Here is a 144,179-nt window from a genome sequence, read left to right on the forward strand (position 1 = left end):
AGAAGGACTTTTCTGGAGCAATAGGTAACTGGGACACTGGAATATCAAAGAAGGGCCACAAAAGCAAAAAGGAGAACAGAGAAAGGTGGTCCTGACTGTATTGCAGGAACTAGATTTAAACTCATGGGGGGGCCACTGAATGAAGACAAGGGAGGTTGTAAAGGGATACGGTAGAATGGAGTAGAACAAGATGATGCACACTCACAAATAAGGCAGGCTAAAAAGGAGAGGGCAAGTATGGCACTGAAGTAGCTTGGATAAGCATTAGGAGAAGCTGGGGCAGAACGAACGAGTTGAGAAATGACTTGAGTACATGGCAGCCAGGCACATCATGCCAGGAATAAAGAAAGTGAAGAAAACAATGTATTAGTTGTTGATGCTCCTCTAATAAAATCAACACACTTCACACAAATTTGCCTATCTTCATCAGAGACCAAATTGACTTCAAATGATTCAAAACAATGAGGGATTTTAAAGTGGTTTTCCTGAAGGGTGCCAGAAAGAGAACTAGAAGCTGATCTTCACTATTGACCCACATAATCTGCACTGTTAGTCAAGGGTAGTATCTACATGACACAATACAGTGCAGTGTAGGAACATCAGAGTTAAATCCAAATAAGCTAGCTTAAGTATAAGAAGCAGTGTGGTTGACTTAGCATGTTGCTCCATCTGGGCTATTTATTTCTTCCCCTCTTTCCTAAGGCTTCCAACAGATATGTACTCTACACTCATTAATATCAGTCATGGGGGTTCTGTTACAGAAACAATTGAAAAATAAGAATGTCACACATCTCCAATTCAGTTCATACACATCATCAAATAGCAGTTTGATGAACTATCTCAAGTTAACAAATGACAAACACAACATCTGATCTGATAAGATAAACAACTTTGTATGGCAACCATGATGGCATATGAACCAGAGTCAAAAGATTCCAGAAACAAAACTTACAAGTCTGTTTTTTTTCACTGCCTGCACACACTGTATTTACATCTCTCTAATGAAGAGAGAAACCAGAGGTTATGTCCAAGCCATTCATATAAAAAGCACACATTTTCAGAGAAGCTATCTGAGAGACAACTGCAGTTCAACATGTAGTTTACATAATCCATGTAGCATCGTTTGCATGCCACGTACCCTTGCAAGAAAAATCATGACCAGAAAGTATCAGTTTGGAATAGAACTACATTTTTAAGTGAAGCATGCAAATTTTACATCTCTTCCACATAGCTGGCTTGGACTTGCCAGCCCACCTTAAAAATCAGACAGCTTTGCTCAAATATACTGCTATTTTTAAGATAAGTAGTTTACAGTAGAGGGAGCTATAGGACTAAACCAAATTTTAGTACTGAACAGCAATTGAGTGAATAAATGACCATTTATGTTAACATGATTTTAACAGGCTTCATTAAATTATTAGGCTATATATTACTAGATCCAATACCTGATAAAGGACTTAAACCCTGGAGAATCTTTAGGACTTGATAGTAACCTTATAAACGTATGACCCTATAGAGACATATAAGTATTAAGGTATGACAACCCACTGAAAATAATGGAAGCTACCCTCTTTCTCCATTTTGAAAGAATTGATTTGGATTACAAATGTTTTCCCAAGGAAAATGCGTATTTATGTCATGCTATGTAAAATAAATTTTACTTCAAAACATTAAGGGTATTTTTACAAACATATTGTAGATACATAAATTGTACCTACAAAATTTGTTCACATAGCACAAACAGATAATTGCAGACTATAAATATGGAAATTCAGACCAGAGAGCTTGCACACCAAAGGATGTCTGTGCACAGAATTATACATAATGAACAAGAATTTATATTTGCATGAGCAAATACCAGCCTGTGCCCAAGCCCACAAAGTTTGTAGTTTCAGTTTTCTGTAGACCCCAGGTGCCAGTAGGAGCTGGTTTGGTCCTGTCTGGCAGTACAGGTAGGAGCTGTGTGCCATCAGGCTGGCCCAGCTTGATCCTGTCTGAAGGTGCATGCCAGTGGGCTGGGCCAGCTCGGTGCACCATGTGTTGCCCCTGGCCCTGGGACTCAGGTGGCACAACGTGCTGCCGAGGGTCTCTGCCTGCAGCAGGTCATGAGTGCTCCAAGGACCTGCTGCTGGCTGCTGCCACTGGCAGTGGAGGGTGTACACCATGGTGGGTGGGAGGTGGACGCCGCCTACACAGTCCCTCCACACCCACACAGCACACAGTCCCCCCACTCACACAGTCCCGCCACCCCCACATCCCTGTATACCAGGGACAGAGCCTGGGTCTCAGCCAGCTCCGAGCCACTAATACCAGCCATGCCCCACTTCTATTTCCTCCAACATACTGAGGAACAGCAAGGGCATGCAGCAGGCATGGAGATGCTCTGGCCAGGTGCTAGAGTACCTCCCTGGAGGACCCAGCCTCCAGTTGCTTCAGGGCATGCTCCAGGAGCACACCCTGTGCCACTTTTTTCCAGTGTGTTTTCTTTTGATACTGGGATACCCTGTATCAAACTTAGAGTCCACACTGCAAATATGCAGTTGGGGAACATTTTTTAGTTTGTGGCATGCCTCCTGTAGTGTCTCAAACTTTGAGAGACACATTCTCGCTTGGGTGGATGTGGCTATGTGGTACGTATTTGATTTCTAGGCAGGATTGCCAACCCACGAAAAATATTTTTATTGACAATATGAAAACATTTTACTGACAAGTAAACTTTTTTTACTGACATGTTTTTACTGACATATTTTACAAAAGCAGAGAACCATAAAATATTAGAGTTGGAAGAGACCTTAGGAAGTTATCTAGTCTAAGCCCCTGCTCAATGTAGGACTGTCTCCAATTAATGGTCAATATTATGACTGGCTGCAGGGTTAGAGAGTGAACTGATCAAATCTGTAGAAAACATGAAACCGGGATGAAACACTTTGTAGGATAGAATTAAAATGTAAAGGATTCTTGATAGATTGGAGGACTGCTATAGATTACAAAATGAAATTGTGCAAAAGGAAATGTAGCATGTCACAAATAGGAAAGAAAAAAACAAAAACATAAATATAGAATTGGGGATAACTGACTTGGCAGCAGCACTGGTAAAAAAGAGTTGGGGAGGGTGGGGTTTATGGCGAATCAGACTCGAAATGGGTCAGTACCGTAACACTGATAAAATAAAGAAATGCAATGTTAGGCTGTATTAACAAAGAATTATATCCAAGGCATCAGAGGTGATTGTCTTACTTCACTCAGCACTAGTTAGGCCTCAACTAAATGCCCAGTTTGAGAGAAGGGAAGAGAAACTGGAGAGGATTCAGAGTGAGCAATGAAGATGACAAGGGGTTGGAAGGCATGCCATGTGATGAAATATTGAAAAAAATATATACCTTTAGTTTCAAGAAAAGGAGATGCATAGGAGAACAAGATAGTGTTTGTCACATATTGAAAAGAATACTATAAATACAATAGAAAAAATACAGTCTCCTTTACCACAGATGTCAGGACATGAGGGTTTAAACTACAGAACAGCAGAATTAGATCAGCCAGCACTCCACCACCTTGCCCAGACCCACTCTCTGTTTTGTTTAGGTGATATATTGTTTGACTCTAAGTAGATAAAAAGTGACTACAGGGCTCTGGGTGCAAGGGCTCAGGAGACGGGGCCTAAGGATGCATTCATTCATTCATTCATTCATTCATTTCGTGAAGGATTAAATTGTATACTTTCTTAGTAAATTTGCAGAAGACACCAAGCTGAGTAGGTAGATGCTTTGGAAAACAGGATTAGGATACCAAATGACCTTGCTAAATTATTTGGATAAAATTCAATAAAGGTAAGTGCAAAGTTTTGCACTTAGGACAGAACAATCAACTGCATAAAGACAAATTGGGGAAGACTGGCTATGCTGCAGTACTGTGGGAAAGGACATGGGGGTTATCGTGGACTGTAAGCTGATTACATCAGCAATATACCATTGTTGCAAAAATAACCAGCAACATATTGGGATTTATTACCAAAGTATCACACGCATGTCATGGGAAGTGATACTTCTACTCCCAGGGCTGTCCAACTGCTGGCCTGTATGCTGTGTGTAGCCCTGAGGGAGCTGTGGGTCCCAGGCTGATCATGATTCCTTGCACCACTCTGGCTCCCAGAGTCTAGTCTCCAGGCTCCCTCTCTCTTCTTCAGTTTCTGCTTCCTGACTCTGTCTCTGAAGGCAAGGCTGAAGAAGCCGATGGCTGGATGGCTCAGGGAGAGCCAGAGATCTTGTGTGGCACAGCATAGGGCACTGGCACATTACAGCAGAGCCCTTTGCTGTGTAGCACAGTGGGAGGGACATGGTGCAGTATGCAAGGTGCTGAGATGGTACACTGGGGAGCATGCATGCCCATGGTGCTGGGGTGTGTGTGCCTGTGTTGCGGGGGTGGGGGGGAACATGGTGTGATGGGTGACCCTGGCATGTGGCCCACGTAACATGCAGCTTGGGAGGTGTGTGGCCCATGAGGTGTGACCAGAGGCCCCAGGGGCCCCCAGTCACTCAGACCAGGGGCAGCCCTGGTCTACTCTACTGAGCAGTGGTGAGGCCTTACCTGGAGAACTGTATCTAGTGCTGGGATCCATACTTCAAGAAAGACTTGGAGAGATTAGAAAGAGTCTAGCAAGGAGCAGCAAGTGACTGGAAGTCTAGGAAACATGACTGACAAGGAAAGTTTGGAAGAACTGGGATTACATAGCCTGCGGAAGAGAAGACTGAAGCAGGATTTGATATAGCAGTTTTTAAATACATATAGAGGATGTTGATAGAACAGTCTTGGTGTCCACAGGGCCAGGAAAAGAAGTAATAGTCTTAAATTTAGGTTGGATGTTAGAAGAACATTCTGGCTATGCTAGGCTGGTTAAGCACTGAAACTGAAACAGATTACCTAGAGAGACTGTGAAAGCTCCATCAGTGGAAGTTTTTAAGGGTAGGTTATATAAATACTTGACAAGGTGGTTTAGACAGGGATCAATCTGCTTCCCAGTAAGGGCTTAGACTAGCTGACCTCTGCAGGTCCCTTCTAGATCTATTTTTTAAAAATTTTGATTTCATTCAGTTGCAATGTTAGGCTGAGTTAAACATGGAAAAAGATTCTAGTGTCCCTTTATAGCACTTTCTTGTGCTGAGGGGTATGCAACTGCTGATCAGCACATTGAAGCTCTGTCAAGGATTGCGTTTGAGGAAGGCATGCTGTCTCCTGAAGCTCTGGGGAATGCAAGGGCCACTCTGCCATTCTTTCTGCAGGGTGTAGCATTCACCTCACTGCACTGAAGCAGTTCCCACAGAGCGCTTGGGAAGCAGCAGCCAACGTTCCCCACAGCCTCTTCTGGGTCTTTTGGAGAAGTGAGTTCCAGCTGCACTGGTCTCACACAGAAATTGTATTTCAAGTGCAATGAGGTATGGGGGAGACTCCTTCCTCCTCACTACCACCTTGCCCCCCAAAGACTGGGTATTATTTAGTACTAAAGAAAATACTGGTATAGATTCAGAGCAGGGACATTCCAGTTCTAACTAGAGGACTGGCTAATTCTGGAGCATTCAGATTCCTCACAGGAAGGTAAGGAAAACCAAGCTGCAATCATTCAGCCTGTGAACTTGAGTAATCACAGCACTTGAGCAAATCCCCAACACTAGTAGGGGAATGCCTGGAGGGCCCTTTATGCTATCAAGTAGTCTCACATCTGTGAGGAGAGGACCTTTGGGCTGTGGACAGAATGGCTGTATGATGAGAACTTGTCAGCAGTTATAACCCACAGTGGCACAGCACACGTAAAAAATATAGCTCAAGGAGCAACAAACAGCATCTATTTGAAGACACTATGCACATTGCTCTGTTATTTCTGCTGCACCTATGCAAATAACAAGCATCATTTTATAGGTTCACTTTGGTGGTCTAGAATCTAACCTAGGCAGGCAAACAGGCGAACTTCAGCCTTGTTTGCCTGTGCTAGTTAGTGTGTTGCCTACATTGTGTTCTGGTGACATCACCTGGTCCATGGTGCAAATCTTCCAGTGATGTAAACTGCCATAACTTTGTTTCATTCCCCTACTAGTGTGCCACTAGACTCCAGCTGGGGATCTGGCCTTCCCCGTGTCTTGTTTGTTGCATATTTTTGCTAACTCTAAAACAGACAAAGCTAAAAACCTAAGAAATGGAAATGGAAAAAACTTAGCAGATAAAAACAGAAAAAGCAATAGCTAGTTGACTCAAAGTATTTGAGGTCTAGCTAAGAAGTGGCTGTGCAGCTCAGCCTAAACTTTTCTTGAGGCAGGATGGCCTTTACTACCATTTGTGTGTGGAGATTCAGGTAGCTGAGGCTGGGTTGGCCAGGTATGCTGTTAGCAATTTATCTTGGAAACAGCTGATCTGATGCTGTTACCTCTTTCATCTGATGCCAGTTATGATGGATGCAAAGCAGACATCAACTGTGAATGTATAGTGCCAGCCTTTCAGTACCCATAAAATAAGGATCTCCATGTACTTCACTAAATGCTCTTCAGCAAAATACAAAATCCTTACCAAGTCTTTTGCTTTGTTTTCATTTGCTCCTTTACTTTCCTTCATTGTATTTGCCTTCTCTTAACACATTTTAAATTGTTGTATTGTATATTTAACAAAGTCCTACTTTTTCTCTCCAGTGACTGTTCTGTGTCTTTATTCTGTGTCTCCCACTTTTACCTAATTCTGTTTTCCCCATTTCCTTAAGTTTCTTTCATACTCTGCTCTGCTAAAATTCTTCCAGTTTATACACATGCTACCTCATTATATACATTGCTTAAAGGGGCATATTGAAAGGAATGAAGCAGTCCCCACCAGTGCACAACACTAAGACTCAGCTCTACAGGAGCAAATTGCATTTTTCCTGAGGGAAGGGTTATACAGGATTGTGTCTGTCTTGCAGTACACAGTAGTCTATTGCTGTTGAATCATTTGTTCTTTCTGATGAGTTGTTTTCCATAGGTAGAAACACAGGCACAAAAATGTTAAAAGAACATTGGCATTGCAAAGTACAGTACCTAAAGTCCAGGGCTGGTTGTACAGCCCTAGCTGCACCAATTGACACCAATGCAATAAGGTTCATATCTGCTTAATACTCTACATCAGTCTCTCTGGGATGTGCAGGGGGTTTATTGCTGTCACTGAGACAGGAATTTAGGGAGAATGCTGCTTTGTTTCAGCCCAAATTTACTGCAAAGTGTAGTGACTGGACTTAGAGCTAATTTACAACAGCCTAGCATAGACCACTGATTCTCAACCAGGGTGCCGCACTACTCAGGGGTATCTTGAGATCCTTTCAAGGGTGTTGCGGGGTGCCACACGTTAATGTTGTTAGGTGTACAAACATGATTGACAAGATAAACTTTGCTTCCAATAGGAATCCATAATGTTAAAAACGTTTTGACCTGTTTTGGTACTTCTGAGTTCTTTGCAACAGAAGAATTGGTCTAGTAAAAAAACAAGGGTTGACATATTCTAAGAGGTGCCTTCAGTCTAACCAGGAGTGCCTAGCCAAGGTGCCTTCAATCTAAAAAGGTTGAGAACAACTGGCTTATACCAGTGAGAATAAAAATAACAGTACCTGCTTTGTCCATGCTGTTGCCTCAGACCATAGAGCAAATAAGAGGCAGGGCTTCCAGAGAAATAATATTATTTGATCTTGTAATTAAAGTTTGAATAGAATAAATCTGCACAGATGGGCTCCATGAGGCATTTCTGATATCTGCATTTTTGAAAAGCCAAAAGGAAGAACGTATGCTGGTGTAAAGTGAAGTACACAAGGGAATGGAATCTCTGAATTACACTAGGTAGCCAAAGGAGAATTCTGCTGCTGGGTTGCACTAAATTAGTTTTTTATAGCAATTGAGTAAAATCTAAATCTTTTGAAAACCACTTGCTTTATCTTTATCTGGAAAACTGATTGGGAGATATAATTAAGTCTCCCCCTCTTTGTTTGAACTCTACTGAGTTGGATGGAGTCACACCAGGAATAAAATTTGCCTACCTACCCAAATATCCTTAAATGTTACCAACCATTTTGCCCATGCAGCCTGTCATGCTCACAACATAAAAAATGTAGGCTCCCTTCTAACCTACCATCAAGTTCACACTTGGCCAAAGTTTCTATATTTAACTGACACTGATAGGTTCTTAACTTCTAGCAGTCAAAAGGGAAATCTTTACTGAATCAGGAGTGATACCAGAAAGGTGAGAAGCAACATAGTTTGGGTAGGAATGCTGGCCATATGGGCTTATAGTGATATGATGGATCCAGACTGTCTATTTTAAGAAATTGCTAGCATCACGCACAAAAGAACAAACTCCACAGAAACAACAAATCTGAACTTAAATGACAGGAGGGAAGTGTTCCCTATGAATATTAATCTAATGTGTAGTGCCAAAATATGTACCATTTTGTTCATTGTATATTCAAGTGCCTGCAGTTCAGGATATGCGTATCTTATTCATAAATTTACCCACATTTAGTTTTATGGGAAAAATGAATATCTTGGGTATCAAGCTACTTAATTTTTCCAAGAACAGTTAAAATGCACGTACCCTGCAGTTTTTAACTCATTATAGTATTGTAGAAAAGTAGGGCTGAGAGGAACCTCATATGGTCATCAACTCCAGCCCAGTGCTCAAGACAGGATCATCCCTGATTAAATCATCCCAGCCGAGTGTCAGTCTAACCTGCTCTTGAAAATTTTCTGGGAATGGAGATTCTACAACTTCTCTTGGTAGCCTGCTATTATGCATGTATTTATTGTGTATTCTGAAACTGTGGTTAGCAAACAGGATGAACCCAGTCACAGTAAAGATGAAAATCATTTTGCTTGTTATGTATGAAGATATTGATAATAAGCAACCAGTGCAAATTAATTTGAGATTTGATATTAGGCACAGTTCACATCACAGGAAACAGCAGTTGTAGAAAGAGGTACTTGCGTAATAAAAAAACACTAATAAGAGTTATGTCAATAAAGGAAGGAATTTTCAGATATTTTGTCTCAAACATGAAAATTGTTTAAGGAAATTTTATAGAAGATATATTATAAAAATAAATCTGCAATAACAACATTTTAATAAAACATTACTACAAAATAACTTTTCCCAAGCATTGTTATTCACTACGTTTAACCTCCTGACAGTGGCATATTCTCTTCCATTACATTAACTGAGTAACCTGAGAAAGCATAACAAGATATTCCTCAAAAGGTCATAAATAAATATGGCTAGTGGGCCCAATCCAATGTTCATTAAAATAATGGACACTAGCATTGAACTACTACTTAAGTGTAACTATTACTAATATTTTAAAATAAAACTATGATATAGTATATATGGATAAATGTATGTATGGTCTTCCCTTATAATGTCTCCTGTTAGGTCTTGTGCTGTGTTTAATTGTGGTTAGTCAGGCATGTAGATCGCTTTCTTTACTTTGCTGGCCAAGCTAGTTGTCACATCTGTAAAGGTTCATGCTACAGTCACTCGGAAATAAGCTTTGGGGGCCTTCTGCTTAGCTGCACTTCTGCAGCTTGGCCTAGGCTCCTTGAAAATGGCCAAGGCTGGCAGCAGTACTTATTTTTCATTTCACGGTAAATCAGTTTGGCTACTAGTAAGTCCTATAGTTGAGTAGTGCTCTACTGTTTAGCTCTATGGGCCACATAAGTGGTGTGTGGCCTCTCCACAGACTGTGTTGGGCCCTGGGCCCAATCACCACTTTTCTGCCCCACACGCTTGGATTGGGTCCCAGGGACCTGGCACTGCCCCTTCCGCCTCTCATGCACAATGATTGAGCCCTAAGGGCTTAGCACCACCCCTTCCCAGCCTCCCACACTAAGATTAGGCCATGGGTTCCCAGCACTGGCCCTACCTGGCCCTGAGCACTGGGACCAGGGACTCCATGCAGAGTGCAGTGCCACTGCTCCCCCACCACCAAATTTCTGAATCCCTAGAGAGCCCCATGGGCCAGATGACATGGTGCCATGGGCCAGCAGTTGAGCATCCCTGTTGTCAGTTAATCACTGGATGCAACATTAATCAGCAAATGATCCAGGTGCTGCATTAGCTGGAAATTAACTCTGTTCCTGATGGTTTCTATGCAGGAGCATCATCACTACAATGATTTTAAGGCATATACTATATATTAATGTCCTACAAAAAATATGTTTCAGCTCACAAATGTGACTCTGAGATATTAATGGCTTAGACTAGGAGATGCCAGGTGTTTCCAAAATATGAACCAGAATTAAATTTTTGTTGACAACATTACATTCATTAGCAAATATGGTTGCAAATTCAGGGACACTCCCATACACGACATTGGCTTACAAATTTGCCAGCTATTTGTTCCTCTTTTTCCAAACAGTGTCTCCATTGGCAGTAAAGAACAATGTACTCTCTCCCATACTTGTTGCTTTTCATCAAACATGCTGCATGTTAATATAATCCTACCTGTTACTTTGACTCCAAATCACCCTCACTGAAGCCTATTAATTACTTCAATATTTAGCTATTCCTGCCTACATTACTGTCAGTTAGCTCCTGTTTTCACAAACCCAGAGTACAGAGCTATTGTTACAGGCACTTTATGAAGGATAAGATTATCTGGATGGGTCAAAAGAATGTGTTTTTCAGTTACTCCTTTAACATATAAGCTATTCTCTATTTTGAAGATCTGCTCTGCAGATCAAAATTGCTGAAGAGCATGGGTATCAATACTACAAAGGCAGATCTGGCTCTGATCTGTGGAGACAATAGGGTTGTTTAGCACCAATTCATGAAAAAAGAAAACAAGTCATATTACATACAATATTCCTTTATTTTTCAGAGGGCTTCACATGATCACAAGACAATGTATTTTTCTAATCTTGAAGCCAGCAAGATTAAAACCTATTAGTTTTTCCATCCATAATTTCTATATTGAGACTGTCTTTTGTGAGAGGAAGAGTCCTATTCTACTGTGAATGACAATACAAGCAGACAGTACTTACACAGATTTTTCTAAACCGAAAGATGTCAAATAATTATATATAGTTCTTCGCTAATGTAATGTGCTACAAGGAAAAATATGCAGATGCAACTACATAGCTTGTCAGTTATTGAACTCTTTCCTATGTTGCACCAGTGCAAATATTTACTTTCTATAGTATGCAACTTCTTTATTCCTTGTAAAAGGGTCCTTTAGAATGGAGTTCTTTTGCAAACACCACAAACAGATTCAGGCAGTAGGAGTTCCTAAAAGAGTTTCAATGAACATTCATGACAGGCTTAAGGGATTTTACCTATCTATCCTTGCTTTGCCTGTATTTGAACCTCTTACCTGAGTTAAGAAACGACCTGGGACAGCTAGATAATACTCATCTGTAAGTTCCTAGCAAATGCTCCTAACCAGCTGGATTAGATGCCTCAGTGTATCTGCTGGTGAACTGAATGTGCCACATCTACAGTACTGGTGAGCCAGCTGGTGAGCCTCTGCCTGCCCAAGGTTCAGAAGAGCTTGAGCATGGTTTCCCTCTACAAGCCTATCACTGAACTGGCCTGACAGGTTTCACACAGACTTAATGCCTTTATAAAATACTTCTTTTTGTAAAACAGGATAACAGTATTTTCAGAGAGGTATTTACTTCAAACTATTGTGCTATGCTTTGTAAATGTGGTTTGAAAAATAAAATGTAAATAAGATTTTGAAGTTAAATATGTGTGAACAACCTTGGTCCAATCAATGTTCCAACTCATTCCACTGCGAAACAGGATAAAATAGCACAACTTCAAGTATTTCTCTGACATAGTACATAATGAAAAATAGATCCTAAGCTCTATGGTATTGTATTTTTAAATGAAATGACTTTGCATAAATGTTATGATATACAGCAGGAGAAGAGTGTAGTGATGATACAGCACACCATTAGTAATTACACATTGACTTGAATGTAAATATCTTCAACGAAAAAAGCAACCATCTAAGATAGCTGTTCTTTCAAGTGCTTTAGCAATAAAATGAACAGTTATCAAGGTTTAGACAAAACAAACAGATGGGAGAAAAACAGTACAACATAAATTTCAATAAATATATGTAAATACAGTACTGTTAGTTATTCTGACACAAAACAAAAGACATGGAACCTTTTAAAGCAAAGAATACACTCAGCAAAATGCAGCATAGAGAAAGGGTGCTAAATTCTGATCTCTATTACAGAGGTGTAACCTGTTATAACAGGGCAGAATCTGGCCCCAAATCTACACAGAGCACAGGAGTGTTACAATACACAAACTAAATATACATATTTAAATAGCTGCCCCATTTCTGTTCAGGACAGTCCATTTTCTTTGCTACAAACAGCAAACAGTTGAGAGTCTAATTTGTGAATTCTCAAATGCCAGTTTCTTCCTATGACTTCACATAGCCTATTTCTATATCTAACTTTAAAAGTATGTAAAAACCTTGCAGTCAATCAAGTTACATATTTAAGATGAACATTCCGACACCTTATTTTGAAGACATTTCACATTGTAAATAGATTCTCCAAAGGACCGTGCCATTGTCATTCCTGAAGAGGGAAGATTTTTCTATATGCTTTTTACATATTTAAAAAAAATTAAACTTGCTGGTGCTTTATAATATATTTATAATTTTTCCCTTTCCTGTGGCTTTCTGGTATTAGAAAATGCCCTTGTAACTGCTCCCATGATTTATCAGTTGCAGTTTATATATTTGGTAACATCTAGACAGTTCATAAAACCCCTTTAGAATGTTACAGAGGAACATGCAAGGGAGCTTTTATAAATACCCTATGTAAAATAAGATATGATCTATATACAGATGTGCTTTTTATTTACTAAAATATTTCTACAACTCTTAAAATTATTATTTAAAGCCAGGAATGTATATTTGAATTGCATTGATAAGTTGCAAGATATAGGCCAAATAATATAATGCATTTTATCAAATTTTACCAAAAAAATAAAAGGTAAAATGAATGACACTATGTTATTACCTTCCAGGATTTAATCACATGCATTTATAGAATAATTCTATCAAAGTGGCCTTGTCCAATTGACACTACAGAGGCCTCATTTTGATCTACTCCAATCATTTTTTCAATGATAAGTACAATACTTCATAACACCTACTTATTATTGTAGCACATCCATTAAATTCTCTTTTAAAAATACACTGGACATCAGTCATTGTAAAATATAAGCCAATTCTTCCTCCCTACCACACATAATTCAGATTAAGCTATTCCGAACTATAACCTGATGATGCACCAAAAATAATAATACTTAAAGAGTAGATAGGTGGAATAAAATATTTCTAAAATTATACTGTAACCATCAAAAATAATTTTCAATTTTAGATATTTATAACAATGGCTGAAATGCATAGTTACTCATAATAACAAACTTTTTAATGGCATGGAAGGGTATCTATGATAATAGTTCATTTGAACTCGAGTTGTAAGCAGTTTCATCTTTATAGTTCTCTATTCCTCTTGCAAAGAGTTTTACTAACTGACAACGAACCCTGCAAAAACAAAACAAGACAAAACAAAACAGTTATTTGAAGTCTCTTTTACTAACAAGGATCCACATTTTGTATGTCCTAATATGGATTCATTGGGCATTCTAAGCACCTGGACCAAAAGGGCTACACTGCAGGCCACATAACTCTCTGTAAATGGGTAGCAATATAGAAAGTGGAAAAAATAGCTAAATGGTGGAATAGCATGTTCACACTGCACCGTGCTGCCCAGTGAGGAGTCTATGGGAGTCTTGCAAGTACATGAATTTGATAGATCACAACTTTTTATAAAAGTCATTAATGAAACAATACATGATTCTTGTTTAATGGCGATACTATACGAAAAGACCTCTGCATTTCTGGTTCCTTTTACCAATTTCAAAAACAATCTCCTACTTCCTAATACTCCCATTCCTACCAGATTTTATTATGAATAACAATCTCAAAATGAGGCATATTTGAAGGATACAAGCATAGAACCAAAAACATGTCTTAAGATACTTCTATGACTGAAAATATGGCATTAAATAATTAATATAAGGATTTGTCTATGCAAATATTATATAACTTTCCAAAGGTTTAACTAGCTTTGGTTGATGAGTGCACTTAGTATCCACTAACCCACTGCGAGGACTGACTGTGCTTTCTGTATCTTTTTTGTCAAATACTAGGTATGGTGGAAGTTATTAATAACCCTATAAGGTTTTGTGTGAAACAAAGAGAGGGCTGGAATCATCTTTTCTAAGCAGTTCTGTTTAGGCACATTTGCATTCAATTTTACTTAGTAGTCAAGTAGGCCCATAAGATAACCTGAAATTACCACCCATTCACTGAAATTCTTGTTAGGATTTGATCTGATTCTGCTTTTACATACAATTTAATGAATTCTCTAGTATATAAAGGACATGTTTAAATGTTCCTGTATAATACCTGATTTTAAAAATATTTTATGCATTAAAACCCCCCCACAAAACCTTTTTAGTAGCTGTCAAATGTTACATAGTAACTTTTTAAAACTTCAAAGACAGGACTTTAAATATCTTAACATGATCCTCTTGCTCTACACTGTATATGGATGGAAAGACAGGTACTCACTTGACTTCAACAGCTGAACTATCCAAAGTTTCACCATCACAGTTCCAGGTGCTGTTAGCCAGATTGCAGCAACAGGCTGGATGATCACTGCAGAACTGACCAAAACGTTTTTTTCCTACATCCTTGATATCACTTTCATTGTCTTCCAATTGCTTTGACATAAACTGAAACCTCTTCACCCGATAAACATCTACAAATGGGAAGTCAAACTGCAAAGAGGAGTTAAAAAAGGACTTTTATAACAGAAAACAAGTTAGTTTTCAGTGATTTTTTCTGCTCAAATTTTTCACCTAGGTTAATATAGGAATAGTGATTTAAAAAAAAAATTATATAACACTCAATATTTAATTTCACAGTAAAAATACAGGATGTCCTACTTTTCAGTCCTTTGCTTTCACCTCTAAAACACCTCTAACTTCAAATGGCTACCAGTTGTTACAAGGCTGTTTATCTCTATGGATAAACTGGGGGAAAGTTTTGAAACGATGAGAAGGGTCCCAAAACTGTTTTATGTTGTATGATGCAGTCACAAGGGGGTTGAGATTCATTGCTCTACTAACTTATTTATCGTTCTCCAATCCTTATGCACTGAATTCTGTGAAATCCCATTCCTGCAAGCCCCCCTCTCTCTCTGCTGTAGGATCTTCCATGAGTAGGCTTTATCCAGAGAAGTCTATGGCAGTATCATCCTGCTATCAGGATCTGGGGAGTATGGAGAGCTAATAATATGCTCCAGTGGAGCAGTACCTTCTTAACTAGGTAACCCCAGTGGAAACTAGCATTGTAATTACAAGTGCCCCAATTATCAAAGACTAACATGATTACATTGAGATTATGAAAGTGTCTAAAGTGCTTTAAAATAAGCTTTGTACACCAAGGAGAAATCAAGTTGCTAGGTGCCCTCATATCACAAAAAGCAACTTAAAGAATTAGCCTAAATGCTTAAAAAGCCATAATAAGGTATGACTCAACTTGACAACTGACAAAGATTTGGGAAAACAAAAAAGTGAGCACAGGAATAGCTAAACATTTAAACACTACCAAATATCATAATATCAAATATTACTGTCTATACCTATACTGAAACACAGGCAACCAAGAGGTTTAATTTAAATCGGTTTCTCTCAGGTTTTATATCATGTTCATCAGCATGGCATCTGAGCACCTAGTTCAGTGTTATGCAATAATAAGCTGCATGTACATAAGATGTTGACTGTGCAGTTGTTACTGCAGTTATTTAATAGTTGCATACCCAGGTACTACATGACTGCAGAGTAACCAGAACTACTGTGCAGTAGTGTCCCCGCATGGCTTTGTAGTGATGCTGACTGTGCAGTCACTCATTCCTACTGTGCAGTAGCGTCATGTCACAGTTCATGCCCAGCAATGCCACTACACAGTAGTACCAAGCTATTGCACAGTAAGCATCTCAAGTAGGTGTGGCCAGAGGGTGCTAGACTAATCCAGGGACAGCACAGCAGAGGAAACAAATGGAAAGTGCTCCTGGGAATAACCTTCTGGGTCTGGCAGTAAAAAGGACAGAGTACTGGGGATAACTGTCTGACCCTGGAGTCATTCTGACCCCCCAAGGAAAAAATTCTTCTGTAAGGAAGATGGTAGCAGCTTACAACTTGCACTCACCTTCTGCTCATGCTGTGGTTCTTACAGACTTAGGACTGGAAAGGTCCTTCTGCATCACTGAATTTGGTTGTCTGCTACCACAGGCAACCGAATCATAGACACCCTTTAATAAAGTGATCAAGTTCCAGTGGAGCTCATGAACACAGGGCTCAGAGAGTAGTTTGCTAGATCAAAAGACTTAGTTCCATAAGCTTGTCTCCATGACCCCACAACGCCAACAATGCATGCTTGAGCACTATGCAGCCTTCTGATAAGTGATAGAATAAGGATAACCACCAGGTAAAGAGTAAAATTGTTTAAAATATAAAGCAAAGACAAAATGTGAGATAAGCAAAAAAAGCAAATGGAAACAGAAAGGGGGAGATAGAGAATGGACAAAATAAAAATCATACACAATTATGTTCCAGGGTTTGGTATGAGGCAATACAGGAGTATGTAATAATAGCTATTAAATTATGGTGGAAAGAGGAGTGAAAACCACAAACAAACAGGTGGAATTACTTGAATTTTTTTTATGATAAGGCACATCATTGATCTGTTCTTCATGCAGTCATCAGAACATGTAGCATTAAAACTGAATGTCTAGCAATCATTTCAGTTAATGAGCATGCCAGCAGCTACAGCTACTTCAGCAGAGGCTACGTGCTACAAAAAAACATGTTCATTGCCCTTGGAATTCATTCTAAACAGGTGTAGAAGCACAGGAGGAATTTTGATGTAGGATATATAATTCATTGTTGATTACTTGCTATCACCAAAGTTCTTGTGGAAACCTACCATAACCAGATTAGAGTTTGATAACTATGTTCTTTCTGTTAAGCTATGTTCTTTATTTATTTTCTTATGAATGAATTATTCTCCCATTTCCTGTGTTGAACAGTTATATAAGACTGCTGTAGGCAGTTTTGCATCCCAGAAGCTAATGCTCTTTAGCATCTGGTGACATGCGCAGACTTGTGTGCACATGCAGGAACTTTGTGATAAAAAGGATTTTAAACAGTGACCAACAGAAACCATAGAACATTTTTTAGAAAGGACTAATTTAAGTACCAAAATCAGAATTTGGCTGAGCTACGATGTTTTATATGAAATATTCTGAGATTTCTGGTGGCCACATGTGGTTGTAATACTTCAGCCAATACATCATCCATTCCCTTCTAATCAGTACTACCACTGATAATTTGTGCCAGGTAAAAAATTCAATGTGTTGACCTCACACATGCCTTATCTGTATCAAAGCCCTAAGAAAACACATACCTGATCATCCTGGTTTGTATGCCTGACAAGATACCGCAGAAAATTAAATCTGGAGCATTTGCGAACTAGAATGAGGTCAGCAGAGCCATCAGCCAAGTGAGCTGCTGGTGAAAGGCCTTTTGGACTCCGTGGACAAGCACAGCTCATGTTTACTGCATTGATAGCTAAAAACTTTCCTTTAATAACTTTCCATTCATCTTCAACCTCTGAAACAGACACACAAGAAGCATGTAAGACCCAGGAACCAGAAAAGGATTTAGGAACCACAGTACTTAACTTTTAACTGCCTGGACCCAGATTTAAGAAAGAGATTTATGTGCACTAGTTGCTTTTTAATCAGAATTTATGTACCTTTTCTCTAATGTGATTCTGCTAAGTACTCCGTAACTGTTTCTGTATGTGAAGTCCAAGGTGTTTCAGCGTGGATCTATATGTTCTAATGCTTAGGTAAAAAAGGGTTGAGGAATTTAGAAGCTATCATGCATGATTGAGATGTGCATGTTGTAAGAAATTAAGTGCACCTGAATCCTGAGTTTCCCCCTGTGACTAGCATTTTGCCTGATTAGGGCTTCTTTTAAGATATAAGGATTTGAAGCCCCTTTGAGAACATAAAACCCAAATTGCCCACTTCCTAGAAGAGTATTTTGACCACTAGGCCTCCAATTCTTATGATGCTTCTCCTGCCAGTGATTTTGAATGGAAGTGGTTGACTGTCATGTTTTGTGTTAAACTCAATGTTCTGGTGTGCGCTAGATTAGCTCGGCATGTAGGTTATTTAGGTACTGCTTTACCTAACTGCTGCATCTAGAAAGGTTTTAAGAGGAGACTGGGCAGGACTGCATGTACTCAGAAGGGAGTACTGCAGACACAGAAGAGAGGGTTCTTGTGGGTTTAGGCAGCTGCTGAACAGCAAGGCTTTCTACTGCTATTTTGAACTTAGTTGCCAAAACAAGGTTTAAATGACCTTTAGGTGCTTAAGTCCATGTTTTTCCATCTGGGTTAGGTAACACCTTACATTAAGGGATGGCAACTTTTTCCAGCAATGTGCTGCAATGACTCAATTTGGGTCAAAGGTGGGCTGGTGCTAGGGCAGAGCTGCCACCACTTTTCCCTGCCACTGCTTCAGCCTCAGTTCTATGGGTGGGAGCCAGCCTGTGAACCACAGGCTGATGCCTTATGTGATCTACTTACAGGATGAGTAAGACTCAACTATTCTTAGCAAGTTTCACCTTCTAAATAAATAGTATAATCCTTTATTGATACATATATGACATACTTTTTTTATTTTACACACACACACAATATTATACAAGTATTACAAAGCATTCAAATTTGACATATTTTATATAAATATATATATTTCTTTCTAAGTACCACATTGATACCTGATCTTCTTTCAAATACTTCTTTGATAGTTTTGTCACATGGGTATCAAATTCAGATCCCACAAATTCAAAATTCATGGTCTTTGGCTACACCCACCAAAAAAGGAGAGAAAAAACAGCACCACAGGTCAAGGAAGTTTTTTGCAGAATTTTATTTGTTCTACTTTTAACGTTCTAGTTTGGATAAAGAAGGGATCCACGTGCCTTGGATATTTTGTTTGTTTTTTTCTTTTAAATCAATGTTAATTTTTCTCCGGGTTACAATATATATATATTTTAAAAAATTAAAAACGTTTCCTGGCACCTGTAGCTGAATGGGATTTACTAACAGTAAAATCTGTTCCAGTGAATTTATTAGGATTGTAATATTGTACATGTTACTGGAAGACAAACAGCAGAGCAGCTTGTTTTCATCAAGAACAAATTTTGGCAGTATTAGATAACTAGATTTTGCTTAATGTGTGGTGTCAGCAGTCCTACTAACAGGAAGCAGTATTCCTTTCTAGAACACTGGACTGTCACAAGATGATGTGTGAAGATACTATGACGAGGAACATTTTTCCGGAGACCTAGAGAAAACAACATTATGGAAGACTATGGTAGAGAATGTCAAAGGACATGTTAAGGAACCAGCAAAGAAGGCAGACCTTGATTATCAAATCCCTTGTTAAGCACAATAACAAACTCTATATATGTTATACAAATACAACGTGGACAGCTGAATATCATAAGACAATTCTACTAGTAGAGAATCAGTATTCAGAGGTTCAGCTCCCTAACTAGTTTACTTTGTTACTTACTACCAAGAAAGATCTTATTTTTTTTATTTTGCCATTCAAACACAAAGTGTATATTTTATTCCCAGGTGTGCTATATGTGAAAGAATATGATATTCTCTAATGTATTTTTAAAATTCTGTACTCTAAGGATATTTTCTCTACCTGCACAAATAAAAACTAAGCCAATCATGGAGCTTTTATTCTAACACAGTACCTCATGCCTGTGTTGACATCTTACGGAATAGATCTTTTCCAATTTAGAAAGTAAAGAAGAGCATAAAATGTCACTTTACAGCCTAGAATGTTCCATTTGCTCTGTAAGTGATTTTTAAAACTTATTATATTATTTCATTTCTTGGATTTTTCCATTAATCAAAGCTCTTGGGCCACTGATCTAAAAGAAATATAACTCCAGCATGTTAAAAAGGTTAGATTGCTACAAAAGCATCAGAGCAGACTCTTGTTCAGTAGGAACTTTATTCCAACCCTTCTAGAACTGCCTTCTTGCTTCTTTTTCCGTTCCTTATAAGCTGATTAGTTAGCTAATAATTAATAAGGAAATACACTTTTGATAAATTCAACAGTGTGCAAATCATTTACCAAAAGCAATTTTCAGTACTAGCTAGTTCTCGGTTAATGACAACCTTCATTTATGCTGCTTTTTTTGATAATTCAAATCTATTTCAAAATCTGTAAACAAAAGAAAATTTGATGAGGAAAACTGGCAGTTTCTTAGTATTTTAATGACAGTAGCTCTGTATTCAAAGAAGGAAACCACTACCCTTCTGACAAATTAGAGTCAGATTCTTAACTGCATAGAGGTATAGTGCAGGAATAGTCTTCAAATCAATGGTCTGCCTGGGTGCCTGCCAAAATGAAGAAAAAAAGATGCAAGACACCAAATGCCAGACAGGGTTGCAAATGCTCTTAGAATCATAGGAAATTAGGGTTGGAAGGGACTTCAGGAGGTCATCTAGTCCAACCCTCTGCTCAAAGCAGGACCCTCCCCAACTATATTATCCTAGCCAAAGCTTTGTCTAGCCAGGCTTTAAAAACCTCTGGGGATGGAAATTCCACCATCTCTCTGGGAAACTTGCTCCAGTGTTTTACTACCCTCTTAGTGAGAAAGATTTTCTTAAAATCTAACCTAAACTTCCCTTGCTACCACTTGAAACCATTGCTTCTTGCTCTGCAACTGAGATTAGTCTAGCTCTATCCTCTTTGGAACAACGTAGGTTCATAGATTTCAGACATTTGGGCTGGAAGGGACCCCGGAGGATCATCGAGTCCAGCCCCCTGCCCCAGGGGCAAGAAGTCAGCAGGGATCATAGGATCCCAGCAAAATAAGCAACCAAACGTGTCTTGAAGGCGTTAAAAGTGGCTGCGTGAACCACTTTCGGCGCCAAGCTATTCCAAACCTTGGGGGCTCGGACAGTGAAGAAGTTCTTTCTTATGTCCAGCCTGAATTGGTCACAATGGAATTTGTGACAGTTCAATCTTGTCATCCCTTGGGGGGGCTCTGGTAAACAGACGTTCCCCCAGATCCTGATGAGCACCACTGATAAACTTATAGGTGGCCACCAGATCGCCCCTGCGCCTGCGCTTTTCCAGGCTAAAGAGCCCCATGGCTCTCAGCCTGTTGTTGTAAGGTCTGTTTTCCTGACCTCTGAACATGCGCGTGGCTCTCCTCTGGACTCTCTCAAGCTTCTCCACATCCTTTTTGAATTGTGGAGCCCAAAACTGGACGCAGTACTCCAGCCGCAGCCTCACCAAGGCCGAGTACAAGGGGAGAATGACATCTCAGTATCTACTTGAGAAGCATCTATGGATGCAAGCCAGAGTTTTGCTCGCCTTACTAGCTGCAACATCACACTGAAGGCTCATGTTCATCTTGTGGTCCACCATGACCCCCAAGTCCCTTTAATCTGTAGTGCTAACCAGTGTAGCACTACTGAGCCTATAAGCACGGTGCAGGTTTTTCCTTCCAAGGTGGAGAACCTTGTATTTTTTGGTGTTGAACACCATCAGGTTCTTGTCCGTCCATTTCATGAGTCTGAACTTTAATGCTAATAAAGTACAAAACTGGAGGCAATTCAGATTCCAAGCTAGCAATAGTTAAGTCTTGTTTTGTCATCTTAACTCTGAGGCTAGGTACTTTCAAAAAGCCCAAGGCAGAATCAATCTAAGTTACATGATTTTTGGTAAATGGCGTACTTTAGATCTGTAGTGAACAGAACACACATTTGTCCTTTGATGGAGGGGGGGCAAATCTTAGATTGGATTCCATCATTTTTAAATGAGTCTGTGTGTGCTGAACTTTTGTTCTATTATGGATATAGACCGGTTTCTGATCACTTATACTGGTAAAAGTTTAACGTCTGTACCTGACCTGAATGATTTAAGATTTAGCTGAAATACAAAATATGCGCCCTTCAGAAACCTGATGTATCCAACTATCTGAAGTATTAGTACACCAGGGAGTTAATTTGTTATGGTTTTTATGTAAAAAACAGCTCAGCTTGAACAAACATTGAATTCTCCACTTGTTTAAAATAATTTTAAAAAATTATATAGCTTTTTACAATAATTATTTTCTGGAGTACTGTACATTATTTAAGGGGTGTTGGTTGTAGCTGTGTTGGTCTAAGGCAGGGGTGGGCAAAATTCAGCCCGCCAACACTTTCATATGGCCCGTGGCACCCCTCGACAAACTGCACCCTGCCCAGACTTTCCGTCCAGGAGGATGGGAGCAATGCGCCCACTGTACACACAGCCCCAAACATACCCTATTGCCTTGCTCTGGCCCTTGTGGGTGGAAGGGCGCAACTTGGCCAACATGCAGCTTCCGTATGCAGCTGCTGCTGCTGTAGCCCCCGGGGACCTGCTCTGCTCTCCTGCTGGCTCTGGCCAGCAAGGAGGAAAGTGGTGGGGGCTGAGCTGCAGCTGGGCGGGAGTGCAGAGCAAGGGGCTGGTGGCAGCATGAAGCGCCTGCCCAGGGGGCAGTGGCAGCACAGAGCTCGGCTGGGCAGTGTGAGAGAGGGTGGGGGTGTGTAGGGATCCCCCCACACTTGCCCTCACACTGTCCCCATGGTGCACAGCCGCAGCAGGCAGTGACAGCAGTAGCAGCAGCAGCAGCAGCAGGCAGGTGGATGCAGGCGCCCAGTGAGGCGTGGCTCCGGCCAACACTGCACATTGCAGCGAGGGGCACAGCCTCCACTGGGCTGTCTGTACCACTGGTGTTCCCTGCCACTCACGCGTAGCCCCTGCACTCCCTTGGCAAGGGAAGGAAGCCCCGCATGCTGGAGGTGGCTGCCTTCCCTGCCCCCCAGGGGTGGTTCAGTGCAGCCTCAGCAGGGAAGGCAGCCAGCTCTAGTGTGTGGGGCTTCCCTCCTGTGCCCAGGGAGTGCAGGGGTTGTGTATAAGTGGCAGGGAGTGCTGGCGATACAGACAGGCTGGGTAAGGCTGAGCCCCTTGCTGCGACGTGCAGTGCTGACCAGAGCTGTGCTCTGCTGGGCGCCTGTGCCCTGAGTGCCCTGCCTGCTGCTGCTGCACTATGAGAGTGTGGGGAAGGGGGTCCCCACACCCACCCCACCTTCCCTCACACCCCACAAACCCCACAGCCACACTCTGCCCCTAGAACTCACCAACATATACACCCCCAACATACCCTATGCCACTGCTACACACAGCCACACTCCTTACATCCCCCCCACATCCTACCATGCAGACACCCCACCATTCACACACACACACCAGTACCCCACCACACACATACCATATGCGCACACACACCTTCACCCCACCACACACCTCACCGTCCCACACGCCCCACACCCAACACATGCACACCCCCCCACACCCCGCCCACCATACACACCCACACTCCATCATACACATACACAAACCCCACCACCCCCATACTCCACCATATACCACCCCAATATACAAGACTAAGAATTTATTTTGAGTTATTATGCAATCACCTCTGTATACAGTATATAAACACAAATCATGACAAAAAAAAAGTTTGTAATAAAATTAAAATATGTTATAGTAGGTGTTAGACATTTGGTGTAGGATTTTTTTTTCCTGGTTCTAAGATGGCAACCCCCTCCCCTCCCAAAAGGAGTATTTCGAGGTGGGGGGGAAGGAGGGGACAAGGGGAGAGATTTCTGGTGGCAAAGGTCAGGTGTTAGGGGTGGGGCTTCCAGTCCCAAGATGGCGACAAGGGGCAGAGCTACTCATGCAGCCCTTGACAGCTCGCCAAAACTTGTTCAGTGGCCCTCCACCCAAAATAATTGCCCACCCCGGTCTTAGGACATAGACAGGCAAGGTTCTTTGGGTAAATATCTTTTATTAGACCAACTTTTTGGGTGATATCTTTTATTAGACCAACTAAATGCAGGTACTCCTCACTTAACGTTGTCCCAGTTAACGTTGTTTCATTATTATATCACTGATCTATTAGAGAACATAGTCATTTAAAGACACGCAATGTTCAGTTATAATGTTGAGTGGCTGCAGCCTGCTAGTAGGTAACCACTGTGATGTAACTGGGTTTGCTTAACATTGTTTCACTTAAAGTCACATTTATCAAGAACATAACTACGACATTGGAAATGCTTTTCTTTGCAAGCTTTTGGGTACAAACACCTGTCTACCCAAAGAACCTTGTCTGTACATTATTTAAAACTTTCATATAAATTACCTTTATGTTCTAATCCATAGTTCTTTTGTTGCTCTTCTAGTTGCTTAGTTTGCCTGCAAATGCGGCACCTAAAAGATGAAAAAATGTTTGTTTTTCTAACTAGTAAATTATTTATTACATATTTAGAAAATATGAGATTTACCTCAAGCCAACAATCATAATTCCTTTTGGCTGAGAGAGCAGATGCTAATCATTAAGATCTGACAAATGTTACAATAAATTCTGTATCTTCAGTTTACACTAAACAGATCCGTGCAAGAAACAGCTGGCTCATAAAAGGGACACACACTCTCTAAGGCAGTGGTATTCAGTAGCACACGTGCACACATACACAGTTGTCAGCCTTTTGAGACTTGAAGCATCCTTCAGAAAATACTAGTTCTTCATTTTCAGTCTTTTTTAACTTCTCCAAAATAACAGAACAGATTTTCTGTTGCAAAGAACTCAGAAATTTCACAACTATAGGTTTCTATTTGAAATCTCTAGGTTTATCTTGTGAATCATACTTATATGTTTAATAGTGCTAACACTGTGTGGCACCCTTTAACACCCTTGAAAGGATCCCAAGGTGCTCTAGCATTCTGGTTGAGAATCACTGCACTAGTTTATTTTACTCAATTAAACTACCAAAAAATGACATTACAATTGTTTGGTTTTGCCTAGGGAGCACAAACTGAACTCATCCCATGAGATCTGTAATGAATACCTAGATTTCTAGAGTTCAGACAACATAACAGGTCTGCAAACATGCATGAATGTATTCCCCCAAGCCCCATACCTGAGCATATCATTGCCCCATTCCTTCAGCTGGATTCACCCTGATGGAAATATGCACTCATATGGAACCTCCTTTATTTTATAGCAATTCTGTGAAGAATCAGAATCTGTCCCTCTGACACTAACCATGAAAACCTGGCTAATACTTATTCTGTTGGGAAAGCCAAATTAGCAGTAGTGCCAGAAGGCAGGAAGAGTTTGAACTTCACATCAGAAAACTTTTCATTCGTGTCAGTTAGTTGGAAACTATCATTTAACTTTTACAAGGTTGTTTAATTGTTATAACTGATTTCATAACACTCTACTAGCTAAGCTTAAAAGATCCAAGTCTGTTACCTCAGAACCAGATTTATAAACCTATACAGAGGTCAGCTGCTAGAAATGGACAGAGCCACAATAAACAAGAATGATTTATCATATAATATAATTAGGAGCATTAGTGCTGAACGGCATGGTCAGTTGCACTCATTATTTAACTGTATGCTCATTGACAGAGACAGAACAATGTTGGAGCCCAATTATTCAAAAAGTTATTGAACAAAATTAAATCAGAAAATAAATAAAATGACACCAGTGATTATATTACAGGCCCAATCTGCTACTAATTATATATAGTGTGTGTTTTGTTATTTATTTCAGCAGGAGCAGAATATAGAATTTAGGTCCTAATCTTGTAAAGACTTAATCAAAAATCAGTCTCCTGGCCTCCAAAGTCATCTTGTGATACTTGAAAAAATGGTGAACTCCTATAAACAGAACCATACACAGGAGTAACATTATTTTCATACTCAAGACATTGCAGTCCTGGAACCTTAGGGTATCTTTACAAGTGCTTGGGTGGGAAGAGGAGGGGAAAGGTGTCTTCAATTAAGAGTGGCTCTCAGAAGATGCTCTAATTAAAGCACCCACAGTATCTCATGTATTCAGCATCTTGTGCTTCAAAACGGTGGCTGGGGCACTTTAAACTAATGCTCATCAAATAAGCTTTAAAGTGCCCCTGCTGCCATTCTGAAGTGCATGGACGCTGAATATATGAGATGCCAAGGCTGCTGGGGTGTGCTAATTAGCATGCTCCAGCAGACTTAATTAACTCTGCTCCAATGCACTGTACAGCAAAAACTTAGTTATCCAGCACCCATGGGGAATAGGGGTGCTGGATAACCAAATATGTTGGTTATCTGAGAGGACCAAATGGGCATCTTTGCCTGTTCGGGCCGCTGCCTCTTCCACCGCATTAGGTGCACCACTGCCCCTCCTGCCACGTCACAGCCCCTCCCACTGCATCAGTGTGCCAGGGGACTGGGAGGGGGCCATTGGAGCAATTGGTTAAGGACATCTGTCATCTCAAAGCAGGAAAGGAAAAAAAACATGGAAAAATCTTAAGTCTACAAGCTACAGGAATAATTAGTTATGGTGAAAATATGTCACTATCTCTCCGCTGGCAAGATGACTGATGTTACCAAATTAAAACAAAAGTTAAGAAAAGCTGCTTCTTTAAAAAAAATCTTGGTTGGCTGAAAATGTCTAACAAATACAATTATTTCCTTTGTTAAAGCCATCAGACTTTTGAACCTGCCATTTGTTAGTGGTTACACAACATGTTCCCTTGAGCATCTCATTGTAATTGAGCACTATATTATTTTATTTTGTTTCATTTAATAAGGTGGAATACAATGTGTCAGACTGTCAGTAGGTACATTTTTGTAATGCATGTAATAATAAAAGATAAAGGCAAGCCAGTTCTGGGGTTGTTTCGTGTATTTTTTTCCATCTACTGACCTAGTAAAATCAAGTCTTTTATTTGATAACCAGTGAATATCACTTCTTTTACAAACCTCATCTCTTCTTGAGCATCTCTTCTTGTTTTGGATGTTGAAAGAACAAAATTGCTCTTTTACAAAACAAATAAATCTTGTATTGTGTGTCCCTTTTATTTGTTAAGTCATGCAGAAAATGAAAATGAGTACTTTATCAAAGTACAGTAACTTTCATTTTTGAGCCCTTTCAAACAGTGTGTCACATATCCACAGATAAATATGAGCTTACCCTGTTCTACAGCTTTCTTTATCTCTTGGAGATCCCACTGTACCTTTTGCTGGTTGAAAAGAAACTGTTCCCTCATAGTACTGATGAGAGAGAAATGTCTTGAAACCTTAAAAAAAAGCATTCAATAGCTTTTAGTCATTTGAAGCTTCCATTGCATCCAACCCTTTGTTGCTTCTCTGTTTCCTTCTTTTGGAATTGCAAGAATATTTTTTCTTCTCTCTTCACAGCCGTTTGCTATTTTGTATCTTTTAGACTAGGTGAGGGGTAGAATATGTCTTTACTTGAATAATAAAAACATAGGTGGAGGGTCTTAAAGCCAGCTACAGGATTTAGATACAGAACTGTCACATATTTCAGCTGGCCTGAATGGAGAGCTGTTAATGCCACCCCTCCACCATTATCAAGTTTCACAAGAGACAAGATTATCTTTAAGAAATCCAATGTGTTTAGTGCTACCATAGGAAATTTACAGACTGTAACTTTTGAGAAGCTTCACAGAAGTATGCTTAAGTAATCTATAATCTTTAGATTTTCTAAAAGACGATACAGCAATTGCACAAGTTACCTGAAAAGTCATATCTCACTGGACCCATCCACCGCTTCTTTTCGCTGTCTCTTAATATATCTCCATAAAAACCATAACCCAACAGTGATACAGAGTATTTCAGAAATGTGTTGTTGTGATGTATAGAGGAGACATCCAAAGGCTGACAGTCACCTATTACGAACAGAAACTCCAATTTTTACCAAAGTTTACACTGTTTCCAACTGCAAACTTAATATTAATTTTACACAGCAGACATTTTGTTTTGCTGATAGCAACCTTGTAATACATAAAACAGGAGAAAGAGAAACATTTTTGAAGCCTAACTAATCCATATATCAAGGCTGTTCTACTAGCAGACATGAGCTGCATTTGGCCTGTGAGGGATTAGCATTTGGTCTATGGGCTCCTGCCCAGGTGCCACAGCTCCTGTTTCTGCAGGAGTAGCCAGGGTCTTTAGGACAGGGCAGCATAGTCGGAGGTGGTGCCATAAGCTCGCTGCCCAGGCATCAAGGACACTGTGGGTTTGGAGAGGAGGGTTTCCTGCATGGCAGTTGTACGGAGATGGGGATAAAGGACTTGCCACAGGGGTAGAGAGGCTCCCACAGTAGCAGGGCAGTGGTGGAGGGGACGAGTTGCATGGCTTATGCAGCAAAAGGGCTCCACATGGCAGGGGTACCAGGAGCATGTACAGAGTGCGTCCTCTGTGACATGCAGCCCTCAGTGTGTGGCCCCCAACCAGTGTCTCATGTGGCCCCCAGCGGCTTTGAAATTGGACAGTCCTGTCATATATTATTGAAAAAGAAAAATAAGACAAAAGAAGAACAATGGGGCAATGGAAAACACAGTAATAAATTGGTCATGTGAAAGCAGATCAAAGCCATATCTTTACAAACTCAGCAACTTGTTGAACCCTACCATTTTGTAAGCTGTTCAAATTATTTGATTTGTTATATTTAATATTTATATTGTATCACGCCAGTCTTAAATATAAATGTTTACATAAATTGATGGTAATGTAAGTGATTTTGTAGCCAAGATGGTCCATAAATTATGCGAGAGGCAATGTGATATATTTTATTGGACCAACTCTGTAGTAGTGATAAAGGTAAATAAGTGTTCAATGGCAGACATTCTTTGTCAGGTCTCTCTCCTGACAAAATGTATTTAGTAATTCATTTACTTTGTAATTAATTTAGCAATTCATTTACTGTTTTAGACAAAATATAGATATACTAATTTAGACAAAATATGTCCACTTCACTTTACACACAATGAACAGCACCATCAGTGTCAACATACTGCAGGACAAAATCTTAGAATTCCAATGTTTAAGCACTCAGAAAAGCAGAAAATACTAATATTAACATCACCTGTAAAATTCAGTTCTTTATATTTAAGCATTACACTGTAGTCTTCAAGTCATAAATCATTTCTCAAATACAACAGAGAAAACAGTTACTTGCCCTACCACATCTGCAGTTCTTCAAGACATTGCAGTCAGCATGGATCTTACCATAGGCTCTATGCAGCTGAAGTAGGAAGGAAGTAGCCTTGGGTAACGAGAGCAGCTCCCCACTATTATTTAATTTGCTGCTGTTCATATTCCTTGCCAATGCTGGCCCATTTTTCCACATACTAGCAATGCCTGCTATCATGCCATTCCCCTTGGAATGGCAATAGTTTAGGTTGCCACCTGTTACCACGCTTGACAGAATGAGGTGAAGTGATTCCTGGAGGGTAATTCTAGGATGGTCTTGATTTTGGCTGTTGAGACCCACAGCAAACCTGCTGTCACTGGGATGCATAACAGAGGGCAGCTGTATAAAGGGCATGCTTTCTGGACGGGCATTCTGGCTGGCTACTGTAGGAATAGGTGGGCATCTTCTCTTTGTTTTAGAGAGTAGGTCAATCTTTCACTCCATCAACACAGTCTTAGAGTATGAAGGAAACTATCCTCTCCCACATCAGAAAATATTTGTAGCCAAATATAGTGGGACACAAAAAGGGAAGCTGATGAATAAATCACCCTTCTAAAGGGGTCCAGTTTTTTAAGGTCTATCATTTGGAGTCCCCTTGGTTAAACTGGTCTCTGTGTGGATCACAGATACCTCAAATGTCCCTGGTCCCAGATGCACATACAATTGTTTCAAGTTCTTAAGATGAACTTGACAGCATGGCCTCAGCAATTAACAGCAGGTTCTGCAAGACTCTGTAGTTATTGATGGCTGGTTTTGGAGCTGAGGTGACAGTCTCCTCCAAGGAATTATTCCTTCGGTAGAAAGAGGAACCGGAGTGTTTTCTGATCAAGTCCTCTCCCTGGCAATGGAGTCCCTTTGGTTCTGGTAAGGGAGTCCTGACGCCCATGGTGACAGACCTTTTTTCTTTTTAAGATACACTAAATAGCTCTTCTACAGTGGTAAATCATAACATATAATGAACAGGCTGTGGCTCATTTGTCCACTTCTGTTTATGTGTTACTGTCTGATTCAGGGCATGTTGGGATCCAGCCATAGGACTCCTCCAGGAGATTCTTTCTAGTCTTTGAATGGGGAACTATGAGTGGCTTGAAGTCTCAGATGTTTATTATAAAGTATATTGTATCAGGGTTGTTGCAACTCCTGTGCCAATGAATAAGCACATTGCCAGGAAGAACCGTATTTCTTGCATGGGGAGTTGTTACATGTGGGGCTAGTTCCAAGGTGGTTCCTTGGAGGTATATCTTGGTACAGAGGTATTTCAATATTGGGTCAGCTCTCTGCACTGACACTGGTGGCAGTATTGGTGTCTCTAGTGCCTTCTTCATAGTTTATGTCCTGCTCTCATCTCTCAATGTTGGAGAGTCTAAAAGACTTCCTTTTTGTAGAAACTTCAAGATTTACTTAAGGATAAGTTTGCTAAGCACTCTGAACTGCACTTGCACTTGATGCAATGTGTCACTCAGCACATTACAGGCACATCCAGACAAGCGTGCACATGCAGGGGCATATGTTTCCCATGGGATAAATAGCAGCAGCACATTGACCCATTGCTCTGTCACATTTGTGCCACTGCTTTTTGTTCCACACAATTGACCTGCGTGGGGTAGGAAAGGCTGAGGCCAGCACCTGTGCTGGCCCCAGCAGCCTTACTTAGGGTCCCGGGGAGCTCCTGGGGCAGCAGTGGGTCCCAGGGAGCTCCTGGGGCAGCAGCTGGTCAGAGCATGGTTCTGGTTGGCCAGGCTCTGTTTCTGGTGATGCACTCTGCTGCGATGTGTGCTACACTGCTTTTTAGTGGTGGTTTTTTTGACACTGGGATCTCCCTGTGTCAAATTTTGGCACCACGCTGTGAATTAGCAGCGCAGTGAATGGGTGCATGTGTGCTGTGTGTGGTCTGCAGTGCCTTTACCTACAGGAAGTAAATATGACCTCCTATCCTATATATTTGAACTATATTATTAGATATGTAAAAAAAAAGCTGACAGAGAAATGAGTGATTTCTGAATATTCTAATGAACTCGACAGCAAGGTAGTAAAATGTGAGGCAAATACCTACCTACAATAATGTGTAATGCTGATGTTTCTGGATCAACGATGCCCACGGTTGCATAGCATATACAATCTGTGGAACCTGTAAAATGAATATGTTTTTCATTTTCCATCTTTTAATAACGACAAAAATAGTCCTTTTAATGGTGCAGATAAAAATGCTATATCCTATCACTTAATTTTATTCCCTTATTTAACATGGACAAATACAATGATGTCAGAGCAGGGCCCTATAATCCAGTCCACTGTGCTGCTGGTGGGTCTTGGATCGGCTCTAAGTGCCACATGAAGCATATGCTGGCTCTGGCCCTGACTCCATGAGCCACACATGGTATGTGTCCCAGTCTGGTCCTATACACTACATGTGGCGTGCATGCCCCCTTCAGTTTCACATTCCGCACACAGCTGGGGCTTGCACTGCAGGCAGCTCCTGCCCCAGACTGGCTCGGTATGCTAGATCCAGCCTGAAGGGCCAGATGAGTTTGATACCCCTGGACAAACAGAATAGAACCAAACAACAGTAGGATATGAACATTTAATTATGATGCTTAAAATCAGAACACTAATTTTGTCTGGCAATAAACTTTACCCCTCCCTGCACAAAGTCTAAGCACTTGCATTTTATACAATGTTGAAAGCAGGAACTGGGGAAGTGTAGTCAGATCTTTCCTCAAAGAAAAAATTTCAAGATTGCAATACAGGCTTTCCTACTCTGTGGATACACATGGGGAAAAATGGTGACTCATTCACTCTGGCAGGCAATCTTGAAGGATGCACAGAGGTATTGTTTAGTCAGTCACAAATACATTAACTACTATTATTCATTGCAGTCAGCTTTGCTTAAATTTCTTATTTTTGTTTGAGGAGCAAGCAGACAGGTATTTACATAAAATGTGCAATAAAGATAACAGACTTGGGTAACTTATACTTGTACTCACTCATATGATCAATCAGTTCTGTTTAGAGCATTCCTTTAGTCTTATTAATCTTTTCTCTGAATAAAAATGCTTTTTCTTTTGCACCAACTGTTATGACAATGTAAAATTACTTCCATACAGACAGTTTAACTAGTCAATAACTCTACACCTGCATTGTAAAAATGTCTGCAACAAAGTGAAATACTAAAATCACAGTGGTACCAATTTAGCAGATATACTGGAATATTACAAAGATGCAGGTTTATTTATTAGGAAAGTATCTTTGCTTGGAAAAGCAGTTTTAGATATATTTACCATTCCAAAATAGAACTGTTGAGAACAAAATTTTGCTCTATGCAGATCAGAGAAAATTATTTATATTCCACATTCCTCTCTACAGGAGCTTGAAAAAGAGGGGAATTCTAGTATCATACTAACATATACAGATGCAAGTAGAACTGAATAGAAGAGTAAGTGCAAGACAGAAAATGACTCAAGTTTATTTTCAGTCTTTCAATTAATGTAATACAAAATGTATACATTTTTTTTCAATTTCAATCATCTAAGGGTTGAGCTATAATGCAGCAAACAAAGATCTAATTGAAAAAAGCAACATAACAGCATCCCTTAAATTTTCAGCAATTTAGCGTACCTTCATGTGTAACATATGGTTATTTACAAACCCACACTAGTATGTTTAGAATTAAAAGATACAAATGTAAAATAATAGAAAAGATACATTAAATGAAATGGATATTACATCTAGTGCTTCAAATGGATTGCAGGATTAATTTATAACCATAACTATGAATCAACACCCCAGATTAGATTATGAAAAATATGTATTTTGATTTTCTGCCTATAGATTTCATGCTTTTAATTTGAGCATAAACATATAACCTTATGCTCAAACTATCTAGAACAAAACAGTGCTTTAGATAATATCTAGAGCAAAACAGTGATTCAGAAGGCACTGGTACTTCTCATGTACTAATTAACTCCATTAATGAGAAGGAAATTGCCAGGAACAGAGTGAGATCCAAAAAGTCCTACTTCAGGTGCTTAAATCCAAAACCGCAGTTTTGAAAATCCCCAACTCACTTCCCACCTAACCCTGAAGTCCTAAGTTCATGAATACATCATTTGCTTCCCAACAGAAAGTTCTGTTTTTTCACTTGTATAATAGCATCTCAGTTTTAACAGGACTCAACAGCATGTTGTCTCTACTAAAGTACAAGCTTGACTGTAATCCCAAAGAAATACCCTTTTCTCTGCTCAAGGTCCCCGGATGGATTTGATGTGGTAAGCATTCTCTAAGGCATTTATTCAGGATAAGGAATCACACAAAATGCATGGGTAACTAAAATTTCTTTCAAAATGCAGCCAGAGGACAAGATGGTTGTGGCGTCCATTTATATAATGGTCTAGTGACTAAAGCAGTTGCCCAAGACACAGGAGACTCAAATTCAGTTTCCTTCCTGCTCTGAGGAATTAAAATCCACATCTAAGGGCATGCTCCAATCATTAATCTATTAACTAGGTTGGATAGCAGCACGTTCCATCCCTTCCTGTTGAACCAATGCCATTGTCCAACAACGAATACAAGATCTGCTGAGATAAAAAGCAAGTGAGAGAATGACTCTGTAGTCTACTGGTTAGGAAATTTATCTGGGAGTCATGCAGGACTGGGCCAACTCACCAGAACTGAGAACTTCCACCTCTCAGGTTAGTCACTGTCCTTCCAACCCAATGAATTTTGAACTCTTGGCTTCTTGGTGTCCACAGGAAAGCTGGAAACTACCCAACCACTAGAGAAGTGGTTTTGAACCTTCTTGGACTCAAGGCACCTGCTGGATAATGCCAGCTCTTAGCTTTTGTTTTTTGACTATGCAAAAGTAATAAGAGCAATTCTTCTGTTGCAAAGAGCTCACAAGAAGCACAAAAGGTCAGAATGTTTTTGACACTTTTGATTCCCATTTGAAATCTCTGGATTTATTTTGTGAGTTGTGTTGGTATTTGCACACCTAAGAGTGCTAATATTGTGTAGCACCCATGACACCCTTTAAAGGATCTTGTTGTACAGCAGTTAAGAATCACTGGTGTAAAGTCTGCTGATAAGGCAATCTTCTCAGAGACGGGTTTGAATTTCAGAGTCTCCCACTTCTTGACCAAGTGCTCTAATTACTAGGCTAGCTTATAAAAGGAGGTGCCATTAGCACTATATCCTCATCCAGTCATATTTTAAGACTCTACCATCCTCAGCTCTTGCAGAGAAAGCTTGCAAGTGCCATTTTCAGAGCTGTGGATCCCAAGTGTTCAGATGTACCTCCCATGCAGCCCCAAGCTGGATATCTAGGCTACAAAGGGAGGGACTCAGGATCTGCCACTGTGCTCATCATGACCTACTGCCAGCTCTAGGCAGCTCCCTGCTCAGCATCCTGGAGTTTTTACATTCCATTCTGTGCAGAGGCACTTACCTCACCAGACATTACATAAGAAGCCTACATGCCTAACAGGTGGCTCTGGATTAACACACAGGGCACTGAGCATCTAATATTAGGTGTCAAAATACTTAAGGCCATTGTTACTATACCTAATACACCTATGTGAGGTGTTCCTTCAAGCTTTACTCTAGCAATTTGAAGAATGCCATTCAGTCCACCTGCCTACTTTCAGATATACCACAAGCATCCTGGATTGTAAACACCAGTTACACACAGAATGCTCAAGTTGCATGCCCACTTTACATGATAAGAAATAGGTGGAGAAATGTATTGACTTCAATCTAGTGCTTATGTTTTCTTTTCACTTCCTTTCACTTCAGAAGTACGGCATTGTTGAACAAGAAAAGCCATTCTCTGTATGGCATAGTCCCTGTTATCTCCCCTACCAAAGACTGGAAGAAAGTTCCATACCGTATTGAACATTTAGCAGAAGCCAGCTACAAGACTTGGAAAACTGAAGTTTGTACCACAACAGCATAATTTCACATAATTCAAGGCATTTGTTTAAAAATAAAAATCAATAGGGCATGTGTTAGATTAAACTGGTTTATTGACAGATCTCAGAAACCTAGTTAATGAGGAGAAACCACAGAGCCAAGCTCTTCTTAAGGTGTTTGCCTAGGTATCTTCTCTTGGTCCAAAGCTATTTAATCCAGTTAATCAAATCTTTGCTGCTAACCGGTTTTCAAGTGATGAATATTGATAGGATAGTAGGTATGAGGACATGTTACTATGAGGAGTAATATGAATGGCCTAGCTCAAATGTTACATTCCCACCAACTGTGTTTCAATACAGCCAAATGTGGTGCAATTCATTGTGGAACCAAGAATGTAAGTTGTACCCAGTTGTTTTGGTAAGCAGTAGCTTAGGAGAAGCAGGGATCCCTACAGGGTTGTAGGGTTCGAAGGGATATAAAGGACCATCTGACCCAAGCCCCTCCATGAAGGCTCTTCCTAAATTATCTTTATCCAACGCTTGTCCACTTTTTGCTTGAAAGCCTCCAATGAAGGAGACCCACAACTTCCCTGTAGACATGCAGGGAAGCTGCTCTGATGCACTGTAATTACAGCATGTCAAAACAGACTCGGTTAATTGAGTCTGCTGGAGCATGCTGATTAGTGCACTCCAGCAGTCTCCACGTTTCATGCATCAGCATCCCCATGCTTCCAAATGGTAGCGGGGGTGCTTTAACTAAAGCTCTTGGAGCTGCTCAAATGAAAATGCCCCCTCTTCAGTCCCCAAGCATGTGTAAACATGCCCTGTATTCCATTACCACACTGTTTTAATAGTAAGGAAGTTCTGATACTTAACCTAAATCATCTCTGCTATAATTGGAAGCCTTTGTTCTGCCTCCTGCAGCAAAGAACAGTTATAAACTACCTCAGTTCAATGCTGTGGCAAAAAGAAAGAGAGAAGTATGGAAGAAGGAATTACACTAGAAACAAGAAAGGGATCTTGCTACTGTATACAGTAATAGTATTACTACAACAAAAAGACAGCAGCCAGGTCTGATGACCTTATTTCCAGGGCATGGAAATAATACAGTTGAGAGGAACATCACACAATGATCCAGGGGCTTAAAAGCAAGCTTTACTACCAGACCCATAAATGCTCAACTTACGCAGCTTATCTAGAAGAGGTCACTTGGCTACTGCATATAGGTACCTAAAATTGTTTTTTCCATATCCAAGACCTTTAATCTTGCTAAAAAAAGCAAAAAGATAGAAGCTGAAGTCAGAGAAATCCAACCTTAGCCAGTTACCTGCCAGGATCCTGAAGGAATTTATTTTATTTCATTTTTTTAAAAAACCCTAATGCTTAAATAGCTAGATGTTTTGTGGGTTTTTTTGCCTTCCTTTTAAGTATCTGAGCTTGGACACAGCAAAAAGGTAGGATGATAGCTATGTGAACTAAAGCTTTAAGGTGACACAGCAAGTCATTTTTCTAGATGTCTGGCTGATGAGTCTTGTCCCCATGCTCAGATTCTTTGGAAGTACATTTTTCTCAAGGATAGGCAAGGATCACCCACCTACCACAAAAATCATATGAACATGTCTTCCCTGAGCAACTTTCTGTCATTGCATAGACTGTGGTGGCACTTTGCTTTCTCCTATTCTTTTCCTGAGTCAATTAGTTTAGCCTGAGGACTGAAATACTTTAGTGTAAAGTTTTTAGACTTATTATGGAAATTGGTAGGTGATACTTAATGGCATATATCATATGATATACAGAAAGTTGGACAAGACAATCTGAGATTCCCATCTGGCCTTAAAAATTATGAAAAATACTACCGCTCTCTGGATACAGCTCTACTTTGGGGGGGAAAAAAAAATCACACCACATTCGCTTTTCTTCGAGTCTGCTGGATGACACTTAAGAGAAAGTAATCTTATTGTCCAAAATGGACTGCAGAGGAGTAAAAATGGATCAAAGTAAAAACCTTTTATCAAGCTGTTACTATTGACAGTGAACTAGACTTAGACTGTTGTGATAGACAAGCACATATTGATTCATGGGGTCAGATTTGTAGGACAACTGCAGTTAATTAATATGGAAATTCAGCAGCCAAAGCAGCAGTCTGAACAGTAGGCTTTATTCATGCTAGTAAATGCAAAAGTTTTTATATTGATTTATTCCTTAAATAATGAAGTATAATTGGTGATCTTTTAACCAAAGGACATACCAAAGAAATATGATAGTTGTGAAAACAAATGAGCAAGTGGTCAGAAGTCAACACATGCTTATTCACTAATTATACAAAATTGTTCACTGTTCATAATATACTACTGATTAACATCTTAAACAGCAGTTTTGATTTTTAATGGTGTTTAAAAAAATAATTTCCTTAAAAGCCATGTGGGTTAAAAGTACTTGATGTCTAAGATCCTTTTACTAGCCATGTAATGGACAGGTATAATAAATACAAAAATGGTGCAAACATGCAAAGTAAGTTTTTGGGAGAAAAGCTTCCCATAAAAACAGAGTTAATTAAGTACAAATTTTCAGCTAAAATAGTTTCCTTCTACAACTCATATTTTCTAGTCCTAAATCATTTCAGCGTCAACTGAAGCTAATTCTGAATTCCCCGAGACAACTTCTATTATTAGTAAATGCATGTGTAGACACGCCCAGTTATGCTGGCTTAAATTGACTCTGCAGGAAGTGGGACTAGGCCAGCGTCTACATGTGCAGGTGTTAAAGCGCATTAACACTGTGTAGAATGACTTGGGACTCAAGTTAGTCCCAAATCAGTCCACATACACAGTGTAACTGCACAGTAAGGAGTCTATACATGCATTACTATGCAGTAACTAATCGGGTGTAAACTTGATACCTGCATGATGCAGGTATCAAATGTATGCTCAAGTCAGTGTAAGTCACCATATTTACTGCGTAGTGCAGGCGTGCACGTGCACACGTGCGCCCATACTGTGCAGTCATTTTAGTTATGGTGCAGTAAATGCACACATGTAGATATGCCCACTGGGAAGCCTGCACAAAATTTGGTAACCATTTAATAGTGTTTTCATTCTGTCCCCAAACTGGATGGAACATACGTTACTTCAGTACGTTAATTCTCATTTGAAGCATTTGCAATACATAACTTAAATCTTGTGTCATGCCAGACATGAAGTACTTGAAAATCCAAAAACAGCTAACAGTCTCCCCATAGCTGCCCCTAAGATACACAAAAAGAGGCAGAAAACGTGTTGTAACCAAATGAAGAACTGTTCAGTATGAAAGTCAATATTACTGTCTGTATGTCAGAGAAGTCCGAGTGGTGCTGTAGCCATATTGGTCCATAAATGTGAGAAAAATAAGGCTTTTTGGTGATATCTTTGACTGTACCAACCATATGATTGGGAGAGATGTTCATGTCAGAAAGCTTGGGAGAGCATATAACATCTTTCCCAACCATACAGTTGTTCCAATTAAAGACTTTAAAAAATCCTTGCTTTTTTCAAAGAAGTTAACAGCTATGTTCATGTTTCAATATGACAGCATAAGATAATGCTGGGTGCACAGCCGCTCCCTAGTGGGTGAGCTACAGAAACTCTAATCAGGTAAAGTACCACTGTCAGTGGCTTCACCAAGGGCTGTAGAGAATTCTAGCAACCTTTCCCAAAGTTGGACAAGATGTATCTGGCATCTGGCTTTCAGCATGCAGGAGCGCCTCAAAATGAGAGGTGAAAGATTTGTACATCAAATTGATTAGTCAAAACATCAGGGAGGTATATATACTCTGCATCTATTTCCTTCTTTTGTTTGGGGGGTAGGGAGGAAAGGAGAAGCGAAGAAATAGCTTTACATTTAAAAAAAGCCCAACATACACACTTTCCCAAATGTATACTAGAAAGTATGTTCATTTTAGGGTACCCTTCAGAAGACATTAAAAAAACAAACAAACAACCCTTAGGTTTAAACATGTTAATTAAATGTTTTCCAGAATCACTATCCAGAGACAAAATTAAAAATCTCTAAAAATATATGTTATGTGATTATTTGCATGAATTACAGCCTTACAAGTAATACATGACTAGTGTATGTAATATATATTCATACAGATCACTTGGACTATACAGCAGACAACAAAGAAAGCAACAGCTCTCTCATCTATGACAAAGTGACTATAAAGGATATAGCACAAGGAAGTGATCCAAGACATTAAGTACTGTTTGATGTAAATCAAGATATTTTTTACAGATACTAACTTAAAATATACAGCTAAATTAAAATGGTGATAAATCAATCCATTTGTATCAGGAAGGTAAACTTCTTTCTAAAGTCTTACTTCCTCCACTTTTGAAAGAGGCATAACTGCACTGTTAAATGGCAGTTAACCATACCTTGTTTAGGTAGATTAGCATTTTCAAAGCTGGAAACTTAGACAGAAAAATACCTGATTCAAGTCAGTAGAAAGTTTCCCTAACCAAAAAAAGAAAGGAGGGGGAAAATATATATATATATATATATACACATATATATTCATTCATTCAAGGAGAAATGTATTGTCAATGTACAATAAAGAAGAATTTCAGAGATTTTACTTTTAAATGGCACCAAGTGATCTGTGTCTCATAACCATTCTTTAATTCTGTTTCATAAATGATCAGTCCAACAAGTCAGTTTTGTGCCTTACCTGGACATTTGTTCCCACCTCCTGTCATTTTAATGCTATCCCTATTCATTACTAATACTGACCCCTGTACTAAAGCCAAAGTATCAGATCACTCTTTTGAGGGGACCCTTTGGGGTCTTTACTTTTTTGCTATCTGGGTCATTAACTTTCAAGCACCACAGAAAGCAATCCTTTCAGATAACATTTGTTGATGTAACCAGTTTGTTACTTAGGGACTGAACTCCAAGGGAACAATTCTGACCTAATACCAGTCACTGACAAAAAGGCCTAAGAAGGTGACTACAATAGGGAACTAGTATTGACTAGTGTTTTGAAGGCATACAGGAGAGGTAACAGAGGGTGTTTAACTACAAAACAAGGACAAAGTGCACTTGTGTCTGGAACCTGTAGACTTATACAACAATGGTCTGGATTGTGATAGAAATTGCAAGAAAGGAGGTGTGAGTGTTGCACGAGTTCACTATTTGCATGGAGTTTACAAATGATGCCTTCAAATAAAGTACTACCTTTCCACTTCATGTTGTGGGGTGGGGGTCAGCAACCCATGGCTGTTTAGCCATGTCTTCCGCATTTGGCAACTGGGGGCTCTCCCTGTATCACACTGCAGTCAACTGTCTGGCGCTCTGTCAGAGGGGGACTCTGCCTGTGCCCTGCTGTGGCCAAGCAGCATAGACTCTAGTGAGGAGAGGGGGACCTTCTTCCATGAGCATATCACCTTAGTAGAAAGTTGTGGCAGTTGCTTGGACTTGAAGCCACCCACCTCTCTCGTCACTAGAAGACATTGCCAACCCTTGTCACAGGCAGTTTCGCATCAGAACAAAGTATTTAGTAGATGTGCTTCTAATGAACACACTTTATTCCCTGGTGCTTCCAGATAGATTGATGTGTTAGTTTGGGTTTGTATCTCTCTCATTTGGTGGTGTTTTGGTGCTTGCCAGCACATTAAAGCAAGGGAGCACCTCTAGTAGCAAAACATTAGCATACTTAAATGTTGATTTCTCTTGATAAAAACCACTTGCAAAAAAGAGTGTAGTGTTATACTAGGTATACTGTGACACTAAACTTCCATGGGCATCTTCATAGAGTATTACTATTCATACTGTTTAAGAGGTAGGCTTTGCTACAAAAAGCTAATAAAGGAATAAAATAAACTTAAAGTTAACCCTCTTTCAATCTTACCAGCAGGGATTATGCCAATCCTTATACTGCATTGGGCTAACGGCGTTTTGGGATTATTTTGATCTATGCCAGAATCCTTCTGTATTCTTCCAATTAGACCATGCATCACTTCACTGAACATGCCGTCCCCACCAACACATACAATACTGCCAGAAAACACAAATTAGAGTGCATGCTAACAATCAATAAACAACACATTTAATGCTTTATTTAGAGCACATATAAACTTGTCAGAGAAAGTCACTTTTGTTTTCCTTAGCCTTTATTAGACATAAATGTGGACATAGTCAACTCAAAATATTAAATTTAAAACACACAAAACAAAAAGCTACATTTTCAGGAAACAAACAGGCTCAGTCTCTTTCAACTAGCTTTTCAACTGTATTCCCCTCTTTTTAAAATTGCATTTCTGTCCCCTGGTGGTGCAAAAACACAGGCAAACATCAGTGGAAACTAACAATACAAGCAAAACACTGAAACAGGACTGTACACAGAACTGCCTAATGTACTTTATGAAGAAACCAGAAATAAGCTTCTCTTTCTAAACTTACCTTTTTTAAATCTTGTAAATTAACATGTAGCTGCAGACAGAATGGTAATACTTAGGTTGACAGTGATCATTTAATATAAATATTACATACAATGGCCTCCAAAGCAAAAAGTCATATGCTTGCTTATGGCTGAGCCTTGATTTTGTTTTTTAATTTCTTTTGAATTTATTTCATAGGCATAATACCACTTTTGCATGTTTGGCAATCTGTACAAAACAGACATGAATGGAAAATAGGCACTGTACAGGGCAGATCAGAATAAAATTCATTCTATCATTCAGTATACAGGGGCCATTGTCCTGCTATGCTATATTTCATGTTATTTGTTGATTCATACATTTTAAATTCTGTCATTATCATTGTACTGCTTCATTGGCAAACCAATCCAACTCTTGGAATAGAGCAGAGAAACTGAGTCATGCTATAGACAAGTAACATTTATCCCATAAGGAACCTCTTTTGTTCCTAAACAGGGGTCCAGTCCTACAGAGCAAAACAATGCTTGCTGTATATATAGGTCAAACAGCTTGTTTTTAAAAAGCAAGAGATAAATTCTTAAAGCTGAGCTTTATTATGCCTCATTAGAAGACAGTATAGCTAGTCACTAACTCCCTTAAAATATATTCTATGGCCAGTTAAATGCTTAAGTAATTCCTGTTTTGATTTAAAATCTGATCCCTGACATGGTGGATGGAAGGAATGGGTTTAGAATCAAAGCCAAAATTACTCAGCTCCTCAACAGCAGGTACAGAGTCAGCACTACATAAATGTTCTCTCTCTTCCAAAAGGTTAATCCTCACGGCCAGTTACAGTGTCTAAGAGCTGAAATTAATCTCAATAGTATTATTTTGACTCAAACTACATTGACTACATTGGTCAGAAAGCCAGTGTAGAAAGCACTGAGTTTTAAGTGAAGTTTCCTCACTAGGGTTGCTACTACTTCTAAATGTTCCATGAACTGGCATCTCATAGCACTGTACATTTTGTAGCTATTTCAGCAGGAGAATGCTGTTGAGTAGTACAGATGTGACAAATACAGGAGGGGAGGGGTTTTCCAAAAGGGAAAGTTGTGGAGAAGAGAGATGAAGATCTACAGCAGCTACATATGTAGTGGGTATGTGGGTGGAACAAATGGATGTTGTGTAATGGATAGAAAACTTCATTGTATGCTGACAGGCACTGATAGTTCATTTCAGCATTATGATGGATGAGGACATCCTCAGTGATCCAGTCAGTGAAGAGAAAGTTACTCCTGTATTACTCTGGTGGATTATACGACTATACTGGTCTTATGGAATAAGGGTAGTGGAAAGAACAAACAGGAATTCCATACAGTTCATTTAGATAACCATCCTCAAGCATGTACCTGGAAGATTATGGGGAAAGCTTCAAGCACCCTGTATCCTGCCTCCAACCTGCAAGCCTTATTTTTCCAAATCTGGGAGACAGGAGATCAAAACAAATACTAAACACTCAGTTACCAGTCTTCTCAAAACTGCTTTTATTGGAAACTACCTAAGGAGAGAAAAACAAAGACACTCCACAGATGTAGTCTAAAGAAGTCAGGGCTTCCCAGACAGAGGGAACAAATGACTTGGCAAGACCAAGATTGGATATATGCTGTTTTACTGCTTTAAAGCTAGTTTTCACTCTGATTCCTGCTTCACAGTGCTCCAGTTTTGGTATTACTGTTCAGGTAGCTGAGGGAGTCAATTGACTTAATGGCTCACTGTTCCTCGATCTACAGATGTTGTCTATTGTCTCTCCTTTTTAACGGTCTTGATGTTCTGCCAGCCAAGCTAAACTTCCTTAGAGCAATTTTGCCATCTTCTAGCTGCTCCTGGTCTTTCTATTTCACAGTCTCTTTAGCACAAACTCTTTTCAAAATCATATATCCACTCATGAAGACCAGACTTCAGCTTTAGTTATTCAGGAAAAGGAGAGTGAATCAGGTGAAGAGTGGGCTCTGTCCCTACTCTATGCAACCATAACTCTGGAAAGCAAACTTTCTTCATTCTACCTCTCAAAAAATAAGGTACATATTCTATTTTGGGGTGTGTTATATGCAAGAAAATATGGTACATATTATGTATTTACTGAATTACTGCAAGACACTGAGGAAAAAACACTATCCCCCTACACGCACCTGGTTCAAGCTTTGCTCTGAGCTATAACAAATAAGTTTCACTTAAAATCTAGTGCTGTATCACATCTGAAAGTTTTAATGCCATTTAGCTATAGAGACAGATATCTCTCTGTAGACGTTCTAGGTGCCAACAATGTGGGGGGAAGGAAGAGGAGGAAAAATACAGTACTTTACTAGAAGAGGAAGCATATCAGTTTGACCCAGCTTGCCCAACATCTGTACAGATTGCACGCTGCACCCTATATTCAATTAGCTGTTAGATGAAGTGCCAAAAAGCCCTGGTAAAGCATGAGAGCTATACAGATATTGGATGAACCAGGTCAAACTGATGTGATGCTCTTCTGAACATGTGCTGTGCTCAGCGAAAGGGCACACCAAGCTGAAAGTAGAGTGCTGCTTCCCCTGTCCCCCTGCCCCCATGTCTGTAAGCAACCTTTCTTATTAAGACTCTGTAGGAAATCCTGGGGTTGGCTTGCCTAGGGGTTGATTCCAAGCCTCCTTAGGAGCTACCTTTTAGTCACTACTACTCTTTCTGTAAACACAATGGAGAAAAACTTAGGAGTAAGGATTTTTGGACATGAATTAGGAAAGAATTTTATAGTGTGCCAAATACAGCTTCCCTTTCCACAGGCATAAAAACTAGAACCCAAAGCTACCTTACTAAAAAGGAAGCTGTGAGTTCAAGCCTATATATTGGAACTGAAGTAGCTAAACTACAGTAATTGAAAGCTAGCTTCAACCTTATGCATGAAGAGATGCAGTAAGTGGAATTCTGGTCAAGCAAAGTAGTGTCGTATGCCAGTTATTTTTTAGGGGAGATTTTCAAGAATGCCTACAATATTTAGGCTTTGTGCTCTAAATGACCTGGAACACTCAGCTTTTCTAAATCCAGAATTTTAAATGCCAAACATTTGAGACTATAACAAAGTCCTTCCATTCCCTGTACCCAGATTTAGGTCTCTCTCACCATTTCTAGGTTTACTTAAGTTCATAGGAGACAAGCCTGTTTTGATAGCCTCTAGAGACCCTGTGTCCTGGATTAATTAAGGCTTTTGCAAAATATTTAAAAACCTCACAATCTGACCAGTTTAAAACATTACTTTTTAGTTTGATATGAAAAGTTAAGTAAGTCTCAAAAAAGAATCCTGCCAATATTACTACTCTTGGTAAAATTTTCCTCTTGAGACAGAAGTGTAAGTCTAGAGATGGACAGTTAAGGATAAAAGCAATTCCCTACTGCCACAATTTGTAATCACCTCATTTCCTCATTCAATGTATATCACACATCCAACTTTATATTCTCTGCTTCGAAAAGGTTTCCTACCCAGAGATCCATTTCCAAAGTACTGCAACACTGGCATTTCCTACTATATATTATAATTAACACACTGTGGGCACATCTACATGTGCGCTTCAGTGCATGGTAGACTATTTTGCTGTGTGTTAAAGTAACATGTAAAAAACCATGACATTATGCTAATGAGCAGTAAAATAATCTACTGAGCATTGTCACTAAAAAAGCATGCATATGTGCCACTGCCCCACCTGAGGCAGATGGCTGCCTTGGCTCTAACTCTAGCTGCTGCTATCTGGAGTCAGGAGCCACTGAGTCAACAGCATCTGTGGTGGGTCCACAGCTGGTGACAGCGCAGGTCAGGAATCGAACAGGGGGAAACAAAGGAGTCAGGCTGCTTGCCTCCCCCCTCCACCATTGCTTTCCCACCATGAATGACTGGTGCCTCCTGCAACTGGGGGGGCACCAGGGCGGTGAGCAGGAACTGCCCTCAGTTGCCACCTGCACTGTCAGTGGGGACCACCCTCAGCCATGTCAGCAATGGGAGGTGGCAACTGCCCGCAGAAGCTGGCAGTGGCCAATCTCAGGGCAGGCACATGCTCCACTGTGCCCCTCGTGTTGCCTATGCTTTCCCCATTGCTAGTCTCCCACAGTCGGGGGGAGCACAAATATAAGACAACCCTCCAATAATTAGATTCCACACACAGAACATTATAACAAATTTCTCATTTTCCTTGTATAGAATCAAAATTACTGGGTGTAGTTTTAAATTCAAAGTTGTCATGGTTTTAGGTAAATAAATTTAATAGTTTCTAAACTTTTTCAATATTTGGCTTTTAAAATGAAATATACAAATATGAAATATTAAACAGTAACCCAAGTCAACTGAAAACTCTTGATGTAAAATACTTAAGTATCCAAGCCTCCAGTGTTTAAGAAGTTTGTTTAGGGGAGATTAGGAGGCAAGTAGTACGTCCAATTGTTGGATGAACAAATATATGTAAAATTGATTGAGCATATGAAGTTCAGGCAAGTTTAAAACTAAATACATTAATGTTAGACACTAAATTAGCACTTTAATTATTGCTTTTGAAATCTAAATTCACAAACTCTCTCAATCTAAGTTTACAATCAATTCACAAACTCTGCTTTTCCAATAATGTCGTTAAATATCAAAAGTAGTGAGTGTATTACTTGAATTCTAGAGGGAAAAAATGTTATTAAACCTTATATTACATATTTTGGGAAAAATACTAATATAAATAAAATCACTTACCCATCATATTTGTATATATTAACTTCAAATAAGTTATCTTTAGCATGGTTAGCATGTTCAGTTACTACAGAGAAAAATAAAACAAATATTTATTCACGCAAGACTTCATATTAAGTTAAATTCCACAAACTTAAAATAATGAAATGAACATAACTGCCAACCAAAACAAGACTACTTTAAAGTCTCTGCTTACCGAAGTAATTCACTTCAAAAGATTTTAAAGCAAGGAAAGAATTGAGAAATGCATGTACTACATAAGGAAATTATTAAACCTAATTTTTGTAAGTTTTTATTTAACTATCAATAAAAAAGCTTGCATTGTGAACCAGTATGTTAGTAACTATATCATCAGGATAAACAAAGGGTGTGATTTAAATTGCTTTACACACAAAGGCTAGGGACAGACATTACACATAAACCAGTTTAAGTGATCAGAAACTGGTTTAAACCTCTAACAGAACAGGCATTCAATGCACATAAACCAGTTTGAGATAAACCTAGTTGAATGTAGTATCAGACTTAACCAATTTGGCTCAAACTGGTTTATGCAATGTCTGTCCCAGACCCCTTGCTGGTTTAAATTAAATCAGACTTCCCCATCATCCCAGCATGCTCTCTGGGCAGGGCTCTGCTTTGCTTCAGAGCAGAACTGGCTCTGCCCCTCTGCTCTCTAGCCAGAGCAGGGACAGCATGTGGCGAGACACCAGGTAGCACGGCCCTGTTAAGGCAAAGTGGGCAGGGAGGGGATTAATTCTTCCCTACTTCCTTTCCTCCCCCACTGCAGCCAGGATCTGCCTGTCAGCTGGGAAGCAGAGGGGAGGGGGCTGCAGCACTGGCCCCTAGGGCTGGCAGACCCTGACTGCAGGGCAGAAGGGACCAGAAGGGACAAAGGAAGGAATTCACCCCTTTCCCTGCTCCCTTCGCCTTAAGGCACCATGCCGGGGCAGTTGTTCCACAGGGCAGGGAGGGGGCCTCTGTTCTGTACTGAGGGGGGGAACTCTTCTCCCTCTTCCTGCTCCCCCCAGGGTGGGGAAGAGGGACTCTGGAGGGTGGACTACTCCTCCTCCTGCCCCCTACCTCCCAGGGCTGGGAGGGGTGAGGGGCTTTATGCAAGGCTGCCAGGCCCTGAAGGGGGACTCTTCCCCTCCTCTTCACCCGCTGCGGCTGAAGATGTTACAGCAACTCTCTGCACCCTGGCTGCGTAGTCCCAGTGCCAATGCCAGTGCCAGAGCCAGGGAGGGGCTGCCAGCACAGAGCTCCCCCCTACCCTGTCCCTTGGCAATAGGAGTGGGGGGAGGAGGAGGAGGATAGGGAAAGAGTACCACCCCCAGCATGGAGCAGAACCCCCTTCCCTGCCCCGCAGGGGGGTGCTGAGGAAGAGGAAGAGAAGGAGGAGGAGGGAGGAGAAGGGGGAAAAGCCCCCCCCAATCACTGAATAGAGCCCCCCTCCACACCCCAGGGTGGTGAGAGAGGAGGGGGAAGAGTTTCCATCTGGGGTCAGGCAGCACTGTGGGGATTGCTCCCAGCTGTCAGGGAGCTGCTGGGATGGGCAGAGCTCTTTCCTCCTCTTCCTCCCTCCACACCAGCAAAGGATCCCTCTTCCCCCACCCCAGTGGAAAGGTGTAGTGGGTGCACAGGGGTGCACATGCACCCCCTGAGAGCGCTGCTGCACCCCCTGACAGCCAGCGTTCCTGGGCAGGGGGGGCGGGCAAGAGTGCTGGTGTCCCACCGAGAGCGCCAGTGGGGGAATGGGGGTGCCAGGAGAAACAGTCCCCCCGCAGTCAGTTGTGTTCACCCAGAAGTGCCAGCAGTGAACTGCTGCCACTTGCAGGTTGGCAGCTGACCATCTGCGGGGTGGGCAAGTGCCCCCCCCGACTCAGGAGGCACCAGTTGCCCATGCCCCACCCTCCAAACTCTGCAGGCTGAAGTCGGGGGGGCTTAAACTCCTCCTCAGTCTAATTTGGGCCTGCCAGAGCCTGGCCACACCCCCCTCAGCTCAGCTCCCCCGTTGGAAGGGAAGGGCTGGTCTAGTGTCCCCGGGGTTCTGGCCTGAGCCACTGCAGGGATGTGTTGAACATCTATCCACTTGCAAACCAGTTCACTCTCTGCAGGTTAGATTATCCTGCAAAGATTGAATCAATTCAGGCTTGGGCTTTTGGAATGTCTGTCCCTAGCCAAAGAGAAAAGAATAGGATGTTTCATAAAATAAAGACCTTTTACTGCTCAGAACTATCACAATTTACTAAATGTAATAAGAATGTAATTTATATCATCTGCAATTTGTGAACTTCAGTAATACAGATGCACTAGCTAACAATTGTTTTTATTTAATTTCAAAGATTTATTCATTGATAAAACTGTGTTCTTAAAAAAAAGATACATTTATGCTGAAAAAATTAATAAGAGACTAAAGAATAACACTGGTTACTCACTAACAATATCAGTTGAGATAGAAGCTAGATGAAAGAGTGGAGCCACTTTTTGTTCATAGATCCTCTTCCCTTGCCGTTTTCCACCATATGGATTAATATATACAAGCAATTGCTTTGGCCTAGACTCTGTCATGAAGAAACCAAGAAATACAATAGTAAGCAATTCTATATATAAAATAGGCATTTTTCATAATTAACAGTTTGAAATTCCTTATAAAAATATAAATATCTGTAAGAAGTTATACAAAAATAAAGGCAATGGGTATAAAAGATTTTTGTACTGTTACAGTAAGCAGATTAGACAAGTTCCTTATGGAGAAAAGCATGTGATTCATACTACTTTCATTATGTTTTGTATTATTTATAATGCGTTTCCACTAGATAAATGAAAGTTAGTGGCAGCAGAGCTTCAAACAAGATAAAACTAAGGTGGTGATCCAAAAAAGAAAAATGACTTTTCTTGAGTAGCAGTGTACACAGAAACTGAATGTTATCTGTAGGTGAGTTATATTAGATATCTCTCTGGATATAAGGTATTATTAGAATTCTGGAAAACAACTTAAGTAGCAGACAACTGAGATGCTCATCTGCCATAGGATAAAATGGTAAGAAAATGTTGTAAAGTTGTGTGTTGCACTTCAGGAATATTTCCAATATATCTATCTCACTATAAAATAAATTTAAGTCCTCTTGGAAGAGTTTGTAACCATTTGACCTTGTCCCTTGGGGTGCTCTGGTGAACAGGTGTTCCCCCAAATCCTGATGTACACCCCTTATATACTTGGTGGCTCCCTATAAGGGGTGTACATCAAGATCTGGAGGAACGCCTGTTCACCAGAGCACTGCAAGGGACGACTAGGTCAAACAGTCACAAACTCCTCCAAGACCACTTCAGGCTGGACATAAGGAAAAACTTCTTTACTATCTGAGCCACCAAGGCCTGGAACAGACTGCCTTCTCTAGACTCCTTTAAGAGACATTTAGACATTTATCTTGCTGGGATCCTTTGACCCCAGCTGACTTCCTGCCCTGGGGCAGAGGGCTGGACTCGATCTTCCGAGGTCCCTTCCAGCCCTAATGCCTATGAATCTATGAAGTCTATTCAACCACAGTTTCATACTGCACTGGTAGACGTTTGAGTTAGTGGATTCAATTGGAGAGTATGCGTGTGTGGCAGAGAACACAGTACAAAGAGTTATTCTAGTAGACACCTCAAATGGGGTTTAGTAGATACAGAATAATGTTTCTGTAAAGTATGAGTAGAGTTCCATATTTTAACATAGTTATTATAAATCATCCCTACTTTAAAAGAAAAATAAACTTCTACAGGAAACCTGACTGAGCTAGAAACAGAATTCTGACCTCATGATAGTCCTTGAACCACATACATTCTTTTCTTGTAAAAATAGTTGATATCCTGCAGCAGTGGTTGGGAACTTTTAAGCTGTGGGTCAGAACAACCCAACTCCAGCCTGACATGGCTGGCAGCACATCAGAAACCTGGGTTGGGGGTAGACAGCCATTTCTGCCAGCCCCACAACCACCTCCCAGCTGCAGCACAGGGACAGCTGAAAGCAGCACAGCCCTGATACAGGTGCAGACAGAAGAACTGTGTTGGGGCCATTCAGCTTCCAGCTGTGTCTGCACTGCTGTTGCTTCTCCCTGCTGTACATTGGCCCTGGCCTAAAGAGATAGCAGAGTTTTTTTCTGTATAGATTCAGTTGGGATTATTTTTACTGGCTCATCTGTTTCAATAACCAAGACAGAAGTGGTTAAAAAAATTCCAGTGAAAAAGATTATCTTCTTTTTTGAAAGAAAATAGCTTCATATTTTTAGCTACTCTAGATTTATTCCTTTAGTGCTTCTACTGTAATTTGGAATGGCATAATTAGATATTTTACAGTGGTTGAATTCATTGGCCATGATCAAGCCTGTGCTTGTTTCATTTCTCAGGTGCAGTTTCATCACAATGAAGCAGCAAGCCAGGGAACAATTGCTAAACAGCCTACCAAGATGCTGACTGCACAGTTGTTACTTTGCAGTCATTTAGTACTTGTATAAACAAGTACTCAATACAAGTACTAGTATTACACGAGTACTAAATGACTGCACAGTAACCTGAGTTACTCCGCAGTAGTGCCAACAAACACTTTTATGATGCTACTGCGCAGCAGCCTAATACTACTGCACACTAACACTGTATTGCAGTTTTTGCCATGCAACGCTACTGTTTGGTAGTATTGGTCTACCACACAGTCAGCCTCTCATGGTACATACATGGCCTGTATGTGTTACATCCAAAACAGAAGTACTGCAGTTCTCTTAACTGAGAAGGAAAACTTTGCTGACAATATCAGGTCTTGCCCAGGCATATGTCAAGGAAGTATGTACCAGCTCCAGAAGCCTTATGGAAACCATAAAGTAGAGAGATACAACTGGATTAAATGCCATGGTTTGAGTTATATGTGAAAGCAAGTTAGATGATCTGCTAACCCCTGTTGGGTTACAACTACAGAAGAAAAAGGGTTCAACCTTGTAGCTTCCAGACAGCTCATGGCTAGTAGTAGTAAAGCAATTTAGTCATTAAAAAGTGATCTCTCAAAATTAGAATTAAGTTAATATTAATGTTTTGTACATTAAGGAAATTCACAATTAACATAAGAGCATACACAAATGGAGTGATTTTGCTTTCTTTAGACACTTGCCTAGAATGATATAGATTAGAAATAATCCTGTTGTATCCAGGTGTGGGGCTAGATGACCTGTTAAACAGCCCTAATTTTTCTATGATTTGATGATGATTCTTCGAATTTGTGTTATAAGGGACAGAAAGCTTCTCTCAAACATAATAGTTAAACAGCCAGCAATTGGCAAGCACTTTGAAGATGACACTTATGTGGATACTACCTTGGTTTACTGTGGGAGGAAAAGTTAGCACATCTTTAGTTACTTGTAAGAGACATAGGTTTTAATTTCCCAAGCTTTGACAAAATTTACTATAACTATATACCTACATTTGACTTGAACTTAGCATGGTGGGGCCCTGATAACAAAACAGCTTCTAAGCACTGTACAACCACACACAAAAAAGCATAATCCTTACATCACTGGCTTTCCAGTCAGCGAGAGAAGTATGAGGGAAGAAGGGTGGGAAGGCAGAAAAGACAGCGTGTATGTTTGAAGCTAATAAAATTAGGGGAGGTGGTTATATGGCAGCACAATCCCCTGTATATTGCACACATAGAGGTCAGGGTCCTTTGCCAGCATTCCCATATGCAAAGCTTCTCCATGCCTATTATTCTACTTCAAATAGGCTAGGCTGCAAGCCAATTCCACATTCCCTTCCTTGGGAAGATATAAAAGATAGTTCTAAGAGATGTGTCAAAATCTTAACTAACCTACTTCATGTGCCTTGAAAATAATGTTTATTAGAGTAATTTACTCAACTTACTCTGTGAATCAAGTAATTCTTTAAGTGCCTGTATCCACTGGTTACACAGCTGTTCATCAATGCACCCAAACGTTATTTCACTGCACCGCCAGCGGTGGTTTCGTGCTCTTTTAACATAATGCACTGTCAAAAGAAGTCAATTTAATCCCATAAGTTTTGCATGAAGTCTGAAATGCACTTTTTGTAGCATGTGTTCATACTTAAACACTAAAACATAACGAAAAGGCATTAATGGGTACAAAATTATGACCATTCCTTCCTGGAACATTTTTCTATTGGAATGACGAGGAATGAAAACTTTCATATAAAAAGTATTCAAAAATGTGTTTCACATCACCAGATAACAAAAAACATAATCACAGTAATTCCTTTTAAGTTCAAATTACAGTTACTGCTCAAATATTGAAAATGGACTTTAACAAGAAATACTACCTTTTCCAGAAACCAATTACAGAAGTGATTTGAGAAATGCAAAAGCTACTCTATCCATGTGCCTGAATTTTTGTTTTGAAAAAAAATACATCATTTCAAGTTTGAAAAGTTCAAGTAATAACTATCTTTAAAATGCATAGGGCTCAGAATCTCCCATTTCACACTAGATGACAGAGAGACTAAAGGAATGGAGTGCAATTAAAAAAACCTTTTAAAAGTCAATTTTAGTCCTCTCTGGTAGTATGTGCGTACAGGGGAAGAGAACCAGGAAGTAAATGTCTCTCTCATGAGTAATAAATACACTTAAAGTCTTGAAGAATATGTTCTGGCCACATAGTACTGACATTATGTTTGCGCCAGGAGAACAGCCTCTCCTAGCACAAAGACAGCATACAGCCATTCAAAGGCTTTCCTGCAGAAGAAAAAAAAAGGATCTTTCACAAGAAAGTTCTACCTCTTCCAACCAAGAAGAACTCTCTCTGCCTGTATTAACTTGAATGGCTGCCCACTTCTCTTGGGGGTTGAGGACACCCAGTATCTATTTCTCCTCCTGCTGTCCAAGGGAAACAGAAGGAGAGAGACAGTGCTCAGAGTCAAGCTGTCATGGAAACCTGTGGGAACCCCACCCCTATCCCACCAGTAAACTTGCCTGCAGTATGAGGGGCCATTCTCCTGACTTGGAAACCCTCCTCCAGCCCTAGAGGGCTCCTGATGAGAAAGAAGAGCCTCTGCCCAGGGCACTCCTCCAGTTCAATCTGGAGGTATAGTTTGGAGGAGACCAGAGGATGGGGGCAGAAAGGCAGGTGCACGTGCAGCTGCAGCTGGAGCCATCCTGGAACTTTCCAGGTACAATTGGGAGCTAGAAGATTACCTACCTCACCTCCCTCCATTCTAGTTCTCTGTCCCCAGGCGTTAAATACTACCCTCTCTGGCTCACCACCCTGATTCACAGCCCTGCCACTTTAAATTCCACATGTTGCCCAGCTGGGTGGCGTACACAGCAATTTAAAAGCTGGGGCCCAAAGGTAGAGAGGCTCTCCATGGCCCCATTTCCACATACCTCCAGCATGGGGTGCCACCCTGTGTGCACCCCATGTAGGCTGTCAAAGAGGTGACTTAAAACCCAGAGAGCTGCCTACTGACAGCCTGCCACACTTTCTCTGCATAGCTCGCCAGCAAAAGGGCTGAAATGCATGTACACTCTAGCCCCTAGCCTATTTTTCTACCTGTAAGAATTTCTCTGAAGTTCTTACCAGTAAAAATGCATGCCTATCTACGGACTCTAGTCCTCCAACACAAGGTTTGGGCATGCCACCTTTCTGGGGTTAGGGGAAAGGAGTTGACATCACATTGCTAATGAGGCTGGATTACTGTCAGACCCCACTTCAATATATGACTGAAGTACCTGCATACAAAATACGTGAGAATTCTCAAGCTTGGCAGAAAAGCTGGACACCGGCCAAGTTTATTTAGGACTCATTTCCCAATAGCTTTTATTCAATTCCCTAGCGAAGTAGTAGAGAATCTACAATTCTACAATGCTACAATTATTTGCTTGTTGAGAGAGGTATAATAAAGCAAGGGTTATGATTAAATTACAGAACTAAATACAAAAACATAGATAATTAAAAATGTCTTTTTTAAAGCTTTTTAATAGTAAAAGAAAGCTATTGGTCACATTCTTTTCTATAAAAGCTCTTTTCATAACTTCCTTTTAGACTGAAGGCCTTTTAAAAATTTTCCTAATTGCCTTCACAGGACTAAATTATAGACTAGATTTCAAGAATAGGATTAGTTACTATACCTGTGAAAGCATGTGGTTTTGACATTTTTTGCCATTTTCCGCTATCACATTGCTTCTTATCAATTTCGGTTTCTTCTACAGCAATGATCTCAGAGGCTGGAACAACATTTTCTGTGAAAACACAAAATCCATGTATATCAACAATAAAGAAGAATCTTAAAACAGCTTCAAAAGTTTAGTGTAAGTTATATGTTCATATACAGTGTAAGGAGTAAATGAACATCAGACAGGAAACGATGAAAAAAGTTGGTGCAACTAAGTCAGGAATAGAAGGCAAACTCCTATTTGCCACTTGTCCTTTCTTGGGATGACACTAACCTAAGGCTGCCTTGATCAGTAGAAGCCACACACAACTTTGAACACATGTAACAAATGCATTTCCTAAAGTTAGGAGAACTGGGAACAGTGAAACTGCCACTGACCCTGTTAGACCTTGTCTATCAGTGGGAGATACTCAAGACTTCAGAAAGGAACTACAAGAAATCATAAGTACAGTAACACAGTGGGAGCTAACTTTTGAGTATCACTCTGACACCCCTTCTATTGCTGTTCTAGTGCCTGTTCTATTGCTCTGGTTTCTGCCTGATCTCCTGCTCTGCTTTCTGCCTTATCTACTGCTGTGCTTCCTATCTCCTCCCTGTTCTGCCCTGTGCCACACCATAAGGCTGTGCAAAGCTTTGGTTGCTGATTCAATTTGGAGGAGATTCCGCCCAATTTGGTGGCCGAATCTCCAAATCCAAATTGAATTGGGAGATCCATTAAATTCGAAGATTCCAAATCTATTTGGAAAAGAGTCAGAGAGATTTGGACTGGCTGGGAAGAGGCAGACACAGTCAGGTGGCTGCAAGTTCTCCTATGGTTTCTCTGCTTGTGCCTGTCTCTCCCCGGGCAGGGGGAGTCATGGGAGAAGTCCCATAGCTGTCACACTCACCAGCTGTAGCAGTGGCAATCGGGGCCTCTGAGGGTTCGTGGCAGAGCGCCCCACCGCAGCATGGGCAGTGGAAGGCAGCCAGGATCACCCCCACACGCCTGGTACCCACATGGCAGCTGCCCCATGGTGCAGGTGCAGTGCAGCTTGGCAGGGCATGGTGTGCTGTCTGGGATCTGGGACTGCTGGGGCTGAGTGGTGCCAGACTCTGGCTGACAGGTAAAGTTGCCCCAGCTCCCAGACAGTGCACAGCACCCTGCCAAGCTACTCTGCATCCGCACGATGCAACAGCTGCTGTGCGGGTACCAAGTGGAGATGGAGGGGGACAATCCCCACTACCCCTCATTGCTCCGTGCTCCACAGGGGGCTCTGCCACAAACCCTCAGAGGCCCAATCACTGCTGCTACAGCCGGTGAGTACAGGGATTTTTCTTTCTTTTTTTTCTTTTTTTTAAGTGCTGGGAGGCTGGGGCCAGGCAGGAGATGGGGCCAGGCAAGGCAGCCATGGGGGCTTCTCCTGCAGCTCCCCCTGCCTGGGAAGAGGCAGGCACAGGTGGAGGAGCCATGGGAGAACCTGCAGCCACCTGGCTGTGCCTGCCTCTCCCCAGCCAATCCGAATCTCTGAATCACCACCAAATCAGCACCGACTCTCTGATTCTGATTTGCCCAAATCAAATGGGGTCAGTGATTTGAATCACTGAATCGAATCACTGTCCTCCGAGTCAGCCAAATCTGAATTGAATACTTCCCTATTCACGCAGGCCTACCACACATGCTGCTTGTGCCACCACTTGTGGTACTCATGCCACAGGATTAGCCACCCCTGCAGTAAGACATAGTGATGGAATATCCTGCCTACAGGGGAAGTTTTTAACCCATTAATTACAGTCAGTTCATGAAGAAGAGCTGTTCATATCAATTCTTAATTTTTTAAATCCTACTGAACAATGCCTCACTAGCTGTTTTGGCAGTGGATTAAATATTAAATCATGCTGCTACAAAACAATTAAAAATTCCTTAATATTATTTTACAGTTCTTGTCTTTCAGACTACATATGTTTTGTTACTGTATTATGACAGCAATCCACTACTAAACTTTTCTATAATAGTGCCTCTGTAGCAAGCTACAGGCTGGCACCTGAAGCACTTAGCAAGCTGACAATAAGCCACCCCATAAAGGGCCTCACCTGGCAGGCAATCAGCAATAATGGGGGGGTGGGGTGTTAACTGGCTGACAGGATATAAAAGGACAGGAAGGGGGAAGTAAAGGAGGGGAAAATGTTTGAGTGGGAAGGGAGGATTCCTTGAGGGAAGACTAACAGGGTGAGCCCAAATCCATGCTGGGAGTATTTATTTTGGATTGCTTGAGATTTGTAATTAATCCCTGTGGTATAATTTAACTCAGGACTTTGAAGTTTGTGTTGCTGATTTCAGGTTAAAAATGTGTTCATTAGGATTGTTTTTGTTTTCTGGCTGGGTCCTGGGAAGCAGAAGAACCCGGCATTTGAAACCAAAGAAATGGTCCCTTGGTCTAGACTGAAGGGCTCAAGAACTGAACTGAACGATGGAACTGGGCTACATTCTCCTCTTGGTTGTCTTATTTTCTACTGTAATGAAATTATACACTCCAAGCCTTATCACTTGCATTGCTTTTCTGCTGCACTTTGGGAGGTGGTGAATAGTCACTGAAGTATTTAAGGTGAAATGAGAATTGTTTCTTGGAGTGGTTTCTATTCCACTCTTCATACAACCAAAAATTTTGGGGTGAGGAAGGTACAGGAGCAGGTACTGGCTTTGTAGAAGTTCTCACTGAACTGTCCATAATAAGCATCTCTTTCCCTATAGATTATGTATGCAAGAATAACTTGAATTAATCAGTACACTACATCTGTACACTCTGTCTTCTATATGTTGATACACTTAAAGAATATAGTAGGTTAAAGAGGCACTGTTTTCCTCTACAGATTCTGTGCTTCCTACCCACCTACAACCTATTCATTCAATTGATTCATCTATTATACCCCACTTCTGGTACTGAAGAAAGGTATGCTGGTTCATCTTTATAGATCGGTCTAATCCCACTATTACTCTTATTTAGAAAGCTGACTCTCTTAAAAATTCTATAAATATCTGAAAAATAACAGTTTGGTGTAAAATGTGCTAGATGTCGTAGTTGTAAGGTGTGGATAAGATTGAGGCAGCTGTTTCTTTAACAGTCATGAGTATAGATATGAGTGAATGTATTTGCTTAAAAAAGGACAGAAAACTTCAGTTTTACCATGAGAAGGTATCTTGGGGGTGTGTGGGGGAGAATCAAAAACTCAACTAGTGAGCAAAAAAAGCAAAGGAGTTGGGGCTGCATTAGTAGGAGTACTGTATACAAGACATAGTAGGTAAGAGTACCCTTTTACTTGGCACTGGTTAGGCCTCAGCTAGAGTACTGTATGCAGTTCTAGGCTTTGCATTTTTAAGATGTAGATAAGATGGACAAGATCCAGAAACAAGGAACAAAGATGATAAAGGGACTGGAATACAAGCCATATGAGGAAATGTTGAAAGAACTAGGTATGTTTAGCTGGGAGAAGAGAATATGATAGTAGTAGTTTTTAAATAACTGGAAGGTGGTCATAAAAAATACACCATAACGACAATCTTGAGCAACTGTTCTCACTCTCTACAGAGGAAGATGCAAAGCAATGGCCTTAAACTACAGGAAAACAGATTAAGATTACATCTCAGAATATATTCCCTTAATGCCAGAACAGTACAACAAGAGAAAAGGCAGCCTAGTGAAGCTGTAGAATCTCTTCATTAGAGCCTTTCAAGAAAAGGCTGGATAAGCTTTTGACAGGGATGGTTTAGGAACAGCGTATTGTGCATTCATGCAGGGGTTAAATGACCCCTGATGTCCTTTCCAGCCTCAGGACTGTATACCTAATTCTTTCATATGGGGTTGCTACAGCAAATGGTCAGCTCTTTCAATAAACTGGGTGAAAAAAAGTTATTTTAATACTGAGTTACTCTGGCTCTTTAAATAAGAAGTAGTAAATAAAAAAAAAAAACCTAATAAGGGGGTGTGGGAGAAGATGGCCAGGAGAAAATGAGATGGATTTAGCTCTACCTTTTTGCCACTCTTTGCATCTTATCTTTTATTTTGAAATAACTGGCACATTCCAATGAGCTTGATTAGGGAAGGCAGCTTTGTTATATTTATAACAACTGCAATTTAATTATCAAATTCACTTTCATATTACTTGCACATGCTAAATGGAAATCATTCCAATTAAATAAAACTTAAAATGCCAGATTGTTTTAATGCCCATTTTGGAAAAGAGCTTTGGTGACTGGATGCTAAGGGTAATAAAAGAAGGCACATTTCTTTATTGTACATTGTCTATATACCAAGGAAATAAAGCTGCCCAAACGCACAGATAACAACTGGGTTACTGCATGAAAAATATTCAAATCGCTGTTACTGCAAGATTTACACAGAGCCACCAAATTTATCCTGGCACATTTTACATGGCTTAAGTTTAAAAGACAACCTGTATCCCAAACTGGGTTTTATGAAGATGGAGAGTCTCTCAAATGAAAAATGGCAGACCTAGGTAAATCAGCACTGAGCAGAGAGCCTAGAGAATAGCATGCTGTACAATTTCTGCTGAATTCTCCAGTGGAATCCATTTCCTCTCCAGAAGCAGACGATGTTTTTTGCATCCATGCTTTTCCACTGGGGAAGTTCCAGACTCCAAGCTTATTCTGACGGCTTTTGGTTGGAGAGTAATTTTGAAGTCAATACCATGATATGGTAGAATGCCTATCACGCTAGCAGGGAAGTCATCTATTGTCTTTGGCTGTTGACTTATCATTAAAGTTTCAGGTTCTAGATGCAGAATTATAATGCAGGATTATAGTGTTAAAAAAAATAGAAGCTGACTTACAACTGGACTTTACAAGGCAAAAACACAAAAATCATCACTTAATGGGGATAGGCTCGTCAGGGGAAGGGGAAGATGAGGGTGGAGGAAACATCAGACTGCCAGACCAAACAGCACCCACAACTACAGCCCAGCCCAGCCCAACGAGCGAAGCGAATAAGCAGGTAAGAGATAGGGGCCAGGACACACATCCACAGGAGGCCTCAAATGCCTCTACACAAACGCTCGTAGTATGGGTAACAAGCAGGAGGAACTCACCCTCCTGCTGGCTGACACCAGCCCGGACATAGTGGGGATTACGGAAATGTGGTGGGACACAACACATGATTGGGCGGTGAATGTCCAGGGCTATAGGCTGTACAGGAGAGACAGGATAGGAAAGAGAGGTGGGGGCACGGCACTCTATATTAAGGAGGAATACACATCCTCGTCAATTAGCAAGGAGTCTGGGGAGGGGCACTTTGAAGTGCTTTGGGTTAGGGTACAAGGCAGTCGAGGGGAAAGAGACTTAACGGTGGGAGTCTACTACAGACCTCCCAACCAGGCAGAAGAGCTTGACCAGGAATTCTTGGGTCAGCTCACAGAGTTAGTGAAGGTTAAGGATGTGGTAGTCATGGGGGACCTGAACTTCCCAGACATCTGCTGGGAAGAACAATCAGCCAGGTCTGAATGCTCACGTAGGTTCTTGGACAGAGTGCAGGACCTCCATCTAACCCAGGAGGTGCACAGCCCCACCGGGGAGACGCCTTGTTGGACCTAGTGCTGGCCATGGGTGATGACCTGGTGAGGGGGCTGTGGGTGCTCGACCACCTGGGCAACAGCGATCATCACCTGCTGGAATTCACCATCCAGCACAAGGTGGCAAAGGCATGCAGTAAGGCAGCGGCCCTAGATTTTAGGAGGGCAAACTTCAGCAAGCTAAGGAGGATAGTTGGAGAAGTGCTGAGGTCCCAGAGGGGAGGGGAGCCAGGTGTCCAAGGAGAGTGGTCGCTCCTTAAAGAGATGATCCTCCATGCCCAAAGGAAGGTAATCCCAACGAGGATCATAGGGAGCAGGAGAGCACACAAGCCTCCATGGCTCACCAAAAGCATCCAGGAATGTCTCCTTGCTAAAAAGGAGGCTTACACCCAATGGAAAGAAGGGGTCATCACCAGGGAGGACTATTCTGCAGTTGCTCGGGGATGTAGGGGGTAGTTAGGAAGGCCAAGGCAGAGATGGAACTGGGACTAGCTTCCCAGATTAAGGACAATAAGAAGTCCTTTTTTAAATACGTAGGGGGTAAAAAGAAGGTCCCGGGTAATGTGGGGCCCTTGCAGGATGCGCTGGGAAATTTGGTCGTCACACCAGATGGCAAAGCTAACATGTTTAACGATTTCTTTGCCTCTGCCTTCCTAAGTAGGGACCAGAACAGCCACCTCCCTGCTGGGCCAACTTGGGCCCCGGGGGAGGCACACCTGGGCCACGGGTTAGCGAGGATTTAGTTAGGGAGCTTCTGGAGGGGTTGGACGTATTCAAGTCAGCCGGTCCAGATAAGCCGAGGTCATTGCAAGTCCCCTGGCACAGCTTTACGAGCACTCGTGGTGCTCTGGTGAGGTACCGGAGGACTGGAAGAGGGCCAACGTGGTTCCCATCTTCAAAAAAGGCAGGAAGGAGGACCCGGAAAACTATAGGCCGGTCAGTGTTACCTCGATCCTAGGCAAGCTGTTTGAGAAAATTATGCTGGCACACATCCAGGAGGGGCCAGCAGGGGACTGCATGCTTAGGGGCAACCAACACGGGTTCATCAGTGGCAGGTCATGTCAGACCAACCTGGTGGCCTTTTACGATCAGATCACCAGATCATTAGATGCAGGGGTAGCAGTGGATACAGTCTTCCTGGACTTCCGGAAGGCTTTTGACACTGTCTCTCACCCCGTTCTCATTAAGAAACTGGGGGGCTGTGGCAAATGGGTCGCCAACTGGCTGGTGGGCCGCACCCAGAGGGTGGTAGTGGATGGGTCCTTCTCAACCTGGAAGGATGTGGGCAGTGGGGTTCCGCAGGGCTCGGTCCTCGGGCCCGCGCTGTTCAACATCTTCATCAGTGATTTGGACGAGGGGGTAAAAAGCACCCTGTTCAAATTTGCTGATGACACTAAGATGTGGGGGGACGTGGGCACACTGGAAGGATGCAACAGGCTACAATCAGACCTAGACAGGTTACAAGGGTGGGCGGACGAGAATAGGATGGGTTTCAACACAGACAAGTGCAAGGTAATGCACCTCGGGAGGAACAACCGGCACCGTACCTACAGGTTAGGGAACTCCCCCCTTGTCAGCACAGAGGCAGAAAGGGATCTGGGGGTCATCATTGACTCCAAGATGAACATGGGCCGGCAGTGTGGGGAGGCAGTTAGGAAGGCCAACCGCACCTTGTCATGCATCCACAGATGCATCTCCAGCAGGTCCAAGGAGGTGATCCTTCCTCTTTATGAGGCACTGGTCAGGCCGCAGCTGGAGTACTGTGTCCAGTTCTGGGCGCCGCACTTCAAGAGGGATGCAGACAGCATGGAGAGGGTCCAGAGAAGGGCCACTCGTATGATCAGGGGACAACAGGGCAGGCCCTATGAGGAGAGGCTACGGGACCTGAACCTGTTCAGCCTCCACAAGAGAAGGCTGAGGGGGAATCTTGTGGCCTGTTATAAACTAGTCAGGGGGGATCAGCAGGCATTGGGGGAGTCACTGTTCCCCCGAGCACCGCCAGGAGTGACCAGGAATAACGGTCAGAGGCTGGCAGAGGGTAGGTTTAGGTTAGACATCAGGAGGCGTTACTTCACGGTCAGGGCGGCTAGGGTCTGGAACCAACTTCCAAGAGAAGTGGTGCAGGCTCCTACCCTGGGGGTTTTTAAGAGGAGGTTACATGAACATCTTGCTGGGGTCATCTGACCCCAGTATTCTTTCCTGCCATGGCAGGGGGTCGGACTAGGTGATCTGCTCAGGTCCCTTCTGACCCTAGAAACTATGAAACACTATGCAAGTTAAGAAAATCTCTCTAAAATTTCTCATAGATGCTACCCTTGTGCCACCATAAATGTGTTTATGTCAACAGAAGTTGCAAATAAAAAGGTGTTCAAGCCCACTGTTGCACTGCAAGGCCCCAAAATACTGCCCCAACCAAACGTAGTCAATTTGGGATGTATTAGTTTGCTGATCCCCTGCAGAGGATTTCCGCAAGTGTGCTTATTGGGGTGCTGCTGAGCTGCAACTTAGGGTGTGCATCTGTAAGCCGGAGAATATGCATAGGGGCTCCCACACTTGCAGTTATAGTCCCTGGGAATTCCCCTGGAATGAGCATCTTGCTGCTAGGCCACAATCTGCATATAGCACCTGGGCTGTTCCACAGGATCAGACTCCAGAAATCCCCGGAGCAGCAGAGAGCTAAGCCTGAGGTCCAACTATTTATGGATCCCAATAAAGTGCACTAACACATGGCCTGGTGGAGCTGATCCTGCCCTGAAGACAATGTCTATTTTATAGCATGGATACTAGTTTACTTGCTGTTTGACCATTTAATTTTATCCATGGTTTGAAAAATCTCAGTGCCAAACTAACTTAAAAGGCTGCAGTAGTACTAGAAACCATGCAAGTACTACAAAGATCCATTGTCCTTCTAGACCAGTAGTCACCAACCAGTAAATCGTAATAGTCAGAGGCTCCATGACTGACCAGTCGATCTCGGTCTCAGTCCTAGGGTTACCATACATCTGGGTTTTCCCAAACATGGCCCTTTTTTTTTGGACCCCTGTCCTCGTGTCCCGGCAGGTTTTTTAAATGTGAGCAAATATCCAGGTTTTTGCTTTGCCTCTGCTTTCTCAGGCTGGCTGCTTGGGGCTGGGAGCAGCAGACAAGGTGATTGGCTGTTGGGGGTCACATGGTCTACATGTGCGCCTCGGCAAACTCCCAGGAGAGAGAGAGAGAGAGAGAATGTTGCATGCGCAGCACAGCTGGGGGTGCAGGGGCGGCGGGTCAAGAGTGAGGGGCAGGGGGCTGCAGGGCACAGGCAGCATGGGGGTGTAGGGGCTTGGGAGTTAGGAGCAGAGGCAGGGCATAGGCATATCACTGCCCCCCATCATATATTCCCCCGCTTCTCTTACCTTCCACCTTTCCTGCCCGCAAGTGTCCTCTTTTTAGGTACTGGAAAAATTATAACTGTTGTTTCTACACTATTCTTGGAGGTAGATCCTAGGTTGTACTTTAATTCAAAAAGTAAGCTTGTGCTTAAAAAGGTTGGAGATCACTGTTCTAAAGAAAGGACTTCAAGGTCTAAATCAGTTATCAGTTAGAATATGTAATTTAAAAGGCATAAATTCCCTTTTTACCTCTTCTGGTCTCACTCTGAAGCATGAGAAATGACACCTAGATAATTTCCCAACGTCTGAATCAGTTGGATCCAATTTTTCAAAAGTTATTGATTTAATACAGAAAAAAAACCCATTGTACTGAATGTGAGCCTCACTGGCCTTAACTCTGACGTTTTCTTGGTCAAAATGGTAGGAGAGCAATCCACTGCCTACTCTCTCAGAATTTCCTAAACTGGGAACCTGAATAGTGGCAAGCTGCAACAGATCTTACTAAGACACCACCCTTCTCCCCTCTGCCTCAATAAAATGAACTTGAATAATCCCCAACATGTCTACAGAAACAGAGTGGTTCTCTTCCTCTCTCTTTTTGTTGAGAGATTATTCCCTTAGAAGAAGTCCATATTTATCTACTAACTGTACTCTTGATGCCTTTCCCTTTTGCAATTGTCTCTCCATGAATAGCATAAATCAGTCTTAATAAGTTGTGCGTGGGTTTTTTTGTTTGCTTGTTTGTTTTACTGTGGGATTTTTTTTTAAAATGCTTAAGGAATGAATACATCAAGCACACATTTCACATCATAGTCTTTCCTCCAAACCAGGAAGATCCACCACCACTTTCTTTTTGTATTTGGCTAGCTCCACTTGCTTCAGTAAAGTTGATTCCAGATTACGGAAGTGTTTTCAGTCAGGCTTGGTGGCGTACCTCCCTAAGTGCTTACAGCTTTATTGACTAAATGAACAGCCAATCGAGTACAGTCTTTGCATAAACAATGCATAATACTTTGCCTTTGTTCCAAAGTCTGTCTGTAATTTCAATACGCACAGAATCATTAAATCATTAAAAGTGAAGCAAGACTAAATTACAACCCAAAGTTCCCATTCGTCCTTCTTGGAGGAAATCAAAATATATATTGTATAGATGCTGTTACATGCAAGGTTCCTGTTTTAATTAAACAAACTTCTTGAAAGCTACAGCTGCTCTGCTTGACCATGATTAACTCCAGTATTGAGAGAGATTTCTTTCCTATGCTTAATTTCATGTCCTTCATGATGCCAGCCTCAGGACTTTGAGTTAGTGCTGCTCCAAAGAATAGGGACACTTTATAATGTGAAAATTCATAAGGCAGAATGCTACCGACTAATTGTGGCAGGGCACCTTTGGGTGCCTGCCACTTCAAGGGCAGAGGCAGGCAGCTACCAGGTGTCTGATGAGGGCAACTACTTTGGAACACAAAGCGTATAACGACTGCAGTTTGCTGCTGCCAGCCCAGGCAGAAACATCGCCTGGCTGAGCGGCATGGGACGTCTAGAGGTGAGAGCAGGAGGCTCTGGGTCCTGGGCATGACCTAAAACTGCACCCTCCCAGGGACGGGTGGCCTGGTGGGGCTTCTAGTGGTGCAGGAGCCCCCAGGAAATGCCAGGCCAGTTACCCTGCTGGTGAAAAGCAAATCGGTGTGCCTTCACCCCAGCCCCCACCATGTGGTGGGTAATTCTGAGAGCTGCGGGAGTAGTGGGGCCAGGTATGCCCACATGTAGGTGCCTGGGCCCAGCAGGCATGCAGACCCCAGCGCCCCCAGAGATGTTCATGTGTAGAGCACTGGGAGGCCCTGCCCAGAGTAGGGCTGAAGTGGGAGCAGGCCTGAAGGACAGTCCGAGGGGTGTGCTGGGTAGGGCCAAATGGGAGTAAGCCTGAAGGCCAGAGCAAGGACCAGCTCCATGAGAAGTCAGTTGCAAGCATGAGACAGAGACCCCAGGGTGGGGTGTAATGTAAAGCTGCCTGGTGAGGGGCTTGGGGAAGAACTAGCCCAGGGTTTGGCACAAGGCCGGACCACGTAGCGCAGGGGAGCTCACGGGAATCAAAGGACTGAGTGGTGAAGCCAGTATGTGAGTAGTGAAGCCTGATGGCCCAAGAGGGGCCGCTCAAGCAGGAGCAAGGGCAGTGGCGTGTGACCCAGTAATGGGCGGTATGCCAGAGGCCCCAGTGAGAGGCGGGGCGTAGTATGAGAGGGGAGGCAGTGTGAATGCACAGGTGAGTGGAGCCAAACTTTGGATTGGGTTTGCTCTGGTCTCAGACCAGGAAGTAATACTAATCTGGCTGCCATCTGTGAGGCATGGGCTGTGGTGTAGGGAAGGTTCAGAGCTGCAGATAGCGTCCCCTAGCATCAGGGCAGGACATGGGCAATCTCCCACATTATACCGACAGTTTATGGAACAGCAAAGGTGTGGCAGGTGAAACTGGGCAGACTGCCCAATGGACACAGGTGGATGGGCCAGCATGAGGCCTGGCCCCAGGAGCTGCCCCCTGTCACACTGATGTTGTCCGTTTGATTTTTTTATTTAAACTAACACTTGGATCTGTGTCCTAAAGTACAGCAAGTGTCTTGCTATGACAATATTTTAATGAAAATTTGGCAGTATTCAGTCATTTGCTAGTTGTGAGTATATTTAAATAAACAAGTTAAATTCTGTGAATATTAACTTGTATGTCAACCCCCCTAGCTCCTTTTCAACTACTTGAGACAGTTGCGTTAATCATCTTATGTAACTGAAGTCCATTTGGAAAACTATTGTAGACATAGACAAAAATAGGCCTCTACATACTGTATTGCTACTTGTTCCTCTGCTAAATCCACATCTAAATGTTGCTTTGAAACTCACTAAATTAAGGATATTTTTTTATAAAGAAAAGAGAAGCATAGTCATTTCATTTTGATATACAAGGAAAGCAAGCATATGCTAAAGTTCAGGAAACTAACAGTTTTAACAAAACTATTTTTAGAATACTACAGGTTTTGCAACTGTTATAGTAACTCTTGGTAACTGCAAAGCTCAAATTTAAATAATTGTTCTTTAAGCTGCTACAAGTTTTTTTTTTTATATGTTATATATAATGGAAACAAGGCACTAATAAAATTAAATATATTACACATACTGGCGCATTAAGGCTATATGGCTTTCCTTTTCTCTCTTCAGTTTGCTGACAATGGGCAAACCAGAGTCAGCAAACTGAAAAGACAGTCTAGTCACCACTAATTTAAGATCTGGGTAACAATGATTTTACAGAAAACATACTAGTTGACAGACTAGAAAAATGTCTGCAAAAACTATCATTGTTCCAAGGATAAAGGGCTGGGAGGGAAGTGTCTTGTGCTTGACGTACAAAATGTCTAACTCTTATTCACAAAGTGAACCCCACCCTGCTCAAAACATGGGTTTTTAGAAGGGATGTAAGACACAAACTTCAGAAAAATCTTATGACTCATGTTTGCACACTTAACAGTGCTAACATTCAAGGGTGCCATGGGGTGCCAGGTAAAAGATCTTGCAGCACCCTGGTTGAGAATCACTGGTTTACATGCAGACCCGCTCTGCCCTGGAAAGTAAAGACAACATTTTTTAAGCCAAATTCTGCTCTAACTGACAGTTCTGGCAATTGCACTATTTCAGCACAGGAACAGAAGAGAAAAGCTGAACACTACAACTGGAAATTCAGCAGGTTGGTAGATATTTATAAACCAAGAAATAATCCAGTCTACAGAGATGTGGCACTGGTTGTGCCTGCCACTTTAAGGGCCTGGAGCTAGCAGCTACCAGGTGCCTGATGAGGGCAGCCATTTTGAATCTGGGTCTGCCCATATAAACAGGGCAGTTCTGCTGCTGGAGGCCAGGCAACAACATCTCCTGGCCGGAGGGCTGCTGATATCATCTAGAGGTAAGGGAGGAGCTGTAGGGGACGGTATGGAGGCTCCTGGTCCTGAGTACGACCTAAAACTGCACCCTGCCAGGAGTGGGTCGCCTGGTGGGGCTCCCAGTGATGTGGGAGCCCCCAGGAAATGCCAGGCCAGTTACCACCCCGGTGAAAGGCAGGTCGGGGCACCTTAACCCCAGCTCCCACAACTGGGTGGGTTACCCCTTGTTTGGAGGGTCTGGAAGGTGGACCCCAGAGGAAGAGTGTGAGGCCATGGACTCATGAACCTGTCTGACATTTCCCCCAAATGGTCAGTGCTGGGGCCAGGACCGGAAGGGTCAAAGGGCCAGGGGCCCACCGTGAGGAATGCCCTAGAGCTGAGGGCCTGGGGTTCCGACTGGCATGGAGGTGGGCCAGGGCTAGTAGCCCAGGGTCCCAGGGGGACCACACCCGTGAGAGGGAAGCAGCTCAGGGAATGATGTTTGCCGAGGATGAAGGTGGAATAGGCCACCTGAAGAGAGGAATACAGGTGGGGTTCAATTAGAAAGACTCTGGGGCCCAGTGTGGGGGGCCAGTGATTATAATAACATCAAGATGCCATCTGCAATGCTTGGGCTTCGGTGTAGGGGAGGAATGGAGCTGCAGATAGTGCCCCCTGCCATTGGGGCAGGAAATGGGCAGCCTCCCGCTTCATTAACATTTGTTACATAATTAACAACAAGGGATGGCAGGCGAGAAGGCGGGCAGTTAGCCCAGAAATAGGTGGGCGGCCCATGGTTAAACTGACCCTGAGAAGGCCCCCTGTTACAAGAGCCAACACATCTAAACAGCAATAAAATATTTTAAGTTTCAATATTAACTGAGTACTTATGACTAAAAAGCATAGTTTACAGATGTAATATGGAGATGTTTTATTCTTCTTTTATTTAAAGAGGCAGCTTTACAAGACAGAATTAGTTTGCCTACTCAGCTTTCAGGAACATAAGTGACGATATCTCAAACTAACTCAGTTCAATGTTCTGAAGATCTAGGTCCAAAACTCTTTTCCTGCCACTGTTTCAAATTCAGAGCCCCAAGTCCTCACTGGCAAGATCAGAGTATTCCAATGTATAGTATTCCATTCTGATTATTTATGATAACTAATCTCAGTAATCCTATATAAAGTCCACATTTACAACCAGTACACACAGCATTTGCTAGAACATGGGAGTCAATCCAACTATAGCAGCTCTCAGTAAGTGATAACATGGTTAACTTTACAACCTTGCTTTTGAGGGAGAGAGACTCTTTCCTAACAATAGCAATGTACAGGGAATATGACGTTCTAATGTATAGTTCTCTTTGGGACCTATGTGGTTTGCCACATGATTTAAAAAATGAAACGGCCAATTAAAATTTGTAAACACATTTCTACAAAGCCAAGATCTCATCATCATGCAGAGCAAACAGTATGCTCTGTCAGACAGCTTGTGTAATTTGTGCAAAAACTTCTGATACACTGAATCCTAATGCAGAAAAAATTTATTTTACACATATTCTACAGTAATTAATACACAAAGTAGACAAATCATTTTAACTACAGAAATGTTATCCTTTTCCATATTGATTTTGCTTCCAAAATTAGAGTCTTCATTCAAACCTCTTTGAAGTATTCATAAACGTCTTTTCAAAGAGCTGACTACAGACTAAGTGTGCATTAATATTAAAGCAAATCTAAGAGGTGAAAGTAGGAAAATATTAATGCATGTTGTACTGAGGATCTCCAAAGTGCCAATACAAATAAATATCCAATATGCTGTCTGCTCTCCAGTAAGTTACATGTACTGAGACATTTTCAGTGCCTACAGACTTTGTCATCAGTTAGGACTGGATCACAAAATTACTCCGAAGGAATACTAAAATAAAGGTTAAGCTTGATTAATCAATAACTGAGCATGATTTATCACTAAGAGCCAGGCATGTGATTTTTGGATACAAAGTTGGAAGAGAGAAATTCCATTAAAAGTACTTGAACTCAAATGCACCAAAAAGATTAGAAGTAACAGAACAGAGTTTAAACTGAACTTAAAGAGCAAGTGTGGGAGGAGAGGGGTATATATGTGTATATATACACACAATATTCTTAATGCTGAAGTCAAATAGACTAAAAACTACTTCTAAAAAAAGTAGAAGCCTCACTGCATTATTCAAATGGTTGGCAACATTTTTGGCCAGAGTGCCAAAATCACCCCAACTTCCACCCATGCCTCAACTCAGCATGCTAGAGACGGGGGTGCTGCAAGGGGCCCGATTCTTATTGCTGACAGTGGCTGCACGCATGTCTCTGGGTAAATGGCAGGGGAGGTGCTGGGGTTGTGCTGCCCCAGTCCCTTCCCTGCCATGTGCTGCAAGCTGTGCATTCACCCACTACCGCCACAGAGTTGGTGCCAGGGGTCCAGAGCCCAGCACAGCTGTTTGCAGCTTCCCAGCTGCCTTCCACAGCTAGCCCAGAGGTGCACACACAGATGTTGCAGCCACAGAACTAATACTGGGGCTGAAGATCTGCAGCTGCTAGCAGAAGCTGCCCAAAGTCTGGGCTGGCTGTAGTGTGCCATTCTCTGGCACATGTGCAGGGGTGGCCAATACCCTGCATTATTCACTAAATCAGACTGAAGTAAACATATGAAAATATATTGTGGCAAGCTGGCACTAGCAGGAGTGGTGAGGTAAAGAATTACTTTGCCATAAAAGTATAACAAATATATTGTGGCATGAACAAACAACTTAACATTAAAACACAATTTATTAGAGGATAATAGCAAAAGAACTAGCTGTAACAGCTGAAAAGTGTCATTTTTTTCCTCACAAAATGAAATTTTACTAGAATAGGTGGAGTCCCCTGTTGTTCAGTGGTAGAATTCTTGTCTACCACACAAGAGACCCAGGTTCAACATCTGGACACTTATACAACTACACCCATGGAGGCACCAAACATCTGGACTTGGTTTGGCCTCTGAATTCTATCTCAATGGCCTAAGGCAGGGATGGAAGGTCTGGGCAGCCTCCACTCCTCCATACTCCTGCCTAGGCACATGCATCAATGGTCTGGGTGACCTCATGCGTACACCATGATATATGGGAATGATGCATTTGTAGGGAACAGTTAAGGAAGGCTAAAGTGGGACCAAACTTAGATTAGCAAAGGGAATCAAGGACAACAAGAAATCCTTCTTTACGTACATAGGGAACAGGATAAAAACAAATAGGAGTGTAGGGCCATTGTTCAGCAACTCAGGAGAACTGGCTACCAACACCCAGAAGAAAGCTTAAGTTCTGAATGTCTACTTCGCCTCAGTCTTTCACCAGACCAAGGGGAAAACAACACCAGGTAGAGTATAGGATAAGCACGGTAAGAATAATCGCCTACCTACTGTTGCCATAGAATTGGTGTATGACCAATTTTAAAAAATTAGACATATACAAGTCAGCAGGACTGGATGATCTTCATCCAAAAGTGCAGAAGGAGCTGGCCGAAGTCATTGTGGAACCCCTGGCAAACCACTCTTCCACAACTTGTGGCACTCTGGAAGTCCCTGAGGACTGGAAGAGGGCCAGTGTTGTGCCCATCCACAAGAAGGGCAGGAGATAACTATAGACCAATCAGCCTAACTTCCATCCTAGGAAAAATCCAAGAAAAGTTTATCAAGGAATCTATCTGCGATAAGCTTGCAGACGGTAAGATTCTGAATGACAGCCAGCATGACTTTATCGCAGGCAGGTCTTGCCTTACCAACCTCATCTCCTTCTGTGACCAGGGAACTCACCACCTGGACATGAGAGAGCAGGTTGACATTGTATACCTAGACTTCCAAAAGGCCTTTGATCTAGTATCCTATGATGTCCTCCGAGAAAATTGGAGGATTGTGGGCTTAACTCAGACAGTCAGGTGGGTGAAAAATTGGCTGCAGGACAGTCGTAGTGAACAGATCTGTGTCATCCTGGTGAGAAGGGGGCAGCGGTGTCCTGCAGGGGTCAGTGCTTGGTCCAGTACTTTTCAACATCTTTATTCATGATTTGGATGTGGTGATGAAGAGTTCACTGGCCAAATTCGCAGACAACACCAAGTTATGGGGAAGCATGGTCATGCTTCAAGATAGGCTACAGATACAGATGGGCCTAGACAGGCTAGCAAGTTGGACAGATCAGAACTTGATGAAGTTCAACGTCAAGAAATATAAAGTGCTCCACCTCAGAATCAGCAACCCCCAACACACCTACAGGCTTGGCAGCATCAAACTGACTAGCACCACAAATGAGAGGGACCCGGGGGTAATAATAGACCACAGTATGAATATGAGCCAGTAGTGCAATGCTGTAGCCACTAGGGCAAATAATACTCTGGCATGCATCAATCAGTGCATCTCCAGCAAAACCAAGGAGGTGATTCTTCCGCTCTACTCGGCACTAGTGAGACCGCAGCTGGAGTACTGCATCCAATTCTGGGCACTACACTTTAACAAGGACATGGACAAACTTAAGAGAGTCCAAAGAAGAGCCACCCATGTGATCTGTCTTGCACGGCAAGCCATACCAGAAAAGGTTGAGGGATCTGGGATTCTTCAGCCTGAAGAAAATAAAGCTGAGAGGGGACCTTGTAACAGCTTACTGCTACACTAGGGGAGTACATCAAGGGCTTGATAAGGGACTGTTCACCACGGCACCCAAGGGGAATACTAGGAGTAATGGCCAGAATACCACTCCTGGAAGACCAATTCAGGCTCAACATTAGGAAAAACTTAGTCACAGTCAGGGTGTCCAGACTGTGGAATAAGCTCCCTCCAGAGGTGGTGCAATCACCTACCCTGGAGATCTTCAAGAGGAAACTAGACAGTCACCTTGCTGGGGTCACTTGACTCCCAGTTGTCTTTCCTGCTTGGTGCAGGGGGCTGGACCCTATGATCTTCCAAGGTCCCCTCCAGCCTTACAATCTATGAATCTAGGATCCAGATGGATTGACAGTTGCCAAACCAATAGAATAGGTATATCAGCCTTACTGTTTTCCAAGTGGTGCCTTAATCTCTTCACAAAGGAGCTTCCCTTTGTTCCTCTCACACCATTCTCTTTTTAGAACCTTAAACTAAGTCCTAAGTTTTACTAAAAGTTTATAAATTGAGTGTAATAGGACCAGGTAGGTGTCTAAACATTTTTAAAGCTCATCTACCACTTCTTTGCCTCACTCCCATAAAAACATGAAAACTAGCAGCACATGTACCAAAACCTTTTGACCAGGCTATTCCAAATATGGCCAAGTCCAAAACTTAATGTAATACTAAGAAGCTAAAGGGCCTTTAATGAATACTTTACCTCAGTCTGAAAAGATTACTGGTTTACTGTAACACCAGCTTAATAATTGAGCACCAACTCAAAAAGTGCATTAAAATGTATACTGATGTGCACTGATAAAGCTGTATTAGACATACTGCACAGCAATGACCCAATTAAAGACCAAGTTATAGAAAACAGTCAACCTTTGCCAAGCTACTACCTCTTAATTTAGATATTTCTGGCTTGCCATTGGTCATTCACCCTATAATATTGTTCACTTATGCATTCCCCATATATTTCATTTATGTTTTCAAACATCTGCACAGAACGTGGTTTGGCTTCCAGAGCCCTGAAACCTGGAATACAAGGGGAGCTGGTATAAGGCTCATGAGGCCACTTGCAGCTCTGGTAAATATTGCCTCACCATCTCTATTAAGTGCAGACTCCATGAATCTCATGCCTTTGTTAAGGATATAAAACAAAACTTCAGACACTGAATTACTTTCTACTGAAAATATACTTTGTTTTTGCTTCTTTGCTTACTTTTTGTATTCCCCATATATCTTTTAAATACATAGCCTGGGTGTAGAATTGCAGTCATATTTAATAAAAGGGCCTAGCATCTCAGTTTCCAAAGCATTAGGTAGGTCAATCTCAAGAAGAGATCAGGTTTCCCCCCCACCAACAGATGTAAGCCAGCTACATTAATCATTTTACATAAAAAAAAAAAAGACTATTTTAAATGCAAATGTATTTATTACTGGTGAACACATGCCAACTGCTTTGCAGCCGTCTTCTTCCTCAGTCTATACCCAGTCATATCTTAGCGGAACCCAGTCAATAACAACCAGCAACACAAGCATTTTCTGACTACTGGCACCAAGGTCAGTGGGTTATGCAGCATTTTCGTAGTGTGCAGGAAGTGTCATTTCCACAGAAATCACTTCAACAGCAGCCCTATACTAGTTTATGAGTCAGTCAACTACCAAGTCTAGAGATTTTTTGAAAGGAAGTTGCAAAAATTCAACATTATGCACCCAAGTGTGGCTATCATTTTCTCTTTGAAGTTGAATTTTGTTTTTAAAAGCTTTAACTTTATACTTCAAATTCAGAACCATGGTTTCTATTTACAGACCCTGCTTTCACTTCTTAGCACTAAGAAGAAAGAGTGAACTTTATGCTGATCACAGTTACTCTCTTGGCTAGGAAGAACTACAGAATGAACTTTACAGTTAAGTCTTTAATTCATTCATCAGGCACTTAAGTCAATACGAATTCAGAATTTATAACTAAGCTTAGTCCTTAGCAGTCCAGCAATAAAAAGAAACTGGAAATTCACGTCAAATGTTTACACCAGAAAGCTTGGACGTAGAGACGACAAAATATTAGTCGGCAACACTGGTAACGCAGTTCTTATATGATTTGGAGCTAGTGCCAGAGGGACAATAAGATATAATCAAAATATCAAATATACAAGAGAAATCTAGTAACTATTACCCACAGTTAACAATCATTTCAAGGGTAAAGTTTACATTAACTGCAGCCTAGGCCTACTAAGGCATACTATTTCTTGTGAAGGACCAGCTTTTAGTTGATGAAGTCTGCACTGCCTCCAGGAACATGCTTGTGATAAATTCCAAAGCAAACAGTATAAATAATATTAATATTATGGTAAAAGATTAGACTTAAGATTTCAAATGGAAGGTTCCTATGACATGATGTGCCTTTATGCAAAGATATCAAGCATATACCACTGAATTAATTTCAGTGTGTGTTTATGCAACATACAGAGTTACCTACTGTAAAAATTCTAGGTCTGATTTTAAGTGATACCAGTGAGTCCAAAGTGCAATACTACTACTGTAAGGGCCTCCACAGAATAGGATCAATACTAGACAGAGTGAAACTCTTCAGTCGCATACAATTTTTCTGCGAAAAAAAGATTTTGTTTTGTTTTACATCATTCATGTGAAAAAAATGAAATTGTTTTATATTTTTCAATTCATTATTACTTTGTTTGACACTTTCCTTTTAATTTTGTTTAAAAAAAAGCTGACCACAATAAATGCTCAAAAATTGGAACAAAATCTTTTATTACACTTCTGAAAAGTCAACTTCTGGTTTAAATGAACCAAAATCATCTATTGTTCAGTTATGTAAGGCGCTCAGAACAGCACACGCACATGCACACACCACAGCCATTGCTGCCAAGACCTCATGATACAGGAGTCGCAATAGAGCTGTACTTCAGTAATAAACAGCAACCAGTGACATACCTTGTAGTTTCCTGATGTATTTACACCAAATTCTCAAATACATTTTGTTTCGGAGTTAGTGGTTTTTTTGCTTAAACTGGAATATAATTAGGAAGTATACACTTTAACAGAAATATTAAGAGCTGTAAAACATAATGGATCACAACAGATCAGAGGGCAGGATACCCATGGATTAGGGTAAGGCTGTTCTACTGGCTGTCTATGAGCTGCATGTAGCATGCATGAGGAGTTAACATGTGGCCCAAGGGCCCCCTCCTGACCACAGCTTCTCCCATTGCTCCTTCTTATACAATACCTAGGAGCTCTGGGCTTCCCCCTCCCCTTCCAGCTTCTGCTTCCTGCCCCACTCCTGAGGGCAAGGTGGCAGTGGGAGAGAGGCCAATGGGGGCACAGGCAGGGGAATCCAGGAGGGCTTTCCCCACTGTGTGCAGCCCACGCAGCCTGCGGGTCTGCAGCTCCCCGTCGTCCTCAAACTGGATGTCCCAGGGGTAAGATATTAGCCTTGGACTTGTGATGCCTTGGTTCAGCACCCTGCTCTCCCAGAGATCCATGTGACTTCCTGTACAAATAAATTCTGGATAACTCTGTGGCAGGGGCGGGCAATTATTTTGGCCAGAAGGCCACTTAGGGAGTTTTAGTAAGCAGCCGCAGGCTGGGTCAGCACCCTTCTCTCCCCTTCAACAACTCACCAAAGTGTCCTAAGTGGCCCAGCACATAGCTGGCCAGCTTGGGGAGCTGTGTCTAGGAGCAGGCCAAAGCCAGGGATCAGGATTGCTAGGTGGTGACACCCGGGGCAGAGCTGACATCCGCACCCTGCATGCCCCTGCCTGTGGAACTGGCACCTGTTGCAAGGATGTGTAGGAAGCACATCACAGCTCTGCCCCGGACCCATGCTGTCACCACCATGTAATCCTGATCCCCTGTCTTGTGAACCTGATTCCCAGCCCCACCTGACCATCCTGTTCCCAGAGACAGATCCCCACTGACACACGGCTCTGTCCCATCCTCCTGGCCCCATACCCTGCCCACGCAGGTCCCGCTTCTGGTAGTGGGTGTGGGGTAGATGGGCTGGGGTGCCCAGGCAGTGGTGCCAGGTCATGGCAGTGCCAGACAGAAGTCATTGCTGGGGCTGCTGGGAAAGGCTATTCAGTCACCGTGCACCCCCCTTCACGCCAAGGCCAAAGCGGGGGAGCCTGGGCTGGATGGGATCAAGGGGCTTGCTCCAGGCTGGACATAATGCCTTGGAGGGCCGAATCCGGGACATATTTTGCCCATCCTGATCTACACTGATACTTAGGGTTACACCTGAGGACTGCCATCAACCAACCAAAGGCAAGCAGGCTTTGTGTCTTCCCATGTATGTATCTTACACTTGGTCTCTCTTTCTGTCCTAATTCTAATTCTGTTTACAAGCAGGCAAGACAGGATGTGAAGCACAAAAGTGATTGCAATTGAGAACAGGAAGCTGTGGGATTGCTGCTAGCAGACATCTTGTCCTTGTGAACTTAAGTGAGCTCCAAACATGCAGCAAGGGTAGGCCTGACCTCTGGACTTCAGCAGAGTCTCTGGCTTCAGGCCGACCTGCCCCTGTAGTTAAGCTTAGTCACTGGCTGACCTCTTGCACCAATAACTTACGGGTTTGATGCCAGCTTTAAGGTCAACCTTGGCAAGCAATGTGAACAGCCTCAGTTTTTCCATATGTAAAATAGGGATAATAGTGCTTTTCTACATCACAGTGTTGTTGTGAGCCTAACTACAGTAAAGATCACACAATACTTGAATACTATGACAGCAGGAGCTATAAAACCCATATTGAAATTAAAGAACTATTTGAAACCACAAGGGCAGTGCACCAGATGATCATACTACTTAATAGGAAGTTTGATAGTGTTGACATTCAAAATATTTCCAAACGATAACTCATCCTCTCCAAACAGTCGTTCTCTTAGCAGCTAGTCAGGCACTCAAAATGCAAGTCCAGCTTGAAATTGTAAAATTAAAGCCTCTCTTCCTTCCTTGCATAAATGGATAAACCATCTCAGTAGTTTTCCTATTGTGTAAAAACTTCTCTTATCTATACTTTAATCTCAACTATGACCAGTAAAACTTTTCAGAAGTTTCCAAAAGGAGTTTTTACTTTTGGACCCAGGAAGCATGAAATAGCTACAAGAAAAATGTATCTGAAAGGAGAAATGCTTAAAACTCTGGTGTCTAGCAGGAAAGTACTTCTTTAACCACAACTAAATCAAGTAAGTGGAACAAAAGAATGTTTCTACCTCCATTTTACAGACCTAGTCATTCTACCATGTCCTGCTGTGACTGGGACAAAAAAAGCCCTGTACTAACTAACTCGCTTGGGTAAATGAAAGGCTGTTCTTACATGATAAAGGGTTAAATGACATTAGCACTGCTGTAATCCAATTATGCTGGCATGTATTCTGGTGCTGGAGATGGAGGCTAAGACTGTTAAATTGCAAGGTATAAAAAGCAGTGCACCTACTGCAGGTACCAACAACCACGGTTACCAGCACTGATCGGCTAAGGACTCCTTTCACGTTTCACAAGACAGGAGGACTATGCAACTGAGTGCTGCAAGCGTTACTTATTGTTAAACAGATAGGTCTCCTACGACCTTGTCCTCCTCCGGTTCCTGGTCCCCACCCCCCACCATTCCTTTCAAAGTCACTGGCCATCTGGCAGGTCCCACAGTGCTACAGCTCCTGTGGGAGGGTTTTCCTATAGGACACATGTCCAACACCTGCCAGGCAGGCTTTAATCTCTAAGTGCATAATGGTTAAAGACTTCAAACTGCCCCAATGAGCCCTTTCACGGTAAAGCAGAACAGGGCACAGGAGCATGAGGAACCAGCCCAGCACGAAGGGAAACCCCAGTCTGTGCAGCGGCCCCAGGCCTTGCGTGGTACAAACCCCGGCACGCACTTGTCTGGTGCTCTGGGGCTGGGCTGAGCAGCTACAAGTAGCACTCCTGGTCCCAGCCCGCTGGCCAGGGGCTGAAGTTGCATCAGGCCCTGAAAGGGGGATCGAGGGCCCTCCCGGGGAGTCCGCCGCCCGCGCCCGGGCCCCGGCCCCGAGCAGGGAGCACTCACCGCCACCGCTGCTCCGGCCCCGGCGCGGGGGTTGCGGGTCCCGCCAGCGCAGCAGCCCCGGCTCGCGCTCCAGGGTCACCTCGCAGCCGCGCGGCCCCAGCAGCAGCGAGGACACGAGCCGCCCGCCCGGGGGCTGCTCCATGGCCGCGCCGCTACAGCATGGCCCGGCTCGGGCAGGGCGGCGGGAACGGCGCCGGGCTCCGCTCCGCTAGCCGGCCGGGCCGGGCCGGGCGTCGGCACGCAGCGAATCGGCGCCGGCCGGGCCGAGCGGGGGGTGGGGAGCGGGGCTGGGCGGCGCGTCCCGCCTCGCAAAGGCCGCGGCTGCCCGGGGGCGCTGCGAGCGGCGCTGGCGCGGCCTGGCGGAGCGCGCGGGGAGGCGCGTCCTGGGCCTTGGCGCCTGCCCGGGCCCGGAGGCGCGGGGCAGGCTCCGCCCGCGGCTCGGCTCGGGGTCGTGCTGCCCGGGAACCGCTCGGCACCCCCCTCTCGGCTTCGCGCACCCCGACGCAAGGTGGAGCGGGCTGCGGCCCTCGGGACTCCGCATGCTGCCGACGGCCCCGCCACCCCGTTCCCTCTGCTTAGATATCGCAAATTCTCTGCTGAACAAGCCCCAAATCCGCGCGCGGCCACGAGTAAAACGAAATGCATCCGTCTGTCTGCCTCTGTGGCGCACAATGTTTTATTGATCTATTTACAATTTTAAAGCAATTTGGAAGCCTACCACTGCCTCAGTCACTACAATAAAACAATAGTGCTTTTCAGTAGTGACTGTCACTACTAATACAATAATAATGCCTCAATCACTAGATATAAAATAAAGTCTGTACGTTTTGGCCTTTGATTTGGGGGTTTATCATGGAAAACTGGTGCTCCCCCTGCCCCCTTCGCTCACGGGGATGCAGGTCCAGCCACGGCTGCCCCTCCCCCCCCCAGCTGCTCTGTGGGTCTGAGCAGCCCTGATACCCCAGGGCCCTGCCCATGCCACCCCGCGCTGCCCCCAGCAGGGCCCTGCCTCCCCCAGCCCCACCAGAGGGAGCCCTCAGCTGCGGCCGCTACAGGGCCAGAGACCCGGGTCTGCAGCTCCCTGCCCCGCACAGCAGCGCCCAAGCCCCGGCTGCCGCCTGCGGAAGGCGGTGGCTGCTGTGGCCAGAGCAGAGCACAGAGCCCACCTCCACCTCCCCGTGGGCGGCACAGCTAGAGCGGAGCCCATGGTGGGAGGTGAATGCAGGCTCAGGGCTCCTCACCCTGCTGCCCTCCCCTGGGGTCCTCCACGACCCAGCGGGTGGGACCTAACGTGCCAGGACAGAGTGGGGCAGGGAGGCTCAGAGCGGCCACAAGGAGCTCTGCTGCAGCAGTAGGAGTGGCAGCATGAAGTGTCCCCCATGGCTGCTGGATGGGCAGGGGGTGCCTCGCCATGGCAGTGTGGGGCTTCTGGCAGTGCCACCGAGTCTTCCAGGAGTGCACATGGTGGCAGGGAACAAGCCCCCCCGCCGCCCCTGGACGAGCCACCTGTGGCTCTGTCCCACCTGCTGGGCCCTGCAGCCGTATATTCCCGCCCCAGCCCTGGGCCCCATGCACTGCCCTGCCCAATTCCCTCCCTCAATATGGGGGCACCAATCTGCTCCCCCCCAACCCCGACTTACCTGCAGGGAGCTACGGGAGCTGCTGCTTTGCTGCCTGACTGCCACGTGCCCCCCACCCCATCACCCTCCTCCCACTCCCCCCAGCCCTTTGCAGACTGGAACTCCGCCGGCCTGCAAGGGGAATCCTGCTGGCTCCTGCATTTTCCTCCTTTACGGGAGAAAATCTGCATTTTTCTCCTTAAAAATGAGAGCATCTGCGTTTCCCCCCTTTACCTGTGGAAAACCCACTCGTCACAGCGAGGGACCTACTTAAATCGCCTTGACACAAAGGGTCTTTCACAGCCTGCTGGCCAGGTACAGAGCCAATTTTCTGGCAGCCCCGCCCCTTGGTGCTGATTGGCGGAGGGGGGAGGGACAAGGGGCAGCGGCTGTCTTGATTGCTAGCTGCCCTTTGTGTGGCCCTGCCCCTCAGCTGATTGACACTTATTGGTGGAGACACCGCCGGAGGAGGCGGGAAAGGAGAGGCCACCATCTCGATTACTGGCTCCCCTTCGGGCTGCCCCACCCCTCAGCACTGATTGGCGGAGAGGCCATGGCTCGGGAGCATGGACATGGGGCAGTCAGTGTCTTGTCTGCTGCCCTTCATGCCACCCAGGCAGCTGGCACCTTCCTGTCTTGGCAGCAAGGATTGCTGCCTTCCACTGGAGAGCCAGCATTTTATTTTTTAGTGATTTAGTGGAGAATCCCAGATTTCTCAGTTTCCATGAAGCCATGAATTAGGTGAGTTCCTGATCATAGTCCTCTTCTGTGGACCCCTTAGACATAGTCTGCATACCCCCAGGGCTCCACGGATCACAGGTTGAAAACCACTGGACTATAAAGATCAGTGAAATTGGGTGCGATGCTCCCTTCCCCGGGATTAGACTATGATAGATGAGGATCATCTTTACCTTTAATGACAACCAATACATATATGCTTTGAGGAGTCAGGGCTGGACACCTTCCTCATAGACCACCCCCTCATCTTTCCCCAGGTATCCCTCCAGGTTCCACACAATCTTCTTCTCTTCTCCCTCTACATCTTCTCCCTGGCTAATCTCACCCACACACCCAAACCCACATTTATCTACCATCTTTAGGCCTTTCTTTCTCTCTTCTCCTGCCCAAACTAAAACCTTGTCTTGCCTTTCTGACATCTACTTGTGGATGTCTAACTGTCAGATCAAACACATTATAGTTAAAATGTTGCTTAATTCCCACCTCTGCCCCCATCTGCGCACAATCTCTCCCTGCTTTCCCCTCTCTCCATCACTGTGGACCACTAATTTGTACTTCCAGGGCTCTTCCTGGTCTATTCCCTTTACAGAATAATTTCCATTCATTGTTGAAAGATGCCTTCAGTCAGTACAAGGCACCAACCTCTATAACCCTCCGTTACTGAATTTTCAAGCATATGCATGTCTTTCATGCTGCAGCTTATGTTTGGGCCTAATTACTCAGAAACATCCATAACATCATTCCATTGTTCTCCCTTCTTTAAACTTGCCCTGGTACCTGCAGGAACCTTGACAATGGTTAGGTTGCTGTTATGCTGAGACCACCCATCATGTTGATCAATATTGTCTCACTGTTACTTTGTACTCTCCCATACTTTTGTTTCTATTTGTTATCTCTTGTGTTTGGATTGCAGGTTCCTTGAGGCAGAACGATAGACTTTGAGTTCTTAGAAGCTTATCAGTAAGATATATATATCTATTATGACTACTCACAACTTACAATGTCATAATGCTATGCAAAACGCAGGTGGAACTCTTTCCTATGAAGCAGCATTTTACTTAGTGTCTGTCTGGTGCTATATGTTCTTCTTTTTACAGGATTGCTGCCTTGTTTTTTCTTCCTACCTACTTTTCGGTTGCTGGTCCTCTAAAAAGAGCAGAACCAAACAGTATGTCTGACCAACCTGATTGCTTTCTATGATGAGATGACTGGCTCTGTGGATGTGGGAAGACCAGTGGATGTGGTGTACCTTGATTTTATCAAGCCTTGTGATATGGTATCCCACAGCATTCTCACTGGCAAGCTAAGGAAGTACAAGCTGGATGAATGGGCTGTAAGGTGGATAGAAAACTGGCTGGAGCATCAGGCTCAGTGGGCTTGATGTCTAGTTGGCAACCGATATCAAGTGGAGTGCCCTAGGGGGTCGGTCAGTCCTGGGGCTGGTTTTGTTCAATGTCTTCATCAATGACCTGGAAGATGGCATAGAGTGCATCCTCAGCAAGTGTGCAGGTAACACCACGCTGAGGGGAGTAGTAGATACACTAGAGGGTAGGGCTAGGATTCAGAGTGACCTAGACAAAATGGAGGATTGGACCAAAAGGAATCTCATGAGGTTGAACAAGGACAAGTGCGATGTCCAGAACTTAGGACAGAACAATCCCGTGCGCCAGTACAGGCTGGGGGCTGACTGGCTGGGCAGCAGCTCTGCAGAAAAGAACCTGGGGGTCACAGTGGACAATAAGCAGAATATGAGCCAGCAGTGTGCTCAAGAAGAGTAACAGCATACTGGGCTGCATTAGTAGGATTGTTGCCTGCAGGTCAACGGAAGTGATTATTCCCCTCTATTTGGCACTGGTGATGTCACATCTGGAGTACTGTGTTCAGTTTTGTGCCCCCCCCCACTACAGAAAAGATGTGGACAAATTGGAGAGAGTCCAGCAGAGGGCAACAAAAATGGTGAGGGGGCCTGGGGCAAATGACTTATGTGAGGAGAGGCTGAGGGAACTGGTCTTATTTAGTCCAGAGAAGAGGAGAGAGAGGGGGGACTTAATAGCAGCCTTCAACTACCTGAAGAGGAGTTCAGAATATGATGGAGCTAGACTGTTCTCACTGGTAGCAGATAACAGAACAAGGAGCAATGGTCTCAAGTTGCAGCAAGGGAACTTTAGGTTAGATATTGGAAAGAATTTTCTCACTAGAAGGGTAGTAAAACACTGGAACAGGTTACCAGGTTGAATCTCCATCCTTTTAGGTTTTTAAATCCCTGCTAGATAAAGCCTTGGCTGGGATGATCTAGTTGGAGATGGTCCTGCCTTGAGGAGGGGGTTGGACTAGATGACCTGTTGAGGTCCCTTCCAATTCTAATTTTCTATGATTTGAATACAGTTATTTCCTCAAGTGTTTATTTTATAAATGGCACCTGAACCTTTTGCTCTTCCAACAGTAAGTGCCTGTTATGTTCCCCCTTGTTGTTCCTTTTCTATTGCTTAGGGGACGGTATATTCTTAGAAGATTTGACAGACTTGTTTCCCAAAATGCGATTTCTCTGACTAAACTGTTATGTAAGCACTCTAAAAAAAAGTTTTCTGTGTAAACAGTTAATAGATAATTTGCCAAGAGATGGCATTCAAGAAATGCAGCATTGCTTATGGTTACTCTGGGGCCAAAAAATGCTGTTGCTGTGCGCTGCAAATGGCTTCAAATGTACAGCTATTTACATTTACATTTTAAGAGCTCTTAAGATGAATCATTTGTACTTAAACAGCAGAAATTGGTTCCAAATCAAATACTGAAGTCACTGAGTTGAAAACACAGTCCAATTGCCGCTGTGGATTTCAGTGGAGTTGAAGTAGTGAATTTAGCCCCTGAGTCCAAAGTGATGCACATGGGGAAAAAAATACCCATAACTGCATAAACATAACGAAGAGCTCTGAATTAGCAGTCACCACTCAGGGATGAGATCTTGGAGTCCTTCTAGTCCTTTCTCTGAAAACAGTAGCTCAATTTTCAGTGGCAGTCAGAAAGGCAAATAGAATGTCAGGATCTACTGGAAAAAGAATTGAAGATAAAACAAAATATCTTTTTGCCATTATACCAGTCAGTTTACATTATGATTAGTTTTTAGCAGTATTCACTTTCTCTCAGAAAGGTTACAGCAGAACTAGAAATGATACAGAAAATGGCAACAAAGATGATTGGGGCACAAGATGACTTGTCTCTGGATAGAGACCAGAAAAGGCTTGGTCTCTTCAGCTTGTAAATCTGATAAAAGATATGCAATACGATAGAGGTCTATAAAACCAAAAATGATGAAGACAAAGTGAATAGGCAACTGTGGTTTCATTTCATAATAAAAGAAGAAAGGGTGGCACTTGATAAAAATATTGGGCAGCAGATCTAAAACAAACAAAAGGAAGTATTTCTTTACGCAGCATCTAATTAATACATGGAACTTACTGCCATAGGATGTTGTGGACTCCAGTAGTATAACTGGGCTAAAAAAAATGGCACAAAGTATGAGAGGATAGATCCTTCAAGGGCTTTTAACACAGCAGTTAAAGATGTAACCTAGTGTCAGTATGTGTTGTGGGGGCGATGGATACATTGCTTTACATGTGCCCTGTTTCTTATACTCTTCCTATGATGCATCTACTGCTTGCCACTGTTAGAAGCAAGATACTGAGCTGCAGTAGCATAACTAAGGTGGAGGGACCAGGAAAGCAGCCCCAGCCAACATGGGGAGAGGTAGCGGAAAAATACCAGATGCTACTGTATCTGCATGATCACACTGGTGGCATGGCGGCAGTTGGAAGTTGCCATTGTCTCTGTGCATCACAGCTGCCCCAGGCATCCAGCTGTCTTTTTATGACTTGTCTGGGCTAGATGAGCCTTTTTTTTCTGAAGTAGTCTGGTGACTGTTATTCTCTTAAACTAACAGTGGAAATGTGGAATATATACTACTCTCCATGGTGAAAGTCTGCACATTTATTTTTCTTTTTTTAAGTTGTTTTTTATTCCTTATTACATATTTTAAATAATATCAAAAGTTTTCAGCCTTGTCTTTCCTGACTTTACTTTAAATCTCCTCTGAGCAATACATAAAGTAAATTGAGGAGTTCTCTCGGCCCTTGAGCAAAGGCAAAGTATATTAAATCTTTAAGAAGCAAGTTTTCTTTCTACAGTTCATTAGACATTTGAGTTAACGGATTGTTTAAAGTGTAATAGTCAGAAAATCATTTTCCCTCATTGAATCAGATTCAATCCCCCTGATATCTGTGATGTCACTAATACAAGCTCTGGGCGTCCCTAGAGTTTTCTGCAAAAACAAGCTAGACATAGCCTGAATTTTAGTATACAAAGAGTCAGAAAACAAAGCTTCTGGGGACTTAAAAAAAGCCTAAACAATAAGCATTTTTCTGCATCCTAAAAAATAGGAGGAGTAGGTACAAACCTACTTTCTTCTTTTTCTGCTTTTTGTAGGTTACTTTTTCATTTCTAATGTATCTCTTCCCAATAATTAGGCCGTAAGTACTGTAAAAGTAACAGTAATATGGAAAGCTGAACAGTGTCAGGGACAGCAGGAAAACAAACTAATAAGTAGATTTAAAATAAAGCAGACTTCCTCACCTCCTGTCACAAGTCTAAGGACCAAATTTTATTCTGATGTACACAGGCATAATTCCCAGTGATTTCATGGTCTGTCAATAATTGTTTACATTGGGGTTGAGCTTGCTCCTGGCACAATATCAGGTCAATGTAGGTTACATTCATTTTTTTCATCTACTCAATTCTAAACACATTAAAATTGCCTTCTGCCTTCTTTCTTTCAAAAAGTTATTGATTATAGGATAGAAGACAGATGGATATTCAAACACTATGCTGTAAATAGGCTTGTTAGTGATTGTATTCATGGCTCAATGCATGAGACAAATAACATTTCCCATAGGATCTAAGGACACTGGGGTGTAATTAAAACATATCCATAAAAAGTGGGCGCATCTACATGTGCAATTAGCATAGCTGAATAAACTCCAGTGCATTTTACATAGAATTTATTACTTCTGGGCGTAGTGTTTACAAGTGTGCCCAGGACCACAGCATGCTGAGCCTGGGTATTGCAGTCCCAGCTTACAGAAGCGCGGGGTGTGAGCCTGCCAGCCTGGAGCTGCTCTGCCCTGGCTCAACATGCTGTGGAGGGGCTGGATGGGGCACAAAGGTGCTAAAGTGCGGGGCTAGCCAGCAGGCAACCCCCACACTGAAGCACCCTTGTGCTCCAGCTTGCTCTGGTCACCATCTACATGTGCATTGCAGCACACTAAATAACTCTCTCATAAGATAGTACTTGTGTTGGGTAGTATTAGCCTACGGTGGAGTTAATTCATTTAGTCTGGCCTAATAGCACTGCATGTGTAGACAGTAGGCACATCTACATGTATATTAATGCACTTTTCCTAATGCACATTAAATTTAGTACCTCCAATATGAGGTACTAAATAAATGTGCATTAGGCTGTGCTAATGTGCAGTAGCACAAGCACATGCTTTTTAGGCAATGCTTAATGTGCAGTAGCCTATTCCACTATGTATTAGCATATTAGCACTTTTGATGTACCACTTCAATGCACAGCAGAATAAGCTACTGCACATTAAAACAAATGTGTAGATGCACCCAGTGACACTTTACTGCAGAGCTAATTAGTCAGCTCCACAGTAAAGCACATGTGTAGATGTGCCCATGAGTAAAAAGTCTGAGGGATTAAACCTAAAAAGCCCATGGAAAGAACTAGATCCAAGCAGTTTGTGTAAAAGGTCTAAACAATAAAGGCTCTATAAAGGATTCAAAACATTCCTGAACTGAGAAAAAGAGAAAGGATGTGGATGGTGAGTGACCACCTGTTCAGCTAGGCATATATTTAAACTGTACTGTTTTGCTACTCCATTGGGACTTGCTGTCATGGTTCAGCAGTAGAATCTATGGTTGCCATGCAGGAGACTCAGGTTTGAGTCTCAAGTGCATATGTAACTATGGCCACCAAGGCACCAAATGTCTGGACTCAGTCTGGCCTTTGAATTCTGTCTAAAGGGGGGATGGAAGGTCTGGGTGACCTCTCATGTATACTCCAGGATTCAGAAGGATTTATAGCTGTATCTCATTTTACTGGGTGATCCCACCATTGCCTCCAGAGAACAGACCTGGAGGAGCTGACCTGAAATCAGACCTGCTCAGGTGATCAAGTGAAGCAACAAGCCTGGAGGGAGGCAGAATTGTACCCCAAGAAAATCTTAGGCCTCCAGCCATTACATAAGGAAGCTGCTTTGAAGAGATCACTTGGGGAGGAGGGGTGCTGTTAATTCAGGAATGGTGGTCTAATGCATAATAGGTACAAAGTTTATTATTTTGTATGAAAAAATATTTGGAAGAAACACTTTTTATAACATTTCTATAACTCTTATATTTAACAAGCAAAATATCTTTTAACACATTAACCCCTCAGGAATCTGAATTTATAATCGATTATTCATTTTAAGTATTCACCTAGAGAAAATGGATATTGTATTGACTGGAACAATTACACAATATGTAGGAAATACATTAAGGAACATTCCATGTGGGTACAACCTTTGTAATCAGTAGTAGCATCCAGGTATTCTTCAGGATGTCTTGCCTTAAATCTTGTTGGTTTAAATCATTTTGGAAGAAACCAACTTGGAAACTAGTGTCAGTTTTTATTTTTGGGGAGACAAAACAAGTTTATCCATAGCCAAAATAATATTCTGCACCTGTCCCAGGACCTGGCAATTACATTTTTAAAAGTCAAAATTAAATGGTTCCTTAAATCCTTGAAACACTTAATCCTAGATGAAGTTAGAAAATACAGCAAATCAGGGTTGCTAACTGTCTGTACATTTATGGACCAAATATAAAAAAACAAGCCTAAAAACACCTGTCTATAAAGTCCATAAAATTGAGCCACCTCTAAAAACGCTGAGAAACCAGAGCTTGTTTGAAGCTCTATCCTTTAACAAGTCTTGACTGTTGAAAAACAAACAAAGCAGAGGATCACCACCTGGTGTCTGAGCAGGAGCACAGAACCCTGCAGGGAGCATTCTTTCAAGGTTTTGAAGCCTGTAGCACCCTCCCCCCACCAGCCATGTGGTGCTGCTGTTACATCCTGTCACCACCTGTAACACTGAGTGCCTCACAGATAAGCAGACAGTAGTCCTTCTTTGGCGTTCTTGCCAGAATGAGGGGTGCAGAGCCAGTAGAGGAAGGCTGGGTAGTGAACTGGGGGGCAGCACAGGGAGGGGTGCAGTCAGGGGTGTCATGGCATAGGAGTGTGTAGGGGACCCCTGCAGTGGGGACTGCAGTGCTATGTAAAACTACTGCTTCAGTCAAGCAAGTTTAGCAACCCCCAGTTTTTTTTTTATTCATAGATTCATAGACATTAGAGGCTGGAAGGGACATTGCAAAAGCATCAGGTCGAATCACCCTGCATTTGGGCAGGAAAGACAGTTAGGGTCAGATGACCCCAGGAATGTGGGCATCAAGCTGCTTTTTGAAGATTGCCAGGGTTGGTGACTGTACCACCTCTGGGGGGAGCCTATTCCAGACCCTCGGAACTCAACTTGTAAAGAAGTTTTTCCTTATGTCCAGTCTGAAGCGATCTTCTATCAGTCTGTGCCCATTATTCCTTTATCTTCCCCTGCATGATATATTGATAATCTTTTTACTGATGACCAAACTTTTTACTGATGACCAAACATTTTTTTACCATTGTTGTTATTCAGTTCTAAATTTGAACCAGGCCCTTGTTCAGCTTTGGCAGAAGTAAAATATATGGTAGTAAAAAAAGTTTGGTCATAAGTTATATGTTTGCAGAATGCCCATAAAAAGATTTGTTTTGAGTTGGCAACTCTTCAGTTTTTCCAATAAACTTATTAGGAGTCGAAATTTGAGAACTTAAAACAAATAATTTCTCAAAGCTGAATAATAAACATAGGAGCTTATCATGGAGGAAATAAGCATTGGATTCCACCACATCCTTTTCATCACAAATCTACCTGTGCCATGTAGTGTAGGGACTCACACCATTTCAGCTGGAGCAGTAAGAGAATTTTCCTTCTTCTACATTGCTCATGTCTTGTGCCCAGGATGGGTCCTAACCTGGAACCAAGAAGTTCCAAAGCCAATGAGGCTGCTCTAGGCTTGGCCCCAGCTGATTTCAAGCACTCTGGAGATTGGGGATTTCAGAACAATCTCTGGGGGACTCTTCTGATTGTTGACAATGAAGAAATATAGCATCTTTATCAGTAAGTATCTGTGTGGGTACCTGTGGGTAGAGCATGGGTTGGGCACACTTGGGGCTGTTCTTTCCAAGACACATCACTCCCAGGACTTAGATAAAGATAATGTCTGCAAGGAGCTGTAAGAGAACTACTGCAACGGCACCACTTTCTTAAAGAGCTTAGCATGCGTTCCCCTCTGATTATGTGTTGGAGTGAAATGGGCATACGCCCCAGGGTCATGAATATCATGAGCCCCTGGAGGCTGCGGGGGCATGGTGAGCTTCCACAGGTGGCAGCGGCGCTGTCAGCAGCAGGAGTGTGGCAGCAGCAAGCGGTGAACTTCCACAGGTAGCTATGGGGCTGTAAGTGGTGGGGGCAGGGCGAGCACTGACCAGTGGTTGGTGACTATTCACAGGCACCACCAGCAGTGTCAGCAGTGCCTTTTTTCCAGGGTTGTACTGCCAAACTCAGGGGGTATACATGCACCCCCGCCACATTGCCAATGCCCAGGGTAGTTTGCAAGCTGCAGCTGTTGTCAGACACTTGGAAGGGGGTGCAGAGTGGTGGAAAGTTTTTTTTATCTGACCTTGCACAGTAACCTAAGGGCCAAGGAATATCTGACCCAAAGTTTAGACAAAGGATACAATCTGTCATGTAATATGTCCTGGAATTTAAGGTAGTTGCAGTTTTCCATGGTAAACTATGAGACTCACAGTTTACCATGAACAATTGTTGGCACACAAATATTCTATTCTCTATTGGTATTTCAGACATATTTCTTTCTCCTTCATAGAAGGCAAACCCTCAGGAGTCTCTAGGTGATCCTCCGAGAATTGTCAGGGTTCTATCCCGCAGTAAAATGTGAAAGGTATCCACTTCAGCCAAATCCTGACCCCAAGTGCACATATGCATAAAATGTTGCAGTTATATGTAAAAAAAGAATTTTGCCCTTTACATGCTTCAGAAGAAAAGAAACAAATGGTAAAAGTAAAAATGCAGACAAGAATCCATTTGACTTTAAAATGCTGAATGACATTCTAATCTTCTTTCTACCTATCAGCAAATAATGACCTAAATAGTAAGTGAAAGATCCTTTCAGCTGGTGAAAAGGATTACATCATTCTCTGTGAAAATTCTTTTGAGCCATTTTACAACCTTTTTTTACTCACAATTTACAAATATCCATTACAGTTATTATTGGAAACAATCTGAAGAAACAGATCCTGAAAGATTGTCAGATTGGCTTCTATGCCTCTGGCCTTTTCTCGTGCCTTTTTCATTTGAACTGAAAGGTAATTGAGGGAGAGTTATTGACATTCCAAAGGGTCTGGGAATGGATCCAGAACATAGTTTACTTTCCTGTGAATGAAAAAGCTTTACTCGATCATGATCCATGAAGAGATAGAGAGCCCTTCTCTCTTTTTTCTTCTAAAACCTCTTGGTGTTCCAAAGAGGCAGGTTTAGAAGTTAAAGACTTCTAAATGTAATGTCAGGAAATTGACAAGAGATACAGTTGTGTCATCAGTGTGATGTAATTCCTCTTTGGGGAATTGCCTTTGCAAGATGTAGCAAAAAATTTGAATAAGACTCATCAGCTAAGTACAGACAGTCAAAAAGCCCAAAGCTGAATTGATTCAATCTTTGCAGGTTAGTCTAAGCTACGTAGATTGAATGGATAAGTGAACAGATATTCACTTGAGGTAAAAAAAACTCTCTCTCGGTTCGTTTTCTTTGGAGGCTCATTGAATAACAAATCCTTAGGCACACATTGTTGGTGAGACAAAAGGTATATATTTGCAAATAGGGTCAGAGGGAGAAGACAAAAGATCAAAACCCTCTGCCCCCCAGCACAATCATTAGCAGGCTTTTATCCCCTCTCTTCTGGCACGTGTACAGAAACAGGAACTCTTACAACTCATTTCCGGTTCATACAAACATGCATGAGAATACGTCAGATCATGCATCCCATGTGTATTATAATTAACTACTTAAGTATGCGGGGCGGATAGGCTTAATATGTATTAGGTTATTGCGCGTGCTTAGAAGGGACCCAAGGTTACTCAAGGTTCAACCTGAAGGCTAAAATGGCAATTACTCTTATCTTAGCCTAAGAACTGTGGGAGCCATGAAAGAAAGTGTGATTTAGTGTAACAAAGAGATAGTAAATTTGCAGAACAAAGAGAGAATGATACCTTAGTACAAAGAGCTCTTGGAGTTTTTCCTTCAGTTTCCAACCCCCCCCTTCCCTCTCTCATTAAGGAGACAAGGAGGGCTGGCAGCCGTGCTTATTCAGAGGACAACACTATTGATGGGAGCTAACAGCTATTGATAATGCATTTTTTAATAATATTTCTAACACACTTATGATTTTAGAAATGCAGCTACATTCCTGCAGTGGCCCAGGTGAGAAGCTGGGGATGCTAGAAAACACCTCCCTGCTATGCTGGAGCAGATAGCTTGGGCCAAGGCTAACCCACCACCCTGCAAAGAAGGGCTTGTGGGGGAGGTGCAAAGCATCGTGGGATGCTGAGGGTCTGTGAGTTAACTTGAATCCGGAGGAGATCTGGGACAGAAGTTCAATAAACCAATTTAACCTAAATCAGTTAAGTGTGATGCTACATCCATCCAGGTTTGTCTCACACCAGTTTCAGCTATTTTGAAAGCAGTTTATATGCGCTGAACTTTTGTTGTGTTACAGATTTGAACCAGTTTCCGATCACTTATACTTTTATGTGTAAGTGTAAACATACTTTTATGTGTTTATGTGTAATTTCTGTCCCTAACCCTCAAGGCACAGACCTCCATATTCTTCATGGCAGTAAATAACAACAACAACAGTACTTTGTCCAAAATTGCTACATCTGTGGTTCCCCCACAAGAATATATACTGGTACCTGAGTCTGGGATTTTTATGTCTGGGTCCTTGTATCTCTGTATTGGACCCCAAGGGTACTGGGGCTTCTCCCTTTCCATCCAGCTTCATGCTCTTTAAAACCACTGAGTTTGGAAATGATCTCCCTTAAAAGAATGGTAGTAAGCTCTAGCCATTAATGTGCTGCTTAAGTCTAAGCCAAGGAAACTAGCTGAAAAGGCTGGCATCCTTTCATATTTCTCAGTTTAAGAGATAAGGCAAGGATCTTGTGGTTACAGAACCTTCTTCTCCTTCTCCTTTCCAGGATCCCTGTCATTTCTGCGCCTATGTCTGCTTCCCAGCTCCTGCCCACGTTCTTACCTCTCCTACTGTTGCCTACACAGCTTCTAGCTGTTCTTTACCTGCCCATCTTCTCCCTCATTACCTGTCCTCTACTTCTACCACTGCTCTCAGCTCCTGCCCGTGTTCCCTCTTCAACCCCTTCCATAGACCCTTCCCTCCCACTCCCCACTGCTTGTATCTTTCCACATCTGCTGCCTAATCCTGCTTTTATGCTCCCTTTGCTTCTAAACACACTCTGTTCTTGCCCCATTCTCCTCTACCCCTGGTCTTCTTCCTCTCCTCTTCTCTGAACTCTTGCACTTACCTATATCCTTGTGTGGATATCCCCTGCTTTTTGCATTTTAGTAAGACTACTCCTCTTCTCCATGCTCCCTGACTGCCAGCATGACTGTCTCCTTTCTTTTGCATCCTTTGCCCTGTATTACAGCCTCCCCCTGTGGCCAGCATAAGCAATTTCAGAACAAGCCATGCTCAGTATCTACGTTGCTGTTCATGTTTCCACCAGAAGCACCAGAATTTCTAAATGATCCAGTTGTAAGGCAGTTTATAACATCAGTGCTGCTCCCTCTCTACAAAGCTATTTCAAAGAAATGGATGAACCATTTTAGCTGAAGTTTTGCTTCCACATGAAAAATAATCACCCTGTAGATACTCAGCATGCTCACTGGATGCTCAAGAATACTGGGGCACAGTTCAGCTTTTGGGCCCTTCTGCCAGTAAGGATAGTTTGTGCCTGGTGTGCTCTTGCTTAGTCCTCTCCTGTTGCTATTCTTCCAGGAAACCTTCCTAAGCTGAGATAGGTTTTTGGGAGCAGAGGATATAATACAGGGCTGTACTGACTTTGTACTACGTGGACAATTTCTTGTAAGTCCAGAGAATTCCTGGATGCCTTCTTATATCAGCACTCTGTCCATGTTGAACTGCTGGAGTAACACAAAGAATTTAATGCTTTGGACTAGGAACTGCCCACCATCCTGAGGCTACTGAACTCTTGCCCTGAGTTTGGAGGATCATAGCAAAACAATTCCTAACCATTCAACCAGCAACAAAGCATTGCCAAGAAAAGTGGGGGACAGAAGGGGGGGGGCATTATTTGATACAGGTTGCCGTAAAAGCTAGGAAATAAAGAAAATTCTCCAATTCAAAAAACTGAAAAAACATGATGCTGAATAGTGAAGAACTACAAATCAGCACTCTAGCAGAGAAAAGAAAATGAAAACAAATGAAAGAGAAATTAGTACAGATTCAAAAGGTGACAGACAATAATTCCTTCCTGAAAAGCATGTTAAACAAATCAGAAACGAAATTTGGCAATGCAGAAGAGAACACTTATAAAGGCGTCTAACTAGAGAAATTTACTTGAGAACAAAATAGCTTCATTAGAAAAGTCATTACACTGAAAAACACTATTTACAAACTTCCAACACCTCTCTAATGACACACGTATTCAAGAGAAAAAAATCTTTCAAAAAGTCAGATTCAGGAAATTACCCATCTTAGATAATATATAAAATTAGCTGCTGAAACATAGCACTGACCTTATCAATGGTGTTTAATATGTCTCCTCTGCCCAAACACTATTGGAAGATATGCTTAGATGGTGTAATTATCCAGAACATAGAAACATAGATCATCTCTTCGTAGACAGCCTTTGAGATATCTATGCAAGTGGCAACGCTTTAACATCTGCATTAAAAAATATGCTCCCTGACTGACAGCATAATACATGAAATTCAGATCAGTTCATCCCTCAGAAATGAACCTTTGACCAAATCTTTACCCTAGAGATGCTCATTAATAATATAACAAAACAGGAAAGAGATTTATATGCTTTACAGACTATAGGAAAGCTTTTGATTTAGCTCAATCTACTCTCAAAATAATTTCCAAATCATTCTCTCCACCAACCTCTACTCCTAAAGTCACTTGGGTTCCCTTCAGACACGGTCCTTATTACAATGCTTTTGTTAGTCTCTGGGTTTTCTAAGAGGCTGCACTCATACAGAGTGAGAGAGATGCTCAATTCACTACTGAATGCCAATGGTGAGCTTCCTGTTCTGCTCTTGTATGATTTCCAAGGCACTGACATGCTAAGTCAGCTTTGATACTTGGGACATACGTGTTTTACTCTGGGTGCTCTCTCTCCTCAGAAATAGCAGAATATTTTGCACCAGCCTTCTCACCATTTTGGGACTGAGCCTCCTGTCCTGCAAGCTACCAGCTTGTGTCACTGAATCCATCTGTTTACAAATGCACAATATGGCTCATCCAAGGGAAGATGCATCTGATTTGTAAAAGATGCTACACTTGGGACTTGTCTTGTGAGGATGCACAAAGCTAAAGCTATAAGTTAAGGAGTTTGAGTTAAAGCACATTAAACTCTGTGTGGATGCTCTCATGCAGAAGTAAAGTAGTCTTAAGATGTTCAATTTTGTCGTAACCTTTCTGAATGTCTCTGCATTAACATGGTCTTCATCTTAAACAGGAGAAGACTTGTATGACACCACATCTCAATTCCGGCTATTCTACCAACTTAAGAGGGCACTGCCAGAAGTGATGGTTTATTGCATGATTGGGCCCCTGAAGTTCTCTACAGCCATGCAATGACAGAAATGCATGGTTGCAGAGCACTTTAAAAATGCCCATTTGGGCAACAATCTGAACCCTCATTACATGAGGGATCAGATAAAGGCACTGCACACCATGAGCAGGGCTGGGCTGAAGCTTATCTTGACCAAAGTGGGGGTGCTCCAGTCCACCTGCCCCAACCCTCCAGTGCAGGCTGGGCAAACCCCAAACTGAGCTCCCTCTGTTCCCTTCCCCCAATCCCATTCTGAAGACAGCACTGGAGCTGTGAAGGGGAGGAGGAGTGGGCTAGAGGAAAGCAGCTTCTTTAAACTGGAGCTCAATACTCCAAACCCCTGGACCCAACAGCCACAATCCACTGGGTCAGGGGGAACACTGTAACTATTTAGTGCCATGATATACTTAAAACAACATAGTCACAGAATGATAGAAACATAGAAAAGTAGGTTTAAAGGGCCTCCATGGGTCATCTAGTTCAACACTCTGGTCAAGCAGGATCACTGCTGTCTAAACCAGTCCAAAATTTTAAAAATGTAAAAAATATATTTAAAAAAATCTTCCACAGACGAAGATCTCTAGATAATCTGTTTCAGTGCTTAACGACCCTCATAGCAAGAAAGTTCTACCTAATATCCAACCTAAATTTCCTTTGTTGCCATTTAAGACTTTTATTCTTGATCCTGTCCCCTCTAGCCACAGAGAACAGTCTATCGCCACCCTCATGATACTCTTCCTTCAGGAATCTGAAGATTGTTATCAAATCCCATGTCTGTCTTCTTTTCTCCTGATACCTGTTTCTTTTAGCCTTTCCTTGAAAACCATGTTTCCTAGACCTTTAATAATTTTTGTTGCTCTTTGCTCTTTCTACTTTGTCCATGGTTTTCTTGATGTACAGTCCAAAAACTGGACACAGTAGTCCAGATGAGACCTCACCAGTGCTGAAAACATCAATTCAGAGAGGCTAAATAGCTGTATGAAATATAATAGCAATACTTGGGATTGTACACCACTCTCAATTTTTAATCAGTGTTTTCATTGATTTTTAAATTGGAGAGTTTTTATACCACTAAATATATTCTCAAGGGCTACTAGCTTCCTAAGGCCAAAGTTCCTGCTTTATTCTTTATTAAAGTTTTATTTTATGGTTTTATGTCAGGATAACAGTTTTATTTGTCTGTTTTTGTTTTAGAAATATTACCAAAAACCTCTTCTCTAAATACAATAAGAAATAATAATAAATATAATAAATACATTGATAATTTGATAATTAACTGTTACTTTTTGTGGTTAATATTATAAACAGCTTTAAAGGAGGAATATATAAATTTGAAATAGATCTTCAAAGAAGTAAGAAAGTTATTTGTGAAAAGCTGTTTTCACATGCTGAAATTCAGAACAATCAGTTATAAAATGGATTACAGCAGTTTATGTTTGAACTGAGGAGTCTTTGCTATGACTGTTGTTCAACTGAATACTGAAGCAAAGAAGGAAAGATGATGACAGCAGGTATGAAGTGTCTGAATCACTGAGGCTGGAATGCAAATACATCCTATTACTTTGCATAAAGTCTGAAAAGCAGTCCTATTTCTTCACTGAGCCTTTTGACATCTCAGCATGTGTGCTAGGTTGAATAGGCTGTCTCTCATTCTAATTTTCTTTGATATCCAAATTAGAAGGAAACCTAAGAACATTATGAAATCAGGCACAGCTTCTCAAAATGGAAGGGGATGGAAAGGTAAGAAAATAATTGCATATGTGACATTATATAATAAATTAAAATAAACACATATTTTCAAGGACATTTGCATTACGTAGCTTAATAAATGCAAAAAGGCACCATTGTCAAAAGGCAGAAAAGACCTGTACTGGATGCATTTCTGAGTATACTGAAGAGAGTTGAAAATCCAGTTATACCATTAAATATTATCTACTTTGTCCACCAAGGTAGCACTGGTTGACAAATTAATTGGGAGCATCATCAGCATTGTGGGAGATTAGTTTAGAAGTGGTTAGTCTGTATGACATTCATAAATGTAAGTTCTGAAAACAGTAAGTTTTGATGAAAGTGGTACCTTTTTAAAAGATTACACAGATTTTAGTCAGCCTGCTCATTTAGTCAGAGTGGTAAATCTAACTCCACTGCAATGCTTTGAAAAATCAGTCTTCTCCAAACCATCTCCAAACTGTTTTAATATGAATAGATTTGCAAAATCATGACTCCTTAAAGCATTATTTCAAATCTCTCCCTAAAAAATGGCAATTAGGAGTAATCAGCACTGTTGAAAAAAATTGAATTCAAAGAAGCCATTCAGACTGATTGCTCATATGGCTTGTATCTTTAAGAACAAGTCATCAGGCAAAAGATTATGTTGTTAAAAGCAGATTCACTCCATTGATTTGATGAAAAAAGGCATTAATGAGACATCGTGAACTAATAACACATTCATAATAGATTTAGGTATGAAAATTATGGTTCTATCAAACCAGGATGGACATATGATAACATACAAAGTAGCAGCAACAATTTATAATGGTATTATTCTACAAACCAGAAATATAGAGAAGAGACAAATATCAAGTCTTGAGTGGATTTGTACACAATTAAATGATCTTTGAGGGTATTTGGAATTTTAGAAAAATGTATATAATCTACACAAGACTCTTAATGGTGAATTAGCGTAGTTTACTGTGAAATAAGCTTGTGGGTCTACATGTGCATGTGCTTACTTCACAGTAAATCTTCCTGTAGCAGGCTTACCTTTTCAGGGCTTGGGTTGAGTCCCAGGCTTGAGAGTCTGCTTTTTGACTGGTGGAACCCATCCACCAATCCGGAGGCAGCAAAAGGGAAGCAATGTCATATTCTTTTTGGAAGGGAGGGGGGTAAGGAGCAGCTGGACCTGAATCAGAACTGCACCAGCCAGGGCCGGAGAACTTCAGGGGTGAAGCCCCTTAAGAGTATGAAAGGGGAGCATGATCAGCACACTGGAGGACAGATGACGAGGACGGTGAGGAGAGAGGACCTCTGGAGACGGCCATCTTTAGGACCCTGCCTGAGCTTCAGCGGTGTGCGAATTGGGTCTGCTTGAGGTGGTTTATGCCTGTGAACCTGGCAAGTTGGTGTGCAGATCAGCACACGGAGAGCTGGTCCTGGAAGCAGCTCGAGGCTGCTCGGGCCCCACTTGGTGCGAGGATTGGCACACAGAGAACCCAGCTAAGGAGAAGTTCGCAGCTGCTCAGGTTAGCTCCGGCCCTAGGCTGAATGACCAGAGTCCCAAAGTGTGGCTCCACCTTTAACAAAAAGGGCCCTGGTGCCCAGAGCAGGGCCCAGGAAAGGGGAGAAACCCCGGTGTGAGACCGAGGAGCTGGAGCCTGTAAGGGCCCAGCTCCCGTGACAGAGAGAGTCCTGGGTGCCCAGTGTGGGGTGCTGGGCTGTTGAGGCGAGCCGAAGGTGCTGCTAGAGAGAGGCTGTCATGTGATTAGCCACCAGGGGATGAACATTGGCTGCTTCAGAGAGGAAACATGAGTTGCTGGGGAAGTGGGCCCTGCAGGTGAGGTGGGCAAGGGAGAGGAGGGTCTGCAGCCTCCACCCTCCATTGCAAGAGTGGTGTGACCACATCACAGAGCCCTGAAGGGGAGGGGCTCCAGGGAAACCCCTTGGGGAGGTGCTGAGTGTACTTCCTATTTTGGTGATTGTTGTTGCATAAGGCAAGGGTGGGCAAAATGCAGCCCGGGGGCTGGATGCAGCCCCCCAGGTCATTCTATCCAGCCCACAGGGCCCCTAAAAAATTTAGAAAATTAATCAATCTGCCCTGGGCTACCTGTCATGCGGCCCTTGATGGCTTGCTGAAACTCAGTAAGCGACCTTCTGCCCACCCCTGTGTTAAGGTCTATATAGCTATGGGTATTCTTTAAGGGAGCTTATTTGGTTCATGTGTTTTAATGCATTAATATGTATGTTTGTATTGTTATTTGGTAGGTTTAAGGGAATATTATCATTAACTTATTTGGGTTATATAAGCTGATTCCCCGTATGTGATTATTGTGTTAAAACCTTAACTATCTTGTTTAATGTGTTAATTATTATATATGTTGTAAGTTATCTGGTTTATGTGGATTGTGGGATATTATACATAGTGCCATATGCTAAACTTTATTGTAAATATTTCATGTTTTATCTTAAGTATATGTATTTATTATAGTACTATATTGTATATAGTTAAGTATTTGGTCTTGGCCTAGCTCTGTAGAGAGGAGAGGGAACTGCTCTAGTAGCCAGCTCCTCCATCAGCACCCTGCCTGACCATCATCACTGTCACTGGAAGACAGGGCACCCCCCACCCCCAGGTGTACCTGGGCTACATTTCTAATCCCAAGTAAATTTGCTACCTGCAAAGGAAAGTAGGAAATTTACTTGGCATTAGTAATGACAACATAGTGCTCATGTAGATGCCTGGCTGGAAGCCAAATAAACTCCCAGTCAGCCACCCACAAGAGGGTGGGAGATAGCTTCTTGCCTCTGGGAGCTGCCTGCTGCTGGGGTGGTCTCTGCCACAGGAACCAGACGGACACCATGTCCCCCTGCCCCAGCAACAGGAAGCTCCAAGCCCCTGCTCCCAGATCATGGAGTGGGAGGCTGGGAGACCCTTGTCTCCCAGCAGTGACTCCACCACTGCAAGACCACTGCTGGAAGATGCTTATCTCCCAGCCTGAGCCCCATGACTGTGGGGCTTGGACTGGAAGATAAGGGTTTTGGGGCTCAGGCTGGGAGATGAGCAACTCCCAGTGGTGGCTCTGTGGTTGTAGAGCCAGTGCTGGGAGTTCCCTGCAGATGGGGCCTGGGGAGCTTAGTTTCACAGTTTCTAGAGTCAGAAGGGACCTGAACAGATCATCAAGTCTGACTCCCTGCCCTAGGCATGAACGAATGCTGGGATCATAATACCCCAGCCAGAAATTTATCTAACCTCCTCTTGAAGACTCCCAAGGTAGGGGGTAGCACCACCGCCCTTGGGAGCCCATTCCAAAACTGGGCAGCCCTAACCATAAAGTTATGACTCCTGATATCTAGCCTGAACCTGCTTTCAATCAGTTTGTGGCCATTATTCCTTATTATTCCAGGTGGTACCCAGGGGAACAGAGCCCAACCTATTTTCTGCTGGTTCCCCCTGATGAGTTTATAGACAGCCACCAGATCCCCTTTCAGTTTTCTCTTGTGGAGACTGAATAGATTCAGACCCTTTAGTCTATCATCATGGGGCCTCGCCTGCTGCCCCCTGACCATGACAGTGGCCCTCCTCTGGACCCCACCAAGATCTATGAGAGCACAGCTGGGGGGGAGCAGGCTGGGGAGCTTGTTCCCCACACAACTCCACAAGTGCAGAGCTGCAGCGGGCAACAGCATAGGTGGAGAGAGAAAAAATTGTGGGGGTGGGGAGCTGAATGCATACGCACATGCACATGCATGCCCCCCAAGGAGGGAAAGTCTGCAGGGGGAGAGGTGGGGCTGGGGCTGAGGCTGGGGCTGGGACTAGGGATCAGGAGTGAGCAGAGCCAAGCCAGGCCAGGGATCAGGGTCAAGGGCCACTGTGCCTGGTCAGCCATCCCTTGTCCCACACCCAGGGTCATTGCCTGGCACTGTTTCCTCCTGTGTCAACAAACCCACTTCCCCCCAGCCCTGCACTGGCCTCAACTGCCTTCCCACACCAGTCCTGGCCCCAGCCCCACTCTGTTCAGGGGAGCCTGTAGTAGGGGGCCAGAATGGGATCGACCTTGGCTGGGCCAGAGGGGACAGAGCCCCTGGTACCCCCTGCACCTGTTCCATCAGGCCCTGCACAGCTGGGACGGGGTGTGGGACAGGGCTGCAGCTCATCCAGGGGGTCCAGGGAGGGGGCAGCAGCTCCCACCATAGCACACATCTTGGGAGGCATGGAAGGTGCATGTCCTCAGATATGCATGGGGTTTTTCCCGGTGGGGAGGGTGCATACTACACTGGGGGTGGGCAGCGGTGGCACTGGGAAGGGGATCGGGTGGGCTAAGCTTAATCTTGGGGTGGCTGCAGCTGCCCCTTCCACCTGTAGCCCCCTCCTAGCGCTGCCATCACCTGCTCCAAGCATAGCACACCCTTCTCCCCACTGGGAAGAGCTCAGAATGGCCCTGGCCTCAGTCCACAGCAGCAACCCACCCAGCCCCATGAAGATCAGGGGCACATGCACCCCCAGCCTTCCGGAGTGCACACAGCAGCGGGAGCCACACCCCCTGGATGAGCCAATCATGATTCAGTCCCGCCCTGCTGGCTGGGCAGCATCTTCCTCACTCCCTCCCCACCCCTGCTGTGGGTCCCAGAAGCCCTCATCAGGGTTGCCTTGCGGCCCTACCACTGCCCTGCATTTGGGGGGAGCTAAGCTTCGTTAGCCTCCCCTTCCGCCACCTATGGAGAACAGGCCAGGAAGCTTATTTCTCCCCCAATAGCTCCATGAGCATGGAGCTGAAGGAGAACAAGTTTCCCAGCCTGCCCCTCTCCCCCCTCCCCACCCAGGCTCCATGTTCACAGAGCTGGGCAGAGAACAAACTCCTCAGCACCCATACTGCAATTCAAATTGCAATTATGGAGCAGGGGTTGGGAGCTCCCTGCATGGAGGCAGTTCCCTACCCAGCCTGGAGCTGGCTGGAACCTGCCCCTAACCAGGACAGTTCCCAGCCAGCCCCAGGCTGCATGGAGAAGCATGTGCAGTCTGGAGGTGGCTGGGAACTGTCCTGTTTCAGGCAGTCCTCAGTCATCTCCAGGTTGCAGATGCAGACTTCCCCATGCTGCCCAGGGCTGGCTGGGAACTGTTGCAATGAGGGACAGGTCCCAGCACCATGCCCTAAGTAGGTGATTGAGGTAGCTGCTAGCTGCCCCACCAGTGGATCAAGGCAGCAACTCTTTCCAAGCCCCGTGCCCCAATCAAAGAGCCAGAATCAGAAGTTCCCTGCTGTTGGGGCAGGGGGACATTGTCCCTGCCTCAGTAGAAGGCAGCCCCCTGGGGCCAGAAGACAGCTGTGTCCTGGCCCAGTGCTCCTTGCCAGCCTCTGGGCTAGCACCTAGGTGGAGCCTGGAGCGCTCCCTGGTGGCCACAGGTGCATATTGCTGAGCTGCTGGGAACTGGGAGTAAATCTTCTCCCTAATCCTTGCATGTGTAGACACCTCCACAAAAACTCTTACTGTGCAGTAGTTCACTGCACAGTAAATCTAGGCTTGAGTAAATACAAGGTAGATTTAGTAACACTTGAATCTATTAAATTTATTTTGGCTTATGGCTTCCTGTTTTAAATACTGTGGGAGAGCACAGAGAAGATGCGATAAATAAGAAGCACTATATGACTGTTTATAAGTGAATCATAGAATCATAGAATCATAGAAGTAGGGTCAGAAGGGACCTTGTAGATCTTCAAGTCCAACCCCCCATCTGGGCGGGAGAAACAAAACTGGACTCAAATGAGTCCAGCCAGGTAAACATCAAGCCTCTTCTTAAAGACCCCCAGGGTAGGAGCCAGCACCACTTCCCTTGGAAGTTGGTTCCAGCTCCTAGCCGCCCTAACTGTGAAGTAGTTCTTGCGGATGTCTAATCTAAACCTACTCTCCAGTAATTTGTGTCCATTGTTCCTTGTCATGCCAGGGAGTGCTAGGGGAAACAGTGTCTCCCCCAAACCCTTCTGGTCCCCCTAGTGGGTTTATAAATAGTCACCATGTCCCCCCTCAGCCTTCTCTTGTGAAGGCTGAACAGGTTTAGGTCCCGCAGTCTTTCAATGTAGGGTCTACCCTGTTGTCCCCGGATCATGCGGGTGGCCCTCCTCTGGACCCTTTCAATGTTGTCCACTTCCCTCCTGAAATGGGGCGCACAGAACTGGACACAGTACTCCAGCTGTGGCCTGATCAGCGTCACATAGAGGGGGAGGATCACCTCCTTGGCCCTGCTAGACATGCACCTATGGATGCACAACGAGGTCTGGTTAGCCCTGCCAACCGTGACCTCGCATTGTCGGCCCATGTTCATCTTGGAGTCAATAATGACTCCAAGATCCCTTTCTGCCTCCGTGCTCTCAAGAAGGGAGTTTCCCATTCTATAAGCATGCTGCTGGTTTCTACTGCCTAAGTGCAGCACCCTGCACTTGTCAGTATTGAAACACATCCTGTTTATGTTAGCCCACTCCTGTAACGTATCCAGGTCTTGTTGCAATCTTTCCCTCGCTACTAGCGTGCTCACCTCACCCCAAATTTTGGTATCATCAGCAAATTTAAACAGGTTGCTTTTCACGCTGTCGTCCAAATCGCTGATAAAGAAATTGAACAGCGCAGGCCCAAGGACCGAGCCTTGGGGGACTCCGCTGCCCACTTCCCTCCAGGTTGAATATGACCCGTCCATCACCACCCTGAGTATGACCCTTGAGCCAATCTGTAATCCATCTGACTGTGTAGGCATCAATGCCACAATCTCCTAGGTTTTTAATGAGGATGGGGTGGGAGATGATGTCAAAGGCCTTTTTGAAGTCTAGAAAGACTACATCCACGGTGACACCTGCATCCATTGCCTTTGTGACCTGATTATAAAAGGCAATCAGGTTGGTCTGACATGACCTGCCCCTAATGAAACCATGCTGGTTGCCCCTAAATATCATCCCTGAAGCCGGCCCATCACAGATGCGCTCCTTGAGGATCTTCTCAAAGAGTTTCCCAAGGATAGTGGTAAGACTGATGGGCCTATAGTTGCCCGGGTCCTCTCTCTTCCCTTTTTTGAAGATGGGGACCACGGTAGCTATCTTCCTGTCATCTGGCACCTGGCCCGAGCACCACAAGCACTCGTAAAGCCGTGCCAAGGGCCCTGCAATAACCCCAGCTAGCTCCCTCAACACCCTGGGGTGGAGAGCATCTGGACCTGCTGACTTGAACATGTCCAGCCCCTCCAGAAGCTCTCTAACCCGGTCCTCCCCAACCTGAGCTCTGGAGGCGTTCCCCTCGAGTCCGTCTGGCATCACAGTGGGGAAGTTCCGGTCCCTGCACAAGAAAAGGGAGGTGAAGAATTGGTTAAAGGGTTTCTTAAAGTGAAGAATGATGCATCTGGTGGCAAAATAGCTTCCAAAGTTTCTGTCCCCTCTTTCTGCCCTTGTGTTTGCATTGGCAAATTTCTAGGCTCCTTCATGGCTTTTGGGCATAAATTCATAAAAAGTCACTGGTTTTATTGATAGCAAACCCACTGTTTCACTAGCATAGAGCAATTCATTATGGCAATCCCTTTATTGCTCTGTCAAAGCTTTATAGACATAGTCTATCCATTAGGGCACTGTCGCAGAGCACTTAGGTGCCCTGCGCCTGAGAACAAGGGTGGCTCAAGAGAGGCCCCTAGCAGTGAGAAGGGGGAAGCGCAGCTGCCAGTCACCAGGGCAGAACAGGTGCTGGTTGCTGGGGCAACCAGCAAAACCCCCTGACAGGAAGGGGCAGGGCTTAGCCCTTCTTAAACCCAGGCAGGAGGCCAGGTTGGCAGTTCCTCCTCTAGCAGTCAAGGAGTGAGGAGCTTGGCCAGTGCAGAAAGAAGGCCAAAGTGGCTGCACAAGTATCCACGGATTGCTGCCATGAACTGGAGTATTTTGCCTGGTAGGGATTCTGACCAGATGGTTTTAGCTTTATGTTATAGCCCGGGGGCTTTGTGTTTGTGTTTACTGTTTAACTGGAGGACCAGGTGAGGCTATAAGGGGTGGAGGAAGCCTCATAGGGACTCCCCCAGTAGCATGGGGGTTCCTGACACTGAAGAAGGCGGAGTTTGTTGCGGGGTGGATTAGCCTAGCCCCAAGAGTGCAGAGGGGCGGCGAGGATCCCTGAGAGTGGCAGAGGGGTGGCGAGGAGCCCCGAGAGTCAGAGGGGCGGCGAGGAGCCCCGAGGACAAAAAGAGGGCCGAGACATAACAGGGCCAGAGTCAGATTATAACAGCACCATCTGCGGGGCTTGGGCTGTGGTGTAGGGAAGGAAAAGGAGCCACAGATAGCACCCCTTGTCATCGGGGCGCATATAAATGGGCAGCCTCCTGCTAATCACAGCAATCTATTAAATACATAAGATCAAGGCGTGGCAGAAGAGTAAACAGGCGGTTGGCCCATTACAGGAGAGCGGAGCCATACCCAGAGAGGCTCCAATAGTGGCACTCCTGTCACAATGGTGCATTGGCCGGGAAGCGTTTATACGGCAGTAGGCTTTGTAAGACGCTGGGTCACCGGCTTGAAAAAGAGGACCCTTGGGCCCATGTGGAGAGGGAAAGGAGGACAAATGCTGACCCCTGGACCAGAGTCAAGGAAACAAGATTTGGAGGGGCCACACCAAGTGGTACAAGGCCTGCAGGATACAGCAGCAGGACAACTGACCCTGCAAGCCAGTCTGATGTGAAACACTCAACCCGGCCCACAGGAGCAGGTAGGAATGTGCAGCTACGCAGCCCAAGTTGGCTGCGTGGTGGCAGAAGTGCTGACCGCACTGGTGGTAGAAGTAACCATAGAGGGAAAAAGAGTGGTGGCTATAATAGACTCGGGTTCAGCACAGACCGTGGTACAGAGTGATGTGTTACTGGCAAGGGAGATGAGGAGAGTGGATCGGGCGGAGGAGCAGTGTTGGTGCAGGGACCCCCTCGATTTTGACAGGGTGAGGGTCACCCTACGAGTAGGCACTAAGACCCACCGGATGCTCATGGGGGTTGTAGACCATTTACCCTACCCCGTGGTACTGGGCTGCGACTGGCCTGAGTGGTTAGAAGAAGTAGTGGGTGTGAGGCGCAAGGTGACTGCGGGGGGGGTTCGTAGGTGAAACTGAGCAACCCTGCCCTGAAGAGGAAGCAGGACAGAGGGTGGATATTGCCCAGCTGGGGGAAGATGAACACTTTCAGCTGGAACAAAGCTGAGAGGCAGATTTTAGGTGGGCGCTACAGGAACACCTCGCTTGGAGAAACAATGAGGTATTGAGGCCAGAGCTGATGAGAACAACCCCGAGGTTTGAGGTGAGGAATGGCCTCCTATACCGAGTTGAGCAAGGGAAGCCAGAAGGAGAGGAGGTTGCCCAGCTGTTGATCCCGCGGTGGTATCGACGGGCTTTATTGAAGGTGGCCCATGAGCTTCCCATGGGTGGGCATCTAGGCTGGGACAAGACACAAGCACGCATTTGAGCAAGGTTTTATTGGCCAGGTATAATGGGGGAAGTTGCAAGATACTGCGCTTCGTGTCCTGTCTGCCAAAAAACAAACCCAAGGCAGCCCGCAAGAGCCCCTTTAGTCCCGACGCCTCTGGTAGAGGTTCCCTTTGAGAGGGTGGCCATGGACATTGTCGGGCCTCTCCCTCAAAGTAGCACAGGAAACCAGTACGTATTGGTCATACTGGATTATGTGACACGGTACCCGGAAGCTGTGCCAATGCGGACAGTGTCCGCGCCAAAGGTGGCCAATGAACTCTTGAAAATATTCTCCCGGGTAGGACTCCCTAGAGAACTTCTAACTGATCAGGGAACAAATTTTACATCACGTGTGTTCGAGGCAGTGAGTAAAGCCTTGGGGATTAAGCATCTGAACACGGCTATGTATCATCCCCAGACAGACAGGCTGGTGGAACGGTTTAATCAGACGCTGAAATAGATGCTGAGAAAGTTCGTGATAGAGAGCCCTGAGAATTGGGACAGGATGATACCTCCTCTTCTGTTTGCAGTACAAGAGGCACCCCAGGCATCCACTGGGTTTTCATCTTTTGAATTATTATACGGCCGGCAGCCGAGGCGAATCCTGGATCTAATTAAAGATAGGTGGGAAGAACAACAGAGTAACGACCAGAACATCATTCAATATGTGATCCAACTGCGGGAACGCCTTGAAGTGGCTCGAAACTTGGTTTTAGGAAACCTCAGGGAAGCCCAGCAGTGTCAAGTAAGGCATTACAACAGAGGAACCCGGAAAAGGGAGTTTGACGTGGGGGACCGCGTGTTGGTCCTACTACCGGACAGCGAAAGTAAGTTGCTTGCCCAGTGGCAGGGACCCTATGAAATCATACGCCGAGTGGGGCCCATGGACTATGAGGTTCACCAGATAGATAAGAAAAAAAAGAAGCAAGTGTACCACATCAACATGTTAAAGAAGTGGGAGACCCGGGAGTGTATGTACCTCGCCCCTCATCCCGAGGAGTTAGAGTTGGGACCCATGTTAATGAAGGAAAGCAGACCGGATGACGTAGAGCTGGCCCTGCGCTTGTCAAAAGAACAGAGGAGACAGGCTGCTGAGCTAGTCAAGGAATTTGAAGATGTATTCCAGGGAGCCCCAGGGGAAGCTCAGGGGGTGGTACACTGGATAAAAACTCCTCCGGGCCAGGTGATACGTGAAAGTTGGAGACGGATTCCCCAGTGGCTCCAGGGCCAGATAAAAGCCGAACTGGCAATGATGCTGGAGCAAGGTATAATATGCGAATCACACAGTGACTGGCGAAGCCCCATCATAGCAGTACCTAAGCCTGATGGAAAGATTCGCCTCTGCATTGATTATAGGAAGGTAAACGCAGTGGCCAAGTTCGACGCCTATCCGATGCCCAGAGTGGACGAGCTGGTAGAAGACATCGGGCGGACATGCTACATTTCCACTTCAGACCTGACAAAGGGTTACTGGCAGATCCCAGTGGCATCCGAGGATCAAGAAAAAACAGCATTCGCCACCCCATGGAGGCTCTTCCAGTTCCGACGCATGCCATTTGGGCTGCATGGAGTTGCAGCTATGTTCCAGCGGCTAATGGTCAGAATATTGTCTGCCCATGGGGGTTACGCTGCAGCATATATCGACAATATCATTATATATACAGAGGGCTGGGATGAACATCTCGCCGTGCTAAGAGCTGTAGTGCAAGACCTAAGGAGAACGGGGCTGACAGCCAATCCCAGGAAGTGTACAATAGGAAAGGAGGAAACACAGTACCTGGGGTTCCTAGTTGGAAGCGGGAAGGTGAGACCATTGCTGAGCAAAGTGGAGGCTGTACAGAGGTATCAGGCACCCCGTACCAAGAGACAAGTCAGGGCCTTCTTGGGGCTGGCCAGTTATTATAGAAAATTTGTACCCCATTTTGCAGATGTAGTTGTACCATTAATGGAAATGATAAAAGCAGGGGCCCCAATTAAAGTAAGATGGACGACAGAGGCAGAGAAGGTATTCCGAACGGTAAAGGATGCACTATGCTGAAAACCACTTCTATATACACCCAATTTTAACAAACCTTTCCTGGTGCAGACCGATGCGTCAGATGTAGCCATCGGTGCGGTATTGGTGCAAAGGGAAGGAAGAAACGAGCATCCTATAGCCTACATAAGTAGGAAGCTACACCCACCGGAGCAGAATTATGCCACAGTTGAGAAGGAGTGTCTCGCCATTAAGTGGGCCAACGATACTACTTATTAGGGAGGGAGTTCACGTTGGTTACTGATCATGCACCCCTGCGCTGGTTGCAGAGTATGAAAACCGATAATGCAAGACTCATGAGGTGGGCCCTTAGCCTCCAACCGTATTGTTTTAAAGTGGAACACCGCCCAGGAACCCAGAATAGAAATGCCAACTTCCTTTCAAGACAGTACGAGGAAGAAGAGGGACCAGAAGGAACAGAGGCTGCTCAGGCTTCTACTACCCCATGCACCATTCCCACCACCTTCTCCAGCCAGCAGACATATATGTGTGCATTATTTTTTTATCCACAATGGGACAATTTGTCCCAATCAAGCTAAAATACATCAGAGGTGGTCTAAGTTGCCACACTCAAAAGCATTTTTACACAAAAAAACATGAACATGTACATGGTGATGCCATTATATTAGACAAATCACAATTTCTCATCACTTTTTGTCACCTCTACATGACCCCACCATCACATATATAAGTGCCTGTGACAGGAGTGCCACTATAGGAGCCTCTCCAGGTATGGCTCCGCCCTCCTGTAATGGGCCAACCGCCTGCTTACTCGCCTGCCACGCCTTTATCTTATGTATTTAATAGATTGCTGTAATTAGCGGGAAGCTGCCCATTTATAAGCACCCCGATGACAGGGGGCACTATCTGCGGCTCCTTTTCCTCCCCTACACTGCAGCCCAAGCCTCGCAGATGGTGCTGTTGTAATCTGACTCTGGCCCTGTTATGTCTCGGCCCTCTTTTTGCCCTCGGGACTCCTCGCTGCCCCTCTGCACTCTCGGGGCTCCTTGCCGCCCCTCTGCTACTCTTGGGGTCCCTCGGCCACTCTCGGGGCTCCCTGCCACCCCTCTGCACTCCTGGGGCTCCTCGCCACCCCTCTCCATTCTCCGGGTTCCTCTGCCGCTCTCGGGGCTCCTCACCGCCCCTCTGCACTCTCAGGGCTCCTCACTGCCCCTCTGCACTCTCAGGGCCCCTCTGCCACTCTCGGGGCTCCTTGCCACCCCTCTGCACTCTCGGGGCTAGGCTAATCCATCCCGCAACAAACTGCGCCTTCTTCAGCGTCAGGAACCCCCACGCTACTGGGGGAGTCCCTATGAGGCTTCCTCCACCCCTTATAGCCTCACCCGGTCCTCCGGTTAAACAGTAAACACAAACACAAAGCCCCCGGGCTATAACATAAAGCTAAAAGCGTCCGGTCAGAATCCCTACCAGGCAAAATACTCCAGCTCATGGCAGCAACCCGCGGATACTCATGCAGCCACTTTGGCTTTCTTTCTGCACTGGCCGAGCGCCTCACTCCTTGGCTGCCAGAGGAGGAACTGCCAATCTGGCCTCCTGCCTGGGTTTAAGAAGGGCTAAGCCCTGCCCCTTCCTGTCAGGGGGTTTTGCTGGTTGCCCCAGCAACCAGCACCTGTGCTGCCCTGGTGACTGGCAACTGCGCCTCCCCCTTCTCACCGCTGGGGGGGTCTCTTGAGCCACCCCTGTTTTCAGGCACAGGGCACCTAAGTGCTCTGCGACACACCTCCCCCCCTTTTACTTCAAACTCACCGAGCCAAGTACTTCTTTCACCATGTGTTCCCTCCGCCTGGGGTTCTCCTCTCAGCCTTTTCCTCTGGCACCCAGCCATTTAGGTATAAGAGGTGGAGGTTTTTAGGCGCCTCCTGCTCGCCTTTTACCCAAGGTGCACTGTGTAGGATTTGTTGGGAGTAACCCACCATAGGTAGTCCCCTCAGACTAGCCAACTTTGGTAGGGTGCCGCTTAGGCCGGTCGTTTAAACCAGGGAGGAAGGTTCTCGAGGATAGCCCTGGGCAGGGCGTGTCCCCCTGATGAAGGCGGCTGACACGTCATCCTCATCATTGGAAGCCTGTCTCCCTGCCGTTCCCCTGCCTCGCCCCTGTTGCCCTTCTTCGGCTTAGCTTTTCTCCTCCAGCTGCCACTCCTGACGGGCACCCCCCTGGGAGATCCCAGAATTGGAGGGGTCACTCAGTCTCCTAGCAGCAAGGGTAGGGCCTCAAAATATACACCCCCCCTTCTTTCTCTTATCCAGGGTCTTATGGAAGATTGTACTTGGCAGGCTTCCAGTGTCCTGTGCACTGTCCCCACCACCTTCTCCCAAAATTGTTGAGGGGCCTACTTCTTTTTTTCCCTCATTGGAGGAAACTGCCTGCTTCTTGCGTGGCCAGGGAGGTGAGTAACCTTTTGTAGCTAAATGGGCACGTCTACATGTGCACATTTACTGCTTAGTAACAAAAATTACAAATGGCAGTGTCATCTGTATATTCGCAGCATGCAGCTACCCAGTGGCAGGAACTGGTGCAAATTTTCATGGTGGGTGAAATCTTTGTTAAAGTCTTTGCAGCCTGGAAGCCACTGATAAAAATAGGGTAGACATGAAAAGCTACCAGAATCCCCAGCCCTTCCACTTAACTCATCCTTAACCCATAGGATGAAATCTATTTTAAAATTAGATGGAGTATAAAAACAATTCTTTTTTCCTTTGTGGATTACCTTTAAGGACTTTTCCATTCTCTGTAACTACCCAGAGTTAATGTTCACTGACACAGTCATGGCCATAATATGCCAACTCTCCTCCAAACATACTGGCTTGATTACTGAAGTAGTTGGTTTCTTAGAAACTAGTACCAGCATTTCATGTTAATATTAATGTATTCCAGCCTGATGTTAAATGGCATGTTGCCATTCAAGAAAGCCAGGTTCAAATGTTACTACAGAACTGCTTGTCTTCAGCTGACAGAGAGCAGGACACGCTGCAAAGATAATATGATCTCCAAGGATAAGATTACAAAAGCATTACACTATTGAGCAATCCCATTTCATCTATTCTAACAGCTGCCTTGCTGGCAGACTCCAGGGAGACCTCTCATTATAATCTCATAATGAGGTAATAATAGCAACCTCAGGGGAAACCACTTGCTATTCTTTCTGGAAGAGGTATTAACAACAGCCTCAAAGAAGACTATTTATTATATCCAATTTTAGGAGTAGTATTTGGTGACAGAAGAGAGAAATATTAATTATGCCCTCCTTTGTTCTCATGGCTAATATCTGTGGACCCCTTACCTATGTCTTCTATCCACAGGATACCTTAAAAGTCAAGAACTTGGGCAATGAAAATGATTTCTGTTGACTTCAGTGAGCTTTGGGTGAAACCCTAATAGAGTGTAGATTACCAAAGAACCTTTTTGGAGGCCATGAAGAAAATAGTGACTCCTATCTATGTCAAAACTATATACAGAGAAGTCTACTACTCTACTGCACAATACAGCATGAAACAAGAGTCCAATAATGAAAAGAAAGGGAAAATACAGGTGTTTCCTTTTTCTGTAGCACAAAAAGCCATTCTTGTGTATGATGCATGGCTGTTCTCAGACCCAGGCAAGTTCCAATGAGGATATTCTTATTTCAAAACCTGGTTCTTCACCACATAGATAGTTCTTCAAGTCACCGCCACTCTGAGAAGCATGGTTTGTACCTCCTTCTGGGGGGGTGGTGCTCATGTGAGCTATACTCAGAGAAGCCAAAGACAGTATGACTCAAAAGATCTGGGCAACTAGGAGGTAGGAGGTAGAAGGGAGAGCACCTAGAGTAACAGGGAAGCCTCACTGCTGTTTCAAAATCCATGGGTTGTGGATCCAATTTCTCCAGGATTCCTTGAGCTCTTTCAGGGTTTTATAGAATCTTTCCCCCTTATTAGTCACAAATCAGTCATACCCAACAGAAGAGTCCACCAGGTTCTGATCTTTTCTTCTACTATTGAAATGTTCCTCACACCTTTACTCAGGTGATTTTTTTTCCAATTTTCTCCACCAATGAATTTTCCTGTAGGAAAGACAAATTGGCCTCAGTTTTGAAAAGAAATTAAAAGCTGAACTTTAGCTTGCTAATCTATTCTTGTGCCTCTAATTGAAGTGAGATCCACATGAATTATGTTTCTAAAGCTAGTTTTGTAAAGTTGAAGAACATTGTAAGGCAGTGATTATGTTGCTGATTCTGACTTTTTCACAATACAAAAATTAGTCAGTGTTATAAAAATGGCATCTGGTTCTGGATTTGTTATCTCTAATAATTTGGCCATGATTTCCATGAGTTGAGCACCCAACGTTCAAAGGAAAGTTAAGGGAGACTTTTAAAAATGTTGTTGAAATACGTATGCTAGAAGTGTTGAGGATAAATGATCTGCTGCTTGTTAAGAGTCTTCAGGTCCTTGATTAGAAAGTAAATGCAGTGAATTATAACCTTGTTTTCCTTCAAGACAAATATCTATTTCTTGTGATATCACCAGCAAGCAACATTCCTTGATAAAATTCAGTTCAGCTTAGTTCAAACAAAAGTGTTATATATTGTTTTTTATTGACCAGAGTGAAAAGACAATTGAGCTCAATAGAATTACTCACTGTGCATAAAGATAAGCACATATGTAAGCCTCTATCTCTATTTTTCTTTTCCTTTCACTTCTCTCCTACCTCATCCTATCCTTTCAGATTGATGAAAAAAACATTATCAAAGAGAAGAATCTTAAAGCTTATTTCAAGGATAATCAAACTCTGAATAACTTTCTTCTCCTTTATTCTTCAAAATTAATTAACACAATCTAATAAAATCCAAAACACCACAAAAAGATTTGCACGTTAATACACTGGTCAATATTGTCAATCTCAGGAAAAATCAATGAAAGCAAGTATATCACTTTGGGTATTCAGCTACTTATAGCTTTCCATTTCTGATATGCTGCTCCTCCCCAAGAAGAACCCAGTAAACAAAAGGATCAATGTAAGGTGACAACACACAGCTTCCAGACTCTTTGTCTCAAGCTTCTGGAATCAGATGTCCCTTCCTCTCCATCAGGTGGAATGTGAGCTTCTGTCCTGTTTCAGTTCTGCATCAAATCAACATGTTGAAAAATGTGTTTTAACCCAAAATGAAATCTTTTATTTTGATTTTGTGAAATCTTACACATTTAAAAAAATCTAAAAAGTTATACAAATATAATACAAAATTTCAAATAAAAAGTCAATACTTTGCCTCTGAAATTTTAAAAATGAATAAGTTGCTGAAATTGACAAGCATTTGCAAAATATCCAGGTGTTGCCAAATATGTTTTTTTCCCCAAAAATATGTGCTGTAAACATTTTACCCAGTCTATGTGGGCATGTCTACACATACAATAAACAGGCAGTAATAAACGCTGGAGCATATTGCTCCTAAGCGCACCATTTGCACACGTACCAAGGACCACAGCACATTGAGCCAGGTCAGAGTAACCCTGGCTGGCAGGGGGCTCCAGTGTGCAGCCTGCCAGCTCGAGGCTGCTGCCTCTGGCTCAATGTGCTGCAAAGGTGCTGGCTGGGGCATGAGGGTGCTTTAGTGCATAGCTAGCCAGCAGGACCCCCCCACTGAAGCATCCTTATGCCCCAGCCAGCCCTTCCAGCATCTACACATGCAGTGCTACAGAGTTTTTTACTCTGCAGCAGAATAGTAATACAAGTACTATCATGCATGTGTACATGGTGATGCCATTATATTAGACAAATGACAATTTCTCATCAGTTTTTGACATGTGTACATGACTCCACCATCACATGTACAAGCATCGTAATGGATTTACAAGTACTATCCTGCTGCGGAGTAAATTAGTTTATTCCAGCTTAATACAGGCACACATGTAATTGGACAGCTAATTAGTCTAGTGCACAGTAAACATGTTATGTAGACATGTCCTTTAAGTACTAGCTGTATAACTGTATAAGCATAAATCTGTGTAATAGTTTTAAATATAATCCAGAGCAATCTTGCTCTCAACAATTTGAGTATGTCTGGTCTGGTCTTCTTCATCAGTCAGTTTTCTGCAACAGAGATAACTTTATCTCCAAGTTCTCCTGCAATTCAATGCCAAGTTGATAAACTTGAAGAGGGTTCAACTCTCTTGGTTCAAGAGGATGCAGCTCTCTGGTTAGGTCATTCATGGAGGTATACCTGTTTACATGGTTGATATAATCTCATCAAGGTTGTAAACTGGGACAGGAAGCTGGCTGGTTTGGTGTCTACACCACTGATACTGCAAGCTCCTGCATTCTGTGCAATGTAGAGCCTCTGCAATGGCTGTTTAATGAACACGGTATTATAGTAATCCAGTTGGAAGGTGATTCATGTATGACTGTGATTAAAACATCATGTTGTGAGTGGGGTGAAATTTTCTAGCTTCTGGACTTGGCAGATGTATTTTTTTACCAATAGCGTGATTCAATTTGATGCTTGAAGCCAGTCTACAGAGCTTTACATTTTTCACTCCATGACATGATTTTGAAAGAAGTTCAACTAGATCTTTGCCTAGCACCTTCTTGGTCTCAATAGGCTGTGTTTAAGCCAATGGTGCCTAAACTTCTGGCTGAGCCAGCTGGATGTGTGGTACAGGGTTGGTCACATGCCAGCCTGATCTTGCACACCCTGATCTGGCCATGGAGTGATCCAGTGTTCCTGTTTGACTGTCCACTAGTGTGATCTAGCATGCAGCACCATGTTATCTGGCCTTCAGGGCTCTTCATGAGCCCAGAAATTTGGCAACCAGGGAGTGTCAATTAATTATGCCACTTCTTCCCTGCCACCAACTTTCTAGACTTGTGGTGAGCCCTGTGGGCCAAATGACATGAATGCAGACTGGATCTGACCTATAGGCTGGAGGTTGAGCACCACTGGTTTAAGTCAGAGCTCTCTTGCCAAGTTTGCAAGGGCCTGAGTGTCTCAACTGACCTGAAATTGGGCCAGGGCCTTGGAAGAGAAAGGCCAAAAGTTACTGGCTCCCCACAGCTGAGATGTGGGGAATCTAGAAGCCTGATACTCATAGACCTGGAGGTTTGGAGTAACTATAGGGGTGGTTAAGAAGGTCCCATAGTGTGTGCAGGAGGGGGTGGTGCAGCCTGCCATAGAAGCCCGAAAGTCTTTTATGAGTCTTCATAGAAGCCCACAGTTGCCTTAAGCCCTGCTAAGTTGAGTGACTATTGAGCCTGGAGTGGGCATAGAGTGAGGCCACAGAGCCACACAGGGGCCAGTGCAAAATGAAAGTACACAAACTATGTCTGCACAAATGTCAAAGGTTTCATTCTAAAGCGCCACTGAAGAATCATTTGAAACTGTTAAATGCTATGTTCCCCCAGGCCACAGTTATGGCCCTGTTGAAGCCAAATGGAAACATTTTTATTGATTCCAGTAAGTTCAAAGCTCCTCACACAATTAGTTGGATTTCACATGTTGAACTGCATTCTAAATCCACAAATCCTAAATCTTAGTGTGAAAACAATTAATTATTCTACTGTTAAATTCTGTCATGGTAACAGGTTTTATTTTTGTGTTGATTAAAAGAATATAATATCAGAGGCACAATTGCAATCCATCCCAATTCATAGAAATGACTGGACAAGGTGTAAGGGTCTGCTATGGCTATACATGGAACTTTTTTTTTTTAAATGAGATGAAAATCAAAAGAGATATATATGAGAAATGGAAACATTTCCCACAGATGTATCAAAGCTAGAGCATGAATGTATAAGGACAAAATCAGGAAATGAAAAGCACATGAGTCACACCTGGCAAAGGATATTATAAGCAATAAAACTACTATATCAGAAGTAGAGTAGAAGAAAAGCAAAATAAAGGAAAGCTGCAGGTTAAGGTGAGTTATTAACAAAAATATAAAAAAGACCAAGGTTTTTAATGCCTACTTTGTATCTGTCTGCACGAAAAAGGAGTTATGAACTTCTAGTCAGAAAAGTTGATTTAAATGAAGAGGAGGAAGAGACGTGGATGAAACTATACTCACCAGATTTCCAGATGATGCAAAACTGGGTGGGATAACAAACACTAGAGGATATGACTGAAATTAAAAAAGATCTTGATAGTTTGGAGACCTGGACAATGAACAACAACATTAACTTAAACAAAAACAAAGGTAAAATGCTACATATATATAAACAAATGTAAAAGTATAAAAAGAAGTATAAAAAGCTGAATCAAATAATATATATACAGCAAAAGCTGTGTTAACCAGCGCTTTATTAGCTGGAAACTCTGTTAACTGGCATCTGAGGGATGCAGCAAAAGCAAAACAGGAAGTACCACTTCTGGGTTTTGCTGCCACTGTGAGCAGAGTTCTTGCTTTTCTTCAGCCCACAGCCCAGGGCAAACCAGCCTGAGCGGGGCAAAGCAGCCTGTGCAGGGTCCCCCTCCCTGTCCCCCAGCACACTGACACCGGGAAGTGCTCCAGACGGTGCACATTTGATTACCCGGAATATGTGATTAACTGGTATCCTCCGTTTTCAGGGGCTGCTGGATAACAGATATTTTACTGTAATGTGATGCTGTTGCAGAAAGTCAAATGACGCTAACTTAACAGATGCATTATATTCAAGCTGTGTGAAGTAACTGTACCCTGGTCAATATGGCTCAGGTCTCAACGGGAACATCTGGCCAAGGTTCGGGCCTGACATTGAAGGAAGGTGTGGACAAAATTGGAAGGAGCCAAAGGAAAGTTGTTATGATTTGTGGTTTGGAAAATCAAACATAAGAAGAAAGGTTGAAAGAGATTGCAATGTTTAGGCTGAAGAAAAGAAGTTAGGGGATGATGAATGTAGTTTTCAAATATTTGAAAGATTGCCACAAAAAGATGGTAATCAATTGTTCTCCTTAGCCATGGTGGATAAAATAAGAATTGATTGGTTTAAACTATAAGATAGTAGATTTGTGTTGAGCTTCAGGGAAACTTCCTAAATAAGCAGCTAGATGCTGAAACAAACTACATGGGGAAAGGACAGAAATTCCTTTATGGACAGTTTTTTATAAGAGGCTGGATAAGCATCTCTCAGGAATGTCTTCTGTACAATAAAATCCCATCTGTGCAGGAGGTTGGACGCAGTGACATTTGTTGGTCCTTTCAGCCCTATGAATTTTTAATATGATGTGTTTAACCTAATGATTAATACTAAAAAATAACAGATAATTAAAAAAAATGAGTATGTAAAACATCACTTTAGGGTTCCATTTACACGTAAGACATGATTAATCAGTTATATGGAATAACTTTGTAACTGCTGCCTATCATGCCATTAATTGAGCATATGACTGGGGGATGCTGTGGCTGAGAGCCCTGTCAGTAAATTGGAAGTCCCATCTGGGGGTACCCACCTGCACCCCCAAGACTGGGAGCTTCCCACTGATAGGGCTTCTGTCTGCAGGGAGCCCAATGCACTCCTGCAGCTTGGGGATCACAGCAACTGCAGTCTTCCCACCAGAGAGACTCCTGGAGTACCCCTGCAGCCAGGAACCTGGGTCAACAGATGGGGCTACCAGCAGGGCTGTCCCTAGGGGTGGGCAAATTGGTGCGACTGCCCTGGACCCCGCATTTTGGGGACCCTGCAGAGCTAGGCTGGCCTTGCATCTGGCTGCTTGCCACCCTGCTGCCACTGCCGCATCTGTGCCCTGCACAGGCTGATTTGCCCCAAGCCCTGCACCCTGCTACAGTCATCTCTGGCTACCAGCCTGTGACCACCAGGCTTCAATTACCCGCTCTCGCGCGGTTTTAGCCTTGCAGATAGATGTCAAACACCTGTTGGGATCTTGTCAGTGTTGGAGTAGCTCTCGTTTCTCCGTGTCCCCAACCCCGTTCTCGCCCACCACAACTTGATGTTCCTCAGTGTAAGGGATCAGTTCTCAGGACACTCCGTGGCCCAGGATTGCTCGGTGGTCACTTCACAGGGCTCTGCCACCCCTGCACCCCAGCCTCACACCACCTTCAGTGCATCCTTCCTCCACTGGTCTTGTTCCCCAGCCGTGGAATGATACCACCAGACCTGCCCCTGAGTGGCCACGACCCCCTGTCGTGGTGACCCCAGTAAGCTCAACCCACAGCCCACCTTGCCTACTCCGCTCCCTTCAAGGAACGAAGACTCCAAATAAAACTCTGGCCTCACCGAGGCCCCCTTCAGCCTCACTCTGCAGGCACACTGCCCCAGCCCTTTCTTTCCCAGCCAGGATTAACCAACAAAACAACCTCAAAAGAAATGCTGGATGCTCAGCGTCTCATTACTTGCTGAGCCGTCTCCTCCGAGCCCTCCTTGGCTCCCTTCTGGCCCATCCCTGGCCACTTGCTTCCTCTGGTCCCTCCTCCTGCTTAGTACCCCAGCAGCTTGGTGGCAATGCCTGCCCTGACTGTGCCCCCTTGGGGTTCTCCTGAGGTCTCTCCTCCCTGGTGCGGCTGTCTCTGCGTGCCGTTGTTCTGGCACCCCACCTGTGGGTCGTGCTGCTTTCCAGCTTCCGTCTCGCCGCATCCTCCAGAGCCGTCCCTTCAGCTCCTTCATTGTGATGTAAAAATCACGGTTCGTTTCTTTGGAGGCTCATGAATAATAATCCTTTAGGCACACATTGTTGGTAATCACAAAAGGTATATATTTGCAAATAGGGTCAGAGAGAGAAGACAAAAGACCACACTCTCTGCCCCCGGGGCACACTTCTCAGCAGGCTTTATCCCCTCTCTCCTGAGCACGTGTGCAGAAGCAGGAACTCTTACAACTCATTTCCGGTTCATACAAACATATATGAAATGACGTCACGTCATCCGTCGCATGTGTATTATAATTAACTACTTAAGTATGCGGGGCGGATAGGCTTATATGTATTAGCTAATTGCGCCTGCTCAGAAAGTACTTTAGGTTACAAAAAGTTCAAACCTTTCCTGCCTTCAAGGACAGAACCAAGAAATCGCAATTTACTCTTATCTGCATGAGAACGCTAAGGAGTGTATGCTTTACTGTAACAAAGAGATAGTAAATTTGCAAAACAAAGAGAGAGTGATACCTTAATACAAAGAGCCTTTAGTAGCTTCCCCTCCAACTTCCCCCTCCCACCAGGGAGAGCTGGCAGCTGTGCTGTTCTAACAACACTATTGATGAGAGCTGGCAGCTGCGCTGTTCTAACAACACTATTGATAATGCATTTTCAATAATATTTCTAACAATTGCCTGGGGCAGTCTCCAGCTGAGGGATCCGCTCCCGCTCCGGCTGTGTCTCCACTGGCTTTCTTGGCTCTGTGCTGCTTGCCGCCACTGTCGCCATCACCACCACTCCTCTCACCGACAGGGCTCATGGTTGCTCCCTACCGGGGCTATCTGCCCCCTCTGCAGCTGCAGCCACTGTTTTTATCCCTATTGGCCGGCGTCCCTTCGTGATGTCACCACCTGGATGTAACTGGATAAAAATGCGGCTAAGGAGCCATGCGGGCTCCTCCCTCCACCTCATGTGCCTCTCGTTGGGAGATGCAGGTGAGTCCCATTTACTGCTCTGCTTCCCGGGACACAGCCATAGGAGTCCCTGGTGAAGCCCCACCCTTGCACTGGTAGTAAAGCATGTGTAACAGGGAACCCTAGCCCTGTTACCAAGAAACAGGGCAGTCCCTTTAAATCCAGAACCTTCCAGGCACGGCCGGCCATTTAAGTAGCGGTTAAGGATTGAGCCTTGCCTGCTGGTCAGGTGACAGGAAGGGGAAAGCCAGAACCATATAAGCTGCTAGCAAAGAAGGCCAGAGAGGGAGCAGAGAGTGGGACTCACGATGACTATGGTGCAGCTGCAGCAACCTCTTTGGGAAGAATATGCCACATTGTGAGACAGAAGCATGATCACATAAAGTAAGTGGGCACTTTGCCTCTCTTATTTCTTTATTATTATTTTCATTATATAGCCATAGGAGCCTATGGTTTATGTTTGATGTTAAAAATGTTGGTGGTTTGTGGCTGAGGTTGTAGGGGTGGAGGAGACCTCATTAGCACCAAGGGGCATCATGATAGAGGGCTCAAGGAGCCCTGCTGCACTAGGGGTGCCACACTAGGGCCACGAGCCCAAAGTCGCTTGAAGGTGAGATAGGAGCCTTGAAGCTAGGTCCTAGTGGGTGGACTTAGGTGAAAGGCCTAACTATAGCAAGAAGGGCAAAGTTGAAGGGGGCCGAGACCCCAACAGTCTCGCACCATCTTCGCATGGTGTAGAAGGTCCAGTAGGCCTGGTGTCGTGGAGAGCATGGAACAGAGGGCCTTGAGCCCAAGTGACTTAGAGAGCTAGAGCCTCAGAGTCAAGGCCTGATTAATGGGTTTTGACTGATAGGCCTAGCTAGAGAGAGAGGGTAAGCCCCAGTGGCTGAGACCCCCAACATAAAGAGAAATTTATAAAACCATCTGTGAGGCATGGAGCATGTCAAGGGGAGGTAGAAGCATGCAATTTTTGCGACACCTCACTATCCTATGGGTGGTGAGCCTGGAGCCTGTCTGGGAACCTGTGCGTCAGCCTCCCTCTTTCTTTAGAACCAAGTAACAGCAAGTTGTGGCAGACTAGTAAAGGTGGAGGGAAGCTGATCCCTAGAGAAGAAAAATCCAACCGGACTTGACGGGGCAAACTTACTGGCATATTAAAAAAAAAATGCAGCCAAAGACGGCCCCCTGTCACAGCATGACTGGATCTAATGTGCTGTCCACACAACTGCATTTCCTGTAATGCACATTTGGCATTGCAGCAAGTGTGATTGTGTGGATTGTGTATTAGATCCCATCGCTTCTTACCTGCATGTGTAGAAGAGCCCTAAAAGACAGCATATAGGAACTTTATAATTACTACCATTTGGGGTTTGTTAGCAAGTTGTACTTGCTACTTTCTGTTTTACAGTTATGAATTGATAAGTTGTTTGAACAATGTCTTTGTTTAAATAACTTGTTTGGGAATTCACATAAAGAAACAGAGTTACTGATCACTTGCTGATGAGTAAATTAGAGATAATAGCTGCAACTTGATGAGTTTCCTGGGAACCTACAGTTCATTTTCCAGCATACTTTTGTTGACACAAATTATTTCCACAGTGCAAAAATCAAAATGGATGTAAATGTGTAAGTTCGGTGGTGCAGTATTATGCCAATCATCAGTATGTTTAAAAACATTACATTATTTCACTTTAGTTAATGGTTCTTCAGATTTTAAACTGTTAATTTACTTTAAAATGTACATAGGATGCAATTTATAGAAATGACTGAATTTTAATGATGGAAAAAAATCATTGTAAGACATAACAGCTGAAACAAGTTATCAGATTTGTCGCTTGTAGGTGCTGTAAGGCTTCAGCCTCTTCTTGATGGGCGCCTTGCCTCCAAGTGATGTCAGGGTGAGACTTAGGCTCAAGTGCCACCTAGGTGGTCTGGGTGCTGCTTCTACTGTCCTGCCACATCTTTGATGTTCTTTGTTGGGGAGGCAGTTTCCTTCAGGTGGCCCCCAAGAGCCTTCAGGTAGCCCCCAAGTCTCGATCCTGGTTCTTTCTTTGTGGGGCTCCAAACTTCCCCTTTACCCCACCCTTACCACATCCATGGCCCGCATAAACACCAGACTCAGCAGGTCTTCTCCTGGACAATCTCCCTTCTCACCCAGCTCACCCACCTCAGACTAGATTGGGCCTTCCAGTCCAGTTCCACCTTCTCCACAGCTGGTTCCTTGGCTTCAGGCCAGCTGGGGCGCATAAGCCTGCCCTGTCTTTGGGCTAGCTAGGATGTCCAATAAGCCCAACTAAAACAAACATCTGGCATCTGCCAAAGGACCCCTGCGATCCTGTCTCCCAGTGCCCCTTGGTGGCTCAAAATAAAGAAACTAAAGCAAAAGGATGGGGGACTCACTTGTCCCTGTGCTCTGGGTGACTCTGGGGTAGGGCTGCTGTCCCATGCCCCTCCTGGATCTGTCTCCTCAGTTTGGCCACCTCAGACCCCCGGCTGGCCTGGGGTCACTCTCCGTCTTCCCTGGCTCAGTGGTGGGGTGCATGGTTCCCACACTGGGTTGCTCTTGTCTCCCCACTGCACCCCCCCTGCTGCTGTTTCAGGGCTTGGCCCGCTCCTCCTATTCCCCACTGCCACCATGTCACCCCAGGGCTGCGCTCCCTCCTCCCAAATCAGGTGGGAACAGCACAGGAGAGAGAGGGGGCCAGGCCAGCAGTTCATCACCTGCAGAGAGCAGGGGGGTGGTGAGGGCAGCACTGCTGGACCCCACCGTGGTGTCCCAACCCTCTTCCACCCACACCACTACCACCTCCTAGAAGCAAGAGCTCTGCTGGCCTCACCCCCCTATTCTGTCTGCACCCCGCTCCAGAGAGCAGGGTTGTGGGGCCGAGGTCAGCTGCCCTGGCCTTGCCCCCCACCTCCATCCCCTGTGTCCCCACCATCATGGTGGTACTCTGCCGCACTGCCACCTCCTGTCTGAACACTGTATTCGCACGCTGATTGGTTGTTTCTGTCAGCCAATCAGAGTGCGAATAAAGCATTATGGACAGTCAGACAGACAGGCTAAGGCTTTTATAATATTAGAATGATTCATAGAATCATTTGAAGTATATGAATCTAAGTTCAATATATACAACCAAGTCCAGTAAAGAAAACCACAGTGATATCTTTTTCTACAGAATAGTTGAGGGGATGGATTTTATTAAAAGCCTTAATGATTTTCTACCTTTATTGAAGTTTATGTAATACAGGGTGAAAGAGAGGAACATGAAGAACTTCATAAGGGAAAGATAATATTCTGGTAATTCATGGATTTTAGGTTCAGAGTAGATTCTTATAATCATTCAATATGATCTTCTTCATAAAGGGCAGGTTTTCATTAACTTCTTTCAAGACTTAGTAATGCAACTTGAGGTGGGCAAGCAGGGCACCACCCCTGAAATATCCTTGTTGAGTTCATGGCCCAGCAGACGAAGCAGCCCCACAGCATCGCTCTGGTGCATGGACACCACGCTGCTGCTGTAGGAGCAACAGCAGGAGCCCACAGACCATGCTGTGGCTGTGGCAGCAAAGGTAGTGGTAGTTGCAGCAACAGCAACTAAGGACTGCTTTTGAGTCACTGGTGTAGGTTAGATTCCCACCCCCTCCTCACTCTCAGAAGCCCTACCCCTCTGGTCCTCAGTAGAACTTCTCTGCCTACTACTCCCACCCCATCGTTCCTGCATGGTTTGCCCAGGGTGCAAATCCTGCTTGTTATATCTCTTTCAAGACCAATAAATTGACATTAAACTAGAGCATCTGTCTTAAAAAGAAATGTTATTTTAGTCATACATTTAGCAAACCATCCCAATGTGCAATTATCTTAATCATTAAAGAAGTGTGCCTGATGTGCAAATTGATTTTTTTTCTAAATTTAGCTTCCAGCCCCTAAATGTTGTTATAACCTTGTTAGATTCTGCTCTAGATGTGCTTTATCATAGGCATTATTTACCCTCTACCAGTCTTTGTGCCATCTGTGAACATTTACCAGTAGTGATTTAATTTTTTCCCCTAACAAATCATTGATAAACATATTGAATAGTGTTCGGTTAAGAACTGATCCCAATAGCATCTCAGATAAATGTAAGTTTATCACATACAACTTAATTTTGAAAAGGTCAGTTCCTTATTGCAGGTAGAAATGTTACTTCGAGCTCAATCGGAGCTCAGTTTCTCTCTAACTTTTTGACAAGAAGTTAACTAAACTAATATATATTATAGGAAGTATGTAGAATTCTTGTTATGCAATACTTAGAGGTATTTTCAAGCTACAAAAATATATTTTATTTTTCTGGTATTTTTCCATAAAACGGAATAGGTGAGTATGATTCTATACAAGAAAATTCTCAAGCTTCATCCATATTTTAGTATTGTTTCTTCTCTACAGCACATTGATAATACTGAGCTCTATACAGAGATTTCTGATGAATGATGCATAACATGATCATGTGTTCTAGTTACTTGTGATATCTTAATGACCAGAATTTTTACCACAATATTTCCATGCCTTACTGTAAAAGATTAATCGTTTGAGCTACTTTTATTCAAAAAGGTTCTGGCATTTGAGGAATCCTTATTGCCCCACCATTTCCTCTTTGGAATTCAGGGATTTTCTGGTGGTCGTATTTCAGTATTCTAAATACATTTCTTGCAAAACATGAAGCAAGATCATTCAAGCAAAAGTGTGAATTGTGATTGTTAAAGTTTGAAACTAATCTGATTTTTCCTTCATTGCACTGTTTTTAACCTTACCCCAATCCTGTGTTATATTAAGAAGTCATAAAAGTGTCAACTTTTCATGATGTTCATTTTACTCTTTTGGCCTAGACATTTTTCTTTTCACAATAAATGAAAAATTAATATAACCGATCTTCCCCACCCACACTAGGTATCTTCACAGTATTTATGCACCACTAAGGAAAATAGGTTTTTCCACCTTTAACAAAATAGGTACAAGATGGAGGAAATGTTTTTACCTTCATACAGTTGTACTCTGCTGGAGTTTGGCAGGAAGTGTGGCTGCTATGTGGAACATATCAAATATGTGTTTACATGGTATGAGGTGCAAAACTACATATTATTTGACTACTGAGAGGCTTTGGCTACTGACTGGTACTATGGATGATAGAGTACTGTTTAATGATGAAGGAACAAGAAATTTTCTCAGTTTTTGATTTACTATTTGATTTACAATAAATTAACTTATATTGCAATGTGAATGTATATATACTAAAAGTAATATGTTTTTCCTGCTCATTTATCTGCACTAATATAACTGTCTCATACCATTTCATCCATATATCCTTCTGTAAGTCCTCATCCAATTCGTTAATTGAACCATGACCTTTCCTAACACATCCACTAATAAAATGAGCAACTTGGTAGCAGACTTTACTGTAGTGACACTCTTAATGCTTTGTGTCTACTGAAAAGAAGGTTCATGTTATCAGAACCTTTCTTGCCGTATGTTCATCTCTCATATTTCCATCTGTTTTTACTCCAAACAAGAGCCTAAATGTCACTCAGTCAAAAAGACCTAGTCAGTAGTACAGAGGAGTGGTTATTGAGAACGAGTGACAAAAATCTTCTAAACTAGCACATTCTATTTCACTTTAAAAAATAAAGATTAGCTTTGGTAACATTTACTTAAAAAAATATAACTTAATTTTAATTAGCATGCACAAAATCTATAGATAAGTGTGCTTATTTCATGCCTGTACAGCAAAACAAAAAAATGATATGGGTATAATGAAAAATTCTGTCCTGGTTTAAAGAGAAAATACACATAGTGATTTATTGTAGACCCAGTTGCAAATCTGCATTGTGTAGGGCTTTTGACTTCAGCATGAACACTTCCTACTAGCCCTTTGCTTTTAGACTGCAATATTTAAGTCCTGGCATTCTGCTTGGTGCCCCGCAAAGGGGAATGAAGAGTGCCCTGCTCCTGTCTAGAATGGTTATGCCTCAAACACTGGACAAGGAGAAGATAGACTATTCTGGGAAATCCAGAGTAGTAACAAGGAAGGGGCAATGCTTTGTTTAATTTTAAGGCAAAAAGTGAGTCATCTGGTGGAATTTAATCAGGATACAGTAGTGGTTTGGTTGGCTAGTATGGAAGGAGGATATCTTATGCACATGGAGAAGCAGGAGAAGATAAATGGAAAAAGGAATGGGAGAAATGAATGATGGCGTTATTGAGGAACAGAAGAGGAAGAATAAGATAGGCCATGGCAGAATGTTGAAAGTCAGCAGAAGAAATCTGAATTTGGTGTGAAAGTCCAGGGATAATTTATGACAGGATTCTGCAAGGGACTTATGACATGGCTGGAATGAGAGCCAAAACCAAGTACATCTCAAGTAAACCCACTAATGGAAAGCAGAAGTGTCAGGATAGAAAGGAAGTAATGGACATGACCTGAAACATTAGAAACATCTGAGCAGATTTGCTGAACATGGCTCGAGATACAGATATGGAAAAAAATCAGCTCTGTGGCAGTCTTCATTTACTTTCAACACTGAGTAAGACTTTCTGCAGTGTCACATCAGAGACTGAGCTGTATGGATTGGAAAGAGGAGACAAAAGGACAGGATTATTGTTGGTGGCTGTTTATTCTTCCTCAAACCCATGAGAATTTCCCGAACAAGGAAATGTTAACCTCACTGGCCTGTGTAGATGCAGTGCATCCTTGGTGAATGACACTCCCCTAGAAATATAGATTGGTTTAGGTGGGGAAGCACAAATGGTATAGATAGGCTAGGAAGCAGTGTGGAGACCCTGGGGGTCAGCACAGATGACCCTGACTTATCATGAGATATTCACTAATTAGAGAGCCGTGAGATGAACCCCCTGGGGAATAACCTGCATTCCTGATTGCTCTACAGGTAGATAACTTTGTATTTTGTTGTGGGCCATAAATTAGATCAAACTTATATTAATGGTTATACTAAAACAAAGGTTAACCTTGTCTCTAGAGGATTCAAATCCTTCCCTCCATACTGGATCATGTTTCCTGAAGTTTGAGGGGAGGCTGTGAATTAAAGTCAACATTTTCAAACCTTAGAAACCAAAATAGGCTCCTGAATAAGTTGTCTAATTGTCAGAGCTGGTATACATTTGCAGATCCTAGAGGATTCATTTGCAGAAGTGCATTTCTGAATTTCTGAATGTAACCTGGGTGGTACATGGCTGGTATGCTCCCTTCAATTCAAAGGGTGTCAGCAGGTATGAGTATGCTGTGGGAGTGTGACTGCCTAGCTGCAGGCCAGCCCACCTCCTTTCCCTACAGAGCAGAGCAGAGCAGAGCAGAGGAGAGACCAGGGACACCCAGTGATACTTAACTATTTACAGGTTTACTTGTACAATATTATATCAAACTTACAAACATACACTTTTCTATCTATCACTTTTCTATCTATCTATCTATCTATCTATCTATCTATCTATCTGTTTGCAAAGACAACAATCCTCATTAACCCTGAACTCAGGCAATTTCAGCTGGATATGGCAGACAAAAACACTATCTTAGCACAGGCCTTGATCATCTTTGGCCTTCCGGTTAGCGTGCAGTCCCTGCCCTCAACAGGGGCCTCCAGGCGGCAGGCAAGGGAACACTCAATGATAAGACACAAGTTAGACAACAAATCAACAGATGAGAAGCTGGCAGTGATGGGGCAATAACTGAACATACACACGTGAGATTACATTAAATGGGATACAAATGCATAAAGATAACCAATACAATGAATTCAGATATTGAGGCGGGGTTGCACTAGCAGACCCTACTAGCAGGCTAAATAAAGCAGCTTATAACCTTTTCATAATACAACAATAAGGACACAAGTTTACAACAAAAACCCAACAATATGAGGAACAAAAACACAACAATGGCACAGCAGCTATGCCCAAAGAAGAAATGGTATCAGGGGAAGAGACCTGTTACCTTAAAGGAACACCATCACCCTCTTCTAGGTCACACGACTAGAAAGGGCCCCTTAACCATGAAACCACCCTTAAACAGGGACCCTTGATTTCTCTTTACACCCAAGCGTAGGTTGCCCCCCCCCCCATCAGGGAAATCTCCCTCCCCTTCAGGGGGCTTCCCCTTGGTCACCTGAATGGGGAGAGCCCCTCCTCTCCTGTGGAAATCCACTTCTCTTTCCCTCCAGGGAACGACAATTCCCTTCCTGGGTGATTCACGACTCTCAGCAGCTTTGGTGGGATAGGCTCATTTCTATCTCTGGGTGTGCTGCGGGGCGTCCTTCCTCACTAAGGTGGTTGAGTCATCTGGTTGCTGCTTGCTGCAGGAAGGCCCAAATTGCCTCATGCAGCCACCGGGCCTGTCAGCCCTCTTTCAGCTCCATACATTGCCTGGTGCACAGGAGGTCCTCTCATCCAACCCCCTCCTCAAGGTATCCCTAACTATATCATGCCAGCCAAGGCTTTATGCAGGGGTGATGCGTAGGGGGTGCATGCAGGTGCATGTGCACCCCCTGAGTGTAGTGGTGCACAATTCCCACTGGCTGCCAACAACAGCTGCAGGTGGTTGCCGATCCTTGGCTTACTGCCGCCATGCTCCCACTGCCACGGTCCTGCTACCACCATGCCTCCCCAGCTGCTGGGGGCACATGCTGTTCATGGCTTTGTGTAGCTGGGTCTTAAAAACCTCCAAGGATAGAAATTCCTCAACCTCTCTGGGTAAACTGTTCCAGTGCATTAAAACCCTCCTAGTGAGAAAGTTTTTCCTAATATCTAATCTAAACATCACTTGCTGCAACTTGAGACCATTGATGCTTGTTCTGTCATCTGCAACCACTGAAAACAGTCTTACTTCATCCTCTTGGGAACCACTCTTCTGGTAGTTGAAGGCTGCTATTAACCCCCCCTCAGTCTTCTCTTGTTTTCTCTATATTAAATAAGCCCAGTTCCATCAGCCTCTCCTCAGAAGTCATGTGCCTCAGCCCCCTCACAATTTTTGTTACTCTCTGCTGAACTTTGTTCAATTTGTCCACACTTTTTCTTGGTGGGGGGGGATGCTAGACACAGTACTCCAGATGTGGCCTCATCAGTGCTGAACAGAAGGAAATAATCACTTCCCTTGATCTGCTGGCAACGTTCCTACTAATGCAGCCCAGAATACCATTAGCCTTCCTCACAACAAAATCCAACTGCTGGCTCATAGTCAGCTTATTGTCCATTGTAACCCCTAGGTCCTTTTCTGCAGAGCTGCTGCCCAGCCAGTCAGCCCCCAGCCTGTACCAATGCGTGGAATTGTTCTGTCCTAAGTGCAGGAATTTGCACTTGTCCTTGATGAACCTTGTGGAACAAATCAAACTTTGCATTGTGGTTGAATCAGAACTGACAGACCCAGCTTCGGCTGAAGTCCTCGATAGGTAAATGCAAAGAGAAAATGGCTATCAGGGTGTATAGGAATAGAGAAAAATGCAGAACACAAGTCAACAGCAGTAAAATAACAAGCATTAGGAGGAGTACAAGACAAGATAGTAGCTGGATTTGGTACAACAGGAAAAGTAGGTAAAACTGCAGAATTTACCGCATGAAGGTTTTGTACAAAGTGATAGGTATTTTTTTCAGGTTTTTTTACAGGAAGAATAGGCGTATTACAAGGGCTCTTAGTTGGGACAATGATACCTTGCTTTAAAAGGCCAGTTATAACAGGGCATATCCTTTCTTTAGCTTGTGGACATAAAGGATTTTGAGCAACTTTGGGTAAAGGCTTAGCTGGGCTTAATCTAATTTTTACAGGCTGGGCAGTATGGATTTTTCCTACTTCATTAGCATGCTGGGATCAGAGAAATGGAGGGACAGCTTTTAGGATTTTTTTTTGCAACACAGAAAGATCAGGGAACTCAAGCTCAGGAGGTGAGCTAGCTAAAGCGGCAAAGACTGCTATTTCATTATCACAGGGGACATCTAAATAAACACCATTAGGAGGGCAATAGATAGTACAACCAAGTTTACAAAGCAAATCTCTGCCTAATAAATTAACAGGAGAACAAGGACTAAGGAGAAATGCATGTTGATCAGAAACAGGACTAAGAGAAACATGTAATGGTTGGCAAACAGAATGAGGAACTATTTGATCTGAAATTCCTACAGCGTTTACAACAGCAGTGGAGAGCGGAGTTGTGGAAAATTTTTCAGCTCGAAGAGTAGAGCAGCTTACACTGGTGTTTACTAAACATTTTGTAGAGATGCCATTTAGCATGCAGGAAATGAAGGGATCATCTTGATTAAGTGGGAGAAGCGGGACTGTGATGATGTTACTATTCTTGAGGCTGGCCTAACAGGAGGCTCCCTGTTGGGGCAGAGAATTGAGTGAGAGGAGGTAGTGGCGGGTTAAACATCATCCCCAGCTGGTTAGGCTGGTGAGGACATTGAGCCTTCCAGTGTTCTGGTTGGCCACAGTAATGACAGCTGTCATTATTTTGGGACTGAAATTCTCCTCGTTTCATCCCACGACTACGTCCCCTGCCTCTGAACTGTCTTTGATGGAAACCTCGGCTTCTGCTCCTGCCTAAAGTCTGTAATTGTAATGACATTAGCTTAGTTTCCATGGATTTCTTTTTCTTTTCCTGGCAGGTTGTACAATGATTTGCAATGGTGACTAGTTCTGCAAGTGGCTTAGTCTGCCACCCTACAGCAATTGTGCACAACTGTTCCTAGACTTTAGAAAGAAGTCTGTGGACGAAAGCAGAAACAACTGCTTCTGGGGCAGTTTCAGCTGCATTTTTAATACCAGATTGTCTTTTAAATACTAGTTTCAAGTGGTCCATGTAGTCTGCTGGGGATTCTTCTTTATTTTGTTTAGTTATGTATTTTGGCCCAGTCAGTTTTCCTGGGGCAAATTTTAAGCACAGCCTCAAGGAGGCATCTTCGGACATCTGCTAAGTGATCTCCTATTCTGGGGTCTTGAGTAGGCCAAGTAGCCTGTACGATGAGGTGGTTGCAGACCTCAAAGGGCAGAACACTTCTTATTAATTGGTTTAAATTTGTCCATGTTGGATTATAACAATGGATTACAGTGTTTAATTCATCTTTAAATTTCTGGAGTTCCTCTCAGATGTTAGGAAATCATTTAACAAGGTTTCAGAGATCGCCTGGGGTCTAGGGGACAGGGACTGTGATTGTAGTTTCTCCATTTGGACCTTGCCCTGGAAGTTGGCGTAAAGGCATAAGCTGAGCCTTTTTAGATTTTAAAGAAGGGGCTGGACCATACTGGGTACCAGACCTTAAACAAGAGGAGGGAGTTGAGATTTCAGGAGACAGATGCCATGCCTCCGGTGGACGTGGGAATGCCCTGGGGGAAGGTGACAGTTGTTGAGTGATAGTTTCCTGGTGAGGTGGGCTAATCCTGCCGGAAGAGCCTATTTGGTTACTTTGGACTTCTTTAGGTTCAGATTGTGCCTCAGACTGATATGGGAGTGGCACATTAAGAAAATCATTATATTTTCTGCAGATTCATTTTCAATTATTTGTGAATAAAGTTGTTTTGGTGCTGATGGTACTATTGATGAGGGGGCCCCTTTTGGTGCACTTTTCTGTTTTGATTCTTTTACCTGAGATTTCAGTTTCTCTTGGGAGTCCTTAAGACTCTGAACTTGAGATTTTTGATGTCTTTTGAAAGCTTCTTCATACTAATCAAAAAATGTGTCCCACTGAGTCTGTGGTATATTACTACCTCTTAACTCAAGGTCTCTGCGGAGATGAACAATTTTACTTAAATCAAATGTTCCCTCTAGGGGAAACTGCCAGCTAAAATCATCTCTGGTATACCAATTCCATTTGTCTAGAAACTTACAACTTTTATGGCCATAACATGTATACATGTACAATGCTGGAGTCCCTTTTGGCAGAGCCGGTATGTCTTTAGACTTTCCGCTCCCCATATCTTTAAACTCAATTCACACAGTTCTTTCATACAGGAATGGCTTATTGAGGGTGTCCGGTCAGGTTGTGAGATTTGCTAGTGGCACAGAGATGCTGTGGCTAATGTCCAAAGACAAGACTTCATTGTAATAACAGCACACAATGCAGTTACTCACTGTTAGACACGGCTCATTTATGAGGGTGGGGAAAGGGTAAACCTGTCCACTGGGTCATGAGGATCCAGTTGGGCCCCCTTGCATTTAAAACTGCCCTTCCGGACAGCCTTGGGGTGGCTGAACCCAACCTTAGTCTCATACCTGGTCAGTGGCTCATATTTCTTAATTCATACTGTCAATTCACACAATCCTCCTCCTCTCTAAGTTTTCAAGCTTTTTATACTTAAGACAGATAAAGAGAAAAAAAATATGACCTTGGAGAAACTAAAACAGGTTTACTTAATTGGACATCTGTGCACAGGGTAATAAGACATGCAGGATTTCTTATCCCAAAACATGTAACTGAAATAAGTAGTATCAGCACTTCTGGTCTCTGTCTGTTTTTCTGGTCAAGTAGGCCAGAAGTCTGACTAAATTTACTCCTGCAACCTCATGAGATTTCTTTTGGTCCAATCCTCCAATTTGTTTAGGTCTTTGAATCCTGGCCCTACCCCCTGTAATTGTAGAAATCGGGGCTTGGCTCATTTAATTTATGTTAAGTATGTCAACAGATAACCTTTATCTGACCCACCCTCAAGAGACCCTGGAATAGAGTGCTATGTGCACATCCACGTGCCGTGTGCAGAGCCCTGGCGTGCCAGGTGCAATACCCCTATAAAGGGCTCTTGATTGACAGAAACTGTGTGTCTGGGGGTGTGTGGGAGTAGGAGCATCTGAGCTTGGTGTGTAGGGTGCATGTGAGTGACTGAAATGAGGTGGGACTGCGAGAGGGAAAGAAGTCAGGGTGCTTGTGGGCAGAAAGGAGAGAGAGAGATTGAGTGGCTGGTTAAATGTGTGGACCACGGTGGTTCCTGGTACAGGGCCCAGCTCTGTGAGAGATCTTCTGTCTGCCACTGGAGCAGGAAGAGTTGGCTCCCTGGGCTTTTCCCTCCGGGTGTGTCTTTCACACAAAGTAGTGGCCCTCTGTTCTGTTTGGCAAGCATTACCCCATTCCCCTCTGGGTACTGAGGTTCTTCTTCTCGGCCGGAGTCCAAAGAAGATTAGAAGCCACTGTCTGAGGTGCAGTCATCTCCACCACAACGACCAGAGCCAAACTGCATAAAGTTCCCCTGTCCTTTATAATAAAGTTCAGTCCTCATATTTTTGTTGTTGTACTTAGGATTTGATAGATAATTAGACTAAGTGTGTTCTTGTGTCATTGTATACTTACCTGTTCTTGTCAGTGTTATAATAAACCATCTTTTTTGTGTACTGTTATCAATTCTCTTAGTTACTTAATAAAAGTGGTGATTAGATATGCTGTGGTAAAGAACCACCCCACCTCTCAGAGGGTTAATTGACAGAGAGAACCACTGTTTGGGCGGGCTCAGATAATTAAAGACTAAATTGATAATTAACCCCCAATACCTCTAGCATATCTACAGCTCCCCCCAGCTTGGTGTCATCAGCAAACTTGCTGAGGGTGCTCTCTATGCCATCTTCCAAGTCACTGATTAAAGTCATTGAACAAAAGCATCCCCAGGACTGACCCATGGGGCTCTACACTTGATACCAGCTGCCAACCTGACATTGAGCCATTGACTTCTACCTTCTGAGCCCAGTGATCCAGCCAGTTTTCTATTTACTTTACAGACCATCAATCCAACCCGTACTCCCTTAGCTTGCTTGCAAGAATGTTGTTGGACACCGTATCAACAGCCCTGCTGAAGTAAAAGTACATCATGTCCACTGCTCTTCCCACATCCACAGAGCCAGTCATCTTGTCATAGAAGGCAGTCAGGTTGGTCAGGCATGACTTGCCCTTGGTGAATCCATGCTGGCTGTTCCTAATCTCCTTTTTCTCTTCCAGGTGCTTAGAAATGGATTCCTTGAGGACCTGATCCATGGTTTTTCCAGGTACTGAGGTGTAATTCCCCAGATCCTCCTTCTCCCCTTTCTTAAATTTTCCCTTTTCCAATCATCTAGGACATCTCCATAACACCATAATGTGACTGAGGCTTGTGCCCAGGCTTTTAACATGCCTGAGGGCACTCTCCACGTGTTGTCTGATTCCCCACCTGCTTTTTACAGACAAGTCTCAGCTTTCAGTTAACAGACAGTCCTCATGACCATGGCTACATTTTCTTAAAAGGAGTGTCGTGGTTCACAGCTGCAGAGCCTCATTTGTTACCTTCCTGAATCCTGCCTCTGCATCCCTCTCTCTCTCTTTCACCATCAACTGAATAACAGGGTTAGGGTCCCCTATTACAGGGAGTGACACTGAATGGAATTTGTTGGGATTTTCTATGGGCTTGTCCATAACAGTGATTCTCAGCTAGGGTGTCATAGTATCTTGGGGTACCTTGAGATCCTTTTAAGGGTGTTGAGGAGTGATAATTTTACACAACGGTACACAATGTTAGTACTGTTAGGTATGCAAGCATGATTGACAAGGTAAACCCAGAGATTTTAAATAGGAATGCATAGTTGTGGTCTTTCTAAGTTCTTTATGACATAAAAACTGCTATATTAGTTTTCTGTAGTCAAAAAAAAGAGTGAAAACTAAGAGCAGGCCTTTTCTAAGGAGTGCTTCAAGTCCATCCAGGGGTGCTTCAAATCTAAAAAGATTGAGAAGCACTAGTCTATAGCCTCTGGTCTCTTGAGATGGCCCATGAGAAACATGCCAGCTCCACCTGATCTTTCATCCCATCTCCCAAATCCAAAAACAACACAGAGGTCTCAAAAGTAGTAGTAGTATAGACTGTCTCTGTTTCCCAGAAGGAGATAAATCTTACATATTTTAAAGGTTTTCTACAGCAATTGAAGTTAATACTTGCATTTCCATTGCACTATTCGTCCTATTTAGTGAAACCAATAGCATAGCATTTAAACTATAGTTTATACATTAATGGTAGGGTGAGCTAAATTAGGATTTGTGTCTTTACATAACATGGTTAGGAGTCATTGCTTTCAGCTATTCTGGCTTGCAGGCAAGGGGTTCTGAAAGGCAAGCCACGACACTTTAGTTGGTGCCTGACTTTGTTGGAAAGTATCCATCACAATACTTAGAAACAGGCCTGACTTATCCTGTGGTTGGTACCTTTCTTGACAGCAGTTTAAACTGTCCTCTGGGAATTTTCCTGTGACCAGGTTCTAAAATTTTTATTGCTTTGTACTCTGGATGTGTGTCACTAGACATAAACATAGAAATGTATTTCCAGGGTAGAAAGCATCTATGTAGGTGTTATCATAAATATCTACATAATTAAAGACAAAAAATAGAATCACCAGTTCAGTTGTCTGTTATATTCAACATGCCTAATCCAGTACTATCTACTTAGCCTAATTCCCCCTTTTTTTTGTTTTATTTGAACAATACTTGGGGCCAAAGGTCTTTGCAGCCTCTGATACATTTTTGCTTTGGGTTTGCTTTATATATTTCTAGTGATTCTCATTGTCTATACTGAGTGGTTTAATCAAAATACTTAATTCTTGTTTTTGAAACGCTGAAGTTTTGCCTGTTCACAAACAAATGTTAACCCTTATATAGTTCTCTTAGCACAGATGGAGGCTTGTTTAGTTTTCATGGCACTCTGGCTCATCATCACTAAATTTCACAAAGAGCTGATGTTCAACACAATGAGCCGCTGTTCAAAATTCATCTCCACTTGCATAATTCTCATTCTTTCTTCCAGTTCTGCTTTGAGTAACCTATCACATATTTTTACATTGTCTGTGGCTGCATCTACACGTGCTGTTAAGGCAACTGAATAAACTCTGGCACAGCCAGTGCCAGAATTTATTGTTCCTGCGCACTATGTTTACATGTGTGCCTGTGACTGTAGCATGTTGAGATGGGTTGGAGCAGCCCCAGGTGGCAGGAGGCCCAGAGGGTCAGCCTGCCAGCCTGGGGCTGCTCTGACCTGGGTTGGTGTACTGTGGAGGGGCTGGCTGGTGCATAAGTGTATTCCAGTGTGTGGCTAGCTGATAGGCAGCCCCTCCACTGAAGCACCCTTGTGCCCAGCCAGCCCTAGCAGCGTCTACACATGTATTGCGGTGTATTTAATAATGCCGCTGTAACCCGGGTACACCTGAGGGTGTGCCCTATTCTCAATCGGATGGGACGGGTAGGCAGGAGGAGGTGCTGTGAGAGGCATGCCGGAATTTTGGGCGGATCCCTCTTTCCTCTATACAGTTAGCCCAGGCCCAAAGTTCTTAACTATATACAATTTATTGAGTTACCAACATTTATATGTAAAACTCTTTAAGATAGATATAATTAGAGACATAGAGACAAATATTCATATAAAGGCCTGTTAGCAAGAGGAAGTCTGCCCTAGGGAGGGTATTTGGGTAAGTACCCATGCCTCAGGCCCAGAAGAGGGGTGGATCCCAGGACAGTCAATACAGCAAGTTTATACCACAAGTGGGTTAGCTAATAAAGACATCCTTACAGAGCCCATTATATAGAATTAATACACCCAAGTATTTATAACACCAACAGTAACAGTAGATACTGAATAAGAAACATAACAATACCAGATATTAGACACACCCTATCTGGGTTCCAACCACTTGTTCCCTCAAATGGGTTAGGGTCTTCTCCCCCTAGGCCCCCTGGGGGTTCCACAGAAACCACCCCAGTGTATATGTGGGGTCTCTTTCCCTCCAACCCTTGCCCAGGGGTGTCTCCCCTGCAGGACCTGGGTTCCTGGTAACTAATGGTACTTCCTCTGGGGGCTGTGGATCTGGCCTCTGGGTGCCCATACTGCCTCAGTCCTCCCAGAGCCATTGGCCTTGAGCTGAGGGTCCTTCCCTCTGGGCCCTGTGCACTGCATGGGTTACCCAGGGAGCTCCTATGGGAGCCAAGCCCTCACCGGCTCCGGTTCCCAAGTCTCATGCTGGGCATCTTTCCCCTTCCTGGGCCCTGCTCTGGGCACTGGGGCTCTTTTAGTTTAATGCTGAGTCATACTGTGGGGCTCCAGTTATCCAGCCTAGAGCCAGGGCTAATTTGAGCAGCCTCGAGCTGCTCCTAGGGCTGACTCTCCATGTGCCGACCTGTGCATCATGTGGGGCCCAAGCAGCCTTGAGCTGCTCCCAAAGCTGGCTCTCCATGCGCCAATCCACACATTGCCTCACCCAGCTGCTTGCCAGGTTCACAGGCTCAAGTTGTCTCGAGTGCCTCCCAGAGTCTGAGCATCGTGCACTGATCTGTGCACTGTTGAGGCTTAGGTGGGGTCCCAATGATGTTTTTCGCTGGAGCTCCTCTCTCCTTGCCACCCCTTGCCACATCTGCCCAGTGTGCTGAGCATGCTGGGCTTTTATTTACACTGGAGGCCCTGCCCCTGAAGTTTGCCAGACCTGCAAAGCACAGTCTTCAATCAGGTCCAGGGGCTCCTTGCTCCCCCACCCAATCGGAGCAGGGACAGGGCAAGCCCCTCCCAGCTGTTACCTGATTGGTGTGTTCCATGAATACAAAGTATCCTTCTCCAAGCCAGGCTTTCTGGGCAAAAGCAGCGAGCCCACCACACTGCCATAGAACGGTACTTGTGTTGACAAGTACTAACTTATTGTGGTGTTTATCACACTGAGGCTGAATAGGGCTACACGTGTAGTTTCTGAGACTTTACTATAGAGCTAATTAAACAACTTGGCAGTAAACAACTTACATAGACATACCCTGTTTGAGACAATTATTGTGAAATGTGGTTTTTATGTAGTGTTGCAAAACCTGAGTGTGAATGGACAGACATCTGACATTTAAAACAAATGAAGGTTCTAAATAGAAAGTTTAATGCAAAAGCATATATCATCTACCTTGAGAGGGATTATGTGGGAAATATTGAAAAGTATAGTTCTTTTTCCCCCAAGGCTAAGATGAAAAGAAAAAACATGGATTTAAAGGAGGTCATTTCATTCAAACAAATAATGGTATTCCTAATAGACTAAAACCTGTAACTCCCATTCAAATCAATAAAAGTTGCTGGTGGTGAGCATCTCTCAATATTTGGTCCTATGACAGCATCGGTTGACTGCCTTTATATAGCTCTGGATTATACAGATACTAAGTGCCTCCTTTTTAGAAATGACACCAGTGTTTGTGCAGTTTGGTTCTAGCTGCAAGGAAATCCTTCAACACAATGAAAAACGTCACCTCATATGAACCTTTCAAACGAAATCCCTTGTGGAAACAAAACTGCTGAACCTAAATCCCATACTTGTACTTGTCTATTTACACTAAAAAACAGGGTTAACCAGGTATTTTGAGAACTGAGCATTTAAAGAAAAACATAGATAGGACATAAAAAAAAATAACTGCAGTAATTTGTGTATATGGGATAACTACAGGTGTTCATAAAGAAGGTGTCTATCATTTTTGGCAACACTCAGGGTTTCACTCATATCTTGGCTCCAGAATCAAGGATATATTGGTTTAATTCAACAGTCCTCTGAAGTTGTTTCATTCTGTAATGCAAAACTTGAACTTTTACTGCATGTGCCAGCCAGAGGCTAATAATACAGAGGTATTTGATTTCAAACAGCTAGATGTGTGTGGGAAAGAGGGGATGTTACATATGCCAACTTTTCTGTTTTCCCCTTGTCTTCCATTTGATAGATTTTAAAGAGTCTTTTAGCCTCTCTCACATATTGCATCAGAATTTCGGGAAGGATCGCTTCATGTAATAGAATGTCGGAGAGTGAATGCTTCCTGGAACTCGATGCATTGCTATATGTTGCCATTCACCAAAATGTGTCATAGTGTCAGTTGATCCATTACAGCACTCCAGGTGAAAAAACGAAATGTTTCTGTCTAAAAAATTGCATTGACTGTAAACATGAGCATTGCTACTAGAATTGTGGTGAATGGCAGATTTTATTTTAAAACTACCCACATTGATTACTCATCTAGCAAGAACAACAATGAACACTAACAGACATTTGTCCAGAGGGCAGCATTTATTTACACTCTTTTCTGATTCACAGCACTGTCCTTTCTCTGTTATTGAATACAGACAGTACTTCACTCCATATAAGCACACTAGCAGCATGTCTTTTATTTCAGCAGCCTCTCCCTTTTCAGAGTCCTGCTTAGCCTATGTGTAGAGGTAGCAGAAAGTTTGGAGCTCCTGCTACTTTAAGAGCAGGCAGGCTGTGGCTGAGGCAGGCTGCAGCTGCCACACAAAGATAATTAGGGACCATGCTGGAGAAGCAGTCTGCAGGTGCGGCCAGGGCTGATTGTAGAGTCATCTGACCCAGAAGCAGCATTGGCCTGAGACCGGGCCATGAGTTGAGCCAGCAGCAACATTTTGGAGGCTGTGGAGAGTACATTGCCTCAGCAGGATGGCTGTAGCTCTGAAGGTCAGCATGGAGAGTAACAACTGAAGCAGTATGGATGTTTGGGAAGGAACTAAAGGCATAAAGGAGGTTCCTGGGGACCCAATGAATGAGGCATGCAGAGCTTGGGGAAGGGCTGGCATGTAAGGCCAGAGATTGGGGTCTGATGAGGGGTCCAAGGCCTAGAGAGAGGCCAAGTGCATGAGCCATGATGAAGGATCTGAGAGGACCACTGTTGGAGACTTGGGTTCTCACTGGCCCAAAGCAGGACCAGGGCCAAAGGGGTGCCAAGGTCCAAGAAAACTAATGTTGGAGACCAGGGGATCTCATTGGCCTGAAGCTGGGCCAGGGGGCCTGGAGGAGATTGGACTGAGCTGGGGCCAACGGGCCCAAAGGTCTGCAGCCTAAGAGGGGCAAGAAAGCCTGTGGCCCAGGAGGGACGTGTGGCATCAGAAGCTGAGGCTATGGCACCTAGGAGTAGCCAGGAGAGGCAAAGTGTCCAGGTGGAATAGCATAGCCCTAGGAGCAAAGGCCATGACACCTGGGAGTAGCTAAGGGGGGCAAAGTGCCCAGGTAGGACAGTTAGGTCCCAGGGGCTGAAGTCATGACCCAGGATGGGTCCTATATAAGACCAAAAACTGCATCCTGCTGAGGGTTTGCTGTCACAGTAGTGGAGTAGCTTATTGGTGGTAGCCCCTAAAAAGTGCCACTGCTGGCACACCCCAGGGAAGGCAAGGATGGGGTGCCCAAAAACTCCAGCCCTCACTGCCTTGCAGGCTACCCCTTAGTGGGGAAAGGCTAGGAGAGCACACCCTGATATAAAAGCAAGGGAAGGAGGTTTCTAGTGGGACCAGTAGGGTCTGGAGGCCCAGAGTGGGGCTGGGAAGGTGTGGGGGCAGCAGACCAAGTAGCAATTGCTGACTGAGGGGTTCAGAATTCCAGAGGTATGGCAGATGAGATTAAATGAAAGTGGAGGCACGGACCTGGTAGACCTGGACAAGAGAGATGGTCCCTGCCATACCTTCCTACAGTTGGAAACAAGCAACAAAAATGATTTATAACACCTGCAGGGTTTGGGGTGTGGTGTAGGGATGGATTGGGGCCACACACTTAGTACCCATAGGGCACTTGGGGTCATTACAGTAAGACCAGGGTAGCCTCCTGTGTTTAAATGAAGGTTAAAATAAGGCATGCTGGGTGAAAAAAAATGGGTTGGCTGCCCATAGAGCTGGGTAAAAAAGAAAATAAAGTGCCTCCAAGGGCTTGATGACCACCCCTGGAGATGGTGCCCTGTTACATTAGGATTCTGTACAATATGCTACAAAAATTGTATACAAACTATAGACATTTTTCTATGCAAACATACAATATTAATTTGCATCATAACAGTTTCATATAATTAGTGAAATACAATGTTGTAGCCGGTTATTAGAATAATGAATTATCTAAACAACTCCTGAGGTTCTGTGATTCACATGTTCTTTTCTTGATTTTTACTCTAAAAATATGTAAGTTCACTTTCATTAGCAAGTGCATTCAACAGATATCCAAAGATATCAAAGTCTACATATGGTGGTTGCTGTGCCTGCTATTAAGTATAGAAAATTCCAGTGTAAATACAGCAATCTCACTTCTGCATTTTCAGCTTTGGAGTGTTTGAAGTGGGAACAGGGAGGTGGAGCATCAATAATGGTCCAGAGCCAGTGTAGACACGTCCAACTTTCTAAATCCATTTCTAGTGTTCTCAGCCCCACAGAATCTTCTTCTCCTTTCCCTTCTCATCTTCCTCCCACACACATCCACCTTAATCCATATCCCACATCTGCACACTTCTGCTCTCCCTCCACCCTGCATTTTCCTTGTCAACACTTCCAACTCACCTGTTCTTTCCTCTGAAGCTTCATCTACATCTTTATCCCTTTCCCTGAACCCTCTACAAAGCCTGCTCTACCTCCAAATAGATTATAGCTATCCATGAATTCACCATCCAGCGCAGGGTGTCAAGGCCCTGCAGCAAGGCTGTAGCCCTAGACTTCAAGAAGGCCAACTTCAATGAGTTGAGATTAGTGGGAGAGGCGCTGGGGTTCTTGAGAGCAGGGGAGCTCAGTGCCCAAGATAAGTGGTCATTCCTTAAGGAGACAATACTTAGGGCCCAAGGTGTGACCATCCCAACAAGAAGCAAGGGGGGTAGGAGTGCCCAAAAGCTCCCCTGGCTCACCAAGGGCGTCTGGGAATGCCTGATTGCCAAAAAGGCTGCATATACCCAGTGGAAGTGGGGTGCTATCTCCAAAGAGGAGTATACTTCCTCTGCTCGGGCCTGTAGGGGGGCTGTCAGAAAAGCTAAGGTGGACATAGAGCTAGGACTAGCGTCCAAGATCAAAGATAATAAAAAGTCCTTTTTCAAATATATAGCGAGGATGAAGAACGCACTGGGAAATGTGGGGCCCCTGCGAGACACGCTGGGCAATCTGGTGGTTTCACCAGAGGAGAAAGCAGACCTCTTCAACCAATTCTTCACCTGTGTTTTCTTGTGCAGGGACTGGGATTTCCCCACCGGGATACAAAATGGACTTGAGGGGGACGCCTCCAGATCTCAGGTTGGGGAGGGCCGGGTTATAGAGCTTCTGGAGGGGCTGGATGTGTTCAAATCAGTGGGTCCAGAGGCTCTCACCCCAGGGTGTTGAGGGAGCTAGCTGGGGTTATTGCAGGGCCCTTGGCATGGCTTTACGAGTGCTCGTGGTGCTTGGGGCAGGTGCCAGTTGACTGGAAGATAGCTAATGTGGTCCCCATCTTCAAAAAAGGGAAGAGAGAGGACCCGGGCAACTATAGGCCCATCAGTCTTACCTCTATCCTTGGGAAACTCTTTGAGAAGATCTTCAAGAAGCACATCTGTGATGGGCTGGCTTCAGAGATGATGCTCAAGGGCAACCAGCATGGTTTCATTAGGGGCAGGTCATGTCACACCAACCTGATTGCTTTTTATGATTACGTCACAAAAGCATTGGATGCAGGTGTCGCCGTCGATGTAGTCTTTCTGGACTTCAGCAAGGCCTTTGACATCATCTCCCACCGTCTCCCATCCCATCCTCATTAAAAAATCAGGTGACTGTGGCATTGATGTCTACACAGTCAGATGGATTGCAGATTGGCTGAAGAATTGTACTCAGAGGGTTGTGGTGGACGGGTCATATTCAACCTGGGGAGAAGTAGGCAGCGGAGTCCCCCAGGGCTCGGTCCTTGGGCCCACGCTGTTCAATCTCTTTATCAGCGATTTGGACGATGGGGTGAAAAGCAACCTGTTTAAATTCACTGATGATACCAAAATTTGGGGTGAGGTGAGCATGCTAGTAGGGAGGGAAAGACTGCAGCAAGACCTGGATAGGTTGCAGGGGTGGGTTAACAAAAACAGGATGTGTTTCAATACTGACAAGTGCAGGGTGCTGCACTTGAGCAGTAGTAACCAGCAGCACACTTATAAGATGGGAAACTCCCTTCTTGAGAGCACGGAGACAGAAAGGGATCTTGGAGTCATTATTAACTCCAAGATGAACATGGGCCGACAATGCGAGGTTACAGTTGGCAGGGCAAACCAGACCTTTTCATGCATCCACAGGTGCATCTCAAGTAGGGACAAGGAGGTGATCCTCCCCCTCTACACGACACTGGTCAGGCCACAGCTGGAGTAGTGTGTCCAGTTCTGTGCACCCCACTTCAGGAGGGATGTGGACAACATTGAAAAGGTCCAGAGGAGGGCCACCCGGATGATCTGGGGACTACAGGGTAGACCCGACATTGAAAGACTGCAGGACCTAAACCTGTTCAACCTTCACAAGAGAAGGCTGAGGGATGACCTGGTGACTGTCTATAAACTCACTAGAGGGGACCAGAAGGGTTTAGGGGAGACACTGTTTCCCCTAGCGCCCTCTGGCATGACAAGGAACAATGGACACAAATTATTGGAAAGTAGGTTTAGATTAGACATCTGCAAGAACTACTTCACAGTTAGGGCAGCTAGGAGCTGGAACCAACTTCCAAGGGAAGTGGTGCTGGCTCCTACCCTGGGGATCTTTAAGAAGAGGCTTGATGCCTACCTGGCTGGACTCATTTGAGTCCAGTCTTTTCTCCCACCCAGGTGTGGGGTCGGATTTGAAGATCTACAAGGTCCCTTCCGACCTTACTTGTATGATTCTATGATACTTCCCCAGCATATACCCAACACATCATCACTGTAGCTATATTTGTTCTAAACAGGGCCTGACAGTTTGTACTGAGGCTGTAAATCTGCATGGACAGAAAATGCTGTTATTATGGGTTAACTGTGTAAATTTAGGCCTCCCAGTAGAACCTTACAATGTTTCTGCCCATTCTATAGACCTGGGTCTGTTACCTCAGGCCATTCACTTACTGTATTCAGGTATAAGAATGTAAGACGGTTGTCATGGTTACAGGGTGATCTATACCGCAGTCTGTCCCAGTCCCTATGGCCAGGCAGTATGTCCTGGCCAGGACATTTCCGAGCATGTCCCACCTGCTTTCACAATCTAAAATTGGAAATATGCTGGTGAAGATGCTTGAGGGTCATCCTCAGGGGCTATGCTAAACTTTGGCTTCTGTTGTGGAGATTATACAGAAATCCCAAAGAGGTCTTATTGCTGTATTTCTGGGTTTGGAGCGTGCTAGTTAAAGCAGATGGGCAGGAGGGGGGTGGTCATGGAAACATGTTATCTAGGACACTCTGCTGCCACAGTGTAGCCATATTCTAGTTTCCTGTCCACCTTTCCTGGGGCAGAATGGTACAATTCTTCCACACTTACACTGTTTTGTTCAACACCCAGTCAATCAAGCTTATGCAGCAAGTTCTAGTGAGTTCAGTCCCTACGAGTCAAACTTTGTGAGCCCATGTGGTGGATATAATGACCAAGCAGCTTTCTTAAAACAAAATACTTTAATCCTGACATTGTAAATAAAGCATAATATAAGAGAAAAAGGGTTTTAAAACCATTACAATTTTACGGACTTGTCCACCTTGCCTAAAGTCCTGCCAGCCTTTGGTTGTGACCTTACCTTCTAAGGTCTGGATGTGAGTCTGTTTATTTCAGTTAACAGTCCTGTTTGAGAAAAAAATGTCCATTCAGATCTGTTTGGATCTTTGTTCTCTCTCTGCTGTTTGTAAGATTGGACCTACATCTTGACAAACAAAGTGAACTCAGCAAACGGTTGGAAACTGTCTTTTGCATTGTCCCTACTGTGTTGGTAGATTAATAGCTCTCTCAAGTCAGTGTTCCACTTTCTTCTTGTTTCTACTCAGCTAAACAAGTGCAATCAAACAGCAAACATCCCCAAAACCAGATCAACACAGAATTTCCATAAATTATGATTGACTACCCTGCTTCTAGTATTTCATGGCTAGTTTTGCCTTTTCCTGTTCTATTCTCCTTCCACTGCAGAAGTCAAACTAGTAGCCAAATCTTTAGTCAACTCCATTCTTCTCTTTTTCATCTGCCCAAAACAACAAAGAAAAACTCAATTATTTAAACTTATTTGAAAATACAGGCGTCCCG

At 43.6% G+C, this 144,179-nt stretch overlaps 1 protein-coding gene across 1 annotated transcript; it reads right to left on the reverse strand.

The window, feature by feature from the left end:
• Nucleotides 1-10,834: 10,834 nt before the first annotated feature.
• CERK (ceramide kinase) lies at nt 10,835-78,649 on the reverse strand. Its single transcript, XM_090042104.1, has 13 exons — nt 78,024-78,649; nt 54,448-54,558; nt 52,212-52,334; nt 48,761-48,886; nt 46,329-46,392; nt 41,062-41,207; nt 31,328-31,402; nt 27,815-27,967; nt 27,250-27,355; nt 24,427-24,494; nt 17,555-17,760; nt 14,657-14,865; nt 10,835-13,564 (listed from the first exon to the last, which is right to left on the reverse strand). Exons 1-13 carry the CDS (start codon nt 78,163-78,165, stop codon nt 13,468-13,470), a joined length of 1,626 nt encoding a protein of 541 aa, XP_089898230.1. The 5' UTR covers nt 78,166-78,649; the 3' UTR covers nt 10,835-13,467.
• Nucleotides 78,650-144,179: the final 65,530 nt, after the last annotated feature.

Source organism: Crocodylus siamensis, chromosome 4, assembly GCF_052110815.1.
Source record: "Crocodylus siamensis isolate JL-2025a chromosome 4, ASM5211081v1, whole genome shotgun sequence".
Classification (NCBI taxonomy): domain Eukaryota; kingdom Metazoa; phylum Chordata; order Crocodylia; family Crocodylidae; genus Crocodylus; species Crocodylus siamensis.

Bases quoted from the DNA above. Each gene is read 5' to 3' on its own strand.
- CERK (XM_090042104.1), bottom strand. From the start codon at position 78,165: ATGGAGCAGCCCCCGGGCGGGCGGCTCGTGTCCTCGCTGCTGCTGGGG. The intron at 31,403-41,061 runs GTAAGATTGAAA...TTCATTTTACAG, and splicing joins GATTGGCATAATCCCTGCTG to GTTCCACAGATTGTATATGC. The intron at 27,356-27,814 runs GTAACTTGTGCA...CTTTTTTTTAAG, and splicing joins AGTGAGATATGACTTTTCAG to GTTTCAAGACATTTCTCTCT.